This window comes from Lutra lutra, chromosome 9 (genome assembly GCF_902655055.1).
Source record: "Lutra lutra chromosome 9, mLutLut1.2, whole genome shotgun sequence".
In the NCBI taxonomy this organism is placed as follows: Eukaryota; Metazoa; Chordata; class Mammalia; order Carnivora; family Mustelidae; genus Lutra; species Lutra lutra.
This window is the reverse complement of record NC_062286.1, coordinates 14,430,184-14,574,362: the sequence shown is the minus strand read 5'-3', so window position 1 is coordinate 14,574,362 and position 144,179 is coordinate 14,430,184. Positions and strand designations below refer to the sequence as shown.

Below are 144,179 nucleotides of genomic sequence, written 5' to 3'. Positions count from 1 at the left end.
CCACAAATTAAGCATCCAACATTGCTCTAATGTCAGAGGTTCAACTCTTTTTTTAAAAAATTATTTTTATTAACATGCAATGTATTATTTACCTCAAGGGTACAGGTCTGTGAATCATCAGCCTTTCACACTTCACAGCACTCACCATATTACATACCCATCCCAGTGTCTATAACCCAACCACCTTCTCCATACCCGGAGGCCGAACTCAATAGAAAATTGCCAGGTAGCTATGATAAGAACTTTTGCATCATAGGTAGTGAGTAATGACTGATCAGGGATGGTGGTGGTGGTTGTAGAAGTCTCTTGAAAGCACATTGCCTTTGTGTAGTTTCTGTCCTTCATCAGAGAAGTCTGTGGTGTGGTCTTATCTCTGTGTTCTGCAGGCCTCAGAACAGAGCTCAGGATTGGGTCAGTGAATTGAGCCCAGTCTTTACAAGACTGGATTATTAAGCTCTCTCTCCAAAGAGGCATGTGAATATACTGAAAGTGGAAACGCTTTGCTTTCATATGGAAGTTACAAGAGATGGTTCAAATGATTTTGGAACCGGTAGCCTCTATTGCGACAGGGCTGACCAGGCTAGAGCTGGGATGGGCAGGGAGTATGTGTGAGCTTGTTGAAGACAGTAAACTAGAATGAAGAGCACACACAAGTTTCTTTAACTTCATAGTTTAAAATCCCTGGGAATTCTGTTGGATCCTCTCAAAGCTAGAAATAGAAGAGTTTAGAGGCCCAGTGTACTTCTTATCTGGGTCAGCGGATTCCTATGCATTTTGATTCCAGGTAAAATATTATTTTAACAAAGGTGTATTAGTCTGGGATCTCCAGAGGAACAGGCACAATAGAAAAAAAGTACACACACACACACACACACACACCACATATATATATGGATATATACACAGATATACACATTCATATGTATGTGTATATGTATATGTGTTTATTTATGTGTATACATATTTATATATGAAGAGATTTATTATAAGGAATTGGCTCAAGTGATTTTGGAGGCTAAGGAGTCCCAAGACCTTTAGTCAGTAATTTGGATATCCAGGAGGTTGAGTCTGAAAGCAGCAGAAGACATTGATGTCCCAGCTCAAGGATAAGCAGAAAAAGAATTCTCTTTTACTCTTTTTTGTTCCATTCAGGCCTTCAGCAGATTGGACGAGACCCACCAATGTTGACAAGGTCAATCTGTTTGGCTAAGTCGACTGATTAAAATGTTTATCTCATCCAGAAATACCCTCACAGATGTACCTTGAATAATGTTTAACAAATACGTGGGCACCCTATGACCTCATCAAGTTGACATATAAAATTAACCACCAGAAATGGGTTACAATATTTAAAAGTAGGAAAAAGTGAAAATCCTTGCTTTATAGCCTAGAAGGTGGTAGTGATGGTTGTGGGGATGTTATGTAAATTGTGACAGAGGCCTTGTTGGTCAGTTTTCCCAACCATGCACAGTCTTATCCTCTAACTGTTTATCCTCTAATTGTTGAGAGGTCTTTGCATGACATTATATATTAACACTAAGTGTTTTAAGAAAATATCCTCATGCAATCTCTGTAATTCTCTAAGACTTAATTGATTCCTCCCTTGGCTAGCTGTTGCTGCTAGTCCTGTAAATCCTAATCCAGTCTCAGCACTGAGTCCCGTGACCCTTTGCTACACTGCACCAGGGAGTCTGACCTTCTTGACTGTTTCCTCTGGTCTCTTGGAAAAGTCAAGTTGGATTATTTTGGCTAATTTATTTGACTAGTATTGGTTTTTGGTTTTGTGTATATTTTAAGTCATTACTTTTGAAACTTTAGCCAGTATCATTTGGAAAGCTTTTTTTTTATTTTTAAAAAGATATTGTTTATTTGAGAAAGAGATAAAGAGAGAGGGAGAGAAGGAGCAGGGGGTAGGAGAAGTAGACTCCCTGCTGAGCAGGGAGCCAATGTGGGCCTCAATTCCAGAACCCTGTGATCATGACCTGAGCCAAAGGCTGACACTTAACCAACTGAGCCACCTAGACACCTCCCCTGCCCCCAGAGAGCTTTTTAATTTTTTTATTTTTTTATTTTTATTTTTTTAAAGATTTTATTTATTTATTTGACAGAGAGAAATCACAAGTAGGCAGAGAGGCAGGCAGAGAGAGAGGAGGAAGCAGGCTCCCTGCTGAGCAGAAAGCCCGAGGTGGGGCTTGAACCCAGGACCTGGGATCATGACCTGAGCTGAAGGCAGCGGCTTAACCCACTGAGCCACCCAGGCGCCCCCCCAGAGAGCTTTTTAATATACAGATTACTGAGCCCTATTCCCAGATAGTCAGTATGGGGAGGAGGTTAGGAGGTTAGAGAGTTTACATTTCTAGCAAGATACCAAGTGATGTTATTGTTGCTTGTTTGAGGACCTTAGAATAGAGCTATTCTATATGGTACTCTCAAATCTGTTTACATTTAGTATAGCTTTTTTTATAATTGGCTTTTTTATTGTTGTCATGTAGTTTCAACATAAATAATATTTATTTGAATGACTTTTAACCATTGGTTATTTCTCACTAAGTTATTGGCTCTTTGAGGACCAGCTCTTACTCAGATAGGGATACATCTTAAGGTAGGTTCACAACATGCTCAGGAGGTATATGTTGATTGAATAGAAAGGAAAAAAGAAATGGCTCAGTTGACAAATGACATATCTCATAAAGGGTTAGTGTCCTAAATCTATAAAGAACTTACCAAACTCAACACCTGAAAGACAAATAATCCAGTTAGGAAATGGGGAGAAGGCATGAACAGACGCTTTTCCAAAGAAGACATCCAGATGGCTAAGAGACACATGAAAAGATGCTCAACATCACTCATCATCAGGGAAATACAAATCAAAACCACGATGAGGTATCACCTCACACCTGTCAGAATGGCTACAATTAACACAAGAAACAACAGGTGTTGGTGAGGATGTGGAAAAGGAGAACCCTCTTGCACTGCTGGTGGGAATGCAAACTGGTGCAGCCATTCTGGAGAACAGTATGGAGCTTCCCCAAAAAGCTAAAGATATCTACCCTGTGATCCAGAAATTGCACTACTAGGTATTTATCCAAAGGATAAAAAAATACAGATTTAAGGGGGTACATGTGCCCCAATGTTTATAGCAACATTATCAACAATAGCCAAACCAAGGAGAGAGCCCAAATGTCCATCAACTGATGAATGGACAAAGAAGATGTGGTATGTATGTATGTGTGTGTGTGCGTGTGTAGTGTGTGTTCATATAGTGGAACATTATTCAGCCATCAAAATGAAATCTTACCATTCACAATGATGTGGATGGAACTATTATGCTAAGTGAAATAAGTCATCCAGAGAAAGACAAATACTTATGGTCTCACTAATATGTGGAATTTAAGAAAGAAAACAGATGAACATATGGGAAAGGGGAAAAGAAAAAAAGGAGCAAGGGAAACGAGCCATAAGTGACTCTTAATGAGAGAGAACAAACTGAGGATTGATTGAAAATGGTGGGTGGAGGATGGCTTAGATGGGCGATGGGTATTAAAGAGGGTGCTCATTGCATACAACTGAGTATGAGTCACTGAAACCAATATAGAAACCAATATTGCACTGTATGTTAACTAACAAAATTTAAATTAAAAAAAAAAAAAGCTCAGTTGATGGAGGTTCACAGCATTCAGGGCCCTGGGCTCACCCCTTATACCCTTATGCCACGTTTCATCCAAACACTGGAAACTGTGATCTCTCTCACTTCCTTCAGCAAGTCACTGGCAGCCTTGAGACCACCCTGCCTCAGGCTGAGAAGTGAGAAATTCTGAAAGCAATCGAACACTGTAAATTTTCACAGCAGTTCAGCTGAAAGCTGTTGGGCACAGATGTTTCTGTAATTGTGATATGCTGGGAACATTCTCTGGGCTCCAAGCACAAGGGCCTCAGCCTCATTCTTCCACCTGGGTGCCTCAGTGGGCAAGTCTCCCTGTCTCGAGGCTGTAATGGGAACCAGGTGGCAGCATGTGTCTGTTTGAAAAGAGCTGAGCAAGATTCATGTCCCAGTCGCAGTCACTCCTTCCCACATGCCCCAGCTCAGGCCTCAGGGAGCTGGCTTTGGGGTTGGTGGCCCCAGCTCACTCCAGAGCGGGGTGATTTTCAGGCCCTTGTTCAGGATGGAGATGGGCTCTCATGTTTGCTGTTGGGTGGAGCCATGGAGACTTTCCAGCAGCTCTCTGATAGGCTCTAAGAAAAGAATCAGCATTTTCTGATTGAATAGGACTATTTCAAAGACTGAATATAACTATTCCAAATGACCTCCATGTGGTCAAGATTGCTACCATCATTTCAAAATCCGCAGAACAATCTTGAAAGTTGTGACATATTTCTTCCAGACTGAATTTGCTTTTAGTGTATAATATTCCCGCCTTTAGGGAGAGATAGTGCTCATTTGCTTCAGGGTTCTTCCTGCTTGTGGAAACATGGGGAAGGCTATGAATAGCATAGGGGAAACATCGGCCACTGTTTGAAAACGGACCAAAGTTCAGCGAACTGGGAAGATTTTTCACAAATATTTCCAGTCACGAAAACTTTAATCGGTATGTACTCTAGCCAGAGAAGTAAAGAGGACAGAGGATGAAGGATATTTAAGTTCAGACCTGGGAAGAAGAAAGAGTATGCCATTGGACATTTCCTGGGAGTAGTTAGTGTCCTGCCCTGGTGACTCAGGCCGAGTGACTCTCCTTGTGTCCACAACCATCTGTGTTACTGCATAGCGAGTGTAGCTGCATCGTCTTTCCATAAGACATTTTCCTGACACAAGCTGTTGAAAGACCTCTGTTCATAAACTCTGGTATAACCTTTGTGTCTTAATTTTATCACTGATGTGTAACATCATCTCTACGACTGTTAAATAAAAGTTTACCCTGAACACACTCACAGATCTTCTAAGAGCAAGAGAAGTATCTACTTCCAGTTTTAGCTCCTCTGGAGAACATGTTCTATGATAAAATATAGTCATATCTTCCTGGTTCCAGTTATTCACCATATAACTTTTTTTTTTAAGATTTTATTTATTCATTTGACAGACAGAGATCACAAGTTGACAGAGAGGCAGGCAGAGAGAGAGGAGGAAGCAGGCTCCCGCTGATCAGAGAGCCCGATGCGGGGCTCGATCCCAGGACCCTGGGATCATGACCCGAGCCAAAGGCAGAGGCTTTAACCCACTGAGCCACCCAGGCGCCCCACCATATAACTTTTTGAATCTACAATCTTCATATGGGAATAAGGAAAAAAAAAAAAGATTCCAAGAAGGAATATTTTTCTGTAACTTAGTCATGTAACTGTTAAGATAAAACTAAAACGTTAATTTTTTTTAAAAATAGGAAATCCCCCCTCAAAAGAAACTATTAGTAAGTAATAAGAAACTCTAAGTAAAAGTATAAAACTATAAGTAAGAAATAAGAAGTAATAAGAAAGTTCAACAAGTTTGCTGGATCCCTCAGCTGAAGTATATTTAACACAATTTTTTATCAGCAACAGTCAACTATCATTTAAAAAACAAGGTAACCTTAGATCAGTAAAAACTATAAAGTATGTAGGAATTAGCTTAATCAAGAGTATGCAAGATTTCTATGAAAAACTGTTAAATTCTATTAGAGTACATAGAAGATGATTTATTTAAATGGAGACATTCCTTATACTTTTGTGGAATGAGTTCATACTGTCAAGCTGTTTTCTGCCCTAATTAATTTACAAATCTAATATAATGCATTTAAAATTCCAGTGGGATATTTGGAAGAACTTGACAAACATATTTTTAAAAAAATATATGGAAGAAATAAGGCCCATGAATAAGTGAACTTAAAAAAATAGAGAAAAGGGAATATTTATTTTGACAGATATTAAGACATGTTACAAAGACTGGTATTTGTGTAAAAGAAATAATCCAGTGGAACAGAATAGAGATTTCACAGATAGCCGTATATCTACGTATTTATGGGTCTATATCTGTATCTGGGACACCTGGGTGACTCAACTGGTTAAATGTCGGCCTTTAGCTCAGTTTGCAATCTTAGAGTCCTGGGATCGAGCCCCACGTCGGGATCTCTGCTCAGTAGTGAGTCTGCTTCTCCCTCTTCTCCCTCTGTGATCTCTCTCTCTCTCTCAAATAAATAAATAAAATCTTAAAAGAAACATCTGTTTCTGAATATCTCTATCATCTCTATATGGTGTGTGCAAATCTGTATCATCTTTACATGTATTATATATGTATGTCAATCTACATGTATACTTATTACATCTGGGAACTTAATATTTCAGAAAACTGGCAAACAAAAACGGGCGGGGGACTGGAAGATAAGTAGTTTAATTGTCGGATTTGGGAAAACTACCTCACAATGTAAAAATAAATAGACATTAGCACACAAAGTAACTTTCAGATAGGGTAAAGACTTTGATGTGGAAGGAAATACTGTAATGTTAGTTGAAGAAAATATAGGAGAATATTTTGAAGCCTAGGAGGGAGGAAGAACTTTTAAATAAAACCATGAAGACACAGTGTGCAAGGTAGAAAAGTTGATGTATTCAATCATGGCAAATTTAAGGACATCAAGAATAAAGTTAGGAACAGTTTAACAACGGGGTAACATTCTTATTATACAGATAAGGCATTGCTATCTAAGGGGGCACCTGGGTGGCTCAGTCATTAACCATTTGCATTTGGCTAAAGTCACAATCCAGGGTCCTGGGATGTGTCAGGCTCTCTGCTCAGCGGGAAGCCTGCTTCTCCCTCTCCCTTTCCCCCTGCTTGTGTTCCCTCTCTCTCTCTGTCAAATAAATAAATCTTAAAAAAAGATATTGATATATAGGATATAAAAAGGACTCTTAGAAATCACTATGGAAAAGAGACTCTCAGTGGAAAAACGGGCCAAAGGTATGACTCATCAGTGTAGCAGAGAAAAGACCTCAAAGGCTAATAAATAAATGAAGAGATTCAAATTAAAGGAGAATTAAACAATAATGAGATAGGACTTAATCCTTGTTACCCTGGCTAAAATTCTAAACTTTGATAATGCCAAGTGTTGGGGAGCGTAGACATACCAAGTAACACTTCTGGTCTGCTGGAGACATCCAGAAGAGCAGTGTGAGTGCTCGGCTAAGTGAGTGTACACATATTCTAACCCTGCACAGAAATGCTCACCTTAGATCAGTAAATCTTAGGTTTATAGGTGACCGGGGTGGGGAGAAACACTGTAGTCTTGTTTATGGGGGAAGATGTTGAAGGCAGCCCAATGTCCATCACTGGATGAGTGGATAGTGTGGGTTTGCCTATAATGGGGTAGTATGCTGTAAGAAGCAGTGGACTAAGTATTGGTGGACCTTAAGACATGGTAGAGAGTCAAAAATTAGAAAATAGAATGGGATCTGTTGCATGATCCTGTGTATGTACAATACAGTGCATATTTTACAAGAAAACATGTACACAAAGAGATGGACATTAAATGCACGAGGATAGTCCACATGTGGGGGAAGGGTTAAGGTGAAGGTCAGCATTAGGAGCTAGAAGGGCGATGAGTCAGAAATGGGCATTAAGGGGGAGAAATAATTAAAGGAGAACGTGCACGGACTAATGATGATAATGTGCCCTAGGTTGGGAAGCAAGCTTCATTTAAAAGTTTAGATCTTTAGAAATGAAGGAGCAAAAGGTAAAAAAGTCTCCATTGGAAAGTTGGCAGCTCCTCTACTTTTCTTTCTAGGTGGAATCAGGAAAACATTTTGGAGCGGATCTTATTCCTTTCAGAAAACAAACACTTGAGTGATGACTCTGTAAAGTCAGTGTAAGACAAAATCTTGTGGTTTCACCAAGTCCGTGCCTCCTAGTCATGGTGGATAGGGTTGCTGTGGTGTAATTTGTACAGTGGCAAAAATCTTCCTTTAGGAGGAAAGGATTGAAACTTTGAAGTTTTCTTTTTGGGAACAAGATTGGATTGAGAGTGTTTTGACTAAGTTTCCTCCAAACCATGTGTTCCCAGGGAGAACTCAGTGGAGGTGGGTCTGGTAACCCAGGCTCAGTGCCAGGGCTAGGGGTCTGCCAGGCACTGCAGGGAGGAGAGGGGCAAAGCTGGATCTGGCATAGAGTTAGGCTAAGGCTAGGAGCTCCTCCCTTTATGTAGCCCCTTCTGTCCCAGGAACAATAGCTGAGCAGGCGAGGGTAAAGCAAAGACCTTGGGAAAAAATCTTAGGCATCCTTGGTCAAGCCCAACTGGGGTAGGTGGGATTGTTCCTTTTGAAGAAACTACTGTTTGCATAGGGAGCTGGACCAGACAGAAGCTATCACTGCTGTGCAACAGGATATATCTATTTTTGAAAGAAATCAATGTGGCAAAGACAAAAGCCATAGCAGCCCAAACCTGGGCCTTTAGTTGTGGACCAGTCTGATTCTCTGGTTCTCAGTTTATTTGGTGGTTGAAAGTTCAAGTAGCCCCTTTGGTTTAAATGAGTATTGGGCTCATGGACAATTCTAGGCAGAGAAAATCCAAAGAAGGAGAAACTGAATATCCTGATAATTTAGATAGGATAGAGACCTAAATGGTCAATTTGAATGTTGAGAAGAAAAGTGACAGTGTCTTGGCAGAGTGGGTAATACCGGTTATATACCTGAATCCTAGTACTTCAAGAAACCCATAGAGAGTGGCCAGTATGTGCCAGGCAGGATGCTGGAAGATGAGGCGGATTCAAAATGACTAAGGCGTGACTTTCTCCTAGAGATCACAGTGAGATGATTTCATTGAACAAGGAGTCAAGCTACTTGGGGTTCGTTGTCATCTTATTTGCAAAGTGAAGATTAGGACCGTTGCGCATCAGTTACTGACCAGGAGTGCACCCTCTATAAAGATTAGCAGGACCATAAATTCTGCCGTAAGACATCCTCTAGGCAAACCTAGTACACTTCAGAGATAGGGCTGCCATAATACCCCAGACACTCATTTCACTGTGTCTGTTGTGCAGCTCTGTGCTTGGCGTTCAGAGAAGGCTGGGAAGGTGGTGTGGCCTTGCACTGTCCAGGTTTGGCTGTTTCCCTGGTCAGGCCAGTCATTGGAAGGGCATCTCAGACAGAATTCTCTTAAACTTCTGGGAAAGAAAGGCTTCACCTTGCAGGGACCTCTGTGGTTCTCTTTCTCTCTCTTTCTGGCCTGTTTGTTCTCTCCTTGCCTGTCATAATCCTGTTTACATACCACCCAACCCTTCCCATTAAAAAATGACAGCGATGAGGGGGCCCTACTGAATCACTCTTTAGGCATCCAAGTCACAATAATCAATTACAGCTCCCTGTCACTAGGACAATGATCTCTGAGGATCAGTGATCTTTACATAAGCTTGTTAAGAGATCCATTAGAAGGGGGGATGGACTCTCTCTCCTTTGGTATATTGTTTCAACAAGAAGCCACATGCTTTAGGAGGCCCTTCATTCATGGGACTTGAAGCTTTGAGTCACAGATTGGCTGTGTGGGAGTAAAGAGCACCTCGGGGACCCAACAAATCCTGCCTGAGAGAAGGTGCCTGATGCTGGAAGAATGTTTCCTTCCCGCACATTGTAGGGAAGGCTGCAGTGTTTGGGGCTTTATTTTCTTGCTCTCCTTAAAGAATCTCCCCTGTCATCTCACCTCCGTCCACCTCCAGTTGGGGTTGGATAGACCTGGCCGAGGTGGATGTGGACTAAGTCAGTCAGCCGGCTATCGTGATGGTAAATATCTTAGGGCAAAGGAGAAATGAGGGTCCCGCTTAAAGAAGAGATTCCAAAGGGATTAAATACAGGAAGGAATTTCTCCAGGAAGCATATGTGTGCAAGGGTGTAAGCAGCTATTTTAATTTGGGAAGAGAGAGGAGAACACAGAAAGTTGACTTTTGAACAGGGAGAGGTACACAGGACTTCCACTGATGAAGCAGTGATCTCATGGTGTATGAGTTCAGGGTGCAGGGTTTGGGGTGACACCTCCAGGCTGCATGCTCTCATGTGGCCCCTTGCTACCTTGTCTGCTGAAGAGTCTGGCATGGGTACTACAATTTCTCCTTCTCTGCAGACTTTGGGTAGGGTATGTCTCTCTGTCAAAATCTGCAAGCAGAGAAATTCACAGGAGAGTGATCACTGGGGCACAAGGGTCCTCCTTGGACTTGCCTTTGTTTGTTGCCAACATGTTCCGGTCTTGTGGCCCTCAGCCCCTACCTTCTCCAGCTTTCATTTGGGCTTCCTCTGTCCCCTATATCAATCCCAATGGAGGCAGGAAGAACGAAGGGAGCTCCACCTTCAACTCCCTCTCCTCTCCACCTGATGAAACCTTCCTAGGTCTGGATCAGGTCCCCCAGAGATGACCAATGGACATCTGTGTCCCCTCACTCAGGTTGGGGTCACTCCATCCTTGTTCTTAGTTATTGGACTAAATGGCCAAGCCCGTACGTGTTGCATCTCATTTAATATTTCTAACAATCCAGTGAAAGAACTTTAGTATCCCAATTTTATGGATAAGAACACTTAGGCTCAGAAATTGTAAATAATTTGCCCAAGGTAAAATAAATGGTATAGCTAAGATTCTGTCTTGAACCTGTCAGACTCTACATTTTTTTGCTTCTTTCTGGTATGGATTAGGTTGTTTCTTTTTTCTTAACTTGAATTCTTGGGTTGTTCATCAGTTCCCCACCAGAGGCCTCTTCAGCTCTTGGGTCCACTCCACACAGAAAGAAACTTTGAAGACAGGCCAACTGACCCAAGCTTCCAGCCCATGCCAGTCTGTGAGATCCAGTGGCAAAAGTTAGTGGGGGTTCTTGGCTGGGGATTTTTAAACTAAAGGATTCTCTCATTTAGTGATTATGAAGGTTTGTTTTTCATTGTGTTTACTCTTCCCCCCCCCCCCCAGAATAAAGCTTTTCCTACCCTTGCTGGCTAATTGAACATTATCTTCATTGCAAAACAATTAGTTAAAAATAGCTGTTGTCATTTGCAGCAATTTGTCCCTGTGACTGGATTTTTTTTTCTTTTGAAACTGTAGAACCAAGACAAAATACTGAACTAAATTAGTTGCTGAGCGTGATAGAAAATTGCAATGGTCATCCTCCACTTTGAATTTTTATCTTAATAAAATTAAATTCCTGTTCTTATCAGTTGTCTTTATAATTAGCAAATGTACTATTTTACTAGTAACTGATTAAAAAATCTGTTTTTGTGTTAGGGTTGCATATCTTCCATTTATAAAGAGTTCATCTACTAAAAATGGTTGAGAAAAACTGCATTGACCGTCCCTCTGAAAGCCTGCACTTCTGCCTCACTCTCACTGTCCTGCCCTTGGAGACCCCCTGCCTGCTTGCCTGTGCTCCCATCTTCATCGCTTGACTTTGACCCCAGCAAGTGGGGAATCCCCTCAGTTCTCTTTTCACGATTTTGAACCTACCACTTTCTGAGGATAGGACTTACTTCTCCAGCCCAGCCTTGCAGAAATAGCTTCTTCTGAGGCTGATCCTGCAAATGAATCCTGAGCTGGATCCCCTCTTGGGAGGTGTGCATTCCTCTAACTCTCTGTGGATTGCTGAGAGGGGCATCTGGACCATCTGGAAGCCCCAAAGATGGGTGCTTTGGTTTATATTGTTCCTGCTCTCATGGGGCAAGTCTGCACAAGTGCTGAGGAGCAGGCTTTCTGGCAACGGCTCCCACCACTCCTTGCCCAACCATTTTTTGGGCCATTTAAAACATGAAAGTTTGCACTCTTCAAATAAGTCAGTATTAGAGGAAACACAGAGTTCCTGACTCTATGCCATGTGCTGTGCTAGGTGGTTCCTAGTGCATTTTCTCTTGTTTGCTTCTGGCTTCAACTAAGTGGCATAAACAAAACAAAGAACCCATTAGAGAGCACTTGTGGGATTGGGTTGGAGAAGTTTACTTTTATAGGGGAAGAAGTAAAAGGAACTATTTGCCACCAGGGCAGGGATTTATTTATTCTGCTGGTGATTCTCAGATTACACCTAAGGGCTCTGATGCCTTCGGAGAGCCCTGAAGGATTCTGTGAACAGGGGTGGGATCATTGGCACTTTGAACAGAGCCAAGGGGATGATTTCGGGAAATGTTCAGGGCACCCTCATTTGCCAAAGGACAAACAACATGAGAAAGCATGATCCCTCTGTTTTCAAGAAGCTCAGAGGTTGGCTTGGAAGAAAAGGCACAGCAGTATGAGATCATTCCAGGTAGTGGACAGCATATAGTCATGCGTGGCACAGACCATCAGGGCCCAGGGGAATGAGTGAGTCCTCGAGCTGGGGGCTGGGAAGCCACTCTGGACAGTACGGCTGGTCTTGGCCGAGTCTGATGGGGGTGCTTCTTTGTGTCCTCAGCTTTTCGCACATTTTTTCATGTCTTCTGCGTAGACCTTGTTTCCATAGGACTCTCTATTCCTGTTACTTACGAGGAGAAGAGATTTACTCAGGTTACTTTAAGCACTGGGCAGTGGGCATAGGGAACAGCATGAGAGTTTATTAGGAATTGAGGGGTTAATATAAGGTAATGGGGAGCTTATGGTATTTAACCATCCTGTGACACGGTGGATTCTCCTAATGGGACTAATATTAGTGCCCACTTGTTGGGTTTTTGTAAAAGAAATAAGATAATCCATGTTTTACTTAGCTTAGCGGGTGGCACACAGAAGATCTTTAATACCTGTGATTTCTATTATTACTGATAATTTCTGACTTCCCATAACTTTCACATGCTGTCATCTCCTGTGGCTCCGACTCTGAATTCCACTCAACATCTCTATCTTGACATCAGGGCTTTCAAACTCCTTTCAGTTGTACCTCAATCTTTGCCTGAATTTATTCTCATTTCCAACAATGTTCTTAACAGAGAATCTGGTTGTCTTAGCTCATGGTTTTGTTTGGGCTGGGTCATGATAACTATTTTGTTATCATGCTTCCATTGGGTCTATGCCCTCTTCTGGTCCAGTCATTAGAGACAGTTGGCAGGGGCAAAAAGAAAAAACAAAACCCATGCATAGAAGGGAGTGTGGACATGGCAAGTTGGGGGGGGGTCTTGATGTTGTTCTATGAATCCCTCATAGCCTAACAATATCTAGACATCAGTCCAGTTCAGATCTAAGCACAATCTCTTAGCACTCAGTGTAGAGAGGACACAGAGATGAGAAATATATGGTCCTTGTGAGACGTCTCCATCAGGGAGTGGTTTGGGGGTGGAGAAAACAAAGTGCCCAGAGACTGCAATGTGTATTAGCTTCTGAGAGCAGAGCAAGGGGGCAGGCTCTAGTGGTCAGCAGTGGGCCCTGAAGTCCTGTGTGTCAGGAACTGGCTTCTGAAAAGAGATCCTGGCTTTGGGAGTCTTGTAGGCAAATGGCAGCAAACATGCCAGATTTTGCGCTAAATAGGTCCGTTATTTTATTTTTTACAATATGCCACTGAGGTAAGTACTCTCACTGTTCAAATGATACCTATGGAAGAATGGATGCTCCGAAAGGTTAAGTGAGCCTTAGGACTCACACTATTAGTAAGTAGGAAAGGAGTGTTTCAAACCCAGGCACGAAGGTTCCCACAACAAGAATAAGGACATGAGAAGAAGATATAGTTTGAGCTCATTCCACTGGGAAAGTCCCCTCAGTCCATTTGACTGGAGCCCAGTGTGCCTCCTGGGGAGTGTTGTGGGAGAGACTGGAAGGTGGGTTGGAGAAGACTGTGGAGAGTCCTGAGTACTGAGTAGATGGAGTTTGGGACTGGAATCTCAGTGCCAACCGTTGGCACTGGGTCTTTCATGCTGTGGAATTTCAACAGGTACTTTCTGAAGGGAAAGGGGTTTAACTGCCAGGCAGAACGGTTACCAGGACATTGGCTTGGCTGCCATCTTAGTACTTCAGTCTCGCTCTTGGCTTTGCTCTCCCTCCCCTGCTTCACATGGACATCTGAGGGGTCTTCCTCAAAACTAGGCTTCTTCATGTCACTCTTTTGCTTCAAGTTTCCCAATAGCTCCCTAGAGCTCTCAGAGAGAGTTTAAACTCTTGAGTGCAGCATTAAATTACCTTCCAGTCTGGACTGATCCCATGTCCTTGTTCCCTCCTTGATGTTTCCAAAGCTGCCACATTGAACTGCATGCCTGTACCTCGACAGGGCATCTATTGTCAAGACTTCATGTGATTGACGGGCTCTCCCCCATGTGGTGCCTGGAATGTCATGCTTTACCCACTAGCGTTGTTGCCTACGTCCCTTCACAGGGACAACAATCTTTCAGACTCTTATATTTCCATTTTACAGATGAGTACACAGAGGTTCAGAGAGGTTAAAATGCTTGTCTAGGGTCACAGAACTAGTAGGATCAGGGGCAGGATTGCAACCCAGACAGCTTGAGTCCCAGACTTGTACTCCTCAGCACCCTGCTGTGTGGGCTCCCTCCTTGATTTTCTCACTGGGTGGGTTCTTTCTTAATCTGCATGGGCCACATCAGATGCCTCTTCTATGTCACTTTCCTTGATTTCTCCATCACCCCCAAGTCCCTCTGTCAGATGAGTCACTCCACAGTGTTCTGCTCAATTCTCCAACAGCATTTCTCCCCTTTTCTCTCAGGGTTTGTTTCCTAGAGCTCTGTTATGGATCGTATGTTTGTGTCTCTCCCAAATTCATATGTTGAAGCTCCAGCCCTCAGTGTGACTGTATTTGGAGACAGGGCCTTTATGGAGATAAAGTTAAATGGGATCATAAGGTCAGGATTCTGATCCAATGAGTTAGTGTCCTCATCAGAAGAGACTAGAGAGCTTACTCCCTCTCTGCCACATGAGGGCACAGTAAATAGGCAGGCGTCTACAAGCCGGAAGTGAGCTGTTAGGACTGCGTTAAATGAACATTTGTTAAGTGGAGCCCAGGGTGCTTGATGGTGGCCCTCAGCTCAGCAGTGGATCACAAGAGAGATTGAGAAAGAGGAGTTATTACTTTCAGATCCTGAAGGAAGAAACTGGCATGCCTTGAGGGGCCACATGGGGAGGTCAAGGCAGAGTGCAGACAGAGAGAGAGCGAGAGAGAGGGAGGGAGGGTCTGTGGCTGGAGCACATTGTTTCCAGGCTAGGGCTGGACTGGTCAGTTCAAAGCAGAAGAACAGGGTACAGGACTCCTCTTTATGAGGCACAGAAGGCAGACACTGGGGGGCAGGGGGACTGTTGCTCACAAGGGCCATTAGGGACAGCCTAGCAGGAGCTCACATTTGCAGGTGACTGGGCTGCAGCGTCTCAGGGCACACTCTTGCATGAGGGGCTGGTGTCCGTGTGGGTCCCCGCCAGCTGCTTGGCCACACAGACTGGGTGCTGAGGTGGCAACTGCATTGAGTAGCTTAGCTCCCTGCTCCCCAAGAACCTTATCAGAAACGGACCTTGTGGGATCTTGATCTGAGATGTCCTGCCTTCAGACCTGTTGTTTCAGCCACCTAGTGCATGGTATTCTGTCAGGGCTGCTCAAGCAGACAAACGGAAGCTGTTTCCTCCCTGACTGGGTGTCCTTTCTGGAATGTGAGCTACTCGTTGGCAGGGGTCCTTCTGTCGCAGGCCCTGGATTCCCAGCCTCCGGCGTGGGGCTTACTGACTGGAAGCAGGGCATGCTGGAAGCTCAGGGGTTGTGGAGTCATGCTTTACTGTGCCCTCCCCACCGCGTCCCCAGGGTCCCACCGCTACAGGGACCAGAACGTTCTCTGCTCCTGCCCATGTCACCTGGGCTCTGGGCCCCTGGCCTCTGCTGCTTCTTCACAAAGCTCCCCCTGACTGCTGATTTACTAGCTTCTCACAGAGGGCTTGGCGGCCTGCTGTCTCCTCTGGCCCTCGTAAAGCCGCCCCTCCCCTCAGCCCAGTGCCAGCAGCCACCCCGCCGACTGCCTGGGCAGAATTTATGACAAGGATTCATCAGATTAGGAGGCGTGGACGGGGTAGTTCTTCCTCTATGTGCAGAATGCAGTCGGACAGCATTGTAGGCCCTTCTGCATGCCGAGCAAACCCATGTGATAAGCTTGGCCTTCTCTGACCTGAGTTGCTTAGAAACATTTTGATTTGACAAGAAATAATTTTTTAAAATTTCTGGAGCCAAATAGAAATGTCACTCCTCAGTCCCGTTTGGGCTGCCTCATGCCCCGCTTTGGAGCTCCCAGTGGCCTGCTCACATGGTTTGCTCTTTATCGGGACCCAAAGGCAGGCCACCCTCCACTTCCTCTCCTAAGAATGGAATATTTACCCCAAACCCTGAAGGCCTGTGAGAGGGAGCTCACAGTGGCCCCCCACTCCCCCATCATCCCTTTCATGTTAGACTAGTCTGCTTCACAGAAAGTTCTTCAAAGCTTGAAAAACATTTTGCCTCCCTCTCGCTCTTGCGTCCACTGGCCTTTTCCCACCATCTTGGGCAACAACTGAAATGATGCAGACCAGCTCCATCTTTCTCACAGGTGGGTTTTCACCCATTTGTAGATCGTAGGATATCTTATTCATCAAACACTTATCAAGAGGCTGCTCTTCTGGGCACAGGGGCGGGGAGATGAGCGCAGGACGGCTGGTGCGATTTCACGGCTGTGTCCTGCCCCGCTTCATGGGGATCCGCTCACACAGACCACAGCCTGTGCAGGCCTGTGGGCCACCTGCGTGAACACTACATATTCTCCTCCCTGAGGCCCTCACCGATTCCTCAGGAGTCTTCTGAGGCTTCGTGGCCTTGCCGAACCTCCTGAGCTCTCTTTCGACCATGTCCTCGTAGTCATGGCCTTGAGGTTCCTCGCCATCTTGTTCTTTCCGCCCTGAATATGTGCTTATCTGTCAGGGTCCCTCTGCAAACGGGCTCCATGGGAGTGATTTACGGCTGTCTTCTCCAGTCTGGACTTCGAACTCCTGTTAATGCAGCCAGCAGCAAGAGCCTTTGGCTGAAGTTTTGCTTTAGTGAGTGATTTTCTAGAGACCAACAAGACTTGGAGATCATTTGACTCAGATTAAGGGAGAGAAATACCCACCCTTTGGCTACACATGACACATGACACATAAGTTCAGCTACATCTAGCTTTAGATGTGCCATTCAGGATTCTAATCATCCCTTGTGTATTTGTCTCCTTTATTAGCTTCTTTGTAAGAGGTGCTAAGTTTTATTTTTGTGCATCTTCTGCAAGCAGAGTGTCTGTCTGGGCCCTGGCAGCTACCTGGCAAATGTGAGAGAAATGACAACTGCTATGTTCCTGTCTCATTCTGGGTACTGTAATGCAGAGAATGTGGCACCTGCATTCACAAAGACTTGGATAAGGATCTCTCATGATATAATCAATGAATGATTAAGTAGTGAATTTTGAGGAGTTGATTTTGGGGGAGGCTGTGCTCCCAAGTGATGGTTACCATCTCATGGGCTTTGCAGTGCCCCAGTGAAAGGCTGTGGGCTTACCAGCAGTAGGAGTGCTTCTTCTTCTTCTTCTTCTTCTTCTTTTTTTTTTTTTTAACTTTTAGCTTGGTATTCTGCTTTTTTTTACTTTTTTCTTCAAAATTTTATTTAAATTCTAGCTAGTTAACATACAGTGCCATATTGGTTTCAGGACTAAAATTCAGTGATTCATCACTTATACATACAACACTCAGTGCTCAACATGACAAGTGCCCTCCTTAACCCCCATGGCCCATCTAGCCCATCCCCACTGACCTCCCTCCATCAACCCTCAGTTTGTTCTCTATCATGACGAGTCTCTTTTAGTGTTTCCTTCTCTCTCTTCCCCACTTCCATATGTTCATCTGTCTTTTTTCTTTTTTTCTATCTGTTTTGTTTCTTAAATTCTACATATGAGTGAAATCACATGGTATTTGTCTTTCTCTGACTTATTTCACTTAGCATAATACACTCTAGCTCCATCTGTGTCATTGCAAATGTCAAGATTTCATTCTTTTTGATGGCTGAGTAATATTCCATTGTGTGTATGTGTGTGTGTGTGTGTGTGTGTGTGTGTGTGTGTGTACATATACATATATATATTATATAAAATATCACATCTTCTTCAGTGGATGGACATTTGGACTCTCTCCGTGGTTTGGCTATTATTGATAATGCTGCTGTAAACACTGGGGTGCACATACCTCTTTGAATCTGTATGTTTGTATCCTTTGGGTAAATACCTAGTAGTGCAATTGCTGGATGGTAAGTAGTTCTATTTTTTACTTTTTGAGGAAGCTCTATACTCTTCTCCAGAGTGGCTGTACCTGTTTTCATTCCCACCAGCAGTGTAAGAGGGTTCCCCTTTTCTACATCCTCAAATACCTTTTTTGATCTCAGTAATGGCACACAACCAAAGAAGATGAACTTGTAGCTATTTCCAGAAACTCTCAATTTTTAGGGATCATTTGAGGCTCTAAGAGGAAAAGGTTTTGCAGGACTTGGCTTTCAATTGAATCCCAGTATTCCCAGGGACATAATCAAGTTTTTGAGGTTGTAAAGGTCTGTGGAGGGCAAGATAAACATGTCACTGTATTCTCTTGGTGGTCACAAAGCCTCCATCAGGTCACCTGTATGTTGGAACCTATATGAAAAAAAATCAATTACATCCAAAATATCAGAGCTAAATAACCAGACAGGAAAGAACAAGGAGGGTGAGACTTTCCACGGAAGGGAAGGGAAGGGAAAGGGAGGGAAGGGAAGGGAGGGAAGGAGGGAGGGAGGGAGATAAACTCTTGAGGGAAGGCAGGTGTAGGTTCTGCCTGCATGCCTTCTTTAGGGAAGGCTGACCAGGTCACTGGGTTCATAAGAACTTTCGTGATTTCTCAGTGTCCGGCATAAGCTTTGATAACTCTCCCTCCTCTACTCCAGCTAATCACTTCCCAGACAGTGACAGAGCTAGGCCTTGAATTTGGTGCTCCTGACTCCCAGTCTTGCAGTTTTCCATAGCAACATATGTGGCTGCATTTTTCACTCACTCGCTGGTGCTTACGTCATGATTTTATCCAGCTCTTGTCAAACATTCCTAATCATTGGGCTGAAGGAAAGCCACTCCACTCCACTTTAGATTAAGACAACAAGACAAAGGCCCCTCAGTTTTGGGTATCCCTCCACACCTTCTCATCCCCTGCTTCTCTGTTCTGTTCCAGAATGCCTATAACTCATCTTTGCAGCATTTTGTAAATTTAGCTTGGGGTTGAATTCATACTAATATTTGGAAACTACCTTAATTTTATAATTAAAAATGAAATGACTCATCCAACCTTCTCTTTCTCTCTCCACGAATAGTCTGGCTGCAAAACAAATCTCTGCTATTAAGTGGTATTTATTTAATTGTGATTTGCTGTAGAGCTGGTTAAGAGGGGGTCATTAGGTTAAAATCATTGCACTGGTCCACTGAGCCGAGGATGTCTTGTGCTGACTTAGGTTTGGGTGTGTTTCCTCTGACACTGAGCTAACACAGCCAGCCGTATTTACATTATGCGCATTCTCTAGTTGCTGATATTTTTTGTTCCTCCAGAAGGAAAAGACACAGCACAGATGAATGACCCTATTTGATGTGATGTGTCAGGTCAAGCTGGACCAATGGGTGATACTGGCATTAGCTACATTTTCTTCCCATCTTTCCAATCTTCCTCACCCCCAAATCAAGGTTGAAGATGGAACCAGTAATTTCTGATGCTCTGAATCCTTTGTAACTCATACTGAGAATCTCAGAGGTTGGATATAGACTTGAGGGGCTAATAAACCAATGGGCTTCTTAGCACAGACCCCAAAATACCACCTGGAACCTTGGTTTTCTCCAAATGGTTAGAAGTTTGGAGACTTGTGTAGAGACTTCTTTTTGAGATTTTGAAATGAGGCCATTTAAATACAACACAAAAGGATGTTCAGGATGGGGTAGGGCTTACCATAAAACCCGCTTGGGAGCTTTTCCTCAAATAGTTTTTCCAAAGTCCTTCATCATCTTCCCATTCAGGGCCCTCTTGGCTTTGCATTTTCTAGGCAGATGTGAGAAATGTCACCACGTTTCCAGAGAGGAACTGAACAAGACAGATGGGCTCTACCCCAGCAGGACACCTGGATGGCAGCCTTATCTAGGGCCAAAATGGGACTGCATGTGCCTGCCTGTTTATTTATTCTCCTCCTGTTTGGAGACTTTCCCTGATTAATTACTTTCTAGTAATCGAGGCTGTTAACTAATGTCTCATCTGATTAACCTGTAGTTTGGCTCTTGGTCCCAGAGGGTGGGCTGGCCATCCAACTGGGGAATGAAGGAGGTCATTGGCCAGGGGCCCTTGGGATGCCAGCTTTGGGCTCGTTTATTTGCTTTAAGTCTTGTTTGCTATTCCTGCTGCAGTGACTGGCGACAGCTCCCCCCAAGTCCCATCCAATCTAATTGGCCTGCTGAAATAGCAGTGAACACAAGATTTAAGAAATGTTTTCTTTGAAAACTTCTGGTCTGACAGACACTTTGAGATCAGGTTTCACCCTGTTTCAATTGCTCACCATTCCCTGGGACTTTCAGGAGAAATATTGAAAGGGTGTCTTACAGGGGAGCTGCAGCTCTGTGGTTTGGGGGGGCTGATGAGCTAGAGGGTGGGGGGAAGGCTGTGCTGAGGCAGCCCGGCATCTTCAGAATCTAGAGAGCTTGCCAACGTTAACACATCCGAGGAGGTATTCAGTATCAAAGTCTCCAATATTTGGCTCCATAAACACGATACCGGTTGCAAAAACAAAGCTAAGGAGCTCATGCTGATTACTTCAATAAAAGCTGTTTAATTATGAACGTTTGGGAAATGAAGTTACCAACAGGACCAGGAGAGCTTTGGCGTCCAGTGTCCCTGCTCCCAGCATCCCACTGTTACACTAGATTGTCCACTCAGCTGAAAAGTCTCACATTGAGCAGGGTACACCCTCTGCCCCGCAGGGTACTGTTCACTTGCCAATAACACTCCCTCTTGTTGCAGCGGCAAATTTTGGGAACTGAGTCCTGATAGAATTATCTAATGTTATCAGTGCCATTTTCAGACCATCCAAGGGCTACTTGGTGCGGGGGGGGGGGGGTGGTTTGTCAGAGCTCTTGGAAGACCTGCATTTACTTCTAGGTTTTTCTTTTTTTCAGCTGACTTTTCTTCCCTCCCCTCCCCCCAGAAGTCAGGGTTCTAGGATGAGGCAAAGTAGATGTGAATTCTGAGCAGGGAGCTCATAGACATGGTTGTGATGACATGTTTTGGAATCCCCAGATAAGTTTTTATTAATCATAGTTTAGGAAACATGATCTTATTAATGCTTCTGTATAGTTCCCCTCTCTTTTTATGTGGTTATAGCCAGTTATTTTATGTTTGATGTAAAAGTTTAATGAATAAAAATCAGAGTTGAATCTGTGTATATAAGGAAAGAAATGTAAGGACATACACATTGTCAAGGAGTGAACTCTTTTCCATAAGTGACTTTTCACCGTATATTGATTATTTCTCAAAGAACTGATTTTGATAGGAATCTTTAAAACTTATACTTATTCATCAGCAGATATTGAATACAAATTAACATTCTGACATTCCAAATAACTCTTGAGTAGTTTATGTTCATTACCATTTGTGTGTGTGTGTGTGTGTGTGTGTGTGTGTGTGTGTGTGTGTGTGTCTACATGTCTACTTTGGGTCATGAGACTCTTCCATGCTCTTATAATGACAGTATATCCTTGATTTTTATTTCCTTTTAACAATGCAATAACAATTCTTTCTTCTTTTAGTGAACAGGATAAAGAATAAGTTGGGAGGAAATTTTGAGTGTTTGGGACAAGTTCCTTGCTTTAAGCTCATACCTGCCTAGAGAAGGTCTGGAACCTTCCAGGTGTCTGGTGAGCTACAGTGAAGGGGTGGGGGGTGGGGGCTGGGCTGTGTGGACAGAGGGAGGGGTTAGGGAAAGGGTGGCTCTGGAGTTTGGTTGCGGGTCCTGGAGTTAAACTTCAGACCCTAGCGCATTCACCTGGAGAACATGTGCCAAAATCTTTTCTTTTCCCCAACTTACATTCAAAAATTCAAGTTAAAGGGTAACTTTTTATGTGTGGTATACAAAGTTAAAATAACACTTCAAATTCCTCTGTGTATGGATTTGTTTTCTCTCCAAATGGTCAGAGTTACTGAAAGAAACTTGGAAAGGTTACTTGAGGTTCACAAGACCCTCTGGGAAGAGCCCACTTAGACCAGCCACTGGAACTTTGAGAAAGACCAGCGTAATGTTGTTACCTGACATTAGTGAGAAGGGGCCCTGACTGGTTCCCAGGAGCTGCCTGTGTTGTTATTAGCTGAAAATGCCAGAACTTGTAGGGCAAGGAATGGGGACCAGGCTGGGAATCAAGATGCCTAGCTCCCAGTCCAAGCCCTCTTGCTATTTCTGTGAACCCAGATAGTTCATTTACCTTCCCTGAGTCTGATTCTTCCTTTATTTAATAAACTAATGACACCAATGCCTTGTCATCAGAAGTGCAGATACAAATCAACTAATGGCTGTGAACGAATTTTGCAAAGGTGACAAGACACTCTAAAATTCAAGGGCTGCTTGATTCTATATATTTTAGCAACATTTAAATCCTTCCAGACTCCGATTGTGCTATACGACTTCAGAGCAAGACAGTTTTAGAGGTCATCTCATTCAGTGCTCTGATATTCTGGTCAGAAAACTGAGAGCGAGCCGCGGACAGAGGAAGTTGCTCACAAAGTAATGTGGCATAGTGGTGCCAGGGTTGAAGCTGGAGCTAGGAGATATGACTCCCTTTAGATGCTTTTTACATTTATTTTATTTATTTTTTAAAAAAGATTTCACTTATCTGAGAGAGAGAGAGGGAGTACCTGAGCACAAGCAGGGGGAGGGGCAGAGGGAGAAACAGACTCCCCGCAGAGCGGGGAACCTGATCTATGGCTCCATCCCAGGACTCTGGGATCACGACCTGAGCCAAAGGCAGATGCTTAACCGACTGAGCCACCCAGGCACCCTAGATGCTTTAAAAAAAAAAAAATAATAATGATAATAATAATAATAACAACAACAACCACCCCCCCAGTGTCTTTATAGAGAAGGCACCTAGCCAGTGAGGGATGAGTTCAAAAGAAACAGCTTTAGGTGTTGTAAAACAATGAAATTCAAGGGGAATCAGGTGAAGGTATCAAAAGAAGGCAATTGTGGGCCATCCTGACTTTCTTGACTTTGTTTGAAATCTACTGACTCTCCAGGTCCTTACACGCTCCATCCCTTAACAGAAGTACGTTCTTCAAGTTTCTTCTCTCCATATTGTAAACTTATATATGAGGTGAACTTTGGGGACTCTCAGTGGGTAGGGATTTGAGTAGCTGCTCACCTGGTCACTTCCAGGCAGATCCATGCCCTACCTCCCCACTGGAGAGAAGGGAGCCTGACTGAGAGCAGGGAAGCCTCTGAGGAAGGACTGGCCTTTAGGCAAAGGGCTAGCTCAGGAGAATTGTTAAGTGCTTTGTATGTCTTTTTCCATAGTTGCGGGGGGAGGCTCTGAAGAGCAAAGCTGGAACATTTTCTGTTGATCGCTCTTCCTTTCATCCCAAATTTGATTCTCCATAACGGACTTGAGGGGTTGCCCTGTCCCAGCCCAAGAGTCCCAGATTCAGGTATCACCAGGTATCACCAGGTATGTCATGAAATGTAATCGCCAGTTGCTGGGCAGTCGAGCTTTTATGGGGGAGCCACTAGATACTTCGAATTTTTGATGCTTTGAATTTCATTTTCTACTGCAGCTTTCCCCCTGCCCCCACCTAATAGTACCTCAAGCAGGGAAGCCTGCAGCTGAAGGTGGGGGCTGTGCTGTTTGTCCTTCCCCAGTCCCTGCCCTTAGTCTAGGGAGCATCTAGGGGTTTATGGGGGAGAGTTAGGGAGTGAGGAAGGTACTGCTTGGTGGGGCCGGGCCTGTCATGATCCAGTATTTTCCTCTGGGTTTGGTGGACGCTTGTTACTCATACTGAGTATCAACTACTGTTCTCTTAATATGGTTGCTGCCCCTTCAAATCAGCCACTTACGACTCCAGATATCAATGTTCAGCCTTTCGTGGGGTTGTCTAGCTGTGCGGTTCCCATGAGGACTTCCTGGGCAGAGCTTTGCATACCATGATATATTCTGGTAACTTTCTACAGGGCCCATATGGAACCCAAGGGAAACCTGAAACCCAGGCATTTCCCACACAGCCATGTCTCCTGCTTCTACTCTCTGGGTCACTGGCCCTTCACTGCCTCTCTGGTGGCTTTCTCAAGGCTTGGAGCCAGTCCTAGTCTGGCCTTTAGACAGAAGATCGAGCTCTCTAAGCTGTCATTCTGAAGCCCCCACAGGTAAAGGTATCCATCTCCTTTCCTTCCTTTATGAAGTGTGTGTAGGGGTGGTGGTAATGCTTAGCATTCCAGCCAAAGACATACTTTCTTCAGGGTTGCTTCAACCTCAGAGTTTTTCAGAGGGGATATTGGACTAAGCATTGCTGATATGATTTCTGAAACATTTCCTTTGCAAATCCTGCATCAGTGGGCTATCAGCTCATTTTATAATGTGTTATTTCAGAAGGATCCCATTTTAACTCTGGTTACCCTTCTATTTGGGGTGCAGGCAAATCACACCGGAGCCTGCCTTGTGTGCCTTGCAGGATAGAGGTAGATTTCAAAAGGGGTCATGGAAGGAAAGAGGCTTCTCAAACTCTGACATCCTATAGAATTGTTGCACATTATTCTTAACATTATCCTTTTTAATGTAAGTCAGAAAGTCTGCATGTAGAAATAAATCATATTTCTATCCTTTAAAATATATTTGCTGTTTCCTTAGTGTTGTATCTTTATCAGTGAGGCAATTCATTATCAAACAGTCATTTCCAAGATTGACCAGGTTCAAATCATGTGTCCTTCTCTTTAAAATATTCTCTTTCTACTTTTCTTTCTACTTTTATTAATGCCTGATTCTCTTCGTGTCAGTGGAGTGGTGGACTTTAGTTACCCATAGGCACAGACTAATAACATCTCACCAAAGCCTTTGGTGTAAGCTGTGGTACCCTACAAAGAGGAAATCTGTTTTTGCTGTTTGCAAAGGAATTCAAGATCTTTATAGTCACCAAGAACTCATAAAACCAATGAGCCATGTATATGAAAATGATCCCTGGGTCTAGTCTTCAACAAGCCAGTGTTTGCTAATCAGTTTGTGAAATAAATATGAGCAACTAGGGCTTTGGGTTTGAGAGTGTGTAGTGTCTGTTGGTAAGTGGGATTTCTCCTGAACTCCTCTTGCTGTTCTGTATGGAAAAATCAGGAGAGTTTAAACAGGTTTGTCTTATGTTTTAATACACTAGACAACAACAACAACAACAAGTAAACAAACCAAAAATAGGTAGACTACAGAGAATTTACATGTATGTTTCTAATTCCCAATTTTTAAAGTTTATTTGAAGTTTTAAATTCTAACCAAAGGATGCTTCATAGCAGTGTGTACTGTCACTTTTACCTACCTCAAATATGTAATCCCTTATGATGTGTGGGTACCAGATTGAGAATGTTGGGTTTTTCCTGACTTTTCTAAATCATAATTTCCAGATACAATGCCATACCTTTTATTTTGTTTTCTTTGCACATAATGGCCTAAATTAGGTGATCATGTTTGTGTGTAAGTATATGTGTATGGGTCCGTGTTTTGAGAGGAGGGGAGAGAATGGGGCTTGGGGGTTGATTATGCTCAAAGCTGGCACACAGGTTTTATTATGTGTCCCCCAATGTGGTTAAGTCTGACATTTAGTCTTTCAACAAATATTTATAGTCTCCCATGTTCCAAAACTTCATTGTTTTGGGGTCTATTCAGTTAATTAAACCCTGGTCCCTCAAGGTGCTTACATTGGAGTTGGATCTCTTTAACTGTTGTAAATGGAGCACAGAGCTTGAAAATTATTCACTATGATACACATTTATTCTTTACTTGGTACCTAAACAATGAGATAATCCTTGCCTAAGTATTTTTTTTTTTGAGAACTTTCATTTAAAAGTATTTTTTTTTTCCAATAAAACATTCCTATGTGTAGAGATCTTAGTTTTATGAGGAGTGGGAATTTTTCTTATGCAGATTTTCTTTATAAGTATGGAGTCACTGATGAAGTGGCAAGGTTGGGAGATTTAGAGGGTGGCAGGAAGATATACACAACATCTTTGGAAATTGCCAAAATCAACACTAATAAGATATTCACTATCATAGTTCTCAGAATGTGGATCTATAAAAGTATTGTGGTTATGTCTAGAACCAAGAGGTATTGATATTTATTTTACTATGGTATTGCAGATTGTGCCATTGGCAACAGAACTTATCCTACCATTCTTTTGGCAAGATAGACTAAGTCTGGTTCTACTTCATTCTGCAGTTGGGTTGTCTATGGATCTGGGGTAGATTAACTAGTTGGTGGGAGTCTAGGGCTAATGAAACTGAGTTACAGGTCTGATTCCCAACTAGACATCAATCACTTTCACATGGAAGAAAAGGAAATTCTTCTTTGCCTCTGGTTGCCACATAATGCTGGCTGCCATAGCTAAATCATATGGTCGTCAGAATACATGGATAGAGAGGGTGTGAAGACTTGGTTTTTCCAGTCACTTCTCCCAAGGGAATAATTCAACATATACATATGCAATGACTTTATCAGTTGAGTTGCCAAAGGTTTTGTGAAGCATTGCAGAGTAATACCTACAAAAATGGAGCCCAAGTCCACTGCAACTTCCATCAACAAAGGTGAGCAAGTCTGGCACCAGGACCTAATTCTGCCTTGACTTTTGCCGAAATAAAGGAGGCCCAGGGTTCCTACTGTCAGAACTAGTTCACTCTTCAGTAGGATAGGGTGCTGGTTAGTGCTTGATTGTCTCATCCTATGTATCCTGGGTGAATTAGACCCTTACATATAGAGGACAGAATGGAAATTTGCCTATAGAAGCAGACCTCTAAGACCTCTTATGTCTGCTTTTCCAAACATTACCCAGAGTTGTAGACATGCCCTCAGACATCATTTTTCTCAAGACCTCACAGTTTTTGCAGTTATCTTGGGTTGAGAAAAGGACATTACTCAGCCACAACCAGTTTCTTGCCAAGATCTTCCATAAAATGCACAATAAAGCTGGATTTTAAAGATGAAACATGTTTATTTGGTCCCTTGTGTTGATGGAGTAATCACTGAAATTTCAATTTTTCTAGGAAGATAGGAGACAAGAGGGTGGTGGTTTAATGGCTGCCCTGAATGGAGACAGATGGAAAGAGTGAATAGATCTAGATATTAGAGATTTGCAAAAGGATGCAGGTGGTTGGCCCTGGAGACAAGAATATGAGACAGATGAGAAGTTGCTGTGGCATGTGTTTCCAGTCAGTACAGTTCTACAGTCCAGGGTTGGGTGCCCTGGAGAAAGAGATTGGAGAGTGGTTCATGGCAGTGGACTACCCATTGGGGGATGGATATATATATAAAATTAAACCTTTCCTCATCTTCCCAAACTAAACCATATGCTGTGCCCTGAAGACAGAGTAAAGATCCCTAGCTCAGACCTTTCCAGTATGAATTACTTTGCAGTCATTCCTCTGTGACTGAGCATCAATTTTTATCATCTTCCAAAACTAGCAATCATGCCCCTATCCTTCGGAGACAGGCTGCATCCAGGGTATCCTCTACTATCCTCCATCCTGGGCTGGACCCAAGGGTGCAGGCCACCTCCACAATGGCATGGCCTCAGAATTCCACTTGTTACCTGGGAGGTCCCTCACTAATAGGGGGTCCCATTACCTAGAATCTCCACACAGAAGGCAGAAGAGAACTCCAAGTGGTGTCTCTGACTCTAGAATATAGTTTCTCAGAAGCAGCAAAAGCTCACAATGGCCTGCTGATTCCTTTGGGGGAATCTCCTGAGGCCTTAGGCCCGTTCTTTCTGATCAGACCTCATGGTATCACGAGTGTCACCGCTATGAATTCACTGCCTTCTCTTTCCCATCTGTCCCACTGAGAGACCCATAAATTACACACTTTAGGATGGAAGCTATCAGGATTTGCCTATGCTAGATGTTTATTTGTTTCTACTCTTGCTCTCACTCTCTTGGTATCTGTATGAGTGTGAGTGTGAGAGTGTGTGTTTAGCTTACCATGTGACTTAGCAGAGGTCACAGAAGGAAAGAATTTTATGAGGAAGTGGAGACAATGCATTGTCTAGAAGGCTGTGGCCTCACAGGCAAGGCAAGCCCAGTTTGTCTCCTGGGCATCTCTGCGTATACTCATGCATGATGTTGTCAGGTTGTACTCTTGGGGTATCCATCTCTAGGTGCCCTAGACACCAAAGTCTAGGTGACAACAAAGTCTGAAAGTTACTTGTCTCCTTGAGGGCCAATTTTGCCTTGAGCTATTAAGTGTCCATGAGTCTGTCTCCCTAGTATAGCTATGTTCAGTGGGGTCCAATGGGCCACTTAGCTCCTCAGGTGAGACTCAGCAGGCTGTCTGAGCTGGGCAGGAAATCTCTGAAAAACCATGGCTGAACCAGAGTGATGCATCATTGCCCAGGAGATATGGCTCTGAGTGCAAAGACAATGGGAAGGATAGGTTTTCTTGCTATCAGGAGGCCTGGGATTCTTGACTTTTATGTCCATGGTCCTTTGTTACTCCAGCTGGGAGAATGAGAAGGGACCAGTGGATCCTAAACCACTCTTCCCCTTCTGTCCTGACCTGCCTGTGATGATCCTCTTGGGCACATTACCTGGGAAGACTCAGGAGGGTGAAGCAGAAAGTCTGGCTTACTAGTTTAACTGCAGTCCAGAGATCTCTTCATTCTGGTTTTGCTATCACTGTTGGCATGATTAAGACCCACTAGAGACTGCCAGAGGCCCAGTGTACAGTTTACACTTCATTTTTGGAAAGAATCTTTGTGCATATATATCAGGGAACACCTCTCAGAGTGTGTTGACTTATTCATTGTTCAATTGCTCCTTCACTTTTGAACAGACACTGCCTGAAATACAGGCAGTATTCAGGAAGCTTCAGGAAGGGGACTGCCACATTATAGGGCAATTTCTTATTTGAACAAAGCTAGACTTAGGAAAAGTACTCCATCCCCTATCTTCTACCCAGGCAGCTGTGGGGAAAGAAAGGGGCCTGTTCTCTTGGGGTCCAACCCAGACTTAGCCATCACAAAGCTGGGTCTGTGGTATGCCCTGGATGGAAGTGTGGCAAGAGGGAAGGCTGTGGCTTGTGTCAGCATTATCACACACATACATGGATAGTTTGGGGACTTGTGTTCCAATAACCGGGCCCTTCCTCACTCTTGACTCAGGAGTTTTGTGCAAGTCCTTCCTCACTTCCAAGCGGTACCTCCTTAGATGCAGAAAGATCTCTACCTGGACCGTCGATCTCAGGATTGAGGCCACTTGTGTCGTGTGGGGGCCACTCAGAGCTCTGGATGTGTAGGTGTGGAGGACCAGTCCATTGCCCTCAGTTATTAAGTCCCTCTGTACACAGAGCAGTGTGGGAAACACTGTGGGGAGTGCATAGGTATGGGGCATGGGCCTGGCTTCTGGTGGGGTGGATCATTCTGGAAGAGAGACAAGTGATTCCACAACACACCTGGAAAGGATGGGCTGAATCAATGGGGACTGCAGCTGCAGATTTCAGGGAAAAACGGGCTGGGGTGATAAAGTTACAGAAAAAGAGAGGTGGGTCGTGACTTCTTATGTTGACAAGCAGTGATAGGGGACCTGGGGGTGCTGGGATGCTCACCCGAATCCCCACAGACAGGCACCCAGACTTTTCAGGGAGCATGTTCACCTGAAGGCGGTCTGCCCAGCAGTGGGAGAATGACTTCTAAAATAAAGGTCAGTGGCTGCCGCCCGTGCTCTGCCTCCACGGGCCTCAAGAATGCCAGACATTGGGGTGCCTGGGTGGCTCAGTGGGTTAAGCCGCTGCCTTTGGCTCAGGTCGTGATTTCAGGGTCCTGGGATCGAGTCCCGCATCGGGCTCTGCAAAGCAGGGAGCCTGCTTCCCTCTCTCTCTCTCTCTTCCTGCCTCTCTGCCTACTTGTGATCTCTCTCTGTCAAATAAATAAATAAAATCTTTAAAAAAAAAAAGAATGCCAGACATCTCCTGACCATTTAAATGACAAGGGGGAATTTCTTGCAGGGGTCATGGGGAGAATATTTTTAGAATGAAGGACCTTTTTAAAAATAAGACAATTACTGCAAGATTTTGAAATCTGACAAGCAGACATTTTCCATCCCCATCAGGAAACTTTGCCCAATTTCTCGGACCTTTAAATACCACAGATAAGCTCCAGTTTCTGGCCAGCAGCGAAAAGGGCTCAGGCAGAGCTCTGTGGAGGCTCAACGTGACACCTGTGCCGGGGCTGCCAGTGAGTCTGGCGTTTCAGGTCCCGCTTCCCTTCTTGTACCCCCATTAGCTGGACGCCACTTCCCTGCTCGCAAGATTTGGCTTCCGAACACCCAGTTGTAAATTCCAGCTTCAGCCCGTTCCTAGCTGTGTGACATTGGGTAAGTGAGTTCACGTCTCTGAGCCTTTGCTTCCTCGTTTGTAAAGTCAGGATAAATAACCTTTCCAAACTCACACGGCCTGGGGAGGATTATTTGTTTTGGTGCCGTGGCTTTGTCTGAGAGGAAGTGGGCCTTGTGGCTTCAGCAGAAGTCAGATGATCAGAGCAGTAATGCGGATACGATGAGAGAAGCCCCAGAAGGTACCACTCAGGTGTGTTCGTGGGCGGAGCTCGGCCAAGGTGGAGAGGAAGGTGCAATGAGGCCCAGGTGTGCCTCTGAGGAGCTTGTACCAAAAGATGGGCGGTGAGTGGCCCTGGGCCCGGGAGTCACGGCGGGCATGTGAAGGGCGGTCTAGCCACCGGCTCTGAATGAAGGTGAAGTGTGGAGGCAACCACGGGCTCACGGAGCTGCGTGACTGCTTGTGACCTGCATGCCATGTGCCCGGGGCAGGGGCAGGGGCTGGGTGACAGCGCAGAGCGCTGGCGAAACTGTCCTTGCGGGGACAGGTACGACATGGTGCAGGTGACAGGTTTCTTCCCGTGGCTTCTCTCATGACCTGCTTTCCTGAGAGGCAGCGCTGCTCTCTTGCCCTCAGTCACCGCAGTTCCTCTGCTTGCTTTCCTTCAGAGCCGTTCTCCCTCGCTGAAATTATTTGTCCGCCTTAAGATTTAACTTTTAATGTAAATTAAATGTCTTAACTACTGTCTCCTCTTTGTTTGTGCATGTAGTTGGCATAATGTAGACACGATCAGTATTTGTTCAGTGGCTGGGTAAACAGCACGTGATTGTACTCAGATGAAGACCAGATTATCAGCCTGTTTCAGAGACTCTAAGAGATGCCCCAGGACGTGTGGTCACAACACCCCTGAGTCTGTGGGGGAAGAGAAAGGAAGTGTTCACCTTCTGTGCGCTGAAGTCCTCTGAGGTTGGGGAAGCGAACATGTTTTCCATGTATTTGGGAATGAGGGAATGAATGTCTGTGCCTCTTCTGGTTTCTGCAAAGAAGAGAGGCATAAGGAGGTAGTGGTCAACTCAGAGAACCTCAAGAGTAGAAAGAAGGGGTGTATCACCTCTACGTTTCCACCATGGACTCGGAAGTCTTTGTGATCTTGGTAGTAGGAGAAATGTCTGCTTGGAGCCCCTGGTATGTTCCACAGTTTGACAGCCCTCAGTTACTCCGCCACAAGTGAAATACCATGATGTGTGGAAATAATGTGGCTTCCTAAAATGCATCATAATCACACTCATTTTCATAATAATTCACAGTAGCTGCTACTGTCCCTTTGACGTTTTGTTTGAGAAAAGATTTCCTGAAGAACTCACAGGTTCATTTATGTTCTCTGACTCTTCCTAAATGGCCAGGTAGTAATGGGAAGAAGGAGAGGAAGCATTGGGCATCTCAGCTACCCTTGGAAAGTTGGCTGCACATCCTCTTGGTGAGAGCACTGGAGTCAGACTATCTGCCTTTTGTAACAACCATTTTCCTATAAAGCCAGCCTTTCCATAGCTCTAATGATTCTTAGAGGCAGCAGGTAGAGCCCAATATTGACTCCACCTCAGCTGATGGCTTGTAGATCAGTCCCAGCAGAGAGTTTATTTTTTATTTTATTCTTAAAAGATTTAATTTGTAGGATATCTGGGTGGCTAAGTTGTTGGGTAGCTGCCTTCTGCTCAGGTCATGATCCCAAAGTCCTGGGATTGAGCCCTGCATCTGGCTCCCTGATTCTCCCTCTCCACTCCCCCTGCTAGTGTTCCCTCTATCACTCTCTCTCTCTCCCTCAAAAAATAAATAACAAATTTTTAAAAGATTTTATTTATTTTTTGAGGGAGAGAGGGAGAAAGAGTGCATGAACAGGGGGAGGGGCAGAGGGAAGACAAGCAGACTCCCTGCTGAGCAGGGAGCCCGATGAATGGCTCTATTCCAGGACCCCAAGATCATGACCTGAGTCAAAGGCAGATGCTTAACTGACTGAGCCACCCGGGTGCCCCAGAAGAGAGTTTAATGAAGAAATTACAGTCAGAACAGGGGCAAGGTAAAGGGAACTGACAGGGACTGGCCACCCGGGGACCAGCAACTGTGGGAGCCATTAGGCCTGAGCAGCAAGGCGAGGGTCCCAAGGTGGTTCTTTTGCTGTCCTCATAAGCGTTGAGGCTTCCCTCTGCCTGTACTCTTCTCTGTGAATACTCAAAAAGAACAGGAAGTTTCTGTTGTACAGTTTAAAATTGCTGTTGGGGAAATGGAACATTTTTAAACTCTGAAACTGTCAACCATGTGCAGAAATTGCGACGGGAGAGTCTGAGATTCATGTCTCATGAGTCTGGCTGCTGCAGGATGTATAAACCCGGCCACGAGCCCCAGCATTCTTCACGTGCAGTCACGGAATAGGAGCTAATAATTCGTGGGTGTTTACCATGCATTAGTCCTTGTTTCAAGCAACCGACATTATTAACTAACTTAGTTTTCAGGAACAACCCATGAGGGACAGACTATTTTTACCCCAAGTTTAGAGATGAGGAACCTGAGCTCAGAGGTCTCGTGACCTGACGATGACCAGAGTTAGTAAGTAGCCACGTTAGAAACCACACCTCTTGATGGCCCTGCCCAAGTTCTTGATCAGGGAGCCACAGTGTCTCTCTCTTATAGGACTCTCACTGCTCTGTCAGTGAGGTGTAGTTTGTTTTCTGAGGACCCTCCAATGCTCAGCCACCAATTTTTCTGCCTGCTTTGGAAACCCTCAGGGATGAAGTTTTGAGTTATCTGACTGGGCTTCTCTGTGCCACTGAAGGCTGCTCCTGAAAAGCTGTGGCTTCAAAGCATAGTCTTCAGCTGGCCTATACTGGCTTTCATTGGCCCCTTAAATGGCCAGCGTAATGCAGTGTGCAAACTGTAAGTCCGAACAGCCCAGTGCGAAGTGTTCTGGTGAGTGGCACAAACCAAGCCTACTCTGTGTTCTTAGGTTTCCAAGAACCTTTCCATGAGTTTTTAGGAACAACATTATTGAGTTATAATTAAAGTTTTGAAAACCGTATGCAGTGATGATACCAAGTTTCTTTTTATACAATGTTTATACAAGAAAGAACATTATTTATTATTAAAGTTTTGAAAGCCATATATAATAATTATACAAGTTTTTCCTTGTACAGTGTTGCAAGAGCACAGTAGTATTATTTTCATTTTATTGCTGGAGAAACTGAGACCTGAACTGAGGCTCATGATAGAATAATATGGGCAGCAATGGACTGGGAACCCTGAGGTTGTTTTCTGGCTCTTCCTCCAACTAGATGTGTGACTCTAGATATGCCTTCTCTCTCTCTCTCTCTCTGGGTCTCTGTCTTACCATTTACAACATTTGAGGCTCAGTTTGATTTCTGAGCTCCTTTCCAGTTCTGCAGTTCTATGACTTACCAAGATCAAAGTAAGTTGCTTGTTAATTGAAGTGTTTTATAGATGGCATAGTTCAAAAAAGGATTTGAGGTGGCTTATCAGATCAGAACACACTTAAGCCAAGATGGTTAAAAGTAACAACAGAATCGAAAACGATAAAACATAATGCAAAAGCGATGCTTCAGGCACCAAAGCCGAATGAATCACTGATGGCTGGTGTTGCGTCTGGAGTCTCAGAAACCCTGCCTGCTGCAGGCGAATTAGCTGGAGCGATCATGGCTGAGCCACACACATCCAAGGCTCTTCAGCTTCTCTTGTGGAGCATTCTGCTAGTAAGAATATGTTATTTTGGAGTGAAGCCATCTTGGAAATCTATCTTTCTGACCCACAGGATCTATGAGTCCAGAGCATCTTGGCTGTTATGACATGAAGAGATTTGGCACCTCAGCCCAGGTCTTCTGATTTTTCCCAGTGTTTTGTCCATGGCAGCATGCCACCTCCTGTCATGACAGTGACTATTCATACAGTGTACAGGCAGGGATTTGTGGTTCTACAGTCTTTCTGTAAATAACATCTCCCGAAAGTAGGCAGGAGAAGGACTATTATCCCCATAGTATATCTGAGGGAACAGGCTCAGAAATGTTGAAAATGTTCCCTAAAGCTCACTGCTAGTTGATGGCGAACAGTACCTGGACCCCGGTTCGTTGACTCCAGAGTGTTCGGTATTGCCTTGTGCCATCGCTGCGTCCCTGCATTCCAGCGGTGGGTGTTTTCCATTGATATGTCATTAGTCCACTTCTTGGGAGGTGAAGTCAAAGCAACTGGTCTGAGACAGCCTGACCCATACATGGCCCAGTGCCCACCAGAGAGAACCTTGGGAAGCTGTGTGTTGGTAGACTCCCTGGCATTGAACCTTTGCCCCAGGTGTCCTGCCTTGAGCTTAAACTCTGTCCTCTCACACTACGTTTAAGCTCTGTGAGTATATAAAATTCATGCTATGTATTGCACAGGTCCTGAGAATTGAGACTGATGATATTGAGGGAAAGCCAGTTTGAAGCAGGTTAAATCTCTCAGAGCACAGCAGGGGCTTTTCATCAAATTCAGCTCTGGGAAACCCTTGAACTGGACCACATTGCTACCGAATGTGTCATCAATCAATCAACAAGTATTTCTTGAGACAGCAGCGTGGGAATTCAGTGAGATCACCTAAGTGACGAGTTAGAAAGGCAGTGTGGTAGAGAGCAAAGACATGGGCTTTAGAGGCATTCCCCAATAGATTTGAAGGCTCGTCCTATTATTTATGAGCTGTGTAAGCCCAACCAAATCATCTAATCTCACTAAGCCTCAGTCGATCTGTCTATGGAATGGGGGAAAATACCTACTGCATCAGGCTTTGGAAAAGGACTTACTTCCCATTCATTTTCTCTCCTTCGTCCAACATTTAAACAATTATAAAGAAATACATCATTGATAATTATAGATATCATTGATACAGTGATATGTTGATGCTATATATTAATAGTATATGTCATTGATAGTTGTCAGTTCATTATTCCTATGTACTTGATGTTGCACAAGATGATGGGAATGATAAGGAAGGGGAAGACATGACCCCCTTTCTCCTTATAGGGCAAGACCGTCCAACAAACAAGGCAGAATGTGGGGGCCAGGGAGGTGACTGAGCCTTTCTGGGCTAAGCAAGAACTTCCTGGGAGAAACAGAGACGGGTCTCATTGGGTAGATGCAAGAGACATCTCTAATGCAAGAGACAGCGGTCCCAGGTGAGAGGGGCAGTGAAAGTGATGATAAACAATGGGGGAGGCAGAGAGAAGAATCTTTAAAGTTGGGTTTATACATTTAGACTTATTACGCTACCCGGTACAGAATGCATCAAGCTTTTTCAGTAGAAGAGTGATGAGGCTGGGGGCTGGAACTATGCCTTCTCACATGTATCGTTTCCATAAAATTTCCATAAAATTTGTAGCCTGATGTTTAAGGATGCTCGGTAGTTATGTATGAAGTAATAAACAGGTGTTTATATAGAGCCAGTCTGGCGATGGCATGTGTGACGTTGACGCCCTTCTGAATGCAAAGCTTCACCCCAAACTCCAAATGACTAAACTCAGCCAGTGGAAGCAATGAATGAGGTCAAGCTGGAGGCGGGTTTCCACGTGGACTCAGGCTCACTGCAGATGACTCTGCTTATTTCATTTAGATCCCTGACTTAAAAATACAAGAAGTGTACATGCTTTTTGGAAAAATACTAACCCTGTAGAAAGTTCCCAGTCCCTCCTCTCTTAGGCTTCTGTCACTTTTAAAAGCTTGTTTTATTTCCTTACAGACCATTTTGTAGGCCCCCAAATATGTATGTAACATCCACTAACATATGTACATATTTCCTTTTGATAAACTTTATTGAGGTATAATTTCCATAAAATAGGACGTACCGATTTTGAATTTAGCATCTCATGAATTTTAACAAATATATGCTTACATCCTATCAAGTTTTAAAATATAAGAATGAGGTCACACTGTGTGTAATATCCTGCAATGGGTTTAGGCATTCAGTAATGTCATAGACATTTTTTTTTTCATGACACAGACTTCTTTTTAAATTATTGCTTAGTTCCTTGGTATGGATACCAGTAATGTACTGAGCTATTTCCTTATAGATGGTTGTACAGAATCTCTATATATTTCACAATTCAAATCCAGTAATGGGGATCCTTTTCTACTTATCTTTGACGTTTTAACAGATATTTCTATAGACTGGAGTCCTAGAAGTGGAATTTTTTGGTCAAAAGTTTTGAAATTAAAAAAAAAAAGAGATTATAGCAATTTAAGCTCCACTCGTAAGAAAATGCCCTTCTCCTAAAGTATTTTCTGTTTGAAATTATTAGATTTCACAAGATTTCTCAGTCTGATAAGGTGAAAAGTGGTAGCATGTTGTTGCTTTAGTTTGTATATCCCAAACTGCAGGAGAGGACGAAAATTTTAGGTTTATGTTATTTTCTATTTATATTTCTTCTATGAGTAAACTTCTTGTATTTTGTCAATTTCTGTTTTTCTTTCTTTTTGTTTTTAAGATTTTATTTTCATATAACCTCTACACCCAACATGGGTCTCAAACCCACAATTCCAAGTTCAAGAGTTGCACGCTCTGCTGACTGAGCCAGCCAGGTGCCCCATCTGTTTTTCTTACTGATTTGTAGGAACTCTTTTTCTATTAGGTCAGAATTTCCCCTACTACCCATTCAGGTTAATGCTGTTCAAACCCGAATGTGCTTTCATATCACTTGGATATTTTGTTTAAACAGAGAATCTGATTCAGTGGGTCAGGGAATGGGCCTGAGAACCTGCATTTCTAACAATCTCCCAGGGGCTTCCAATGCTATGGGCTTACAAACCATACTCTGGGCAACAAAGTCATAGGGTTTATGAGTTTTATCTGGCAGAATTCCATCATACTTCAGGGACAACGTGTGGTAGATGTTTCTTTTGTTAAAAGATCATTAGGAATGATCTGGAAAAAGTAATCTGTGTGGAAAGAAGAAGCTTAACTGTAGTTGTTGAAATGACAGCAGTCCTAGTGTTTCTACTAGGGAGCGAGTGGGTGTTGTGTGAATTTTGAATTTTGTCCCACTTCTACTTTTAGATCTCTAGGCTTTCTGTTTCCACCTTGAGAATTTTAAAAAATAAGACAGTAATTTCTTCTTAATTTTACAAAGTTTTGTTGCAAATCAAAGGAGAAATACTGGTATGCTTTGTGACCTGTAGCAAGCTGGAACACAGTGGGTATTGTCCCTGCCCATGCAAAGCTCCCGGGAGTCTGAACTGTGCCTGGAGCCCAGGAGCATCCAGTCTGGCCGATGTCTCCAGTGAAGGCAAAGTGCTTGCCAGATTTTTGTATCAATCCCCAAATTCTTATTTAGACAAACTCTCTGCCTCAGAGTTTGGATTGTCCTAAGAATATCAGAATCACTTTGGACTTCAATTTTATAGTAGGGAACCGCCTCAGGATTCCCTGGGTATTTATCTGCAGCGAGTATCAGGTGTTGAACTCCGTGCATGACTCTGGAGCTAGGTCATTATAGTGCAGTTATCTGCATAACACGCAGACACAGACACACCCTGAACCAAAATGTGATTCCTAAATTACCATGGTAATAACAAAATCAGTTACTCTAAAGTATGGCTTATTAGCGTATGGATGATTCCAGTTGGCCGGCTGTGGTAGACAGTGGCTAGCTTTTTGTTAAATATGTTTCCTCTTCTGGAACACACAGCTAGACAATATGTCTCAGCTTTCTCTGCAGTTAGGTGATGGATGGGTTGTGAGTGGGAGTCATGTGTATCATTCTGGCCTGAGGTTTTTAAAAAGTGGATTGTACTCTTACAGTCTCCGATCCCCTGTCTGCTGGCAGAGCACAGAGGTCTCCATAGCAGAGAACTGAGAATATAATGGAAAGATCACGGGTCTCCGACTCTCATGTGAAATCAGCCTGCCACCAATCTGTACCACCTCTTTGGGACTTCATGGGAACATGTTACTATGCTTATTGAATTTGACACATTATGTATTTTGGGGCTTGTTCATTTTAGTAGTTAGAGTTACCTTAACTCATATGCTCTAATATGCATAGATCATTGAGATACTTTCTAATTGATATCTGGCATAAACATTACACCTCCCTGAGTAATCTATTGAATGATGACATAGGACAGATGAGTAAAAGAGAAAAGGTGAATAATAACCTGATGGATGTGGTTGGAGAGTCTTTGAGAGGCAGAGCATTTAGCATATGGGGAAACTTCTGATTGTCCTTTATTTCAAACCTAGCTTTTTAGAAATAATTGTTGCGAAGCTCAGAAATCAGACGGTGAGAAACAGTTAAATGCCCCATGTGACTGCCCCGTGCCCCATCTCCCTTTAATTCCTTTCTTGCTGCTCAGGCCTGGAACAAGCTGGCTATTCTTTGGAGAGTGAAAAGTGAGCGAAAGTCCTGTAATGTTTCTGTTTGATGTTTTTGGCAGTGACGATGAAAATTCTAGACTGAAATGATATTGTATGAAGTCTGGACCAATTGCCTTGTTAAAGTCGAATGGATTTCCTCTCTTTTAGCTGTCTGGATCAATTCTTGGAGGAGTTAGTCAGAGAATTTGCTTTCTCAGTTGAAGCAACATATTGTACTGATAACACGTGAAACTGCAGTCTGATTGGGCTCCCCAGGCCTTTCCAACTCACTGCTCATGTGAGCATTAGGAGGGCTTTTGCAAAATAAATAGAGCTCGCTGAGGTCTGTTAAGAAGGGTTCCAGATTCCGTTGACCAAAAGTGGAATGTTTAATACTCCACAGTTTAAAAAAAAAAAAAAAAAGAACCGTGGAATTTTGAGTCCCACCTGTTAAATTATTTGTCCTTCTAATAGAAGCAGGAATGAAAGGCGTATGTTCAACATCACTTTGGACCCATTTTCTGTGGCGGGAAACCAAGGTAAACACATTTTTCCTGATGTAATTGTTGATATTAGTTCAGCTCATGTGATGCAGGCGTAGCTGTGTGAACCATTTTACTTGGACCTGTCCTCGGCTGGAGTTGGACATGCTAGTGGGAAAGCCTGGAGCCTCCAGAGCCAGCAGTCTGGGGCCCCAAATCTTTTAGGGAGCACCTGGGCTCTGACATTGCTGCCGTAAAGGTGCCCCTTGGTTCCTGGCCGTGGGGCTCATTCTTTCGCTTGTGTGCCTGGGGACATTCAGCTCATCTCCTCCCTTGTGTTTGTCCTCATTCCTTACTTGGTTTGTCCCAGAGAATTATCATTACCCTTTCCTAATTTTACTCAGATACATATAGGTGCTTCTGCTACAAATCCTGGAGTTTTTTCCCTTTCAATTCTCTCTTTTCATCTGTAGTTCTTGCTCTCTTTCTTCTCTCCGCCCCTCACCCTTGGCCGCCCCCCAGCTATGTTAACAACCCAGAGTGTTTTCTTTCCCACGTTTCCACACGCTCTTGTATTTATGTGCAAACACAAACACACATATCTATTTTCACTTTTTTTGGTGTCATTTTTAACAAGCATTCCCAGGGGAGCATTGATTCTCAGGCTAGCCTCCCCAAACACACTTAGCCCACGGTATTGTTGCTTCGTCATTTGTTTTTCCCACTAATATCTGTTTTGGGTAACTTTGTGTCAGGTCCTGTGCTAGGGGTTGTGGGTACCAAGATGAATTGGATACAGACTCCAATCTCAGGGAGTTAGAAGGGTGTGTGCTTAGTGTAATGAGAGAGAGGGCTCCCAGGAGCCCAGATGAGGGGCATCTAGACCAGGCTGCAGGGAGCAGACCTGGTTAATACCATGGGGCTCATTGGTTCTTTGAAAGAACATGTTCCTCGTCCAATTTTGGGATGATTCAAAAGGCTTGGGGTGGGAAGGAGCTTTGGCATGGAGGCAGAAGGAGTGGGGCTCTGCTGCGGGGCGGGGGGGGGGCTACCCCAGGGGTCCTAGACAACTGTGATGTTGGAAGAAGTCAGATGGGCAACCCTGCTGAGTGTGAATTGTCCACGAGTCTGTCTTTGTGCGTGAGGCACCAGCAACAAGGACGTCTGTCCTGCATTGCTCATATAGTTATTGCCCATGTGTGACCTGGCCTTCCAACCAGACTGTAGATGCATGGAGGGCAGAACTGTGCCTCACATTCCCTGTGCACACAGCACAAGGCTGGTCACAGCGGCATTAATTTCAATGCAGCGCTGGTGACCGAAAGAAAAAAATAAAATTGTGACTGAACATTTACATATGAAGCTACATCTCCAATGAACTTTTTTTTTTAAAGATTTTATTTATTTATTTGACAGACAGAGATCACAAGTAGGCAGAGAGGCAGACAGAGAGAGAAGGGGAAGCAGGCTCCCCACTGAGCAGAGAGCCCGATGTGGGACTCAATCCCAGTGCCCTGGGGTCATGACCTGAGCCAAAGGCAGAGGCTTTAACCCACTGAGCCACCCAGGCACCCCTCCAATGTACTTTTAAATCATGTTTTAACATCCTGGCATCTAGTAACAGAAATGCCTCCATTTGTGCAGTGTTTATAGTTCACAAAACGTTGTGGATCACAAAACGTTCACTGGATCTTCACAATGAACTGGGGGGCAGACATCCTTGTTAGCGTCCTAGTTTTGCATTAGCGCAGACATAACTGAAGCTTGGGTTTTTTTATTCCCCAAGAGAGCAGAGATGTCCCTGGGAAGACCCAGGACTCAGGCTCTGACTTCGATAATTTACACAGGTGTGACCCAGGGAATGCGGCAACTCTTATGGCCCCGATTCGGCACAGGGCTCCTTAAACTGACAGCAGGTCAGCCTGTGGTCCCAGGGGAGCTAGCCTTCGCTGCAGTCTGTGCGGGCAGTCACAAATGTGGATGTGGAAGGGCATCCACTAGGGCTTCAGAATGGTCTGGAAGGAACTGCCGTGTCAGCAAACACCAGCCTAGGGTCATAGTACCAGAAATCGCACTGTTAGCAAAGCCATCTGTTGGGCTAAACATTGCCTATCTCAGTCTTCTGTTTAAACCAGAGGTGTCTGTAGGAGAGGAAGACGTAAGACTGAAGCCACCAAGTAACATCACTGCAATGTCAGTTGGGTGGTCACTTGCTCAGGTTATCAATTATTTGAGTTACCAGTTACTTGGGAAGGAGCCCTAAGGCAAAATAAATTTGTTTTGTTTGTTTTAGGAACACTTTGGTGCTCTTGTGTGAAACCAGTGGGCACATTGGGAGGAGGTAGTACAGGGGCTGCTGGGGAGGACACACAGGGGCTGCTGGGGAGGACACACAGGTCCTCAGATCTCCTCCAGATCCTTGTGCTCCTGGCCCGGAGACTATGAGTTCCATGTGATCTTGGACAACAGCTCCTCAGGGCATCCCTTAGAAACCGCCTCCACATTTCTGAGGCTGTCCGGGAAGGAAGCAAAGCAGGGTGAGGGCTTCCTTCCTGTTGACCTTCCTGGGAAGGCAAAGGGGTGTATCAGGCAGGCAGGAGAGAGCATCCAACCAGGGCATGTTCTGGGAGAAAAGGAAGTTTGTCTGTGTTGATGTGTGGTTACTTTGGGGGAAGCAATCATGGGGCTCTTGATTTGAGAAATAGTGCACCTCCTGTGCTAAGTGGTGGACTGTGGCCCCAGCAAGGTCAGCCCAGAGCCAGCATGGGGGGTATATCTACTGGGCCAGGGGTCAGCAGTGATCCTCAGCCCATGATAGACCCTATAGACACTCACAGGCTGCTTTTTTATTACTTGCATGAGAAACAGTCATCAGTGCTGAAGTTCAAAGCCATGGTTTCCGTGTGTTCCTTAACATGATACAGGTGGGCCTTCATTGGAAACACCTTCTGCTCCTCCAGCTCCGTTCTCTTGAAAACAAACATCGGTGCCCTTTGCCCAAATCGGAAGACATGGCTGTGAAGTCCCCATGAGCTTCCCCCGCACGACACCTCTTCAATCAGGTCCTTCTGTCGGGGTGAGGACCTGCACACCCGTCCCAGAGCTCGCCACGGGCAGCATGGCCGAGTCTCGCAGACAGCGTGCTTGCACACGGCTCCTGCATAGCCACGCTGAGGTGGGGTGAGGGGTCGGGGTCCCTCCGCTCGGGCCAAAGTGCAGCTACAGCTGGGAGGTCTCCTGTCTTTGCTCCGAAAACACTCTTCACAGCCCAGGCCTTGAATTATTCCCTCCTTCCCTTTCAGAGTATGACTGCTTTTCAGATGTGAGAGCCTTGTAGACAATGGAGGAAACAAATCTGGAGCCTGATTCCTGGCATATGAAAGCAAGGTCATGTGACTTTGTGCAAGTCACTAAGCTGTTCTGCATTTTAGCCTCAGTGAAATGCAGGTCACACTAGTGCTTACCTTCCAGAGCTCTTTTGAGGACTAAACGAATTGATGCGTATAAGGAAATAAAGCCGCTATAAGTAGAAATCAGGAATAAAGCTGCGTTTACCTCTGTAATCTCAGGGTGTTCAATATATATCAGGATCTATACTCAGTTCTCAACTCCTGAGTCTTTCACGAACGTCCAGCATAGCTTCCTGTGCCCGGGCCGGCGGCAATGCGATCTCAGGATTTCTAGCTGTTGGCCTGTCCCTCGCGCAGAGGGCACCTTGCCAATCACACCTCACTCTTCTGCGTTTGTTTGTGTCCTTAATGCCAACAGCTGGTTGAAAAACTTAGGCATAGCTTGTCCCTAAATCTTTACTGAAGTTTTTCATGCTTCTCCCCGTGGCCTCAAGCTTTAGAAAAGACGAAAGACTCGTTTTGTTTGCCGTATAATGATTTCAATATAAAGATGCAGAAGAGTCACACGAGAATTTCTAAAGCATAAAAACCATGTGTAGTTGAAAAGGTGGTAAAATAGCTAGAGATACGAAGTAGCCACTGTTGATAGAAATTACTTTAAATTTAGGAAAAAGGCCAAATTACTTAGGGAATGAATAGAACCGCCAGAAGTTTACGACAAAACTGGCACTTTAATCTTGACTGTACACAGGTTTAAAGAACGTGGCCATTGCAGACATTCCTTTTTGACAAATTTGTTTCAGAGGATTCATTTTGAGAGGGAGCTAGGCAAGAGGAACAAGAGAAAAATAGGAAAACAGAAAATACTTGGAAAATGAAAGGAAAAAAGTAGAACAGATCTCATCACCTCAAACCAGGAAGTCCATAAAATATATAATACTGACTTAAAAAGCTGAAAATTTGAGAAATTGCCCACAATTCATCAAAATTTCCAAAAAGGGAAAACGAGTGATCACATTTTCATTTTCCTCCAAATTTCCTAACGAAATACTTGTTTTCAATTAAATTAGAGTTACTCGATGGAGTAACAAAGACATTAGACCTTCTGAGCATCAGCCCTTGGGAAAACAGCAGTAATTCCTTCTGCTCACATGTGATATGAGGCAAGCCTTACTTCGTGGACTCCTACAGCCTCTCCTTTACTTGCTTTGGACTTGGGAGGGTCTGTCTCTTCCTTTTTTTGAGCTTTAATGCCTCCATTGAAGGGTTTGGACCACATGTTGAGTGAGAACCTTTGTAATTCTTTCTTTTGTTTGTCTTCAAACAGTACTGTTACTGTGACTCTGTTAATCCCCCAAACACACCCAAGACCTAACTTTGTTGGTCCTGTTCTTTTTGCTAATTTCTACCAGTGAAGGATCATTTTAACCATGAAACCACTAATGCCAAAGCCACCAAGAGTGACAGTCAGGATTCTGGGCAGGACTTCTGATGGTGAGAAAAAGGGGTGGCCCTATAATTAAGGTACTAGAAATAACAGAAACTCTATCTCTGCAAGAATCCTATAAACTCTAACTCCCATTACACACCATAAAGGTTGAGTTGCTCCATGCTCATCCATACCTGGCCTCCAGACTGCCATTTTCTGATGATTTACCTTCCAAGGTGAAGGTTGTCCTTGGTAAGCACTATAATTGATTTTGACTTACTAGTAACAATTTACCATTGTGTGTGTGTGTGTTTGTGTATGTGTCCTACTCTCTCTACATCTCTTTTTCTGGGCAGTGTTGAATTGCATTTTTTTTCCAACTGTATCATCATTTCCACCTTGACGGTTTGATTTAGACAGCGCAATATGCTTGCAATCCAGGGACTGGCCCACTTCTCCCCCTCTCCCAAAGTATGCCAAACATATTGGGTACATGCATTAATGATCACCTTTAATTATCCTTTCTCTTCTCTTAATGGCAATATCTTAGTGACATTTGCCTGTCATTTTATGTCATTCATGTGCCTGAGGAAAGGAGAAGGGGGAACTGTGGGCTGGCAGTAGATATGACAAGTGGGGTGCCCGTTTTTGCAAAGAAGGCATTGGACTTGGCTTTCCTTGCTTTGCAGATGGAGTTGTTGTTTTCCATTTATTTCACAACACTTTTGTAAAGGGAGTAGAGATTTTTATCCCTATTGAACAGATGAGAAAACAGAGGCCAAGAGGGTTCCATTAACACATCCGGGTCTCGTCTGAATATCTGTGTGTGTAGACATGAACCCACACTGAATGATTTGTCCTGAAGCACCCCTTTCTCAAGGAAGTCCTTCCTAATGTGGTCTATCCTGAAGGGCAGCCTTTAGGCTAAAGTAACTTGATAGTAGATGGCAGTCTTCCAAGGAGTTGCTGGTTTCCCTGGGTCTCAGATTCCTTGCTTGTGTGAATATTAAGGCAAATTGAGTGGGATATTGCAACACTGGGTTATCACTCACAGGGTAACTTGCATGGGAAAATGTCTCCCCTGCACAGATTAATTAAGAACCAATCCTTTGGAATTCTGTGCCTTGGAGTGAATTACGGTGGTGGTTTCTGTGAAGTTAAAGGGACAGAGACTGCTTTTTGTGGTTGCTAACTAGAAACCATAGAGGAGTGTAAGTGGGGATTCAGCTGCATTTGTACAAATGCAGGTTGTTTTTAATTAATGCCACATGATGCATCCAACCACAGCATTCTCCCCCAGTTTGATGATGTCTGTAGGCATTGTATCCTAGAATTCTCCAAATTACTCCCATTTTGTGCTAGATTCAGCAGTGATTGAGTATCATTTGCTGGGGGGCAATTGGGATAATAGGAACCTCATCAGTCAGCTGAGGAGGTGTGGACAGCAGATTGGGGTAAGAAGGTAAAATCTGATCCCAGGATGGTTCCAGAGCCAGTTATGTCCACCTGCAATTGACCCTTTGCAACTCAGCTATGTAGTCCTCACGGCTTGGGCAAAGGGAGATACTTTTAAGTTCATAGGGCCAGGCAGTTCTGGAACTCAAGCACAAGAGCACCAATCATCATTATCCTTTCCGTAGACAAGGAGCCCACAGGCAGCGCGGGGTCACTCCAGTGTTCCAAAGCATTGTGACTCAAGATTCTGAAGCTGTAGTTCTTGCTTCTAGGAAGACATCCCAGTCTTGCGGTGAGAGTTTGGAGGAATTTAATGTAGAACATGGTAGTTGATTTTCACGTCATGTGGAGGAGGCTCACTGTGTGTTGATTGCTGAGGAGTAGGGGGTTAAAGGAGAAAGAAGAATTGAGTAATTGCTATATACATTGGGGCCTCAAACTGATTGGAATCACTGGGTGGGATTGGTCTGATTATAAAATATTTAATGAGAAATGTATTTTGATAAAGTTAAGATGCATTCAGGGTTAGATATGTATAAGAAAAGCATATATATATTTATATAGATACATAAAGCATGGTAATTACGTGTAAAAAAGTCATTCTTAATGCCTTAAAAGTTTTAAGTAGGTAAAAAATATGCCATGCTAGCTGCTTTACAGTATTAATTTACTTTTCAAGTAGCTAGTGGAATGATAAAATCTAGCCTGGCTTCTGCCCAAATTATCAAAAATTCCAATTAGGGGAATTTGGATTGGGTACAAAATGGTACATGAAGAAAGGAGGGTTTCATTTGAGTGGGTCCAGATATAGGACTCTGGAGTCAAGATAGGCATATGAGATTCAATTTATAAATATTTAATGATACCTACTGTAGGCTAAGCACAGTGAAAGGCTATGTTGAGGGGGGGTTAGAAATGAAGCAAACAGAGGCTGTGCCTTCCTGGGGAATGTATGTAAGTCCTCTGTGGTTAGTGCACATAATAGCCATGGGAGATGAGGATGATTTGGCCAGCCTTGGATGCTAGACTGGGGAGATAGTGAGGAACCATAGAATGTTTTTGAGCTGGGGAATAACATGACCAGAGCTATGTTTTAAGAGCAGCCCCATGTGGTAATTCAGGAGTTCAAAAACTGCTGTGTACTTTGAGTAAGGAGTGTGCTCTGAGAATGACAAACTATGGCAGTTCATCGGATATGAAGAATCAAGGCGTCCAAAGGGTTATCTGAGACTTCCAGCCTGGGAAATGTAGTATGATGTTAATAGGGTCAGTCTTGTATGGGAAGACTAGTTAGAAGCTGAAGTTTGAACGTTGGTTTTGGGCATTTGATTGTGAGTCCTGGTGGATTATGTAGTGAAGATATTGAACTGGTATATGGTCTTGAGCTTAAGAGCCAGCTGCATCGAGTAAGATCGGAGTGTGGGGACTGGATAGAGAAAGAGAGTAGATAGAAGGGAAGAAATTGGGTCTGGAACTTGGATAAGGAATCCTGTGGTTAGGAAGTGGCTCATGTGGTCTGTGCCTTCTGTGGCTCCCACTCCAGGGAGGATAAGCCCCTACTGAAATATTTGAGTATAAAGATGGGACAACTGAGTTTTCTTATTAAGAATGACATCACTAGGGGCCCCTGGGTGGCTCAGTTGGTTGGGCGACTGCCTTTGGCTTGTATCATGATCCCAGGGTCCTGGGATCAAGCCCCACATCAGGCTCCCTGCTCAATGGGGAGCCCGCTTCTCCCTCTCCCTCTACTTGCTCCTCTGCCTGCTTATGCTATCTCTCTGTCAAATAAATAAATAAAATCTTTAAAAAAAAAAAAAAGACATCATTACACCATGCAGCCAAAGACTAGATTTCTGCCATGCTGGCAGACTATCTTTAAATTACAATAGAAAGATCCTATTGGTCATTCGCAGTCTTTCTTTCCTTTTCTTTGACTCTGTCATAAATGCACTTTTGGCTCTTGATTTACTGTTAGAAATTTCCTGTGCAGTTTGGGGCTGAGAGTGAGGAGGTCAGGTTTTGGGATTTGAAACCCAAACAAATGTTTCACTGCCTTCCTTCAGTACACTTAAATTAATTTAGGGGTCAGAGGATATCCTGTGAAAATATCAAGAGCAACCTGGTCTTTTACTTCTATGTGGATCCAAAAGGGAAACACATTTGAACAGCGTGAAGCTCATCCCAAAGGAGCCATGTTGTGCTGTTGAGAACATTAACGTACCCATCTCAAAATTGATTTCTGAAATAAATATTTGAAAAGATAAGCATGTTTAACTTTGCAGAAGAAGTTACAGAATATGAGATGCAGTACAGCAAAACCAAAACCCAGATCTGGTATTAAAACATCAACAAAATAAGAAAACTTTACCAGCAGCCAGTCCAATTTGACTAATGTTTACCAAGTGCCTATTAAAGGAAAGCATAAAGCATGACCAGGATGGGGATGAGTATTCTATAAAAATTCAGACACGATTTCTATTTTCATGTTTGTAGGCACCAATGTGGGAGCTTATATATAAAAATAGTAACAACAACAGTAGCAATGATAACCATAAACTGACTTTAACACAAAGTAAAATTAATCTGTGATGAGCTTAGATGAAGAAGCACTGAGTATGAGGAAGTGGTCCAATTCTAACTAGAGGATTAGGAAAGTTTTCTCAGAAGTGGTTGTTTTTAAACTACATCTTTGAGGATAATTGTGAGCATGATGGTAGGTAGTTGTGATGATGATGATGATGATGGTGATGAGAAAGAAGAAGGGAGGGGAGAAAGAGAAGAGAAAAAGAGAAGAAAGGAAGAAAAGAAGAAGAGGAAAAGGAGTTAGGAGGGGAAGAGAGCAGTTTCCAATCATTGAGTACCCATGATTTACCAGCTCTGTATTATTTGCTGAACAGATTCAATGTTAAGGTCTTGATAGATAAAGCAGAAGGGGAGGATTTCAGATGACAAAAGAGCATGAAAAGAAACATTTTGTGTGTTGGTGTGTGTAGAATAGTCATTGGTGTGTTCAAGGTCTAAGGCACATGGGGTGTTGTAGTATGAGATAAGATTAAAGAGGAATCAGGGCCAGACCATCCAAGAGCTTGAGATACTCTACAAGACTACATGAGTCTTGCCTAGAGCTCTCTGGATACTTTTGTGGGAAGCTGCCCCCATTAGGCTCTTGGTGTATGTATCTGTCCTCCAGTTCCCTGGAAAATGCTCTCTGGAGTTACATAGTCTGTAGCAAAACTTTCACATGGGGTTTATGAAGGAGAAACCTTGAACCTGGTCATTTGATGGCTCCAGGGAAGATGGATTTGGTGAGGGCCTAGCAGACATCTTTAACAAAGGAGGGTCCAATAAATACATCATGGACATAGGAAGAGGTGGGTGATGTCTTTCTCAGAAGATGTGGTATTCTTTTCCACTTCAATCCAAATGCTTCCTAAAGTATCCAGGCTTTCCCTATTTTTAAACAGCAATTCCACATATCCCTGAAATAATTTACAAGCCCCTCAGTGTTTTGTTAACAAAGAATACCTTTTATTATTTAAAAAAAATGACTATGCAGTCTATAATAGTTAAAGAGTGGTACGTATCTTTATGGGGAAAAAATTCAGAGAATTCTGATAGCTCTGAAAGAGGCAGAGAAACAGAAAAATAATGACCTCAGGAGAGCATATTATATTTTTTAAACAAGTTGAAATATCTTAGCGATATCAGTTGTGGTCTTTTTTTCTTTAAAGTATGTGGTCATTTGGGGAATGAGGAGGGAACGCATGTGTGTGGCGGGAGGGTGTAATCAGCTTGATAAAAGCTCCCTACTTTCATCCAATTGGGCTGAGTCCAATTGAGATTAGGAAGGAACAGAAAGGTTTTCTGTAGAACAATTAGTGGGTTGTGAAGAATATTCAGTTCTGGTTTTTAGTTCTGGTAAATTTTCAACAAAATAATGAAATAACAATGACAAAATAAACACAACAAAACCTTAGAAGACCCATATCTGTGTTTTCACTAGCTTTTAGAGCCAGCAACATCAGATACTTGGGACTTGCTGGTCTGGACTAGGATGCGAAGAATACTTGTTGTTGATTTCTGTTGATACTGTGTTGATTTCTGACTTCTTCCTAGTGTCTCTGGGCATTCTGGGACTACTCCCAGAATGTACTACATACATTCAGCTGCAGGGACCAGACCTGTTTCTTGAGTTTCCAGGCATCCATGTGGTTTGGTTTTTAGTGGAAAAGTTATCTTAAAAATTCCGGAGATTTCTAGGCAAGCTGTTAACATGAGAACTGATGCTGAACTATTCTCTCTCAAATTCACCTCAAAACAATCAACAGAATATGCCAAAAACGGAAAAGAAATCTTTATTGACCTGAGTGAACAGTGAAGGGTGTCATCCACATGCCTACATGCTTGGGAAACTTTGTTAGAATCAGTGTCCACGGAACCAAATGCAACCAGTATGCAGCAGAATGACCAAACAATTGTGGAAATGTTGAAGTGCATTTTTATTTATTGGTAGATGGCCACTTCCTGGAGCCTACTGAGTGCTCTCATGCTGTCCTTGTCTTTGGGTGGTTCCCTCCTCTGCCAGTCCTTCCCCACAATCCAGCAAATAGCAGGATAATGCTTGGCACAATGGGGACATCTCTAGAATTTGGCTTCAGTGGCCATGCTTATTAGGTGGTTTAAATGTCAGGACTGTTGATTTGTTAGCTGAGATGATGTGTGAGGGAGGTATTATTGTCATTTAATGTTAATCTTCTCATTTAATGTTAATCTTCTCAACAGTAGCCCCTTCTTTGAGAGGGACCTCTTACCTATATCAAACTTGAGGCTCTGATGGAGGAGGACAAACCACTACCATTATGCTGGCTACAGTGATCCGTTCAGGGATGAATAGCTAACTCAACCCAGGTCACTCAGATAATTTGTTTTGAATGGGAGCTGCCTCTTAGATTACAGAGTAGAGAATCTTGGAACTCTCCACAGCTATGCCTCTGTCATATGGGAGAGCTTGTCTAAGAGGAAAAAAAAATTCCACAAGGGGAAAGTGGAGGTAGAGATTCTACAGAAGTTCTTAGGATGTTGAGGCCCCAGGTCTAGGTGTTGATGAAACTCCCAGTCTAGCCCATGCTCTGTTTACTATCCCCTTGATAGATTGTGGTTTTGATTAGTTACTTCCAACCAGAGAGTCTTGACAGGAAATAAGTGAAAATCCATCCTGGCTGAACCCAGTAAATACTCCAGGTACGTGAGGGCACTGGCAGTGAAGCCCTCCTTGAAGCAGGGAGTGTTAGTTCCCCGTTAACAAAAGAGGCATTGAACATCCTTAGTTCCCAGTGGAAGTGGTCACACCTACCAGAGATCTGGTCAGGGGATCCTGTCTTCTCCCCATCTGTGCTGAGCTGAAGTTCCCGGTTGTCACTCAGGAGTGACTCTTACTGTTTTCTGACTCCATCTGTCTAGGATACTAGTTCTGTGAATCGGTAATCTTAACTCATCATTGAGTTGAGTTTTTTCCCTGCATTTTGGTTTCTTTAATCTAGAGTTTCTCCTGTTAAATTTTCTACCAGGAAGGTACAGACCAGGTTCTCACAAATCCCTACTTCAGCTCTACCTGAATATGAGCCAATGGTAGGTGACATTATGACACTTATTATGTACTAGGTACTATAATATGCTTACACTGCTTCACTTAATAAGTGCAATGATTTTATGAGGTTGGTACTGGCTTTCTGACTATTTCATAGATGGAGAAACTGAGGTGAGAGGTCATGGTGCTCACGAGTAGGGAGACAATCTGAACCCAAGCAGTCTGACTCTTGACTGTGTTGCTATACTGTGAGTCAGGAACTAGAAGTGGTCCTGAGAGAACCCTAAGGTCTTAGAGTTTAGTTAACCACCGAAACTTCCATTCTAGCCTTATCTACACTTCTGCCTTCCTCATGACCCTTCTCATCCTCATTTGACCCCAATTCTTTGGCCACTTTCCACTTTCAACCAAGAACTCCTGACTAAGGAGTAGTTAGGAGGAGACCCCGGAAGGCCTCTGTGAATACTTGAGGTGGGGAAGGGAGCACTTGCCACAAGGGGAAACGGGGAGATTTCCTTCTGTGAGATGACCAGACAGGACAAGGCTGCAGACATTTGAAAACTTTCTGCTTGTCAGGAGGTAGCTGCCACAGACCCTGACAAAGCACAACTGCTTGCAAGAAAAGAACGTCACCATAAGAAAATAAGAACATTTGAGAAAGTATTTGACGAGTATTCTTAAACTCAGTAGGGAGCAGGGGATATGCAGAATATCACTAAAAGGGAGAAAAATCAAGGTGAGAATGTGACCTCATCTGGATGAAGTACTTTGTGAAAAAAAAATTAAAATTATTTTTGCAACAGCGAATGGCTGGCTTGATACTATAGAAAACAGTGAAGAGACAAGAGCTTGAAAAAGTCCTTTAGAGTGCTAAGGAAAAATTAAGAAGGAAATGAGAGATTGCTGAAGAAATTTTGGATCTTGGAGATCAAACTATGCACAGTAAGAATTCCTGAAAGAGAAAACAGTAAAGATGTCACAAGGATGAAAATGAATAAATAATGGCAGAACCTCCCTCGTTGACAGAGACAGCCAGAAGAATGGGGTGGGAGGGGGAAGGATAAAATAAGATGACAGAACCAAGAGCAAACAGAACAGATTTATATAGCAAGGGAAAAAATAAAACCAGTCAGGTTGGTTTAAGTTAAATTGCATGTTCATGAGAGATCAGTCAAGGAAAATAACAGAAAAGGATTAAAAAAGAAAATTATGAGCAATCATGTGTGAGGGAAACCCAAAAGAAATCAGCTAGGTAACACTGGTATCAGCTAAAGACAAAAAGCATTTGGGAGGCCCAAAAGGTCATACTCTATTGGTCAAAGAGCAATTCGTAATGAAGGTTTTTGTTACAAATCCATAGCATCCACATAGGTTCTGCTAAAGCTTAGAAATCTGAGGGAAAAGAAATAGTCCCATCCTGCCAGATGCCAGCATAGCAGTGAGTGTGTAATAGTTTAAGTAGGCAACAGAAAACCTGACAGAGATAAATACCGTAAGAATGAACGAAGAGGTCTGGGGGGAATAACAAGGTTGAATTTCTACATGATCAATCTACTTTATATCCTTACAGATAAGGTTCCTTCTTTTCAAATGTTCTTAGGACACTTATAATGTTGAATTATTCCTTTTCCCTGCCACAAAGAACATCTCAATAAAAAACACCCCCTGGACCCCAAACAGAAAGTATTCTGACCACTGTGTCTGACCAAAAAAATAACGGATACAGCATCCATCGTTAGATGAAGCCCTCTGAGAACACGGCCTCTCTGCTCTGACCATCACAGTCTTGCCTTTGAGGGCAGGTATTTTGTACTCTGGGCTGTAGGAATTTTCTCAAGGGGAACAACATGAAATGATACACCCCAACAGGGAGTGAATAGGAAGTTACAGCTGGCAACTTCGTGTTAGTTTCTAGAAAGAGAGAAATATAGGAAATGATTTTAAAAAGAAGTATGGCGTTAGGTTCTTAAGACATCATTCTGTCCCACACTCTCATCTTACAGAGGAGGGAGTGAAGACCAGAGAGGGGAAAGGCTTTTTCCCCACTTCGTAGAGCAAACAAAATCTAGCTGATGCCGGAGTCTTCTGGTGGGTTCTCAGTTCTGTGCCTTTGTCCTGCTCTTCAGGTTTATCTCAGAGCAAGAACTGGGACCTCCTACACGTGCTGAGATCCTGGGCATAGGTGCAGGTCCCAATGACTGTGGGGTGCTCATTTGCCTTTTAGAGCAGAGGCTGCTCCTGGGGGACCCCTTGGCAGCTGGGCTTTGTCTGTCTTGTGAGGGAAAGCTGAGCAAGGTGGCCATTACTCCCCAAACCGCAGGCTCTCCACGCCTGCTAGGTAACTTGTGATACAACCTCTGACATCATCAAATGCTGGAATCAGTGAAACATACACATGTGCTGGGGGAGGTTTTCTGGAACGACCTTATGACCTCTTTATGTCAAGGCTCATTTTGTTTTTATTTTTCCCCCAGATCTGTCTCCCCTTTTCTTTCCTCTATTCCAGGTGCCCAGGATGGCTGGCACTCTCTGCCCCTCTCTTTGGACGGCATTTCCGAATCACGCCCGGCAGGGAGCTCCTTATCCACATCACCGGGCCATGTTTTGTTTTTGTGTGTTCTCAGTTGTCTGCCTGGGCTGTGGTTACAAACCAGGTCTTCCTCACAGAGCGGAGAAAGCAGAGATGTAAACACTGGGCTAGGTTTTTCAAGACTGCTGAACTCAGTGCTCCAGAGGGGACCTTGTTTCTAGCCATGAACTTATGAACTGAGGATTTTATGAAATCCAATCCTCATTGTTATTATAGCATAATCTTTGTTCAGTTATCCACCCAATTTTCCTGTAACAGTTTTATTTCTCCCTTCCTTTCCCTGTCAGGGGCTCTGGGCATCGAGGCTTGGAATACCCATCTCCTGACCCCCTTTTCTTACTAAGATGCCAGGGGCCAAAGCTGGGTGGAAAGTGGCTTAGCCTTTGAACTCCATCATGGCTAGGTGTGAGAACTGCAGAGCCCCTCTCAGCTGGAGGCGAGGGGATGTCTTTTTCTCTTGAAATAATGTCCTCTCAACTAATCACGTCTTAGTTTTGGCCCTTGCAGAGGAGGACTTTGTTTTGAAATGAAAAGCAAAGGATTTTAGGACAAAAAGGGATTTTTAGCCATTGCTCATGCTAGACTTCCTGTTTCATTTTTCTGTTGCTACATAACAAATCACCCCAAAATGTAATGGCTAATGAACCACCATCGTTTATTTGCTCATGATTCTTTGGTATGGGTGGGGTTGGTGGAGTTATCTCTTTCTGTAGCTGATGTTTTGGGCTGGGAACCTTGGTTTTCCTCCAGGTGGTCCTTTTTCCCTCCATGTGGTCTCTCACCATTCACCTGTTAGCCTGAGCCTCTTCACATGGAGGCTGGCCTCTGAGAGACACAAGGTGGATGCCACCTGTCCTCCTAAGGGACGGGCCAAATCAAGTCACAGGGTTGCATGGTGTTTAGAGGAGAGGAAGAAGACCATCCTTTTCAGTGGGGGAACATCTGTGAGCTTGCAGGACTGGGGGGCAGGGATGTTTGGCCCCATCTTTGCGGACAGTCCACCACCTTCCGTGTTCTTCAGAGAACCTGTAGTTGCCCCTGGAACATGACCTAGTGCGTTGGTGATGTGGCTGGGAGCTCCTGAGTCCCGGGAGAGAAGAACTCACTTTTCTATCTTTGGAAAAAAGAATTGAAGTTCCCTCTTAGACTAATCTGAAAATATTAGAAAGTGAGGGGGGGGGGAGCCATGGTGGTAAAAAATTGGGGAGAGATGGGAACAGGATACGTATTTTGAGCTCTGCCAATCACAACGCGGATCTATCAAATCAGTCAAAGTCATGTTTCTGTTTGGACTTTGTGTAAATCCCCAGGGCTGCATTGTATGTTTGTTGAATGATTATTGATTATGTCACCCCATGAAGTCTATTGTGTGGAATGAGCACAGGAAAAGTGAAGCACGGTGGCTTCTCTGTCCCATACTGAAAGGCAATGACTTGAGCCTGGTGCTTTAACAGAAAGAGTGGTAGTGATAGCAGAGGAAATTCCTGCAAAAATACTGGTCCCATCTGTCCATCCACGAATGTCCTTCCTTCTCAGATCAGACAGAATCCCTTGAGGAGGTGCTAAAGGCCTCTGGCCATTTCTCTTTCCTCTTTGTTCATTACAATGGAGTTCAATAGAAAGTCGATGGGGTTGGTTTGAGGATATGTTGTGTTGTGTTTTGCATTGTGCATAAGTATGCATGAGAAGGCTTGGCTTGGCATAGGGAGGTGAGGTGGGGGCCCTGACCCTGCTTACAGCTGTAGGCATGGCTTCCTCCTGCTTACCCAGTCTGGGGATGAGCCTCCAACTGGGGCCTGCTTTGCAGTCTTCTTGGGCAGGAGCAATACACTTTTGCAAGGATTAGAAGTAGTTCTCCCAGACTGGATCAGAGTTCAGGCCCCAATGCACCTCTTATATACAGAATTGATTCCAAGACCTTGAAGTCAATAGTGGGTGAGCTCTCTGGTGTAAATGTTACTCTGGACAGTACCTGGAGGGATTATTTAACTTGAGGATTTTGGGGGATGAGGATATTTTACCTTGAGGGCTTATTCAGTGTCTGTTAAATATTTAACAAAGACCTTTTTGCTTTTTATTCATCACTTTCTTATCTCAATCTTTGGGTAAATGAACATCTGGTATGAAACAATATTGGCGAAACTGTTGACATGGCAGGCCCACAGTAAAAAAAAAAAAGTTGTATAATGGTTCCCCAGTTGGAAAATTGGGGGAGTTGGTCATGGTAAAGAAGACAAATGAAGTAATAATGACACCTGTTGACCTCACCGTGCTGGTTTTACCATATGTACTAGTTTCATATCGCTGCTGTGATAGATTACCATTACCATAGTGGCTTAAAACAACACAAATGTATTCTTTTATGGCTCTGGAGGTCAGAAGCTTCACATGGGTCAGCAGGGCTGTGTTCCTTTGGCGGCCCTAGAGAAGAATCCACTCCTTGGACTTTTCCGGCTGGTAGAGCTGCCTGCGTCCCTTGGTCGGTGGCCCCGCGTCACTCCAGCAGCAGCTGCTGTCATCACATCTGACTCTGACTCTGGCACTCTGCCTGTCTCTCTCTTGTAAGGACTCTTGTGTCTATGTTAAACCCAGCTAGATAAGCAAAAATAATTGTCGCATTTTTTTCCAAAAATTTTTAAAAATTCTCATTTGTGAGTATACAGTGCAATATTGGTTTCCAGAGTAGAATTCAGGGATTTACCACTTACATACAACATCCAGCACTCTTTGCAAGTGCCCCCCTTATCCCCATTACCCATTTAACCTATCTCCCACTCTCCTCCCTCCATCATAATATTTCTAATCAAGTCTGCCAGGTCCACTCCTTTTGCTGCTTAAGGGACATTATTCTATCCACCATGGAACTCATACTTGAAACACTGTCTAGTATTAGTTGTGAATATCTCATACAGTCTATTCTGCTACAGTTTCTGTCAATAGGCAAGGCGGCATCAGTATAATGGTGACTTGTAACAAAATGTTTTAATGTTTGAACAAAGGAAAGCAAGCTTGTTCTCAGGTAAAGAGAATGCCTTTGTGGTATATAAAGACCTTAAAAAAGAAGCTGAAAATTCTGCACAATGCTTTACCTTTGAGCAAGAAGTGACTGATATGATAACCAGTACACTTAGTACCAGTACTCTTTCTTCTGTTTTAAACTGTTTGGGGGAAGATCTCTATGCATATGAAGAAGTTGCAAATTTACATTTCCCCTAGTGTTAAAAAAAAATCAATGGATGAGGAGGGTTTTACACCTTGAGTCATATATTGCATTTTGGTGATGATTTCTCATAGATATAAATACCCTCCAGGACCTAGGTCTCAAAGGCAGAAGTTAAGGGAATTCAATTAAAAATTAAATTAAAGGAATTAAAGATGCAAGGGATGGAGTGGCTTTGGTGCTGGAAGCAAATGCCAGTGGTGATTTCACTATTCTCTTATTTGTATTATTACTATTTGTTACTATTTTTGTTAGTGTTCTGGTTAAAATTTCAGATGTTTTGAGCGGTCTCCCCTTAACCATTTTCCCCCTAAGCCCTGGTGCTTTTAATGTGTGGTTCTACAAAATGTGAGGTTTATCAGGAACATATATGTGGCATTATTACAGAAATCACTTTATTTGAATTTCAAAGTCACAGTTAATTCCTCCCAAAGTAATAAACAGATACCATCTGAGCAATAATTGCTAATTTTGTTTTTCCTGAAAACCCCCATCAAAGGCAGACAGTTGCCCCAAGCAGTATGGGAGAGAGCATTTGGGAAACATGGGGAGATTTGGAAAGGTTTAGGTGTAGATAACATTTGAGCTAATTGTAAAGCATTGTGAACAGGCATTACTTGAATAAGAAAAGGTGGGAAGAAGATTCAGAAGGAGGGTCAGACACTCAACAGATACTTCCTGCATTAGTTCAGAGATTTCTTAGGAAGCATAAGTTTGGTTGTTCACACATACCCAAATGGCTTTGACCCTGGCCTTATTTGTTGTATTCTGCTCAGCAGCTCATTGAAAGGAGGCATTAGAGATCTGGAGGATGACAGCATTTCTGTTTCCTTGGGGAAATTATGCACCAGGATTCTGAGGAGGTCAGTGTTTCCCCATCCCCACCTGGCTGTCTGGCACTCACCTGCTAGGTGATCAGAACTGATTTCGAGGAAGTGACCTTCAGCACAAATGAGGTGAGTCATTGCCCTGTCTGCCTGAGAGGAGCTCTGGCAAAGAATTTAGGCTCTATCCATTTGTGGGATAGCAGTTTCCTTTTAAGTTCGGAACACTTTATGAATAAACTAGAGTGTGAGAGAGAAAGACAGAGAAAGGAGGAGAGAGAGGGCAGGAAAGAGGGAAAGAGGGAGAAGAGAGAAAGAGAAAGAGAGGGAGAAGAACTTGGGCTCTACTCACAATCCTTCGGGTGAGGTTAGCATGAAGGGCTTGTTTTTGTTTTTGTTTTTGTTTTTATTTTGGTAGGGGATCAGCAGACCAGGGCAGGGGGGAAGTGATGCGGGGCACACAGAACCCTGCACCTCAAGGTGAGAGTGGGCATTGCCACAGCTCCTCCTGTCTGCCTTAGTTTTGAAACAAGGAGGGAAGAGGGCAAGAGGAGGTGAACTTCTGCTATGCAGAGAGACAAGTCAGACAATGTGAGTTTTAATTGAAATCATATCCCGAGCATTTTACTTTTCAGAAGTTGTTAGCATGATCGAGGTTGCATTTTCTTGTGACTACTATTATTACTGTCACGCTGACTGCTCTGGGCAGGGGCTGAAGGTTACATGTGGGCTGGGAACGCAGGGCTCCACGGGAGGGGCTGGCAGATGGAGCCCCAGCCCCGGAATGCTGCTCCGGAGCCAGTTTCTGGCCGCCTGGCTTCCAGCTCCATGCTCGCTAGCTCTGGACACTGAGAATCATCCCCTCAGGCACAGGGCACTGCTGCTGTTTGCCTTCTCTTCTCTTCCATTCAGACCTCTCAGATCATCAGCGTGTCTCTCCAGGATGGGGAGCTAGACTGAGAAGTGCACAGCGTGTGCAATTCACTCTGTCAGAGATAGGGACTTCTCAAAGCTCTGCAGGGTGTGTTCCTAGAAGAGGCGGTTATACCTTAACTAGGCTCCCTAGTCTTCCTCGCATTTGAATCTCCTGAGGATCTGCTAAAATGCAGGCGCTTTCCCTGTGGGTTTGGTAACAGGGCTTTGGATTCCGTAGTTTTAACAAGCTCACAGGTGGTGCCAAGGCTGCTGGTCCCTGGGCCACTCTGGCTAGCAGAGACTTGGAATACAGCTGGAAACCAAGTTAGCTGTGGCCTCTAAGCTGTGTGTGTGTGTGTGTGTGTGTGTGTGTATTTTTTTTTTTTTTTTTAAGAAAATCCAAGGAGAGTAAATGCTAAGGAACTCTCACTACTTGCTGAGTGCCTGGACCTGGGATGCCACATGGGACAAAAGCTGATGTGGGTGAGAAACATGATGCCACTTCCTGCCTGTGGGCAGCTTGTGTCCAGTTGGAAGGACAGACTCACACATGCACAGAGGTCAATCCCGTGTCATGTTTTATTGCTGCCGAAGTGCCAGCTGAGGGGTCTGGGCTCTTGTGATTGTTCTGCTGTGGAAAGTGGCAGGCTGTCTGAGGGGCTTTGGAAACCTTGGTTCAAGGGGAGGTTTGCTCCAAGGTGAGGGTGGGTAACTCAAGGGAGGCCATGTGTAAAGGATACACCCATTTTTTGCCTCCTTCCCCAGGAAACTTACTACTCTCTCATGTCCTGGCCCCTCATGTTTCCAGTGTTTTTGTGTTTGTGGGGGGGCGGGTGGGAGGAAAGGTGAATCATGGGAAGTGCCCCTTGATCCAGAAATTCATTCAGTGGACATCTCCCGAGGGTACACTGCATTTCAGGCCCAGTCCCCACGAGGTCCTGAGGACACAGACACGGGGCGATACTGTCCTTATCCTTTAAGAGCTCAGGTTGGTGACAGATAATATGGTCACTCAGCTTGTAGAGAAATTTGTTTCTGGTGAGAAACATGGAACTGAGGGCTTTCTGTGAATGACTTATTCCACTCTTGCCATAGGCAGCGATACAAGTTCCTCAAAACCGGCTCAGAAGTGAAAATGAGCAGCTACTCCTCCATCAAGGCCTGTGTTGAGTTGTTTCTGACAGACTCTCGAAAAGAGCTCTGCAAGGCCTTCTTGCATTTCCTTCGGAGGTGGCTGTGTTTGGAGAAAAGCATCGGTGTGTTTCTGAGTCCCTGGTTTTAGGCTTGAGTTCAGGATCTTTGGGAACACCAGGGCTCTTTGGTCTCTGAACATCTACATTATTTGGAAGCGTATACGGTAGAATGTGTATGTGGGATGGGATTATTTTCTCATTTCCGGCATCCTCGTGGCCACAGGCACGTTGGAGATTATTGGTAAGAAGCCGCCTCTGACCTCCTCTGCAGCACAAGGGGTAGGCCTGAGTCATCAAGCTCATTGAATTCTATTTGGCGAGGGAAGGTTCTGCTGTAACTGTCCCTGGAAGAAAAATCCTGTTTTGTCATAGATTTCTTATAAATATTTTGGTACTAAAATGACTTTGAATATAATTACTAAGAAGTTCAAGATGTTTAATGGGCTCTGTGGCAGTCCAGTTAAAATGCCTGTCACTCTGTCTCTCTACTGTGCACCGAACATTCCTGCCTGGAGTAAGAGCCGTGAATGTTATGTTTTTGGCTTGGATCTTGGCAGGTGTGTAACCTGACTCCTGATAGCAGGACAGCAGATTACATTAGGCTATAAAACCATTTCTGAGGCTCTTGGCTCCCACACTATTATTGCGCGTCTGCAGGTGTTTGGTAATTGGATTAATGCAGAGCCGGAGGAATGTCTGCTCCCCGGCTCCGAGAAACGTTGAGGAAAGACAAATTCATTTCGGAGAGTGACCTGGAATGCACGATGACAGGCCTGCGCTCACACATGAAGCCAGATCTAAGCCTGTACGTTTCAAATGAACTGCTGTGAGCAATCACCTTCCCTAGGAAAGTTTATCCAAAGCTAAATATAATAACAATGGCCTTGTGAGTCAGGCGGGAAGGAGCTTCAACTTGGGTTTTGATCCTCTTCCAAAAGCAACTTAGACAACTTGAGCTTAAGCCTTCCTATCATGCAGCTCATGAACCCCACAATCCTAGGTGTTTAATAATAATAATAATTTTTAAAAGACCTTGGTAAACAGAAGAGGACGATAAGCCTCCCAGTGGAAGTGCCGAGACCACAGTGGTATCCTGGATCATCATGCTCTCGCCAATTAATTCCCACCTTGATCGTAAAGACAGTCTCACAGTGTCACAGGCCTCCTCCGATCCTCTCATAACACAATGAGCAGGGGTCACACCTCACTGCAGCTATGGCCGGTGCATGGAAGAAGTCGCTGCTTTTGGGGTAATTTTGTCATTCTGGCTAATTGAAACTTATTATGCCCTCTGAGAGCTAGAAACCAAACTCTCCGAGGCTCCCATCTGAGTAGATAAAACCTAATGGTTTGGCTTCATAAACCTAACCTCTTTCTCAGCTTTACAACTCAGAAGGGAGGTGGACCATTTGGAGAGAGTCCAAGTAGAAGGAAGATAATGGTCAAAAGGCAAGTTCTGTAAAGAAAGGCAAAAGACTTGGTATTGCTTAGTTTAAATCCTAGAGGGGTAACCTGTTCACAAATATTATTACAGTAGACAGTGAGAGTAGGACAGGAAGGAGGAGGAGGAGAAGCCGGTCATGGCATGCAAGCATGAGTTTGAAGGGTAAAGGAAATGAGAATTCTGTGTGTGGAGGAAGGAGCCTGGCCCAAATGGCTACTCATTCATTCATTCGTTCAACAAAGTTTGCTGCTCACAGCTATGTGCCAGTCCCCAGTGCTTGGGTACTTCAACATGACGGCGATATATTTTTGGCTTTCTGAGAGCTCTGGTCTAGGAAGCATGGCATGTACTCATCCCACTGGGTTTGGCAGCACATATAGCTATGAGCACTCTTGGGAGCATTTCAATAGCCTGGGGTAGGAGCAGGGCAGATCTGTCTAGGGACGTGTGAATGGACAGGTGTTGTGCCTCCCCCTCCCCACTACTCCCCTCCCTGGAGACTACCAGTCCTCTTGGGTAGGTTGATGGGGTTCTAGCTGACAGTCTAGCTGACTTTCTGGCTCTCATTTTGAAAGAAATTTTTTTTGGGGAGGGAAGATGTAGATACAAGTCACATCTGGTGGTTTGTATTGTAGGTCTGGAGAAAGCAAAGGTCTGGAAAGCTCCTGTGTTCATCTCAGCATGAAGGTCATGGAGAGGGAAGGAGAAGGGGTCTGTGTATAGGAAACAAACAGAAACAAATAGCAAAACAATAAAACTTTCAAATGAAAGGCAGCAGTCTTCAGGGGGGTCGAGGGGATGAGACAATTGGGCCTGTTCAGAAGGCAAAGTGCTCAGAACCTTCATCACTCAGATGTCAGTGGGGCCAGCAGGGCAGGGGGGCTGTGCTAGAGAAGGTCAGGGGAGGATGGGGGGCAGAGGCCTAGGGTGGGTGGAGGCAGTTCTACCTACCGGGCCAAGGAGGAAGAACGTCTGCATGAGTCCCTGCAGAAGGGTTTGGGGCAGGGATGAGCAGTCCTTGGTAGATCCCAGGACAATGCTGAGGACAGTGCTTTACATTTTTCCTGGGGCAGAAAGGAGCTTGGCTAATCAAGATAAAGATAAGTCACAAAGACTAATGAGATCAAAAAAGCTTAATTTTCTTCCTTCAAAGTTTGAAAATGAAATTATGAAGGTACCACCTGAGGAAATAACTAAATGACTCTTTGAAAAGTCATGTATCACATAAACCTGTCAGGTAACACTGGAAAAGACGTCCAACCCCATTAGTTTCCACTGAGGAAACTGAGAGGAAATGACTTTAATGCCCAGCCACACAACTGACCAACAGGGCAGGGATGCCTGGGCTCTAGAAGGCCTAGGGGAGGGGGATACATATGGAAATAAGTGGGAAGGAGGAGGAGCTTCTCTGTGCATATTTACTATACCGAAATGACTCAGTCAACCAGAAAGCCAGAACTAAGTGCCAGTTCAGTGGAAGGCATTGTGAAAGATGGTGAAGTGCTTGCTTAAGAGCTTTCCACTCTTCTGAGAAGACTCTCTGGCAAAGAGAATAATGAGTTCCTGGGAATTCAGCTGATGGTGAGACTACTGTGGTGGGCACCGTCCAGGAAGGTTTTGAAGAGGAGCTGGGACGACACAAATCTGTGCGTGCGTGTGTGTGTGTGTGTGTGTGTGTGTGTGCATGTGTGTAGGGGGTGGGAGTAGCAGAGAAGAGAGAGTCCACAAGGCACTCAGAGGCTAGTGACTTGGAACACCATGGTGGGACTTCTGTCGGTGATGCTTGAAGATGCATGATTGATCTTGCTGCTACTTTCGGATGTTTTCTCTGTAAATATGTGGGGCCAGGCCAGAGGCAGCAGAGTGGAGTGACATAATCCCTTCAGCTGAGGTGGTAGAAGGCTTAAGTTCTCACCATCTGGTGTGACTGACTTTCTGCTGGTCTCTTCAGGGAACTGGGGTGTCTTACCAGGCAGATGTTTCTATTTCAGCCAATTGTAATGGTGTTGCCCAGGTAACATCTGGAGAGCCTTCCAGCTCTGAGGCCAGACTTGACTGGGAAAGAGAGTCAGGTGCCCACAAATGGTTGGCAGGGTTTCCTGGTCCATGAGAGGAAAGGGCCCTCATCAGACTCCCTCAGCTCCTTGTCACCTTTTTCCTTCAGCACCGCCTTGCCCCTGGAAGGCCGTGAAAGCAACGTCACTCTGCACTCGAAAGCTCTCCTTGTTTACAAGATATTTGGGCACAGATGGAATTATTGCATCACAAGCCAATTTCTTCACCTCTTTTAAAAATTTTATCAGGTAAAGCAGCATGCTGAAAGATCTCCATGCTACTGAAGATTGCAAAACCAAAGTGGAGATTCATCTGCTCTTGGAATTCTGTCCAAAGACCTTTCCATCTACATTCCAACCCCTTTCACAGCCCACAGCATGCCCACCCTGACACCCAGAGAGCCAGGCAGCTTCATCACGTTCCTCAGGCTAAGGCTGGTCCTGACAAATAAGTCCCTGGCAGGCCCTTCCCAGGAGAACTTTCCTCAGGTAAAACCGTGGTGAAACCTCATAGGTGCCAGCAGTCTCTGACAAGAGGAAAACTGAACTCAGAATTGTCAAAACTAACAAAACCCAAGAAGGCCAGTTACATACCCAAACTAGAGTAATAAATGTTTCCTGATTAGTAGAGGGTCTTATGGGATATGTTTTAATAAGGAGATTAAATTGGATCACAATTAACATTACTTATGTATACAATCAATATAGATTTTTCATTAAATCAGACAGAAATTCTACTTTATCATCCTGTTTGCTTTGCTGATATTGGTTAATCAAAAGTCTTTTTATTCAAAGATGTGGCGTAGGTAAATTTTAATCCAGACATTCAATTATCCAAATCACTGACATTTTCCTGTTCTCAGAAAAATGCTCCAGGAACACAGGCTGCTTGTTCCCCTCCTACCTTGGCTGGCAGAGAACTACAGGGTAAAATGTAGAAAATTGGCAAAACTCCATTTTCAATCCATGTTGAAAACTGGGATCAATCTTCCTTCTCTTTCTCCCTAAAATAGAAAGAAGAAATACAAGAAGCCCTTCTTTATATAAAATTGGATCTTAACATTCTCCGGGGTGGGGGGGGTGGTGGCAACCCCTGGATCCCAGATGAAAAGGGCCCAGTTTTCCCAGTGAATAATCTGGGACTGGGAAGTGGAGGTGAATGGTTTCCTGGAACTGTAAAAGACCTCCCCAGTCCCCTCTCAGGGGACAGAGGGAAACCTCTGGGGTCAGGGATCTGAGTCAACAAGAACAGGGAGACAAGAGAGTCAGGGAGGGAGGCTGGGAAGGGGAGCTGGCAGTACACAGCCCCTCTTACCTCCTACCTGGTCTGGGGCTCAGCAAGGCTCCCTGGGGTTCTTTCTATCTTCTCCAAATGCCAAGAACAAGTTGAAAGAGGAAGCACTAGGTAAGAAGATCATGAACTCCAGACTCACAAGTGTTTATTGATTATTTGTTCATTTGTCATTCAAGAAGTATCATGTATCTACTGTGCATCAAGCCAAGGCCATTTATGGCGATAAATGATTCACAGCTGCTGTCTCCAAGAAGCTTCCAGCCTAAGGGCCCACGAAGAAGCTGCCTCTCACACCAAGTCTTGGAGTTGTGGCTGTATTTGTGTTCAGGGTTCCTTACTCTCATTAATTTACTGTGCCAGCCTTTCCCAGTGGATGGGGAACACTGGTATCTGACAGGAGGACAGAAAGCAGTATAACCTGCATAACCAGGGGAACTGAATTTAGTAGGGGCTGGGCCTCAGGGCAGAGCCTAGGGTGTGGCAAGCGAGAGACCTAGGGCACAGCATTTGTGCAGGGGTCACTCTCAGGGTCGTGCTAGTGCTGGATCCACCTAACACTGGTGGGTAGACAGATGTACAAGTCATTAAACTCTCTGAACTTCGGTTGCCCATCTGTAAAACAAGGAGATGCCTACCTCATAGAGGTGCTGAAGCAATTAATAATATAATATTTACAAAATGACATAAACATGTCATTTTAATCAAAAGTAATGATTGTTTTTAACCGTTTTCATGAAGCGCAATGGCATCATTAATAACTACAACCAAAGCATGCTTTGTAGTAGATGCAACCCATTGTATTGGGAATGGACTATAGAAATCAAAGGATCTGGTCCTATGCATTAAAAAAAGCAGTAGTTAAATATAGTAAGATCTTGAGCAATGGACTCAGGGAGACTTGAATTTTTTTAAAAAGATTTTATCTATTTATTTGAGAGAGAGAGAGAGAAACAGAGAGACAGAATCTGAAGCAGACTCCCTGAGTGTGGAACTTGATCTCATGACCCCGAGATCATGACAAGAGCCAAAACCAAGAGTTAGTCATTTAACGGACTGAGCCATCCAGGCGCCTCCAGACTTGGATTTTAATCCCAGCTCTGTCACCTACAAATATGGAAGCTAGCCTCTCAAATCTCCCGTTTCCTCATTTGTGGGAAGGGAATAATAATAACCCATAGGTTTGCTGCTGAGGACTCCATGAGACTCTGTGTGTAGCACTCAAGTTTCAGGGCCTCAGAGGGCTCCCCGTAGATGGGAGCCGCTGTTCCATGCTGGTGGCAGCCAAGCCAGTTTGTGCTAGGCCAAAATGGCTCCTGATGTACCTCATTTTTTCCATTTCCTTTGGCTGAGCTCATCTTACACTACTCTGTGTCACAAGGACGTTCTTCCTATGGGCTTGGTTTTAGGAATAATTATACTACGTATTGTGCCTTTCCTAACTTTTTCCAGAATTCTAGCTGTGGTATGAGTGCCTAGAATGAAAGGCTTGAACTTTTTCCTTAAAAATAGGAATGAGGGGGTGCCTGGGTGGCTCAATTTGTTAAATGTCTGCCTTTGACTCAGGTCATGATCCCAGGGTTCTGGGATCAAATCCGACATCGGGCTCTGTGCTCAGCCGGAATCTGTGTCTCCCTCTCCCTCTGCTTACCGTTCCCCCTGCTTGTGAGCTCTCTCTCTCTCTCTCTCTCAGATAAATAAATAAAATATCAAAGAAAAAGAGAGGAATGAGGAACTACATTAACAGAATCAGGTTTTTATTCTGTTAATTTAGTGAGTTCAGTATTTACCTTAAATATTACTTTAAATCAGTAATTCAATATTTATTGCTTATTTATTTATTTATTTATTTATTTATTTTAGAGCGTTGTGGGGCAGAGGGTGAGGGATAATCTTAAGCGGGCCTACGCCAAGTGTGGAGCCCACTGAGGGGCTTGTTCTCACAACCCTGAGATCATGACCTGAGCTCAAATCAAGAGTCTGACACTTAACTAACTGGGCCGCTGAGGCGCTCCTATTTCAGTATTGATTTTAAAACTCTGTTGTGAAGCTGAAAGTGAAAAAGAAAGACCCACTTTGCTGCTTTTCTCTCAATTCTTGCTGCAAGCTGGAGGCACGCACTGGGCTGGTGACACAGAGACACATGGGGCTCTGGGAGTCAGGCTTGGAAAAGAAATGTTGTCTTAGCCCCGGAAGACGAAGGCGGTTTGGACTAAGGGAAGGCTGTGATCCTGGCTCCAGAAGGGGTCAGACAATACATCCACAGGTTTAGGGAAAGACCTAATGGCTCAGAGAGGACGTGAGCCCCTCTCTCAGCAAGTACTTACTGAACACTCAGTGGCACCATCAACACTACAGGTAACATAGATACCACCTAGACCCCTAGCCTAAGTAGCTTCCCGCTGGTGTGAAGGCAACAGTGTTGCACAGAGGTTAAAGGACCTTGATTCCACAACTCTAGCATATGGAGATTCACAGGTGAAAATGGTTACAGTTTATCAGTTTGCTTTTTTCTGGTCCTATCTTATTCTTTTTTTTAATAAAGATTTTTATTTAATTATTTGACAGAGAGATCACAGACAGGCAGAGAGGCAGGCAGAGAGAGAGGAGGAAGCAGGCTCCCTGCTGAGCAGAGAGCCCGATGCGGGGCTCGATCCCAGGACTCTGGGATCATGACCTGAGCCGAAGGCAGCGGCTTAACCCACTGAGCCACCCAGGCGCCCCCTATCTTATTCTTCCATCTGTAATTTATCAGTTCCTGTTGGCCAGTGCCTTAATCCAGCTTCTGGCTTAGAATAGCCCTTAGGAAAAAGTTGTGAATGGATGAATAGATGAGTATGTGGGCCCTTGAGGCATGTCTTAGCCCTGATTTCCTAGGAAAGGGAATTTTTTTCCATATCATTAATTTTACAGTTGTCTGGTTGGATTCAGTCAATGAATGAATCTTCAAATTTCATGATTGATTTTTCTCACATTTGCATATTAAATAGGACCTAATTTATATGAATCTATTTTTTAATTGCTTCAATTGTTTATTTAAATTCAATTTAATTAACATATAGTATATTATTATAAGTTTCAGAGGCAGAGTTTAGTGATTCATCAGTTATATATAACACCCAGTGTTCATTATATCATGTGTCCTCCTTAATGCCCATCACCCAGTCATCTCCCCACCCACTTGCCCTCCAGCAACCCTCAGTTTGTTCCCTATCGTTAAGAGTCTCTTACGGTTTGTCTCCCTCTTTGATTTCATCCTATTTCATTTTCAGGAAAGGGGTTTTTAATGAGGATGAGCCACAGGATTCTTCTTCACCAGGGAGAAAGGATTGTGGGCACTGTGAATCTCCAGTTATTCTTGAAAAGTAGTTAATCGTATCATTGGAGGGATGTTCTCTCAGTTTCACTGAATGCATTTCTGTGCTCAAAAGAGATCGGAGGTGAAGACTGGGATGTATGCTGTCAAGATCCGTGTGATAATTTTTCCCTTGAATTTAAGTTTAGAAATAAAAGTATCTCTAAAGATGGATTTAAATGCTTTGGATTTGTAGTTAAAAACTACTGTTAAACAAACGAGCTTCCTTTTTGTTTTAGCAATCAGTGTGCTTAAAACTGAGAGCTCAATTGTGCTAAACCTACCTCAGCTCCTGATGATGCCAGGATGGGACCCATAAAAAGCCAGGTCTAGCCAATGATGGCCCACAGACTGCATCCCTCTTGCCCTGGGGATTGTTCACACTTCCCACTGTTTCCCATAAGACCTTTGGCAGGTCAAACATCGCATCCTTCCATGCTTCAAGTTCTGTGGGAAGTGCCATTTACTTTTCCCGTTTGCTCTGTTGCTTTAGAGAGCTATATAATACTGGTGAAGGAGGCTATTAGAAAACAGCCAGAGTGTAAGGACTGATGATGGAAATTTACAAATAGGGCTGATCCTTACGTCTCTCTGGCTTGGCTTCTCCTGTTGCAAAGCTGCACTTCAACTAGCCGCACTTGTTGATTCCTAAGGTGCTTTCTCTAATTCCCTTTGACTCCGCATCACTGTTTCACTTCTCAACACCAAGCAAATTCTGATACAGTAAAATTTTCTCCTATCTGGAGAGCATAGAACCCAAAGTCTTCAGCTTTGATCACAATCATAAAATAAGTCAATCCATCATAAACTGCAAATGGGCAGGGTTTGGATGGTTGTGCTCAGCAGGGAGTCACAGCACTAACAAATCTAAGAGGAAACTAAAAAGAGATGCAGTCATTTTCCCAAGGTCACAAAATTATAAGAGAAGCAGATATCCAAACCCAGGTCTTCCCAAATCCATGCTCTGGAGAAGAACATTCAAGAGGGTCAGTGATGAGATAAGGGGCCACCCTGGGTGATGACATCGCACATTAATTTAACACCGCTTCTTCTTGGCAGCAAGCAGCTGGACTCCTAGAGTACCCTGAGGTGCTGCCATCGGAACCTAGGACACAGAGTCACCTCCAGTCTCCAGGAAGCCAAGGGCATTAACTGAGAAATCCCAAGTGGATTTGCCAGTCAATTTAAAATTAGAACAAGTAACAAAAATCTTGAAAATAAGAAATGCAAACACTTTTTTCTCATGGTTGTATTTTAAAATTTTATTCTAAGGATATAATCAGGGATATACACAAAGTTGTACATACAAGAAGTTCATTTCAGTGTTGTTAATAATATAAAAAAGTAGAACTAAACTGATGGTCAACAAGAAGTCTGAGTAAATTATGGCAGGTATGCAGAATGGGTCTTAGTCCCTGTTGTAGAAGAATATAGACTGACGGGGAAACGTTTCTTGCAATGTTACTAAAGGAAAAGATAGGTTACAAAAAAGTATTTTTTATTTCTGAAAAGTATATTAACAGTATAAAAGAAAGATTTGGGTAAATAAAACACAATGTCCAGAGTGGTGGGATTTTGGTTGATTTTTGTTTCCCTTCATGCTTCTCCATGTTCTCCAATTTTTCTGTAATGAGCACGCATTATTTTTGTAATCAGAAAAAAATGTCAAATAAATGCCATTTATTAAAGATACAAAGCCAAATCCTGCCCTCCAGCACTCAGCTGAGGACACCCATGAATTATGCTCCTTGATGCCCTCCGTCTCATACAGGAGCTCTGGCCACACAATTGTCGAAGAGACCCACCCTCTCTGTCCTCTTGAGGACTCAGGACTGGCCCAGAGGGAGCTGGGCTAGAAGACAATATGAGTGTCACCTTCCCTGTAGGTCCATGCACCTGGTCTGATTTCATGCCCCAGATCCAGTCTTCCCAAAGAAATTCCTTCTCCCACCCAGTGTGCTGCCTCATGGAGTAGGCTCTCTTGTTCCCCCCGCCTGAGGGGTTCTCACACTGCAGGATGTGGTGATGGTCAGTGCCAGATTTTCCAGGGGGTTCCTGAGGGCCTCCTGCTGAGGAGGCTCGTGGAGGCCAGGGCGTGCTTGGGTTTGCTTGAATTTGCACTGGGTAACACCCAGGCTCTGCTTTGCTGCATTTTCATGAGTAAAGAATAGGTAATCCTTTTTGAAGGAGGTAGGATTTAAATCACATGTTAAAGGCCATAGACTCAGAGTGAGCTACTGGCCATCTGCACGCCTCTAGGTCCTGCCTGGCTCAGGATATTGAAGGTAATCGGTTGGACAGGCTCAGGGTTGTAACCAGCAACCAGCAGGCTATAGGCTGAATGGATGCTTTTGAAGGGCAGCTGAGTTTCCGCCTTTAGAAATGCTGTCATTTGCTCTGAAACGAGTGCTACGCCTCCGGTTGGGCTCTCTCTTGCCTGCTGCTGTCACAGAGAAGATGCCCAGCCCAGGAGCACAGGCTCAAGTGGGGGCCGGGTTTACAGCCCAAGTAGGAGCCGAGGAGAAGCGTGGGCACTCAGAGCAGGAAGAACCTGGGAAGCAGCTGCTTTCCCAAGTGCTGTGACGGGGGAAGGAAAAGTCTGGAATGGACCAAAGCCCAACTGCTTCTGCTCTTCTGAACGTGTGACCCGAACTTAGTTGAGTGCGTCTGCGAGCTCTCAGAGGGCAACGTTCAAAGCTCCACTGTGCATGTGTTCCCTTGGTCTCCTTGCCTTTCTTTTCCCCTCTTTGAAATGAAAAATAAAGCCACCTGTCAAAGCTGGTGATATGTTCAGGCCTGTAACCCACACAGATTCAGGAAGACTTCAAAGTAGAAACTCCTTGGATCAGATTTCATTTCACTGCAGATGGTAAATTTATGCCCTGAGCTCCCACCTTTGGTCTCACTTCTGTTCTTTAAGCCTCTGAAGAGAGTATACAGTGGTCTTAGGTGCAGACTAATGAGTTAAATGCCACTTATTCTCTCAAACTTTACAGACTATCTGGATTTCAACAGAGATGAGCTAAGACTTAGCTTTTTAAAAAATTTTTAAATAGACTCTGGGGGTCCTGGAAGATAGAAGGGGGTCCTTTGCCAATAGAAGATAAACACACTTTGATACTCCATCTTCCCTACTAGGGTGTCTGTCAACCTTCATAGTACTTGGACTCTGGGGTGGGGATAAAAATAGTGTAAACTCATAGGGTACTTGTGAGCTAATTTAGTTCTATTTTTTTTTTTAAAGATGTTATTGATTTATTTGAGAGAGGGAGAGAGCATGAGCACAGGCTGGGAAAGTGGCAGAGGAAGAAGCAGAGTGAGGAGCCTAATGTGGGGCTTGATCCCAGGACCCTGAGATCATGACCTGAGCTGAAGGCAGACAGTTAACCGACTGAGCCACCCAGGCACCCCCAATTGAATTATTTCATGCAAAGGGGTAAGAATACTGCCTGAGACAAAATGTCACATATTTGTGTGAACTATTGTTTCCCTGAGGAACCAGACATGGAGGAGGCTGGTAAAAGGAAGGTGAGTCTATATGCTGACCATTCATTCAAAACTCTCTTTACCCATTAACTAGAGTAAACTCCTCTGAGAGCCATGATTTGGCCCTAGCTTAGAAAAGGGAGATAGTGATGTGTACAGTGGTCTTCTTCCTTGGCTATTTTGTTCTGGAAAGGATGGCATTCCACCTCCTTAGAGAGGATCTGCCCAATCCTTGCTCTGTCTGTCATCTCCGAAAGTCTACAATGCTTGTATTCTGGGCCATGCAGCCTGGCCTAGTATTGCACTGCCTATATAAAGCTGGTGTATTTTTTTGCTTATCCCATGACGCTTCCTTTACTGCTACCCACATGGCTTCTTCGCTGTTTTACACATCTGTCAACCTCTGGCTTTCATTCATGTCTCAGCTAAGAAGCATTTGTAAAGAAAGGAGGAGCTATGGCTTGGAAGAGATGTTGAGTTTATTTGGAAGCTTCTCCCTCATACTTGGGGCAGGGCCCTCCAGGTTGGCAGATCAGTGACTACAAGTGTACTGCCCAGGTGACACTCAGATCATCTTCCAGCCCTGCTCCCTCTAGCAAGGGAGGGTCTGTTGTCTCCTGCGGACAGAGCACTCATTTGCTTTCCAGATCAGTGACAGCTGACCCAGTAGGAGAGCATATTTCCCCATGGTCCAAGGAAGCTTCTTTGTGGACTGTAAGGTTCAGGTAGAGGTCAGGCCCGTGTACACTCTCAGGGCACAGGGCTCTTGGACCACGTGCTCAAGATGCCTTGCCTCTCGTTCATGATCTGGTTCTGTCTGGTCCCTCCTCTGGAGGATAAATGATCCAGATGGAGTCTGGTTTGATACTGAGTAGGCCACCATGGTCAGTTGGCTGCGGGTTAAGAAGAGTCCTGGGAATGAGCACTTCCAGGTTGCCCTCTTAGACTAATTAAGGAGGTATGAGAGAATGCTTTAATCTGTATCCCAAGTAGACTTCAGGACTCCCATTCTTCCCACCTTCTTTTCCTCTTTCCATGTGGTACTTTCTGCATGGATAAGAACCTGGTATGTAAACACCTTCTTTGGATAATCACCATTACCACTGGACTTCCAGCCAAGAATGAGACCATTCAACAGACATTCCCAGGTTACAATTCCATCCAAGATCTTGGGGAAACAGAGAGAAAATAGCTCCTGTCCTCAGGGAGCTCACAGTTCCGTGTGGCCGACAGATTCATGGAGAGAGAATTGCCAAGAGCACCGAGACTGTTGCAGTTGAGGGATACATGAGATGTGGTGGGTGGGCTGCTTTCTTGACCGGCTGCTCCATGCCGGAGAGGGGAGCTCCTTTCTCATGGAAAAGCAAGTTCCCTTAGGAACCCTGATCTTCATCAGATGTAGAACATCTCCTCCTTTGGGGACTGATACCGATGTTAGCCACAGCCTTCCTTCACACTTGCAGAGAGTTTCAGAGAGGTCTGGTGTCTCCACATAGAAGCCGAGCCTGGTTCTCAGAGCCATTTCTCCCGGCCTCGCCAGCTCACTGCTCAAGCTCCTCAGCTGCACCTGCTTCACTTAGATGATATCAGAAGCCCCTGAGTTCCTTTCTGCTAGACTCCCTACCTTCTTATGCTCAGGTTCATCTTTGGTGAAGTCTTCATAGCCTGCCCATCCATTCTCAACCTTTTTTTTTTTTTTTTTTTTTTTGAATTTCAAGAGTCACTGCCCGTCCCCTTCACGTGGCAATTGCCGCTTACACCGAGGTCTGTCTTTGGTCTCAGGGTCTCGTATTGCTGGCACTTTAAAACGCTGCTGACATTTTCAACACATTGGCACATAAACTCCCCCCGCCCCCGCCATGTATTTGGTTGCCCCTTACAAAGCCTAGAATACTGGAGTATACATGGTAATGATTCAAAGGTTTCTGTTAATTTTCTGCCTTTTATTTTCCCATCTGTCCATAAATACTACTTGACTGTATTGCTCTTCCAAAATGAAGACAAACTTCTCACACACTTACACACGTGATCATTAGAGTAGCTCCTCTTTGTTGAGTACTGACTACATGCCAGGATATAGATGAATCGCACACATCCTTTTATTTTAGCACGTATGATAACTTGCAAAGTAAGTGTTACTATACTTCTGTTAGAGGTGAGGAAAGTCTGGGGGCTGTTGTTAGTGTCTGGATGGAAGAAGGGAGGCAAGTCTATATGCTGACTATTCATTCAGTCGTGGTCTACACCTGTTGCCATGTAAGCACCTCTGCCAGGGGAGCACTGGGTTGGAGATCGGGAGATGGTGTGTGAGAGGAGTTATTTTAGGACTGATGAGCTCCCTTCAAGTTCACAATTAACTTTTTTTTTCCTCTCTCCTTTGGCAGTGTTAAGCTTTAGACAGAACCTGGTTCAAATAAACTGATGACAAAAGGAGGGTCGCTTGGACTTTTGTACTCATCATGTGACTCAGGTAGTCAATATGGATTTAGCATAGCTGTGTTTTTAATAATCTAAGCCAGATTAAAGGGATCCATGTTTGAAATGTGTGTTTTATTTAACAATGTGTTACTTGTAGCACTTCAGGCACACGTGGGTTTCTGAGGTTCTGTTGAGGAAGCTGCCCAAATGTTTGGTGTGCTAGGGTTTTCACAAGATTTGTCTCCTCCAGATCTTATAAAAAATGAGCTTTAGTAGCTCCCATGTCCCTCAAATAAATGAACACTAATCAACTCACCCAGTTCAGTTCATTTAATTTTTAAAATAGCTCCATGCTCTTTTACTTTTAAAATCTTAAGAGATTTCCTGAATAGATCATTACCACCAAGTTGGTACGGACTTGCGGAGGCCGTAAAACAAATAAAGTCATTAAAAATAATTTGAACAAAAGGAGTAACTTGATATTATGCCATCTACATTTGGTTTAAATGACGTTTTAAAGTTCTCTTTCATCTTACTAAACAGATCTCTAAAAGAGAAAAAAATGTGATTAATAATTATCCTCCATAAATCTTATGATAACTATTATAGTCTTTGGAGAATTATGAATCCACATCTGGAAAAAGTATTTTATATGCTACTGCCTGTAAAGCAGCAGGCCATGCATTTTACAAGTGCACGTTAGTAAGTAAAACTACGGTATGTTTTTTGGGTTCATCATTTTCCCCTCCAAAAGAAGTGTAAGCCTAGTTTATTTCATTATAAAGAGTGCTAATAAAGTTTATATGATGCTTGTTTTCCTCCCTTACTTTGGTGCTGATGCAGTTTCCCTAGGTTTTTTGAAATGAGCTTTCTATCAGAACTCAGGGAAGCCTTCATTATAAGCCGGGTCGTTGGTCTCCTCAGAATCGGTGCCTGGGCAGAAGCCAGCTGGTCAAGGGGGTGGCAGAAACATCACAGGAGTGAGCTAACACCATAGAAGCCACAGACTTCACTTTTTTTTTTTCTTTCCTTCTCTTTTTTTGGCTCTTGAATTTGATTCCTTTTATACTGTTTGAAATGTACAGGTCTCATGAGCTAGTGATTCAAAATGCAAGATCGGCTCATTTTTGGAATTAGAAATTTGATTAAACTTAAACATTTGTTAAATAAAATGAGTAAAGTACTTTGAGAGCCAACAATGTCCCTTGGAAATAGAAAATGTTTTTTCGTTTCCAAGCAGCTGTTTGCAATAAGAAGTGGCTGGTGAGTGAAAGGGAAGGACGCCATTAAGCGAAGGCAACCCCTCCAGAGTTTTATGGAGCTCTGCAGTCACGTGAGCGCCATCAGTGATAAATATCACAATAGAGGTTGCAATGTGCCTGGTTTTATTTCCATGTGGATCCTTGAATACGCTTTAACTCAAGTCACAGAATCCATTTAATGACTGACCATGGAAAACCACGATCCTAGTGTGCACAAAAGCAACCTTAGTGAAAAAAGATGTAGAAATCTTATTTCTAGAAGAATAACCTACAATAACCCATAACAATAACACCTGTAAACCAAATTTTCTTTTGTTTGGATTTCAGAAAAGCAGCAGGCTAAACTTTACTAAAGTTGATACCAGGTTTTCTGTCTCCAGAGAGGTTTAATGCATTTATCTTTTGGGCTTCATTTCCAAGCCTTGAGTGACCAGATTAAAGGCCCGAGATGCTGTTGGAATGGGGAGGGCCATAAAGTTCAGCGTCCAGCCCCCTTACCTCACAGATGAGGAATCTGAACTGCTGAGTGGGAAAGGGACTTGTTCCAGGGCCATAACAAGCACAGAAAGGACTAGGAACCCATGTTCACCAGACTGGGGTCTGCCAGCTCCTAGCTACTCTGGTAGACTGCCTCTAAAATATTTCTAAATTAAAATGGGGGTAGGTTGGCCCATGAGGAGTAGGGTTTCTGTTCCTTTCATCAGATCATCAAAAGACATCTCCTGGAGCCTCATTTATTCCTCATTTATTATAGAGGTAATTGATGGTACCACACACAATGTCAGACCAAAGTCACTTAAAGACTGATAGACAGACGGTGTTAGTGCACTTAGGGCATGTGGAGAAATAGTTCTATTGTTTGAGATTTCTAGACTTATTTCCACCAATAATTAGATGTGTGAGCTTGCATAATTCTCAAAACAATGTATATCTAAATCTCTTCAACATTTAAATAAGATCAGAAAAGATGATTGCAAAATGACCTCTTATGGGGCACCTGGGTGGCTCAGTGGGTTAAAGCCTCTGCCCTCGGCTCCGGTCATGATCCCAGGATCCTGGGATCGAGCCCCACATTGGGCTCTCTGCTCAGCGGGGAGCCTGCTTCCTCCTCTCTCTCTGTCTGCCTCTCTGCCTACTTGTGACCTCTGTCAAATAAATAAATAAATAAATCTTAAAAAAATGACCTTTTATGTATATGTTAAGGAATTAATCCAAGATTGGCTTCAGAGTTCTGATGAATGACAAGATTATCTTATATCTGTTCCAGTTTCTATCTAATGCTATTTAAATGTGCTTGTATCAGTTAGACCTTCCAATGGAACAAACCAGCCCAAAACTTAGAGGCTTAAAGCAATACCCATTTACTCACCTGATGATCCTGTGGGCTGGTGATTTGGGCTGGGCTCACTCACATGTAGTCAGGATGATTCCGTTTCTGGGGAATAACTGACCGCTGGTGGTTGGGGTGGTGGAAGCATGTGGGCACTTGGTTTCTCTTCTGTAGGCTAGCTTGAGCTTGTTCATATGGTGGTTGCAGGTTCTAAGAGACAAAGTAGAAGTAACCACGGTCTCTCGAGGCCTGAACTGGGAACTGGCACACCAATTATTTCCACAGCATGTGTGGCCAAGTCAGACCCAGCGGATCCATGGGGGAGGGGAGATAACCTCTAGCCTTCATTGGGAGGAATTACAAAGTCACAGCATAAAGACAAACTGACATGGATACAGAGAAGAATGGAGGATTTTAGCTATTTTTGTAGCCTACCATTGTGCCTAATTCTTATTATTTAGAAAACACTGTGTGCTCCTTGAATCAGCAGTACTAAGAATTTTAGATTTCATGAACCAGTAACAGAGCAAAACAAAACAAAACAAAACAAAACAAAACAAAACAGTATAAGGAATCCATGTAAATATTTAAAAAAAATAGGGAAATTTTGGTTGTAATAAGTAAGAACATGTAAAACCAAATGCCAGTCATCTTCTATCCCCATTACATATATAATATCAAGGACTTCATGAATCTCTACTTCTTAGGAGCATCACGTTGAGGCTCAGCACCCTGGCTTTAGTCTTCCCTGGACGGCTGGTAGGAGGAATTGGCCCTCAGAGAGTTTGGTTCCTACCTCGGTACTGCAGTCAGCAGCTGGGAATCCTTGATGAAACCATTTACTTGGCCAAAGCTGAGTTTTCTCATCTGTAAAATGAGACAGACGCAACACATTTTTCATGTCTTTTTGTGAGAATTAAATGAAATAGTATTTGTATTTCAATTGCTGCACCCTCTGCCAGGCTCATAATAACTGTTCAACATAAGACAGTTGATTATTGGATGATTGATTTGGTTTTTAAAAAATGTTATTGATTTTTACCTACACCCCTTCTCATTGCTGGGTCAAGTAGGAAATGCCACAGATTTCTTTTTGTTTTTAATTCTGATTAGATTTAATACAAAAGCACAAGAATATAATAGATATGAAATTCCAGCCACATTTCATGAAAATGTAAATGAATAGCTATAATGGCATACCTTTCTCACAGATACTCAACTAGTATCAGCACCTTCAGAATTTCATCCTCATTCTGTGCATGGCACTTCCCAATCATGCGTATTTTATCTTGGGGTAAATAGTTTCTCAGGGCTTGTCTGATACCCTAGGAAGTTTTGCAGGAAGTTATTTACTAGCCTTTCTTTTGCAACAACTAACTACCCTAATAACTAATATGCAAAGAACCACTTATAACATCTCGAAGAAAAGACTCCCATTTACCCATTTTAATATGCTGATCTTACTCTTATAATTCTCTCAGGAAAAGAGATGAAGAAACACCAGAAAAAAGTGATGACCTAGGTTTGTGTGAAGCCATCGTTGAAGGGAAGGGGCAGGAATGGTTTTGTGTAATCCCTCCTACCAGCTGTTTCTGAATCTATACCTTTTTTACTTGTAATTTTCATCTAACAGTCCCTTAGCAGCTATTATTAAGACGAGATTACATGTAGAACTACTTCTTGGTTGCACATTGGAGTTATAAAAATTTCAATATGCTAGAACTAATCAGGCTTTAAGACTAAGACAAAATGATTTTCAACAAGTCTATTTACATCATAGCCTGTCACCAACTTTTTTTCCCACTGCTCTTCCTATCCAGTTGGCTTCCCCAGTCTACATCTGAGTGGTTTCCATTTTAGGTAGAGAGAAAATAATGAATGTCAGGGCTTGTCCCTACTGTACTTGGTCGTCATTGGGCTTTATTTACACTGGTGATAAACATGGTACCTTTCTCCACAGTGGTAGGATTGGTTTCCTCACCTCTGCAGTCCCCCCCATCCAATCTTAATCCTATGACATGCCAAATGGGTCCACAACTCAGAGAAGGTTTCTGAAGCAACTGAAGAGTTAATTCTTTCTGTAGCTCTATTGGTTTTTTTTTTTTTAAGGCATCCCTAAAGATGTAATTCTTGCCAAAAAAATAATCTCAAACTTTGCTCGAGCCAAAGAAACTGCCTCAGCAGCTTGCTTAATTCTGTCAGTGTTCATGAATCCTTCTCACTCCTCCATACATACCTTTATACCTTTGTGTTGAAAAATGCTGTGTGAGTGTCTGTGTGCATGTGTGTCCCTGAATTCTTATTTTCTTTTGAGGTCTGGTGTCCAAGCTTGTTATTCAAAGTGATGGCTAATGTGATTTCTGTACCCCCTATTCATCTGGAAAGATGACATAAAAGTAGACCAATTGATAAACCTGAGAAAAACAAAGGGAAGGAGGATGTCATGAATAATAGCAATAAAATTAACTTCCCTACATTAAACTGTTAGTTCCCTGAACTTTATTTTAAAAGCCTGACACTAGGAACTTGAATATTTACCACTCGGTGTCTGTCTCTCGCTCTTCCTCTCTCCCTTCCTCTCTCTCTCTATTGGATTGAGAGAAACCTGTGGATTATAGCAATTTTATATGTCTGAACCTTCATTTGGATTTTTAGGCTTTCTTTGGCAAGCATAATTTGGTACCATTTCATTTTTTCACTTTACTCAGAAGGATAAATATCTTTGTGATGAGGTAGCACGCAAATCCCTTGCCATACAGCAAACCAGCCTTAAATACTGTTCTCTTTGAAATGGGACCGACCTCTGTAGACTGGAAGGGAGGCCATAACAAAACAAAAATGCCGCCCTGAGACAGAACCAGAATCTAAAACCCGTCATTCTCTTGAGGGTTGAAAATGTTTCCCTTCAAATGAAATTAGACTTGTGTTTCTACCATTATGGTTTTAGCAATGGAAATTTGATAAGGATGGCTATTTCTCTGTTTCCAGATGCTTCCCCAGCAAACTGCCCAAATTTCCTAGCAGCGATTGTCTAATAAAGTTAGAACCAGTGACATTTCTTCTGATGAAACTAATGATGGCTTGTTAGACTGAACCTGCACATCTTCTGAAGTTTGATAGCACACTTCTAGAAAGGTACAGGTATATGTTTTAAAGTCAAAGTGTTCACATGTATGAGATAACTGACAACTTTTGAAATACATATCCAGAGCTGTGGGTACAATTTGCTAGGAAGAAACAAAGAAGAGCTTTGTAGGTAGAACAATAGGCTGACAAAGGTAAAGGTTGTGTTGAGTGCCAGTTGAGAGTTCTCAAGGCTGCATTGAGTGTTCATGCAAAAAAATAGAGAAAGAGGAGTTCGGATGGATGCAGTAGACAGCTTCTGGCATGGCTCCTGGTGATTCCTGACTTCTGGAATTCATGCCTTCCCCTTAAAACTAGGCTGGACCTGGTGACTTGCTTTTAACCAATAGAATGTGGCAAAAGTGGTGGGATGTCATGTTCATGACTGGGTTATAAAGACTGTGATGTGCTTCTTGCTAGCCCTCTCTCTCTGGTTTCTCTTGTAATCTTGTTCTGATGAAACAGGCTGCCATGTCATGACCCGTCCTGTGGAAGGGACCATATGGCTAGCAAGTGAGGGCAACCTCTGGCCAACAGCCAACAAATAACTTGAATCCCTCGTTGCAGTAATGACAAGCAACTGAGTTCTACTGATAACCATGCGACGGAGCTGGGAAGAAGGTCCCTCCCCAGGCAGGCCTTCGGATGAGACTGAAGTCTTGGCAGAGACCCTAATTGCAGCCTGTGAGAGACTCTGAAGCAGGGGACCCTGTAGACATGGTGCCCAGACTTCTGATCCACAGGAGCTGTGTGACAGTAATTGTAGTTTAAGCCTCTGAGTTTTGGTATAATTTAGTATGTAGCAATGAATGTTCTATCAGTCAGGGTTTTCCAGAGAAACCAAATAGAGGACACACACACACACACACACACACACACACACACATACGTATATATTTTCACGGAGAAAGAGGGAAACAAAAGAGAGGGGGAGGAGGAGATGGAGAGATATCATAAAGAATTGGCTTGTGAGGTTATGGATACTGATAGTCCATCTTCACTGTGGACCAGCTGGAGGAGACCCAAGAGAACCATTGATGTCCAAAGGCAGTTTGCTGAAAAATTCCCTCTTGCTTGGGGAGGCTGAACTGTTTGTTCTGGTCATACCGCCCAGTGATTTGATGAGGCCCATCCATATGACAGAAAAATCTGCTAGCTCGAAGTTTACTGATTCAAGTAATTTCATTCAAAAACACCCTCTAAGTTGACAAATAAAATTAACTATTACAGATGTGAAGTCATGCCTTCAAGATGTCTTTCAGAGAAGCTGGAACTTGGTAATATCCTGAGCAAGAGAGAGCCCGTCTCAGCCCTTCCATAGGCTATAGTAGGAAAAAAAAACTGCATTTGGGGGAGATAAATCTGACAGAGTTGGGTGACACTTACAAAGTCAGTTATATCTCAGCTCTCAGACCATTGTAGATGATTTTGAGGACTTTGGAGCAGGTATACGTACATTTTAACCAACTGATAGAGAGCAAGTACCCAAGTGGTGCTCACCTAGATTACAAGAGCACAATACTAGCATCTCTGAAATCCCCATGTGGCTCCACCTGATCAGAACTATCCTCTGTGAGTTTTTATAATATATTCCATAATCAAAGAAATTTGGAAAATGTAACCAAACTTATGGTTATGAATATAAGTGGAACACAGAATGTACACTGATTGTTTTAAGTGTATTAAGATTTCCCTTCTCAACTAGATATAGTCTCCTAAGAGCAAGGGGCTCATCTCATGTTCCTTGTGGGGACTTGTAGCTTTCAAGCACAGGCAGGGTGGCGTCTCATGGCATCTCATGGGTGCCATGTTGGTATTCACTCATGGTTATTTGACAACTGGGTATGGGAGCAGTCTTTTATGTCTCAGAATTGTCAGGAGGTAAGATGTTTTGGTGAGAAAATACATGTACTGCTGAGCCCCAAATCCCCCCAAAACCTTTCATTTTTAGGGAAAATTTGTCTATCTGTAAAGAAAGAACTGAGTGTAGCTAACCTAGGCTATGTTTTGTATAGACAGAGTTGAAATGATTGGGGCTCTGAGACTTTTAGAACTGTTTAAAGATAACTGCTAGTTTTCAATGCTCAAAACTCAGGGTCTAGGCTTGTGGCTATGTTATGGAGGTTAAACAGGCATCTTTATCAGAGTTTAATTAGCTGTGTGTTGTGTGTGTATGTGTGTGTGTATATGTGCAGGTGGGGAGGGAGAGAAAGAGAGAGAGTCAAAGATCAGGGCCAGTTCTGAAGGTCACACAAGTACAATGGAAGCCCACTGTCCTGCCTGCAGTATTTCACCTGGTGATGAAATTTCTAGGCTCTGCAGAAAATATATTCTGAATTTCTTCTATAAATATAAAGTGTTCATTTCACTGTGGCCTGTTGGCACTAGAATTCGGTCTGTCAAGGTCATAACAAAAATGGACACCATGCCTTGAAATGCCAAGAAAAACAAATGATAAAAAGGAGCCCATGTAGACTTAAATATGCAAACAAGCTAAGGGCTCTTGCCCAGCAGCAGGATGGGGGGCTCGGGGGGTGCAGGGAAGGGGGAGCAAACCAGAGGACTGCAGCGTGCATGGGGAGAACACTTGCATACCAGGCAGTGAGGGACTTGACGCATGCGTCCAGTTGCAGGTTTAGTTGAGATTAATGTGCCTTGATGACCAGTCCTGTCCTAAAGTTTCCAAGAGGAATCAGATTCTGATGCCAATTTGCCTCAAAACAGATGGGCAAGACTTTTCCATGGGGAAAGAGCAGCAAGGTGAAATGCCACATGTCAGGAGAAGGTATTTCAGACTTAATTTGCAACAGGCAGAAATGATAGAGAGGAACAAACTGGCCTTCAGAAGGTTCTGGGGTGAACACTGAGAAGGACCCCAAAACTCAGTTCTTAGAAAAATTGTCCTCTCCCACTGACCTCTTAGGTTTCCAAAGTTCACCTGTTGTGAAATGCTAGTATTTGTTGCTGGAAGAGGACACCAAGTGATGTTTCATCGTCTGCAAAAAAATTTTCTGTTTTCATGAATTCAGTGTGAGAGCAAATATGTCATCACTTGTGCTCAGTGTTACAAAAGGGGGAATTTTTCAGCTGTCTTTATTGGAACAGAGCATGTTTTCACACTACTTGATGTCAGTGTCTCCCATTTTAAGCTCTTGTTTTTATTGGACACATTGGATTGCTTTAGCCCGAATTGCACATATCCGAAACCCACTAGATTGTAGGCCAGACGATCGGGCCAGAGAATAGCCACTTATTCCCAGATTCATGTCAAAACTGATTGAAGTAGAGATCCAAATATTCCACCTGCATGATGTCATCTTAACTCCCCGGAAACTCTGCTCTTTCCCAAGATGTATGTGTTGGTTATAACTACGGGTTCTATTTTCACTAAGTCCAAATTTGTGCTATTTAGAACTTAAGAAAAAACTTTGTAACTCACAGAACCCCTAATATGTACGGATTACCACCGCTGAGGCTGCATACATGTCCTGTGGGCTGCAACTGGGAGAAGGAAAGAGTAAGGTCGTACTGGCTTGGGGAGGGAGGTTGCAAAATAGATGGAAAGCATTAAAGGTATCTTTCAGTAGATGTTTGGAAAGAAACAATGTCAGAAATGTTGCTAGGACAAATGAATAACTGTCAAGATACAAAATGGAAACAAATTTCATATTTAGCCTCAGGACTAAAATATATTAAGATATATTAATGATATATATTAATTATATATTAATGAGTTGGATATAATATATAAATCATATAAGTCTTTCCTACTATAGGATTCATCACTCATAAGTATTCATAATTAATAGCTATTATCTTAAATTCTTAAGTATTATTATACACTGGCTAAAGGTAAGTATGATACAAAGAAAAGAACACCGGTCTTAGCTTCAGAAAATGTGGATTTTAATCTAATTTTATATGATCTGTGTGACCTTGGCCAAGTGACTTAGCTCCTCTGTGTTTAAGTTTCCTTAGTAGTGCAATGGAGATAACAATAGTCATCTTATCATCACTGATGCAATGACTGATACAAAATATGAGAGCACTTAGTGCTATGCCATGCACACAGAAGGCACTTCTTAAATAATTGTTATAAGAAAGAACAAAAACATGAGCTTGGCATTTGTGTAGGAGGTCCGTGTGTGATATGTACACACAAATGGGAAAAGAACAGATCTGAAAGAGGTGTATCAGGGCTGGGAATGTAGGCACAATGATGACTAAGGGTAAACAGGGTGCTGGGCTTCCCAGAATGACTGTAGCTTTTGAGGGTAGAGATTATCCACTGCCCTATGTGTCTTCTTATCCTTATGAGCTGTTCGTCCATCCCAGTTCCCATTATGATAAACCCCTACGTCTCTGGACAGGAGTCTTCCAATGCCAACTCATAGCTGAGTTAAGCAAAATGACTTTTGACTGGGTCAGAGTCTGCTGTTCTGAAAGCATTCCTGGGGAAATATCTGGACCTAGGCTAAGGGAAGGTGGAAGGTGGTATGGAAGTGATGGTCATCCATGGTAACTTCTATTTACCTCCACTGGCAACCTTCCTAATGTGCTGTGGACAGCTCGGTGTGAGGAGGGCCTTTGTCATGGAGGACTGAAGTTCAGGAGGTTAGAGGAGAGTTACAATCAACATACATTGCATTGTAAACTCAAGCTGGAATTTAAGAGCAGAGGCTCTGCCTAACGAAATATTTTTCCATTGTCAGCAAGTGCTTCTCTTAGTTTTGTCCTACACACTTTTCCATTTGGGGGGTTCAATACTTCCTCATTTTGCTTTGGTTCTCCAGAGTTTATCCAACAGATATTTATTGAAACCTGCCATGTGTGAGACCCACTCTTGTAACTGAGGGAAAGCCATTGATGGCTCATTTCTTCAACCCATTCTCACATACAGTCCTCCTTCCACTGACCATTTTGCCATTTTCTTTAAAGGTGAATTAAACTTACCAGTCTTTATGAAGTGACAAGCTTGTGGACTGCTCTGCTATGAGCATAGGAGAAGATAAAGGAGAGGCACAGAATGGACCCCATGGTTTCTTTCTAAACTTTTGGGGTCTTCTTGAACAAGCTTGGTAGAAAATCTTTCCATGAGGCAGTGTACTGGCAGAGGAGCCGCCAAGGAGAGATGGGGGGAAGAACAAGAAAGTAGGCAAAGGATGCTGGCCGCTATTTCAGACATTTAAGCAAGACTAAGAGTCGGGGTGAGGAGCTTGAAACAGGAAGGAGATGAGCAGGAAACCCCTTTTATGTAACATTTGATGTATGCTCCAGGGGGATGATAGGTGGCTGAGTAGTAGAACCTAATATATTCTACCTGTAAAATGTTAGCGAACCTTGTTTTAAGATGGAAATAGGTACATCGTCCAGAAGTTATCTTTTAGACTCATAATTGCTAGATGACTCATACAGACTAAAATTCTTCTAGAAATTTTATTTATTTATTTATTTATTTCAATTTTTTAAAATTTCAATTCAAGACAGCATGGTACTTGCATAAAAACAGACACATGGGGCGTCTGGGTGGCTCAGTGGGTTAAGCCTCTGCTTTCAGCTCAGGTCATGATCTCAGGGTTCTGGGATCGAGTCCCACATCGGGCTCTCTGCTCAGCGGGGAGCCTGCTTCCCTCTCTCTCTCTGCCTGCCTTTCTGCCTACTTGTGATCTCTGTCAAAGAAATAAATAAAATCTTAAAAAAAAAAAAAAAACAACCAGACACATAGACCAGTGGAACAGAGTAGAGAGCTCAGATATGGACCCTCAACTCTATGGTCAAATAATCTTCGACAAAACAGGAAAAAATATACAGTGGAAAAAAGACAGTCTCTTCAATAAATGGTGCTGGGAAAACTGGACAGCTATATGTAGAAGAGTGAAACTCGACCATTATCTTACACCGTACACAAAGATAAACTCAAAATGGACAAAAGACCTCAGCGTGAGACAGGAATCTATCAGAATCCTAGAGGAGAATATAGGCAGTAACCTCTTTGATATCAGCCACAGCAACTTCTTTCAAGATATGTCTCCAAAGGCAAAGGAAACAAAAGCGAAAATGAACTTTTGGGACTTCATCAAAATCAATTCTAGTTAGTTAACATACATGGTAAAATTGGCTTCAGGAGTAGAATTCAGTGATTCATTACTTCCATACAGCAGCCAGTGCTCATTACCACAAGTGCCCTCCTTAATCCCCATCATCCATCTAGCCCACCCCCACCCACATCCCTCCATCAACTCTCAGTTTGTTTTCTACAGTTAAGTTTCTTATGGCTTAAATTTTAGAAAAGAGGTAGAATCCTCATTGTTCCAGACTTGAGGGAAGACTTTCTTTCTTTCTTTCTTTCTTTCTTTCTTTCTTTCTTTCTTTCTTTCTTTCTTTCTTTCTTTCTTTCTTTTTCTTTTTTCTTTTCTTTCTTTTTTTGAAGGAAGACTTTCTGGGGGAAGATTCAGTTAGGGTTTGGTCTTGAAGAAGAAGTGAATCTTGGGGAATCAGAGCAAGGTGAAGGAAGCTGACTGAGAGGCAGCCCAGTCTCTCAGAACACTAAGCCCCTCTTAACTCACCTCTGCTTGAAGTTCCTTTGATCAGCACCCCAGAGACAACCACTAAATACTTTCTGGAGCCCAGGGATGTGCTCTTCCCATCACTCTTGCCCTTCTAGTTCTTTTATAACAGGTAACACCTAAATCCTTCCCTACACCTCAGCTCCTTCTCCAGCAGCTCCAGCACAGGCCTGCTGCTTCTATGGACTTTGTTCTTCCAGATAGCCTACTGAATTGTAAACATCATCTAGAAAGCCTCTTCAACCCACAATTCCTAATCTTTCATTCAGAGAGCACAAGCACAATTTTGTCATTGAGTACTGAATGTTTTCCTTGGCCTGCACTGTTGCTGTACCATAGGTCTACAGGTCACAGATGTCCAAGTCACATGCTTGCATTCAGTCTCTACAACAGCACCCAGATGCTAATAGGCAGGGCAAGTGTTATGAGTAACATTTTAGGAAAGGGAGGATTGAGTTGTAGGAAGCCTTGCATGGGTCACACATACCACTTAGGGCAAAACACAGATCTCCTGATTCATGCTTTGGTACTTCTTTTCTGCCATGTGGTCCTGCCACCATCATCCCTGTTATAGGCAAGCCTGACTAAAGGCGCAGATCCAACTATTGTGCTCATATTTCAGATGAATTAAAAACTGGAGAACTGACATAACTTGCTCAAAGTTACATAAGTGGCAGAGATGGGGTTTGAACTGAGGACAGAATGAGTGCAAAACCTACTCTGATAACCATCATGTAATCTAGCCACGTTCAAAGGAAGGGATTTGTTCCTTTAAGGCAGAATATACACTCATTGATGGGAAACAAAATCTTGTGCTTTGTCTCAACGGAAGGAGGAACTTGGTCACAGAGGAGTGTTGAATAAGGAAATGAACAACCTTGTGAAAGAGTGAGTTTACATAGACACTCCACTATTAATGGAGTGTCTTTGTTGTTGGAGATGCTGCAGAATAGAGCCCTGCATTATGAAGAAAGTTGTAATAAGTCTTTCTAAGGATTCTTTTAGTCTTGGAATTCTTAACTTCTTTGAAATCAGTGCTGTAAGTAAAAAAGCTATGTTTAGAAGTTCTTTTCAAGCATCCTTGAGCTGGGAGATAGAAAGGTGGTCTTCACTTTTAGGACATTTCCTTAATGGTTGAAGGAGTTTTGGCAAGTCTTACAAATGTCATTTGTGCCACTGATGATGTCCCCTACTCCTATTCTCTGTCCTCCCTTTCTCCTTCTTCCCTTGGAGTCCCATCCAAGACTCAATCAAAACTGACACTTTCCTTCTGTTTCCCACTCTGAGTTTTTTAAAAACTCTTTTAGAAAAGAATAGAAAAGCAGCAAATTTGACTCTTTGTTGTGTCCTTAAAATTGGACTACCTGAGCAATTGCTCATTTTTGTTTGTTTGTTTGTTTGGTTTAGAGTCTGATCTAAGGTGATTCTTAATCTCTGTGTTGCAGGATAATAGTTTCTAATATGTCAGCTCCGTCCTGCTGAGTGTTCCATCAACACCCTTAACCCAGTTATCTGCAAGGGCTTTGACCCCAGACAGGGAGTCTCAGATGGAAGCCAGGACATTGCTTCAGGACCGGCTATGAAAAATGCATGTAAGATAGAAAAATGTGAATTATGTGTGAAACAAACAAAAGCACCAGGCAACATGGAATTTGTGTCAACAAAAGCTTGCTGCAAGCTGTTGCTTGCTTCTAAGGGGGAAGTAGACTCTGGCGCTGAGGGAACAGTAGCAGAAAAGGACTTTTGCAAAAGACGTGCAGAAACAAAAGGGGTGAACTGTTCTGGCTGTAATTGCTTTCAAGTTCTTAAGCTCTCCTCTCTCTTGCATTTGTTATGCAGCTGGGGAAGTTACTGATTACTGAGTCCGCCGGAGCCATGAGAATGGGAATAACTGACATTTATAACATTTTGACATACTCAAGAGAAGAGAAAAATAGTCCAAAGGGTGGGACCTCCAGTTGACTTTCTTGTTGACTATAAACCAACTCCATGACTGGATTACTTGAGTGAATAAGGGGATGGCAAGGTTCTCAGGGAGATTCATGCACTGGAATGTCTAGTTCATGTTCCAATTAAAATATTAAATCTGGTGATATTAAACTGCACAGACTTTTGCTGCCACCAACTGAAAATGTTATAAGGACTAATTTCCAAGCAAGCTACAGAAATCCAAAATTATCATTCCCTCACTGAGAGATATTTCTAGGCAAGGGACAACCAATATGCACATTTTTTAAAAAAGCAAATTATCTTCAGTTATTTAACATGATTACCCCGTTCCTCTCTGGACCACTGCTGGAGACCCAGGCATCCAAGTGCCATAGGCTGCTCTGTCAAATATAATAAATAACATTCCAATTATGTTCTGGGGGGGGGGCGCTGCACACAGCTCGAAGCTGGCTCACAGCCACCCTTGCTACCACCAGAACTGCCTTGCTAAGGTGTTCTGGGAGAAAAGAGCCCTGTGCAGTCCAACTGGCAAGACTTTTGCATAAATACATCTCCCTTTACAAGGCTGATGAGATTTTGCGGCCTACAGGCCGTAGCCTCAACCCAAATCCATGACCACCGCACACAGTGATTCATGTGGGAGGTACCACTTCTTGCTCACACTTCTCCAAATGGCTCCTGGGGCTCATTGCAGCCTTTTAAAGAGAGATTGAGGGCGCTACTCTGCCAGGCCTGCCGAAACAAGGCACCCTAAAATAGAATTTGATGTTGTGGGTAGGGAATATTCAGTTTAATTCCAGACCATTTAATTCAATACGTATTTACCAAGTGCCAGTTATACATCAGGTTCTGTGGACCTGCCTGTGACCTGAGCTCATTGCCACTTTTTCTCATCCCCTAAATCTTGGTTTCTTCATTTATTAAATTCTTATGGATGACAATAGAGTGCCCTCAGGATTCCTAAAAGCATAAATAAAAATGGGTGTGTGGTGTGCACCCAGCCCAGACCCCGATCCAAGGTGGGCATGCATTGAACAGCAGCGTTCTCTTATCCTCCTCCCCTTTCTGAAAATGCTCAGAAACAGAAACCCATCAAGCCTCAGGTATCACTCCAGGCAGGAGCAGGAGATCTGTAGAGAGTATCTCTGATGAAGATCTTCTTAGGGCTGTATTCCTACATGGAAACAGTTGGGTTATACTATCAACCTCATAGGGTTATAGGGAAATTGGGTGAAACACTGTCTGAGGAATATTTAATGCCTGTTTAGGGACTCACAGATTTCCTGCAAAGCTGTTACTATGATCTATCTTTGTATCTTCTTGGCTTGAAACCTTTTGGATTCTGGAGGTCCAGTGGACCCTCTTTACCTCTTTCATGGCTTCTTGGCTCCCTAGAGTTTGGATATGCCTTTATTCATTCCACAAACATTTACTGAACACCTGCCAATTGCCAGATGCTTTGCTAAGCCCGTGGGTCACAAGGACAGATGGGATCACCAAAACTGGTCATACGAGCAGGATCCCTGACCTCTAAAAGCTTATAATTGGTTGAGGAAGCCAGAAAAGCAAACACATCATTTCAATATGATGTAATAAATGCAGGGGCAGAGGTCACCATGGGGTGAAGTGGGAGCCCAGAGTAGGGACCTGTACCCTGCTGTGGGGGTAGAAGGGGTAACCAGCGACAGTTCCAGCAAGGACAGCTCAGGCAACTGCACATTGAAGGACAAATATTTCTCCATTCTTAAGACCTTAAAAGTATGACTTATACTTGTGTCCTTGAAACATCAATGGGCTATAACTAGTGACCCAAAAGTCTAAATTCTGCCATCAGACTATGCTTGAAAGGTAGCACAGCAGGCTGGGAATTCTGGGGGTTTCATTTCATAGGAATAAACAGGACTCCCTTCCTCCCCTTGACCCCAGAGCAGCACTTTCTGAGCTCTTGTGTCTATACCCCAGGTTCTCCTCAGTTTTTTTTTGCTGTAGGCCTCCCCTGTAGGACACCCCACACAGCTGGGTCCCCAGGGTGGCCTTGAAGAAAGCCTGGCCAGTGCAGGGACCAGGGAGCACACCCATAAATATACAGACAATGCTCACAGGAAGACTCAGAAGGGAAAGAACCCCAAGACTGTCCACCTCCCTAATGTCCCTGTGCTGCCACTTGAACCCATGGAGGGACCGAACAGCATGGTGATGAGGACAAGAGAGTTTGTGATGAACTGGGTAGCAAGTGATAATCAAAGTTCTAGAAAGTCCATGGCCCTCCATGTCTGGTTTCTGGTGTAGAAAATAATGCTCTGCAATACCAGTGTTGGCTTCTTCGCTAATGCCTTTGACCACAGAGCAGGAAATCTTCCTCGTCATTCCAGAAACATTTTTAAGAACCCTGACTGAGAAGCCTTATACCTCCATCTCAGCCTGGGCCTGAGCTGGGACCCAGGCATGCCCTGTGTTGGATTTCTCCTGGCCGTTTCTTCTTACCGTGTTTTTCTCCAGTCCTTAACATCCCTGCTCATTTCCTGTCCCATCTTGTTCTCCCCTAGGAAGCCCTGAAAGGGGCCCCAAATTTCATAAAAAGTCAAACTGCTAGCTCAGCTTCCAGGATTCCTGAAGAAGCAAATATTAGTTTCTTTTATGAGCACATGTTCACTTTTTAAAAAGACTTCATTTTTTTAGAGCAGTTTTAAGGGTACAGCAAAATTGAGAGAGAGGTACAGAGATTTCCCACAGCCACCTGGGCATAGTCTCTACACATGTACCCCCTCCTCCCCATGCCCCCCGCTGTGGTCATCATCCCACAGCATAATGGTCCATTTGTCATACCCGTTGAACCTACATGGACGCGTCATAACCACCCAAAGCGCAGAGTCCACATTACGGTTCGCTCTTTGTGATATATGATCCATGAATTTGGACAAATGTATAATGACGTGCACCCACCATGTTAGTATCATACAGAGTGTTTCCATTGTCCTGAAAATCCTCTGGGCTCTGCCTAGTCATCCCTCCCCCACAATCCCTGGCAACTGCTTACTGTCTCTATAGGTCTTTTCCAGAAGGTCATCTGGTTGGAATCATACAGTATGGAGCCCCTTCAGACTGTCTTCTTTCACTTAAACAATATGCATTTAAGTTTCTTTTTAATGTTTTATCATGGCACATTCAGTTTTTAAACGTTTCATACATACGACATTAGACCCAGGAAGCCGGTCTCTGTCCACTTCAAGACATCAGGGACACTTGAGGTCATGAGAACACCCTGATCAGACCCGTGAGTCAGAACCTGGGGGTGAATGGGTGGGAAGAGGTTGGCTCAATCTCCATTTCACAGCTGAGAGATCTCCTTTCCCCACTCTACTCGCTGCTGAAACTGGGTGCAAGGAGAGAGTAAACGAAGCTATTTCCTCCTGGAGGAGATTATTGAGTAATTGAAAGGGGTTATTCATAAGGGCCCTCCTTCCAGTTTCCATTATTAATCATCATAAACAAAGGAGTAATAATGGGTGTAGCAAAAGCACAGCAATTTTAGGGCCAGTTTATTTGCGTACTGCATTGAAAAATCGGGATAGCCCTTGAACGTCCAGTTCCCATTTGACTCCCTAAGAATGATGGTATATATGGCAGGGATGAGACCAGCGTTTCCATCTTCCAGGTGAGGAGCCCAAGCCTTCTGTGGCTGTGCGGCAGAGTGAGGGCGAGAGAGCTGGTGGGCACAGAAGAACCCGTATTCCAGTTCGGGTCTCTGACACCAAGCCTATTAAGGTTTCTAGCGTGTCACTGACCCAGCTCACCTTTGTTGAGCAACTACTGTGCTGTGCATCCTGGCCTGGGGTGAGAAAGGGAGGGTCCCCGAGGAGGATGGTGAAGCACACACAAGTCCCTCAGACAGGGAGACCCATGCGTGCTAGTCCGGATATGGGGCTCAGAGGCAGCAGGGACCGCCAAGACTGGGGTTCAGGGTAGGCTTCAAAGGAGAGGTAACCCTTAACCTAGGCCCTGAGGATGGTCAGGCGATTAGGGGAGTGGTTATTACCTGGCAGGGTTTAAGGCATGTGCAGTACCACAGGGCAATCGTGATGCTACACGACGTGAGCACGTTACCATGTTCAGACAGACACAGAGAAGTTCGAGAAGGAGACGCGGTCGCCAGGATCTCACGTGAGTCCCATCAGTGCCCCTCCTTAACCTTCCCTGCTCTGTCTCTCGCTTGGGGTGTCCTAGGCCCCAGACATGTCACATTTGCCGCATCAGGGAAGGTGGCCCCTAGCGAGCGCGACAGGAACTGCTCCTCGAAGGCTGCTGGCAGGAGCCTCTCTCTTCAGCCCCTTAGGAGGAGTTCACGCGCCAGCTCCTGGGCCTCGGCGAGGCGGTGGGGGGCGGACCCCAGCTCTGCAGCAGCTCGCGCAGGCCTTTCATCTGGCTGCTCCCACATGTGAAAGGACACTGAACAGAGATTGTCGGAAGGCCTGGCTTGGAGTGGGGGAAGGGGGCCTTGAAATTCAAAGCTAAGGCCCTCATATGCTCTGCACCATGGCAGCTCATCAGTCCTCCCTCTTCTCAGCAGCGTGGGAGCCTGTGCGCTCCTGCTCTCCAGCCTGGCAGTGGCATCTGTTAGCAATGAGTAAAGATGGGGTGGCAGAGGCGGGCCTGGAAGTGGGGGCCTGAGGAAGGCCTACCGAAACCATGTGTGTGTGCTCACACACAGAAAACCACAGGCCTCCTGGAAGCAGGCACCTCAGGAGGACCCCCTCCATCTTGACTTGGTCATCAGGAGCAGGTGATTGAAGGACGGAAGACTTGACTTCTCCATGGTGGGCCTCAGGGTCCTCATTTCTTCTACAGGAGGGGCTCAGGCAAGCAGAAATATCAGGGCCTTCCTGGGGCTGCTTTCCTGTGTCTAGCATGGAGAGGCTCGCCAGGCTAACTCTGAGAGCGAGCTAGTTCTCACACAGGGCGGGGAGTGCTGTAGAACTCTCCAGTATCCTTGGCCCCTGAGGAAGGAGGCTGGGTCCTCTCCGGTCTCCTGAAGGGTGAGGACACACTTTGGAAAGGCTCCCTCCTGCCCATCAAGTAGCATTCACTGCACCTAAGGCCTCCAGGACCTGATACCTGCTTTCCCATGATTCCCATCAAACTGTAGTAGGTTCTTTCAAGGTCATGACCTCCAAGGAAACAAGGAGATAAGAAGAGTGCCAGGGAGGCCTCAAAGCCAGAACTCAGAGTGACTAGAGTATTTCTGGAAGGCTGGACAGGTACAGTGGTCTTCTACAGAGAGAGAAAAGCAGTTCTAATTTTTCTTTTTAGTTTTTCTTTTTAGCAAGTCATCCTCTAGGAAGTTATTTTGAGGAGCTGGAGGCTCCTTAAAAGTCCCTTAAGAACAGGAAATGGGAAAACACAGTGTCTTCCCCCATTCCTTCTTCCTTCCACAGGCCTGAGGGATAAGGGTCCTGGTGTAGCAGGGCTCATGGCCAGTGCTGAGGCCTCCACCAGTTCCTACCAAGGAGGACAATCAACAAACCACCTCGCCTTGGACTCCCCGTGCTCTTGTGCTCTGGTGACTAAGTGATGAAAGATTCTGGCCGATATTTCTATTTTAAGATCCTCCATTGGCTTGGAGCAACAGGTAGGTTGGAGATAGGAGGAGAAGGAAGAGGAGTGATGTAAGATTAAAGGGTTTTGTGGTCCAGAAGTCTTCTATACCTGTCTCAGAATAAGGGGCTCTACACTCCGGAGGTAGATTATACACAGGGGCTGAAATAGGACACAGGGTAGGTGTCCCTGGTGTAGAGGGAGGCCCATGAGGAGGGGCTGTGTTCACAACACATTTGTGTCAACCTCCACTATGCATTCTATGCACGGCTAAGGGGTCATCTTTGGTGAGCAAGTCAGGTGTCTCGTAGTCCCGTTATAAACTCTGCAAGCTGGGCCATCGCTGACCCACTGTGTGACCCTGGGAATTAGCCTCTGAGTCTCCCAAGTTTTTTGCATATCTGTAAATTGGGAATTCCACTGCCCAGACCCCTCAGCAGCCTTGGGGATTAATGAAAGCCTTGTTCACAAATGTCTTGGAATCCATAAAGGTTTAGATCGATAATTAACAAGAAAGAGAAGGCATAAACATTTCAAATATATATCAACTCCCAAATCTGTAACAGCCAATAAGTCTAAAAACTGAGTGGCCACAATTTCCCTCAGTGACAGGCAGCCCATGCACTTTCAAAAGTAATTCTACAATAAGCATAAATTACCACTTGGGGAAACCTTCCCTGTATGCCATGAGTACAGATTTATTAAGTGAAAATGAAACCTTTAAATAAATATGTGGAACAAAAATGTATTTCCCAATCTAATCTGGCCACAGAGGCAAGAGTTTTTAAAGTGCTCTGTAGCCTGTAGAGTAGAAAGCTGAGTACATTTTCTTAGAAGTCACTTGGGTGAGTCAGTCACTGCCACACAATCTCCCTTCCTAACTGTCGAAACATCTCGGTCCTCCCAATCTCAGCCAGGAGCAGCAAGGGCGCACGAAGCCCCAAAGACCTTTTGCAACCCCTCAGGGAAACAGATTCTGAGGCATCTTGATGCCCTGAGAAGATCATGATTTGGCATTCCACCAGATTCTGAACCCGCAGAAGTTATCTATTCACCCTCCCAATACCACGTTACTGCCATGTTCCTGACACGGTGTCCTCCCCTGAAGGGCAGAATAGTGCAGTTTGATTAGTTCTGTTGACTAAGTAATCCTTGCAGGAGACCAAGGGGGCCTAAAATATAAGGTGCGACAGATACATCATCACAAGGCTGGCCAGACCACAAATGCTTGGTGGCACTTCCTGTAGTATCAGTACCACTGGTCTCTCCAGCTGTCCTTCTGGTCCTTCCCTGTCCTGGAGCTTCCTGGCTTTGGGTCTGGGCCCTTGAATACATTCAGTCAATCCTAGTCATTGCCAGCCTTTTGACAAAGAAGGATGTGAGGACTCAGGCCTAAGCTAATCACCGTCTGGTGTTCCCTGTTAGCAAGAATTTGTTCCTAAGTGGGCAGGAAACATACTTTGAAGTAATGAGATGTAAGAGGACATTTTCCAAGGGCTTTTGGTAAAATTTTCCTTGATCAAAAAACCCCCAAAAAACAAAAAACAAAAACCAAAACCCACTACCACCTCTACCACCAAAAGCACACAAAAAGACCCCAGGAAGAGATGTTCTCTTCCTTTGGCAAAAAGGAGGAAGGATTGCTGGTGGTAGGCATCTGTGCTAGCAAAGAGAACCAGCCTCAGGGTAAAACAGATCCTGCGGAAGGGAGAACAGGGATGAAGAAGAAAGAGGTTTTTGAAGACTCCAGAAAGGGACTAGGCTAATTTCTTTTTCCCTTAGGAAGTTCACATTCTAACATGAGTGTCGGGTGCACTAAGAGTTGGGGCATCTCAGATTGCTGATGCTCCAGGCCTGTTCTTCGAGAGGGATGTCAGGGCTGGATACAGTGCAGGTTGCATTATATTACTGGACACAATTGCTACAGTTAACGTACTTAGTATTTACTCAAGCATTTTCCATTAATGTTCTTGAGAGATATTGACTTGTGATTTTATTTGTAATGTCTTTGTAGGTTTTGGGCTTAGGATCATGCTGGCAGTGTAAAGTGATTTGGAAAGTATTTGTCTCCATGTATTTTTTCTTTAAAAGTTTATATAAAATGTGTGTTATTTTTCTTCCTTAAATGTTTGATAGAATTCACCACTAAAATTATTTGGTATTTTATCATGTAAAGATTTTTGATTTAAAAAACCCAATTTCTTTATAAAGTGTTATTCAGATTATTTTATCTTGTGCCATTTTGGTAAGTTATATATGTTTTTAAAATGCATCCATTTCACCAAAAATGTTTAATTTGGTGGTATAAAGTTGGTCATCATATTATTTTATTATTCATTTCATATCTGTAGGGTCCACAGATATAACATCTTTTACTCACAATATTGTTAATCTGTACTCTTTTTTATTCTTTTCTCAATATGATCAGTCAAAGTATTTCTCAGTTTTGTTGAATTTTTTTCCTTCAAGTAATTAAACTTGGGGTTTCGTAGTTTGGTATTTTTTCTTCTATTTTAAAGTTAATTGATTTGTTGCTTTTATCCATATTTGTATATGGATATACAAATTTTTTTATTTTTTTTACCTGGATTTACTTTGCTTTTGATTCTAAGTTCTTTTTTTTTTTTAAGATTTTATTTATTAATTTGACAGACTGAGCAAAAAGCCCGACATGGGGCTCGATCCCAGGACCCTGAGATCATGACTTGAGCTGAGGGCAGAGGCTTAACCTACTGAGCCACCCAGGTTCCCCTGTTTCTAACTTCTTAGAGTAGAACCTTAAGTCATTGATTTTAGATCTTTCTTTAAATCTATCTTTAAACGTTAAAGCTGTATGTTTTCCTCTAAACACTGATTTAGCTGAATGCCAGTTTTAACATGTTGCTTTTTTATTATCATTGAGTTTAAAATATTTTGTTACTTTATTCTCCTTTTTTGACTAACATTATTTAAATATGTGCTGTTTACTTTCCAAGTAGTTGGACTCTTTAAAGATGTTTTATTCATAATGATTTCTAATTTAATTTTATTATGGTCAGAGAACATACTCGGTATGATTTCAAACCTTTTGAATTATGTAGGGTTTTGTTTTGGGACCCAGTATATGATCTATCTTGGTGAACATCTTAGATACATTTGAAATGAACATGTATTCTCCTGTTGTCAGCGGTAATGATCTACAAATGATAATTACATCAATGATATGATTACTTTTATCTAGCTATTATTTTAATAATATGTACAATGTATGGTATTTATATATTTATATATTGTATTATATATTATAATTAGAATATAATATAAATTATATACATAAATATAATATATAAGATATATAAATAAATATTTCTACTATATTTAATAGTTATATATTATTTATTTAGCTATTAAACTGTGATTATGAAATTGTCTATTTCTCTTTTTCAAATATATCTCTCCATTTATTTAGATCTTCTTTGGTTTCTTTTTAAAATATTTTATTTATTTATTTGAGATAGAATGAGAGTGAGTGAGAGAGAGCGAGAGAGAGGGGCAAAGGGAGGGGGAGAAGCAGGCTCTCCAATGAGCAGGGAGCCTGATGTAGCGCTCAATCCCTGGGTCCTCAGGTCATGACCTGAGCAATGGGAGACGCTTCACGGACTGAGCCATCCAGGTGCCCCTTCTTTGGTTTCTTTTAAATAATAATGTGTGGTTTCAGCATACAAATGCTGCACGTATTTTGTCAGATTTACGTCTAAGTATTCAATATCTGTAGTGATTATAAATGACATTTTAAATTTAAGTTTCCATGTGTTCATTGCTCATATGTAGAAGTACAACTGATTTTGAATCATATCCTGTGTCCAAATCCTGAATCATATCCTGGTATCATATCCTGTGCTCTTGCCAAACTCACTGATTAGTTGTAGAGTTCTTTCCTATAGATTCCTTGGATTTTCTCCTATTTCTCTTTTTAATTATGCCAGATTTTGCTTTACGTGTTTTGAAGTTGTTTTATTAGCCACATAGAGGTTTGTAGTGATTGTGAATACCTGAAGAATTGACTCTATCTGGTGTTACTCTTTTTCTCCAGTAATATTCTCTTTTGAAATCCATTTTGTTTGATAATAGTACAGACATCTTTGTCTTCTTATGCATACTGTATTCCAAGTATATATTTTTCCATTCCTCCACTTTCAAACTATCTCTCTTTATATTTTTTTATTATTTATTTATCTTCTTATTATTATTTTTTGAGAAAGAGAGAGAGAGAAGTTGGAGTGGGGCAGAGTGAGAGGGAGAGAATGGCGAGTGGACTCCACACCCAGTGTGGAGCTTGACATGGGCTTGATCTCACCACTCGGTGATCTTGACCTGAGCTGGAATTAAGAGTCAGATGCTTGACTAACTTTCCCACCCAGGTATCCCTCAAGCTATCTCGCTGTATATTTGATGTGAGTCTTACATTTTGCTTTCATGTGTAAAATTTTCATCAGTTTTTTTTTTAATCCATTCTAACAGTTTTCTGCCTTCTGCTTAGAGTGTTTTATTCATCAACATTTTAACATTATTATCAAAGTTTGGTGTAAATCTACCATTGTATTATTAACCTTCTCCTTATTTCAATGTTTTTTGTTTGTTTTTTCTTTTTTAATTCTGTTACTTCATCCTGCCTTTTTTTTTTTTTTGAATGATTTGATTATGGGTTTTTAAAAATTTCATCTTAGTCTATCCATTGCCTTTTTAGCCTTATCTTTTGCCTATTTATTAGTGGCTTATTAAGGGCTCTAGGATTTAAAATAAACACCATTAACTTTTCACAGTCTAATTAGACTATTTTTGATATATTTTATATGTATTACATCTGCATATATTATAAATGACACATTACAATGCTATAATTTTTAAAATTAGCATATGTTATTTGCCCCAGGAGTACAGGTCTGTGAATCATCAGGCTTACACATTTTCACAGCACTCACCATAGCACATATCCTCCCCAGTGTCCATCACCCAGCCACCCTATCCCTACCACCCCTATCCCCCAGCAATCCTCAGTTTATTTAGTGAGGTTAAAAGTCTCTTATGGTTTGCCTCCCTCCCAATCCCATCTCGATTCCTTTTTTCCTTCCCTACCCCTGACAACCTCCCACTCTGCCTCTCAAATTCCTCATATCAGAGAGATCATATGATAATTATCTTTCTCTTATTGACTTGTTTTTCTCAGCATGATACCCTCTAGTTCCATCCATGTTGTTGCAAATGTCAAGATTTCGTTTCTTTTGAAGGCTGCATAGTATTCCATTGTATATATATATACCACATCTTCTTTATCCATTCATCTGTTGATGGACACCTCGGTTATTTCCATAGTTTGGCTATTGTGGACATTGCTGCTATAAACATTTGGGTGCACATGCTCTTTTGGATCACTACATTTGTATCTTTAGGGTAAATACCCAGTAGTGCAATTGCTGGGTTGTAGCATAGCTCTATTTTCAACTTTTTGAGGAATCTCCATACTGTTTTCCAGAGTGGCTGCACCAGCTTGCATTCCCACCAACATGTAAGAGGGTTTCCCTTTCTCTGCATCCTCACCAACTTCCGTCATTTCCTGACTTGTTAATTTTAGCCATTCTGACTGGTGTGAGGTGGTATCTCATTGTGGTTTTGATTTGTATTTCCCTGATGCCAAGGGATGGGAAGCACCTTTTCATGTGCCTGTTGGCCATCTGGATGTCTTTGCAGAAATGTCTGTTCATGTCTTCTGCCCATTTCTTGATTGGATTATTATTCTTTGGGTGTTGAGTTTGATAAGTTCTTTGTAGATTTTTGGATACTAGCCCTTTATCTGATATGTCGTTTGCAAATATCTTATCCCATTTTGGTTTTGCTGACTGTTTCCTTTGCTGTGCAAAATATTTTGACCTTGACGAAGTCCAAATAGTTCATTTTTGCTCTTGCTTCCCTTGCCTTTGGTGATGTTTCTAGGAAGAAGTTGCTGTGGCTGAGGTCAAAGTTGTTGCTGCCTGTGTTCTCCTTAAGGATTTGGATGGATTCCTGTCTCACATTGAGTTCTTTCATCCATTTTAAGTGCATTTTTGTGTGTGGTGTAAGGAAATGGTCCAGTTTCATTCTTCTGCATGTGGCTGTCCAATTTTCCCAACACCAGTTATTGAAGAGACGGTCTTTTTTTCCATTGGGCATTCTTTCCTGCTTTGTCGAAGATTAATTGACCATAGAGTTGAGGGTCTATTTCTGGGCTCTCTATTCTGTTCCATTCATCTATGTGTCTGTTTTTGTGCCAGAACCATACTGTCTTGATGATTATAGCTTTGCAATAGAGCTCAAGTATAGAATTGTGATGCCACCAACTTTGGTTTTCTTTTTCAACATTCCTCTGGCTATTTGAGGTCTTTTCTGGTTCTATATAAATTTTAGGATTATTTGTTCCATTTCTTTGAAAAAAATGTTTAACTTTTGATAGGGATTGTGTTAAATGTGTAGATTGCTTTAGGTAGCATAGACATTTTCACAATATTTGTTCTTCCAATCCATGAGCATGGAACGTTTTTCCATTTCTTTGTGTATTCCTCAATTTCTTTCATGAGTACTTTATGTATGAGTACAGATTCTTTGCCTCTTTGGTTAGGTTTATTCCTAGGTATCCTATGGTTTTAGGTGCAATTGTAAATGGGATTGATTCCTTAATTTCTCTTTCTTCTGTCTTGCTGTTGGTGTATAGAAATGCAATTGATTCCTGTGCATTGATTTTTATATCCTGACACTTTACTGAATTCCTGTATGAATTCTGGCAGTTTTGGAGTGGAGTCTTTTGGGTTTTCCACATAAAGTATCATATCATCTGCAAAGAGTGAGAGTTTGACTTCTTCTTTGCCAATTTGGATGCCTTTAATTTCTTTTTGTTCTCTTATTGATGAGGCTAGGACTTCTGGTACTATGTTGAATAGCAGTGGTGATAGTGGACATCCCTGCCATGTTCCTGATCTTAGGGGAAAAGCTCCCAGTTTTCCACCATTGAGACTGATATTTGCTGTGTGTTTTTCGTAGGTGGCTTTTATGATATTGAGATATGTACCCTCTAGTGGTGCCTGGGTGGCTCGTTGGGTTAAAGCCTCTGCCTTCAGCTCAGGTCATGATCTCAGGGTCCTGGGATGGAGTCCCACATTGGGCTTTCTGCTCAGCAGGGAGCCTGCTTCCTCCTCTCTCTCTGCCTGCCTCTCTGCCTACTTGTGATCTCTCTCTCTGTCAAATAAATAAATAAAAATTAAGAAAAAGAGAGAGATATGTACCCTCTATCCCTACACTTTGAAGAATTTTGATCAGGAAAGGATGCTGTACTTTGTCAGATGCTTTTTCAGCATCTATTGAGAGTATCATATGGTTATTGTTCTTTCTTTTAGTAATGTATTGTATCACATTACTTGATTTGTGGATGTTGAGCCAACCTTGCAGCCCAGGAAAAAATCCCACTTGGTTGTGGTGAATAATCCTTTTAATGTACTGCTGGATGCTATTGGCTAGTATTTTGGTGAGAATTTTTGCATCTGTGTTCATCAAGGATATTGGTCTGTAATTCTACAGTGTTATAATTTTATTTTAACCTGTTCTGCATTTCTTAAATAATTAAAAGAAAAAATGTCTTTTTATAAAAGCCAAGATATTCACCATTTCCAATGGTAGTCATTTCATCTTGAATATCTGAGTTTTTACCTACTTTCATTTCCCTTCTATCTAACATACTTCCTCTATATTCTCTTGGGTTTATTTTATTTTGTTTTCCTGAAACTGCCTTTATTTACCTTTCATTCTTAAAGGATATCTTCCCTGAGTATAGAATTATTAGTTGGCAGTTTCCCACCCACCTCCAGAACCATAAAATGCTATTCCTTCATCTTCTGGTCTCAATATGTTTGAATGAAGTCACTAAATTCCCCTATATCAAATGTGACTTTTTGTCTTTATATTCTTTTGAAATTACCTCATTAGTTTTCAGCAATTTTACTATGATTTACTTAGGTATCGTTTTCTTAATATTTACTGTGCTTGAATTTTTTCCGTATTTCATTATTATATAAATTTATGTCCTTCACCAAATTTGTAAAAAATGAGTTCATTGTTTCCTCAAATATTTTCTTCTGCTCCATATTCTCTTTCCTCATCTTCTGAGACTCCAATTACTCATATATTAGGCCTTTTAACATTACTCCACATGTCCTAGAAACTGTCCCTCCCTAACTTTTATTTTAGTTGTTCTTTAAAATGGATAATTCTATTAATCCATCTTCAGTTTCATTGACTCTTTCCTTTTTCATCTCCATTCCACTTTTATTAGATAGGGTTCTCTACAGAAACAGAACCAAATGAGAGAGAGAGAGAGAGTTTGTGTGTGTGTGTGTGTGTGTGGTTTGTGTGTATATGTAGATGGGTAAATAGATAGATTGATAATTTATTTATTTACTTATTTATTTTAAGGAATTGGTCTTAGCCTTTTAGGCTGGCAAGTACAAGATCTCCTAAGTGGCTGAATGGGCTGGCTGGCCTAGACACCCAGGTAAGAGCCAATGTCACAGTTCAAGATCGAAGATCATCAAGCAAGACTGTCGAGCAAGCCATCCTTCTTGTTCGGGGGAGTTCCGTGTTTGTTTTATTAAGACCATCAGTTAATTGGATGAGTCCTATTCACATTATGGATGGTAATCAGCTTTACACACGGTCACTGATTTATATGTTACTTACATCCTAAAGACACCCTCACAGAAACATCTAGAATAATGTTTTGACCAAATATCTGGGCACTGTAATCCAGCCATGTTAACACATAATAGTAACTATCACACTACTGTTGTGTCTGGCTAGTGAAATTTTAATTTTAGATATTGTAATTGTTAAACATAGAAATTTCTCTTTTATTCTTTATATAGTTACTATTTCTTTGATGATATTTTCTATCTTTTCATTCATTGTAAGCATTTTAAAATATCTTATGAGACATTATTATAGTCATGGGTTTAGAATCCCTGTGGGGTTATTAAACCACCCTTGTCATCTCAGGGCTCATTTTCATTGATGGTTTTCTATCTTGAAGTTGAACCACATTTTCTTGATTGCTCATGTCACATAATTTTGGATCACATCCTGAGTATTGTGAATGTTATGTTGTGGAGATTATGGGTTTTTAAATATTCTTCCAAAGAGTCTCGATTTTTTGTTTTGTTAGAGAAGGAACTTGGTTTGAAGGAAACTGCAAACTCTTATCATTTGGCAGACATGTTTAAATCCCAGTTCCTTCCCTTTTTGGCTCACACACACACACACACACACGCACACACACACATGTACATGAATTAGGGATTGGCCAGAGACTTATTCAGAACAAAAACACCAAATTTGTAACTACTTCTCTTTGGTCCTCTTCTTTTTGGAAATCCCCCTTCACTTCTCAATTTTTTTGTTGCTCACATTTTTTCCTCTAGTTCCTCTAGTTTCAGGCCAGAAAGACTTGGAACATTCACTAGGGTTTACCCTCTGGATAAAAGTTGTGATAACAGGGAATGCACACAGTGTCATTCCTTTTTGCAAATGCTAATCTGCCTCCAGAATATTGCTACTTTTGTTCTGCTCCAGTAATTGTAGGTGGTGGTTGTTTTAGTTGCTGTTGTGTGTGTTGCCCAGAATTTATAGGTTTAGTACCATGAGGGACCAGTCTAGTAGAAGCTACTAAATTATACTGGCAGCAAACATCTTATTTTTGAAATGATATTTTTGTTGTATATATGTTGACTGAAGAATTTTTTTAAAACATTTCAGCACTTTTAAGATATTTTCACTTTGTCATCTGACTTCCATGTTTCTGTCTTGTTATTACTCTTATTACTACTCCACTATTTGTATTGCCCTGTGGATATTTCTAATATTTCTCCTTTATCTTTAATTTTATAAAATTAAATATGACATTCCTAGGTGATTTTTTTTGTTATTTTTTATTTTACTTGGAATTAGCTGTACTCATTGTATCTGTGGATTAATTTCTTTTCTTTTTTTTTTTTTTAAGATTTTATTTATTTACTTGACAGAGAGAGAGAGACCACAAGTAGGCAGAGAGGCAGGCAGAGAGAGAGGAAGGGAAGCAGGCTCCTTGCTGAGCAGAGAGCCCGATGTGGGGCTCCATCCCAGGACCCTGGGATCATGACCTGAGCCGAAGGCAGAGGCTTTAACCCACTAAGCCATCCAGGCACCCCTGGATTAATTTCTTTTACCCATTTGAAAAATTCTCAGCCAATATAACCTCAAACATTTACTTTCCTTATTTCCTCTTTATTTTTTCCTGGGACTCCAGTTTCAAGGATATCAGATTATTTGATATTTGTCCTCTAGATTTTGGATGTTCTGCTCAACTTTTTAAAAAAATTATTTCTTTTTCTCTTCCTTCTTCTCTTCCTCTTCTTCCTTCTTCATATAGTATCAGGTGACCTGTCTTCAAATTCACTGATCCTTTCTTTGCTTTATGTAGTCTGGATTCCTCCTTTTTCATGTAGTAATTTTTATGGAATCATACAATATATAGTCTCCTTTCACTTAGCATAACAGATTTGAAGTTAACTACATTATTGCACATATCAGTTTGTCCATTCATTTTTATTGCAGAATAGTATTCAATCACATGGTATACCACAAGTTTGTTTATTCATACCAGATGGTGAACATTTGAGATGTTGCCAGTTCTTGGCAGTTTTGAATAAAGTCTTTGTAAACATTCACACAGAGTTTTTATGTAAACATAAGTTGTAATTTCTCTTGAGTAAATATCTAGGAATGGGATGGCTGAGTCATATGGTATGTATGATAGTCAAATTTGTAAGAAACTAAAGTTGTTTCCAAGTTGGTTGAACAACTTTACATTCCCACTAGTAAAGAATTAGAGTTCTGGTTACTATAAAATCTTAGCAGTACTTGATATTGTCAGAAAAAAAAAATATATATATATAACCATTGTTGTTGTGTAGGTTTTTCAGAGCTTTTATTTGCTCTAATCGCATATGAAGATGAGCAACTTTTTATATGTTTATTTTTCACCATTTCTTTGGTAAATGAAAATAACTATCCTAGGGCCATAAAATGAATTGAGAAATGTTCTCTCAAATAAAACTGGGGGCATCACGTTATCTGATTTCAAGATTTACTACAAAGCCGTGATCACCAAGACAGCATGGTACTGGCATAAAAACAGACACATAGACCAGTGGAACAGACTAGAGAGCCCAGATATGGACCCTCAACTCTATGGTCAAATAATCTTCGACAAAACAGGAAAAAATATACAGTGGAAAAAAGACAGTCTCTTCAATAAATGGTGCTGGGAAAACTGGACAGCTATATGCAGAAGAATGAAACTCGGCCACTCTCTTACACCATACACAAAGATAAACTCAAAATGGATAAAAGATCTCTATGTGAGACAGGAGTCCATCAGAATCCTAGAGGAGAACATAGGCAGTAACCTCTTCGATATCAGCCACAGCAACTTCTTTCAAGATATGTCTCCAAAGGCAAAGGATACAAAAGCGAAGATGAACTTTTGGAACTTCATCAAGATCAAAAGCTTCTGCACAGCAAAGGAAACAGTCAAAAAAACAAAGAGGCAACCCACAGAATGGGAGAAGATATTTGCAAATGACAATACAGACAAAAGGTTGATATCCAGGATCTATAAAGAACTCCTCAAACTCAACACACACAAAACAGACAATCATATCAAAAAATGGGCAGAAGATATGAACAGACACTTCTCCAATGAAGACATACAAATAGCTATCAGACACATGAAAAAATGTTCATCATCACTAGCCATCAGGGAGATTCAAATTAAAACCTCATTTTTGATTTTTTAAAAAAGATTTCATTTATTTTTTGAGAGAGACAGAGACAGAGAGCATGAACTGGGAGGAGGAATAGGGAAGAGGGAAAAGTGGACTCCCTAATGAGCAGGGAGCCTCACCTGGAGCTCCAACCCAGAAACCTGAGATCGTGACCTGAGTTGAGTTGCTTAGCTGATAGCCATGCAGGCACCACGCATTTTAGATTTTCTTAAACAGTTTGTGTAACACTGGCATTTCACCCTTAAACATTTGATAGAATTCACCATTGAAACCAACTGGGTCTGGGGTATTTGCATGTGTGTGTGTTGGTGTGTGTGTGTGTGGGGGGGTGGTGATTGTGGGAAAGGTTTCTTAACTACAACTTAATTTATTTAATAAATATAGGAATATTTAGGTTAGCTACTTTTTCTTTGTTGAGTTTAATAGTAGATATTTCTCAAGGAATTTGCCTATTTTATATAATGTATAGAGTTTATATACATATATAGTTGATATAGTATTATCCTTTTAATCTATAAGCTCCCTAGCCATGTCTCTCTTTTATTATTGAAATTAGCAATCTTTTTTTCTTGTTAAATCTGGCTAGAGATTTTTGAATTTTACTGATTATTTCAATAAACCAGATTTTTATGTCATTGATAGTTTTCATTGCTTTGCTTTTCTGATATCAAAATTTCATCAGTTTTTGCTGTGAGTGTGTATGTAATTTAATAGTTGTCTTTTGTAATAGTTGTCATACTTGAGTTTGAGTGTATTTTTTTCTTTTTAAATCCTTGCTGAAGTAGTGCCTCAAAAATTCTTATAGTGAAGGCCTATGACTGTTAAACTATTTTGTATTTTGTGTAAATGTGCATGTCTTTCTGTTCCCATTCCAAAATATACTTTTGTATATAAAATTACAGATTTGGCTATCTTCTTGCACATTTTGAATACTTTAACCTACTATTTTCTGCGTCCTGTCACTCTGTTGTTAAGTCTGCTCTGGGTCTACTGTTGAAATGTGGTAGTCTGTCTTTTTTCTCCGGTTGCTCTTATCATTTTTCTCTTTATTCTTAATCTTTATGATACCTGCATGTGACTATTTTTTTATTTTTTGGTTATTGAGGTAAACTGTTAGTCGACAAACTCATGTGTTCTTCCAGTTCTATAAAATTTTGTCTATTTTCTTACTCTTCTATTCTCTTTATTTAAGATACACATTTGACAATTTGAAAACTCTGTAGCTTTTATATCTCTTAACTGATATCCTAAATTCCTTTGCACTATTTCCCAATTCCTCTCTTGCTGTATCAAGTCTGGATAGTTTTATGTCTTTCTCATCTAAGTGACTCTATTTTCCACCTCCTGTTCTCTTTCAATTTCTGCCCACTTCTGTTTCCTATTTTCCTGTTTGTTTCCATAGAAGTTGTTCCTTTATATCTTTGATATTCCTACACAACTTTATTTTTTAATTTTTCTTAAGCTGTTCTATAAAATTAATTTCATATAAAGAGAACAGCTTTTCAATCTGCTAGTATATGGCTGTCTTTCTTACCATAAGATAAATTTGTGCTTTTAACATTTTCATCGTAGATTAACTTGAAAGCTTACTCTGCCCTCTAGATGTATCCTTCTTATCCTATAAAGTTTGAAGTTTCCATGCAGCCTCATAGCTCTACTGAGACCACACATGAGCTCTGTGTCTGAGGCACCTTCACATTCCATTCCTGTGGCACATTTGTGGACATGACAAATGCTGTCACTCAGCCAGCAGATAGCTCGGTTCCATTTCTAGCATTTGTGCTCTCCTATACCCCTTCTCCTATGAACCTGAGCTCCAGGCAGAATCAATCACAGCTTCTTTTGGCCTCATGTCCTGGTGAGAGCTGCTTATGGCACTTACTCCAGGTGCAGACCCAAGCTTTAATCTCTCAGTTCATGTGGAGCACCTTTAATCTGTTTTGCCCCATGGATTACTGGCCACCACTGCTTTGGTTTGGATCACAACCCAGAAGTCCTGTGGCTTCAGCTCTCCTCACTGCTTTGCATTTAAGTTCTATTTCAGTCTATGGTGATGTTAAGTTTTTGAGCCTAACTCTCCCTTTTCGGATTTCTCTTTTTATACTTAGTTTATCACTGCTATGTCTTTAAAGCTGACAGAGGATACTAGACATACACTTAATGTCATCTCTATCAGAAGTCTTCTTGTCTTTTTATAAGTAGAGATTTGAGACTCAGAAGAGGGAGCTGTCTGGTTTAAGGCCCTAGAATGGGCTTGTCCCAGAGTATGAGCGGGTCCTCTGGTCTCCCACCTCCAAGGCCCAGGACCTTTTCACTGTCAGCAGGCACTCAGAAACTGCGCTGAAGAGCAAGTCTCAGTGCTGAGCTGCTTCCTGCTGTCTTGCGGGAAAGGCTAGGAGGCGGCTGCTGGGGAGAATCCCCTGACGTCTCCTGAGAAGGTGGAGAAGGTGTTTACCAGATTTCATCACCCCCAAATTCTTATCTGACTAAAAACCTTTTCTTACAGCAAGCTATCACAGTCCGAGGGAAGCACACCATTCTGTATGATGCCACACACAGCCAATGACCTTCACATTCAGCACAACGACTGAAAGCCCTAGAAATGGTGTTTTCCCTTTGGAGGCAATTTGGCTTCCTTATAAAGAAGAGATATAAAGGGAAGCTATTGATTTTCAATTCAAAATGGGTAAACATTTAATTGTGTTCTGCACAAACATAATACAATTATCAGTTGAAAAGTGTCACTCAGCTGAACAAAGAAGGCCTTCCGTGTGGTATGTGGTATGTGTAGGACAAAAAAAAGTAAAACCTGGCTGCTGAGAATAGTCGCCTGATTGGACACCCATTCCTCATAATATTCCGGAGCTGTGTGATTACAGGCTGTCTGATGAAACTATTTTACGACTCAAAAGTCTGTAAAGAGAAAGCTATCAAGCAAATTCCCAACTGAAATTAAGATTTTAAAATTCAAACTAGAAGGTAGGTATTTTTTCCTCCTATTCATTACTTTAAACGTTAGCCAGAATGTACTTCCGGTCTCTCTGGCCTAGCAAATGCACTTGAGGTTGAAAAAGACTCAAGGTTCTCCTCCCCTTCCGGTGGGGCTGCCGTGATGCCCTGAGACCTCTTACTCCTGTAGCTCCATGCTGGTTCCATGTCCAGGAGGCTCCTTTCTCCCTCATTTCTATAATTCAGAGTTCCAGACAGAACCCGACACACTCAGCAAGCTACTTTTCCTTGCAAAACATGTACTGGGAGATGATTCAAGTTCCAAGCACCTCTCACCACCCAGTAGTGGTATGAGTGGGCATTCTGCCGACCGAATGCCGGAAGGAAGGTTGCTGCAGATAAAGGGCAGCCACAAATCTCAGAAGATTGTCATTCCTGAGCCCAGCGCCAGGAAGGGGTTATTTCCCTTGTTATGTCCTAAGATTACTGTGTGCAGCAATGGGCCGATGTGAGCTGGCCAAGGGGGGAGTGTTTAAAGGATCATGGCAGTGTTTGTCTAATGCTTTGAAGATAAAGGTGAAGACAATTGGGCACATTCCTATTCTTGCAAATGATCTAATAATTACTGTAATAATTATCCTCATCCAACCATAGAGCAACAATAGATATATTCGAGAACATTGAATTTCATGAAGTATTGTGCGTCCCTCAGCTGCAGTCGGCCTCATTGTGAGTAACAGTGCTGATCAAATAACAGAGCCGCAAAGCCGCTCTCCTCACTCACCGGGGTCACGTTGAGCTCCCTCTCTCACACCTTGCAATCAAATAACATACAATAGCAAATACACTCCAGGAGGCTGGAAGGAGGCCAGGGAGGCGAAAGGGCCCCACTCCCAGGTCCTCTGGCTCTGCCTGTCAAACGGTAAGTGAGTATCTCCAATGAACCAGCTAATATCTTTGTGTTCAACTGACAGGCTGTTTTGACATTATTAGACACAGCCAAACAAAGGATGAAAACCAATTGGTAGCCACATTTCACAGTTCCTGGTTGTAGGCACAAAGCAATCAAACACCCCTGCCAGAAAGCCTGAAATGTGGGCTTTCAGCCCGGCGTAGTTCAAGATCCTCACCAACCCTCCCCTCCTTTATGAAGTTTTTCCAGCTAAAGTAACTGTGGGATGAGTCCCAGCCCTGTCCGAATTGCAGGGTGAGACTCCTGTTTTGCCCCAGTCCTCATAAACAGGTGCTTAACCTGTTTAATCCCAGATGGCAACAGGCCACCACAGTCAGGAAGGTACAAGGAATTATGGGGGGATTCTTAGGTATAGAACATGCTAGAACTTAGAGACCAGGCCTGTAGGTTGGAAAAAAGGATCAAATATCAGGAGGTTTAATCTGCAGGCTCTGTGTTCAACCTAATTTCTACATCCCAGAGCTTGAAAGCCTTGACACTTAACAGGTTAAAGAGTTTTAGGGCAGACAAAGTGGTACTACCTTACATAATGGGAAGTAAATTTGGAAAGGTTGATGGTGTAACAATGGATCCAAAAGAGTTTTGAATCAGTTCAGAGATAATAAGTCTATCATGTATTAGAAAAGAAGCTGTTACATTCAGGTATCTACCCTTAATCCAGGTCTCTACCAATGGACCTCTTCATATCCCAATTAGAGAAAGAATCCAAGCTGGAAGGATGGTGGTCCTGGTGGCATGTGTCTTTTCTCTGATGTGGCAGGAAAATTCAGGTTTGACCTGTATCAGCTCTGCCTGAGACACAGGATCCTGCCTTCCTTTCTGCCTCCAACCTTTCTGGGACACTCTTACTGGAACATAAGTATGGGTCTTGCTTCAAGCACGTCTCCATCTACTGTAGGTCATCATTAAACAGTCAAACAAATGATCAGTGAACTTTAAAAGTTCAGCAACTAACAGGGCCTTAAAGATACAAGGAAAAAGGGGGCACCTGTGTGGTTCAGTGGGTTAAGCCGCTGCCTTCGGCTAGGGTCATGATCTCAGGGTCCTGGGATCGAGCTCCGCATCAGGCTCTCTGCTCAGCAGGGAGCCTGCTTCCTCCTCTCTCTCTGCCTGCCTCTCTGCCTGCTTGAGATCTCTCTCTGTCAAATAAATAAATAAAATCTTTATAAAAAAAAGATACAAGGAAAAAGGAAAACAGTGATAATTTTCCCAAAACACTGGAGATTTAGACCTGGAGTAAAATCTCATCTGTGTCACCTAGAGCGAGTCACATAGGACTTCCTTAGGAGTTAAAAAAAATACAGTAATACCATTTCTCTTAGCTTATAGAGTTAACATGAAGGTAGAATGAGGTGATCTTTTGATTTACAAGTTTTGCTTTTGGTGTATTGTTTGAAAATGTCTTTCTATGCATGGATGATGAAGATGGTCTTCTACTTGGTTAGCAGTTTAAAGTTTTTGCTTTTTTATGTTTGGGTTTCTTTTTTGGTGCAATTTAAACAATGTCATTTTTGTCCCTTTATGGATAGCCTATAATACTAATACCTTTCCTAAAAGAGACTGTCTTTCCCTAGTGACTTATAATGTGATTTTTGCTCTAATGCAGATCACCGTTAATGTGCAAGTTTGCTTCTGGGCTCTCTCTTTTGTTCACTTGTTACTTTTCTTTTATGCAAATATATCACTTTTATTATTTCTCTAGCTCTAAGGTTTGTCTTGATTTCTGGTAGGAGAAATTCTTCCCCCTCCTTCTCTTGACCTGCCTCCTTCTCCTCCTTTCTCCTCCAAAGATGTTTGACTCTTCTTAGATATTCCTATTCCCCTCTGTATTTTAGAAGTTATTTGAAAGATTCCATCTCATAAAAATCTTGTTGGAATTTTGATATGAACCCTTTTGATCTGAAGGTTAATTTGGGGGAGAATTGGTATTTTTATAAGATTGCATTTTCCAAAAGTGAACATTGTATTTTCATACATTTTATCCTGATTGGCTTAAGGTCCTTCAGGGGAATTTAAAATTTTTTCTTTGTAAATATTTCACACATTTTCTTTGCCAGACTGATTTCCAGGATCTTTAATAATCATATTTTGATTGGTTCCTGTCAGCAGATGGAAAAAATATTAATTTATATTTGCTGATCTTGTGTTCAACACACTTGCTTGTATAAATCAATATCTCAACTAGAAACAGATGAAACACTCAGAGAGGTTGATTTGAGAAGAGTTTAGTGAAGGGCCCGTTTACAGAGGTGTGGGCTGGGCATCACCACGGATAATCACGATGGATTAAATACAGCAGCCTGGGGCTAGTAATAGTAATTCTCAATTCTTGGCCCTCTACCTGAAGGCCAGAGGAGGGAAGAATGCCTGGAACAGGACATAGGGAGGTCCCCAGAGGGAGTTAGGACATCGGTGGAGGGGATCCACTGGCTAGCAGCAGCAGAGTTGGGGAAACAGTAGCCTGGCTTTACTTTCCTCTGATAGATCTCCTGCCTTGCCTCTGCTCTCCCTCTCACCACTGGCCAGATCTGTCTGAGGCTCGTAGAAGTTAGTGCCACGGAGCACAGAGAGAGTGGGGAAGGTGTGGATGGGTGTGAAAGTACAAGTGGAAGATAACCCACATGTTGCCGACTTCCGTTAGTTTTAATAGTTTGTCAGTCCTCTTGTATTTTCTAGATAGAGATCTGTGACGTCATCAGATATTTTTCTCTATTGATCCTTAAACACTTTTTCTTGTCTATTTCACTGTCTAGGTCCTCCAGTGTAATGTGAGCTAAAGATTACGGCAGTGAATTGGTTTGTCTTGTTCCTGATTTGAATGAGATCACTTCTAAAATTTTACCAGTAAGTAGGCTGCATGCTTTAGTATGGATTTTTTTCTTTACATTTTTTTTTTTAAAGTAAGTTAAGTTGGCTACTTTCTGATCCTAGGTAAGGGTTTCCTGTTGTTTAAAAAGATCATGAGCAGATTGTTACATTTTAACATACATTTTCATACCCCTATTAAACATATTTCTCACTGTGTGAATGTGATAAATTACATTATTATGTTTGTATGTGTGTGTGTGTATGTGAAAAAAAATACCCTTGCATGTCTAGAATAAATTCTACTGTTTATGATGTATTTAAAAAATATGTACTGCTATTTTTGATATGTTAATATTTTGTTTAGGAGAGTCACATCTATATTCATAAGTGAGATTGCCTATAACTTTTTTAATGATCCTGTTTTCAAATTAAGTTTATACTAGCCAAATGAAATAAGATACATATGTTTTCTTTTCTTTATTCTTGTCAATTTTGAGTAAAATAAGAATTAGCTGTTTTTTGAAGGTTTGATAAAACTTCTTGATATGGCATCCTGGTTTGTATGTTTTTGACTGTTTATGCCATTTGTTTAATAGTTACACATGAATTTGGGATTTGATGTATTTTGAGTATTTTGAGTAAAATAACATTTTACTGTATTTTCAAATTATTGATATAATATTATGCTGAATGTACTTTTATGATGTCATTTAAGTTTCATGTTTGGTTATGGCATAATTTACATTTGTCATATTGTTTGTATATATCCGCTTGTTTTCTTTTACTCGTTTTCCCTGATTAACCTTACCAGAAGTTCTCTCATTCATTCCTTCTGTCCTTCTTTATACCTTTCCTGCTTTCTGCTATTTCAGTTATCTTTCAGTTATGAATCATCTCAATAATTTTTTTATTTTATAAGTTTTCTTCTTATCTCTACTTTTGACTTTTCAACACCATCTCTGGATTTACTCCTTTCCTTTTAAGCTAAAGGTTATATAATTAATTTTTTTTTTTTAGATTTTATTTATTTATTTGACAGACAGAGATCAGAAGTAGGCAGAGAGGCAGGCAGAGAGAGCAGGGGGGAAAAAGGCTCCCTGCTGAGCAGAGAGTCCCATGCGGGGCTCGATTCTAGGACCCTGGGATCATAACCCACTGAGCCACCCAGGTGCCCCTATAATTAGTTTTGATATTTATTTTTTTCTACTACATAAATGAGAGACTGTGGACTCTGAGAAACAAATTGAGGGTTTTGAAGGGGAGAGGGTTAGGGGGTCGGGTGACCCTGGTGGTGGGTATTAAGGAGGGCACGGATTGCATGGAGCACTGGGTGTGATGCATAAGCAATGAATCTTGGAACACTGAAAAAATAAAATAAAGTTTAAATAAAAAATACACTAAAAAAATAAATATGTAAGACTTCACATTTTCCTCTGAGAACTTTTGAGATGCCAGATGCCCCATAGAAATAGTTATATGACCATGACTACACAGCTCTTATGGAAGCTCTTTGTTGGTATATATTGCTTTCTTTGTAATTCAGTTCTAAATATTTAAATTTTTATTATGATATTTTTCAGCAATATTGTGTTCTCAAACTGCCAGGGTATTTTCTTTTCCCTTTTTCCTCCTTCCTTGCTTTTATTGGCTAGATTATTTTCTTTTTTCTATTTCTTCCTCTAGCGGTTTGAAAATCATACATTTTATTGCTGTTCTTTTGGTGCTACTTTAAAATTCCTTATCATTCATACTTCAGTTAACAGAATACAAGGTTAATCAATATCCTTACCTTCCTTCTGAACCTCTTTCTTGTGGGCATTTCAAAATTTAATCTGCTTTGCATTTAAACTCTCCCAAATACATTATTTTTATTGGTGTGTATTTTTAACAGTTAATGCTAATTTAGATTTAGCAACATGTCTTTTCTTTCTTTCTGCTCCACTGATTTTATACCAACTATTTTCAATATGTCATATCTTCAGTAAATTGGTACATCAAGGTTACAAGTTTCATTTCAGGAAGAGTGGGTACCCTTCACAGGTCTCCTTGATATTCTTTTTCTTTTTTTTTTTTTAAGATTTTATTTATTTATTTGAGAGAGATCACAAGTAGGCAGAGAGGCAGGCAGAGAGGCAGGCAGAGAGAGAGGGGGAAGCAGGCTCCCCGCTGAGCAGAGAGCCCGATGTGGGGCTTGATCCCTGGACCCTGAGATCATGACCTGAGCTGAAGGCAGACGCTTAACCCGCTGAGCCACCCAGGCGCCCCTCCTTGATATTCTTTTAAAAACCACTTCTTTTCCACAGAAAACATCATGGTAAGTTAGCTTACAAGACAATGTGGATTTGTCTTACATCTGCTCTATCAATGTCAAACCTCAAAAATCCCAACTAACTAGGAAAAAAGTTTGTCAGAAATACATTCCATATAGGAAGGAGATGTCATTTTGTGACCACTCAAACCCCTATTCCTCCTTTTTCGCAAGGTGTGGCATCAGATGTCTGCTAACAGAAGTCTCTGGGTTTAACAGAATGAAGAAGAATGATGTGTAAGCTGTATGTGCTTTGAGTAAATACGGTACTTCTGGATCATTCGAAGCCCTTTTTCCTGTTGACTTTGGCTGCCGACAGGATGGTCCTTCAGTTTTCAGGATCAGATCTGATGTGTGGATAAGCTGGTGATATACTTGAGGATTTTGGTAGTCTTCACATATAAACCGAATACCTCAGCCTCTGTGTGTGTGCAGGGTGTGTGTGTGTGTGTGTTAGAAATCTGTTTTTTCCGCATATATTAGGCCATTCTTTAACTAAGCTGTGCTTACAGATACGTTGTGCCCCTAGCCTGAGGAAAAGAGAAACATTTTGAGGTTTGATTTTTACAGCAAACTGACACCCCAGTAGCTGAATAATTTGGAAGTTATTATGGCCTTATATCTCAATACATCTCCAAATCTAAATGTAGATGTTAATGGATAGGACTGTGTGTTTAACGCTTGCAATGTAGACAGGAGCTAACACAAAAAGCATTTTATTTATTGTAGGCAAAATATCTGGCTTCAGCTTTTCATTCAAATTGTCATTTGTTTCTAATTGTCAGGGTTATGTAATAAATACTCTGTCTGCTCTTTAAAAAAAATGAGCCATTGATAGTGCATTTAATATAGATTACATGATAAACTTTCAGCTCTTTTAATAACTCTGACTCATCTTTGCTCCTGCTTTCTTCTTCCCTTTGTGTCTGGTGTGTGTCTGGTGTTAGAGTAATATGCATCCTTTCTTTCTTTCTTTTTTTTTTAAGATTTTATTTATTTATTTGGGAGAGAGAGAGAGAGCATGAATGGTGAGAAGAGTAGAGGGAGAAGCAGACTCCCCGTGGAGCAGGGAGCCCGATATGGGGCTCGATCCCAGAACCCTGACAGCATGATCTGAGCTAAAGGCAGACGCTTAACTTACTGAACCACTCAGGCACCCCTGCGTCCTCTTTTAGACCATGAACTCCCTGGAAACAAGAATTGATTTTATTCATTTTTGTGTTTCGCCTGGAATGTTACACAGGGTTTTACAAGCAAGGGGTGATGGCATTAATGCTGGCTTAATGAGTGGTTGAGTGGATATTATTGTCCCTGGTAGCCCTGGTACTTTGGCTCAGGATCTAGGGATGGTGGAGGGTGCTTTATAGAACCCTTCCTGCAAGTGACGGCTAGCATCCCAGGTGGCCCGCCACAGATGCCCGAGGAAACCTTCCTTCTCCCTCTCTCTGTCCTTGCTAGGATAAGCAAAAGGAAAGGGCTGGTGGCAAATTTGCATGTTGAGTTAATTTATAAACACATCATATATACAAACTCTCACGAGTTCTGTGTCTGAACATTGCACACCTCCCTCCCTACCTAATTATATTGCATAAATCTGTGGGTGAAAAAAATGGAAAGATTCTTTACAATTTCTGTGAGTATTTAGTCACCACTGTATTTTATATCAGCCACACTCTTTTCCTTGGCAATGTGTCTGCATTTCTCTGCGTTTACTGTCTGGACACACTCCTTCTTAATACTTAAACAAAGTCTTAGCTAGGCATATGCAGCCATGGTATTAATGGGAGGAAAGTAGGAGCCATTTACAACTGGCGCTTGTCCAGGAGACAGACACAGTCATGCCAGTGACAAGAGGAAACGGAGTCTTCTCCGCTTTAAACTCTGAGTGCATAATGAACAGGGAAGTGAGGAAGGGGGGCACTGCCCGAGCAGAGAACCAGATAAGGTGGCGGGACCATTCCCGGTCTTGCCTCTGCCATACACCTCGTAAACTGATAACTTGGGGTAGAATTTCCCAGCCAGCAACTGGAGAAGAAGTGGATTTTATAGCAAATCTAGACAGGCTGACAGCTCCCAGTAAACAGAACATAGGTCTTCTTTGTAACCTGGATAGGAAGTCGCCGTCTGCCTCCCTGTATCTTGTCTTGGGCACAGATCTTGTGCTAGTGTGTCAGAAGCTGACCCACAGAAAATAATTATGATAAAATTAACAGATAGGTCACATTTATTGAATGCATACCAGGTGCCAGTAACTGTGCCCAGTGCTTTATAAAGATTTTATTTACTTATTAAAGAGAGAGAGAGAGAGAGCATGCGCACAAGTAGTGGGAGCAGCAGGCAGAGGGAGAAGCAGGCTCCCCACTGAGCAGGGAGCCCAATGTGGAACTGGATCCCAGGACCCTGGGATCGTGACCTGAGCTGAAGGCAGATGCTTAACCGAATGAGCCACCAAGGCACCCCTGCCCAGTGGTTTATATACATGAATCTCATTTCATCTTCTGTAAAAGTCCCTTATACTTATTTTGATTTCACAGATAATAAAGCCAAAGCTCAAAGAGGTTAAGTTGTTTTCCCAATGTCTCTCCAGCTAGTAATGGGCAGGGCTGGGCTTATGAGTCAAGCTTAGTTGTATCTGGTGACCGCGCCTGCTCTTCACCATCTTTCCTGTCTCTCCCACTCCTCCAGAACCCCACGATACCCTCCACGGATGGCCAGCATTCCTCGTACAGCAAGGTAGTGTGCTTCCTTGCTGAGGTGTCTCACCCTGCTGGGCTATGAACTCCCTGGAGACAGGACTCCTCTCATCTCTGTATCTCCACTGCCTAGCGTGGTATCTGGTGCGAAGAAGGAACACAGGAGATGTGTGATGAACGAACCAGTAAGTAAAGGACACAAACATTTGGTAAAGGGGCTTTTCGTCAAAGAGCCTGATTGCATCTTACTGGTTATCTCTGCCCCAGTAGGGAAAATCAGGTCACATAGTAGGATTTAAATTTATTTTTATTGTTTAAAAGATTTTTATTTATTTAAGAGAGAGAGAGAAAGAGAGAGAGAGAGAGAGCACGTGTGCACATGAGCACGAGCAGGGGGAGGGGCACAGGGCAAGGGAGAGCTAGGCTCCCTGTGGATCAGGGACTCGTGTCTGGCTTGATCCCAAGGCCCTGGAATCATGACCTGAGCTGAAGGCACACGCTTAGCCAACTGAGCCCCTCAGGTGCCCCTAAATTTATTTTTAGATATAGATGACAAATCAGTTTTCTTGGTAAAACAGTCGAGAACGAAAAGCATCAGCAGAAGGAAATAAAAGGTTCTCTTTGGGAATAGACAATTTGACAGAAGACTGCAAGATCATGGTTAGGACTTCAGGTAGTCAGCCTGTCAAGGTCAAGCTCAGAAAGCCTCACCTCTCTTGTGTTTCAGAGCCTAGAGTAAGCTGTTTCAATGCCAACTGACAGCCCCCTCTCGGGGTTTAAGTCAGCTTCCAGCTGGCTGAGTTATAGCTGCTCCAAACCTAGGTTTCATTCTTTCTGAGACCATACCAGGCGACAGATATGGTCTCTGGTTGCTCCTTCAGAAATACAGCTGTCACTTTGCAGAGCACATTGGAGAAAAGCTACACCCCGTGCAATCAGTAGGTATGCTCTGTTTGTAAATGCTGAGCTCAGAGCAAGGAGCAGACAGCTTCAGGCTGGCTCTGTGGAACACCCCAGTGCATGGCACACAAGAGGATTTGCACACACCCGGGCCTCCAGCCACACTAGTTAACGGTTCTCACCAGCTCCTTCGAGAGGGACCACTAGGTACTGAGGTCAGTTTGGAGTGTGGGCTTCACCTGCTGTCAGCAATAAGGACCCAGGGTAAACTATCAGGTTCTCATAGGACAATGGATCCAATTATAGGTTTCCCCGGCTATCCAAAAGTAGACCGTTCCTCTGAAAACTTTCATAAGCTGAAATGGTGTAAAGCAAAGAAGCAATTCCTGTTCATTTATATGGAAAAAAAAATTGAGTGTTTCCAGACCTCCAAAATAACCACTCTAAGGTTTTTGATACCGTAGGACATGTATTGCTAAAGAAGGCACAGAATAAACCCCGATGAAAGGCAGATGCTCACAGACGCCGTCTGAAGCCAGGGTGGCTTGCTGCTGAGACACTGCATGGGGTTCCTGGGAATGGAGCTTGGGGGGGGCCTTCCCGCTGCTCTTTTCCGTGTGCGCTGCCTCTCCCCCTCCTCACCGCAGAGCAAACGCTGAATGAGATTTTCCCTTTTCACCTTTTTTCACAAAAGCAGATCCTTTTCAGATTTCTTTTAGGTAGCAAAACCAGGTGCTAATGTAGGTCTTTTTGTAAAAGTGATGTGGCATTATCACAACATTTTGAAAAGCAGAGGATACCAGTATTCTCCACTAAGCTTTGAATTCAAGGGTGGAAAGCTTTTCCGGTTATGAACTGAATGGAGTCCATCCGTTTACTGAAGGAGAAAACCAAGTAGGCAGCCCTTTTTGCAAGATGCTCTCTGAATGCCTGACATGCTGTCAAAGACCTGGGAGTATGCGGAGCCTGGGTTTTGTTTTTTCTTCAGATTGCTAAGAGGTCAGGTGTTTTGGGGGGTGGGTTGCAGGCTTGTGTGGAAACTATGGACAGGGTTGCAGAGACAGGCATGCAAAGGTCTAACTGCTCTCCCCCACCCCCTCGTCCTCCCAGTCAAGCCGTTCATCGCTCTGTGCAGTCCTGGGCTGTCCCGAGTGTGCCTTTGAGTGATGAATCTCAGATTGCTAGATGTCCCGCCTGCTTCTGTACTTAGAATAATACATGCACATGATACCAAACGATAGAAACTGTTGATGTTGGTAATTTTTAAGGTATCTGGAAGCATGTCTGGGGTGAACTAGGTGACCCGGGAAGTCAGTTATATACCTGCCCTATGTGCTGGCTGGTGTCCAGCATTTCCCAGGGAAGCCTGGTAACCTGATCTTTTTATAAAGTTAATGTCCTAAAAGGCATGTAGTTTTACAGAGGGAGCCTCCTTTTCTGCTGTGGAATGCTATCAAAGTGCAAATTTCTATGAGCGTATTAGTGACTCAGGCACAGCGTGAGTCCAGGGCAGGCGAGATGTTTTCCGATCAAGTCACTGAGCAAGTGTAGGATTTGGGTGCAGCAGGGATGAGAATAAGGAAGCCACTCGTTCTTCTTTCCTGCAGAGTATATATAGATTTGGTAGTCATTCATCTCCTCCTTCCCCCTTCTCCTGTCCCCTCCACACCCACGTGTCCGCACACACTGCCGTGCACACTCGCGCCCAAGCAGGGTGCAGACATCCTCTCCCAGTGTTCAGCCCCGAGGTTTCCCACAGCTGGAGTGGGGAGCGCCACCTGCGTGGTTCTGCTTTGTGTCGGCCGCACTTGCGCACGCAGGCCTGGTAACCATCTGCGTAGGCAAGGCCCAGGCCTGGCCTGGAACCACCAGCGTAGCTCCTGCAGGCCCAGAGGAGACCTGGACACAAAGCAGGCATCCTGCCGTACCTGAGAGGGCCTGCTTCATGTCCCCAGTTCTTTCACACAAGGAAACCGATGTACACATTCCCCTTCTTTCTTAATAGTCATGTTTCTTTGTTTTCATAGCTGAGTCATTCTGGGAGGGATGAGCTGAGGATGACTCTAAATTAAGTGGCTCTGTCACTGCTTCCTTCCCTCCCTTCCTCCTCCCTTCCAGCTTGCTTGCTTTCTCTCTCCCTTTTCTTTCTTGCTTTCCTTCCTTCCTCTCTCTTTCTTTCTTTAATCTTTCTCTCTCTTCCTTCCCTCCTCCCCTCCCCTCCCTACGCCTCCCCTCCCCTCCTCTCTTCTCTTCTCTTCTCTTCTCTTCTCTTCTCTTCTCTTCTCTTCTCTTCTTCTCTTCTCCCTCCTTCCTTTCTTTTTCTTTCTTTGCTCTCCCTCCCTCTCTTTCTGAAACTGCTTTGTGTCAGGCTGTGCGGAGACAAACCTGCACAGAACTCTGTCCTGCACTTGAGGACATCAGAGTCTAGTGGGCGAGACAAATACTGACTCATAATTGCAGCCCATGTGATGAGAACTCTTAGATGGGTGCATGGAAAGAGCCTTTCAGGCACAAAAGAGAAGCTACAAGCTTCCTCTGACAGAGTTTGGAAAGATTTTACAGAGGACTTTGGATCTGAGTTGGGCATTGAAGAATGGACAGGAGTTTATGGACTGGAGAAGTGGAAAAAGGTATAAAACCATAAGTAAGAAATCACAGTGTTTCTTAGAAATGGCATATTGGGGCATAAAAAGCAAGATTAAATTATTCTATAGTAGGATTAAAAACCAATAATGGAAAGGTCTCAGGAAAAGTCTTCAAACTCTTGGAAATTAAATAACAAATCCATAAATAATTTGTAAACCAAAGAAGCAATCAAAAGGAGAAAAGGAAGAATTTGGAACTGAATCAAAATGTATATGCAACATTAAAATTTGCAGGGGCTCTGTAAACAATATTGGGGGAAGAACTTAGAGCATTCAGTATCTATATCAGAAGAATGGTCTTAAATGATTAAGCTTAGTTCCTACCCCAAGAAACTAGAAAAAGAAGAAACTGAACACAAGTAAGTAGAACAAAAGAAATAGTAAAGATCAGAGCAGAAGTTGGTATAATTAATATCAGAAAAGCAATAGGGAAAAATCTGTGAGACCAAACCTGCCTCTCTGAGAGGAATGATAAAATCAACAGCCTCCAGTCAGATTGGTGAGGAAGAAAAAAAGGGAGAAGACACCACGTATAAATATAAGAAAAGAGAAAGGTGGCATTCACTATAGGTCTTAGGAAGTCAACTAGGGTATAATATGATGACAATAGGTTTATGATGACAAAGACACAAACTACCAGAGCTCAAGACAGAGTAGATAAATGACCCTGTATCTGTTTTTAAAAATTGAGTTCCTTATTAAAAACCTGCCCCCAAAGATAACTCCAGGACAAGTTTGTTTCACTAGTAAATTCTACCAAACATATAAGATAGAAATATTACCAATTCTGCATATACTCTTCTAAAAAATTGCAGAGAATACTACCAAACTCACTCTATGAGGCCAGCATTCCCTTAATATCACATTTAGTGATATTATAAGAAAATACCAATAGTACCTTTCATGAACATATTGTAAAAATTCCAAACAAAAAGTTAGTGGATTGAACACATCATGACTAAATAAATTTATCCAAGGTTGACTTATGTTGAAAATATTAACAGACTAAGAAAGAAAAAAGATCTCAGTAAAAACATTTAAAACATGAAAAAAAAAAAAAACAACTCAACATTCATTCCTGATCAAAACTCTGTCAGTAAACTAGGAATTGAGGGAACCTTCTTCTTCAGTTTGATAAAGGGCATTAATAAAATAATCCACAGCTACCATGATACTTACTGATAAAAGACTGAATGCTTTCTCTTAAAATCAGGAAGAAGACAAAGATGGCCACTCTGACCACTTCAGTTGAACTCTGTGCTAGAGATTCCGGCCAGTTCAGTAAGGCATTTGATGCAGAATATTTGATATCCTTTACAAAAATCTAGTAGAACTAGATTTTACTGAGGTTGGAGGGAAAAAGATCAATATCCAAAGACCAATTGTATTTCTGTATAGAAGCAGCAAATAATCAGAAGTTTAAAGAAAAAACAATGCCGTTCATAAGAGCAGAGAAATATGGAATGCAAGGGGATACATCTGACAGAAGATGTGTAAGACCTACACACTTACAATGGCGAGGAATGTCTGGTGACGTGTCAGATACCAACTATCTGTAATTGATCTACTGACTTAGTGCCATCTCCCTAGAAGCCTTAGCAGGTGTTTTTGTCGAAATTCACAAGCCGATCCTAAAAGGTATAATAATGCAAAGGACTTCGAGTGGCCAAAATAGACTTTTAGAAAAGAAGAAGTTTGACAGAGAAAGAATTTGTGTAGAAAAATTATGACGCTATTTGTTGATACCAGACCATGTCAAGTCTTGAATTAGACTTTAATTATTTTAAAATAAGGAATCCACACAAAACCTTGCACACACATGTTTATAGCAGCTTTATTCTTTTTTTTTTTTTTAAAGATTTTATTTATTTATTTGACAGAGAGAGATCACAAGCAGGCAGAGAGGCAGGCAGAGAGAGAGGGAAGCAGGCTCCTCACAGAGCAGAGAGCCCAATGCGGGGCTCGATCCCAGGACCCTGAGATCATGACCTGAGCCTAAGGCAGAGGCTTTAACCCACTGAGCCACCCAGGCGCCCCAGCTTTATTCTTAATTATCGAAACTGGGAAACAATCGAATGTCCTTCAGGCCATGAAGGTATAATAATCTGAGGAATATTCAGACAACTAAATCCTATTTAACATCAAAAAGAAATGAGCTATCAAACCATGAAAACACATGGAAAAAAGCTCAAATGAAAATTATTAAGGGGAGGAAGCCGCTCTGAAAAGACTACATACTACATGATTCCAACTCTATGACATTCTGGAAAAGATAAAACTCAACAGGCAGGGAAAGATCAGTGGTTGCCAAGGGTTTTGGGTGGAATGAATGAAGAAGTGGCGTGCAGGGGGGTTTTAGGGCCCTGAAACTACCCTCTCTGACACCGTCAAGGCAGACACAGGGCATTTTGCATTTATCACAACTCTTGGAAATGTACAATAGAGTGAGCCCTGATGTAAACTGTGAACTTTAGTTACTAATAATGTATCAGTATTGGTTCATCACTGTAACAAGCGCACCACATCAACTGCAAGATGTTATTGGCGGAATCTGGGAAGCATGTGGAAAGGATCTGGGAGAACTCTTTGTACTTTCTACTCAGTTTTTCTGTAAATGTGAACCTTCTCAAAAAAAGGAAGGTAAAAAAAATTTAAGAGGTCGTTATTTTCAGCAACATTGTCTTTGTAATCAGAGCTGTGCCGAATTCAGGTTTTGCCGGCAGGGCTGGAAGGGAAGACCAAAAGCGAGCACGTCAGCTCGGAGGTTACTGCAGTAGTCCAGGGGGAAGGCCGTGAGGGCCTGGGGAGGGTGGTGGCAGCCAGAATGGAGAGTTAGAATAATGTAAAAGCCTCTGAAGGGAGACTCAGGAGAGTCCACTGATGGTTTAGCTGTGGCAGTGAGGAGAGAAGCGAGAACACACAGTGTTGGAAAGAAGAGTTACGTAGGTTTGCAGACTTCTGAGCCAGTCTTGGCTCTGGATTTTGACATAATTGCAGGAATGCCCAGGAGGCGTTATTGTGGTGCTGGGGCTCGAGGCTCAAGAGCACAACGTCTAGGAGTGTGCAGTCCAAAACTTTAGTCGTTAAACCCACGCGGCTCTGATGCCCGAGAAGTGCGGCTTGTCTGAGTCGAGATGTGCTGCGTGTGTAAAACTGAGCGCAAAAAAGGCTTAGAAAAAGAAAACATAAAATGTCTCTATAATTTGTATACAGATTACATTATTTGAATTTCCCCTGTTTATTTGACAGTTTTGCTGCGGCTACTAGAAAGGTTAAAACTACACACGTGGCTCACATGATTTATCTGCTGGGTTGCACCGGTCTTGGGCTTCACCAGAGGCTTTCTGTCCAGAACCATCTAAACTTGGCCTCGTAGGGAGAGTCCCCATCCTCAGAGTTGTGCCCCACTCTAGGACGTGAGGAGCGGAGCGAGGTGGAGTCAGGCGGGATTCCCGGGGTGACCTCGGCACAGTCTGGGTCTCCACAGGAGTCCCTTTGCCCGCCACTTGAGAGCATCCAGCCAAGCAATACCTGGCCTGGCCGTCACCAGCATGTCTAACAGAGATCATGAGCAGAGATCATTTCTAATCCTCCTTGCCTTCTCTTCCTTCACACAGTGATGAGCGATCCAGGTCTGGGTCTGACCCAGGTGGCTGTATCTCCCGCCTCACCCTGCCCTGGGACTTGGCAGTGAGAGAAAGCCATGACTAGGGATGGCCATGTCGTCCTGAGGCAGGGCTGATACCCGTGTAGACAGGTGCCCTCACCGCAGGGGGAGTGAGCCTGAGCTCCTGCTGGTTCCCATAGCTCCTCGGGCTCTGGCATTCTTTTCTGTATGCCCCCGCCGCGCAGGACCCGGAGCGCACATCCCTGGCAATGGACCTGCTCCAGGGACACCACGCTGTGCCTATATCCTGGCTGTCCCCTTGCCGTTTGGATTCGTTACATTGTTAAGTTCACTCCTGGCCTTTAGGTAAGGATCCATGGATGGTCCACATCCCCACCCACAACCAGGGAGACTCAGAAACCTGGCCATCTGCCCGTTCCTGTGAGTCCCTGCCGGCTCACCAACACTCAGTCCCTCCCCTTTTCTTCCACCGTCATCGGAGAAACCTGACATCCTGAGTCTGGTACTTGATCTTTTATATAGTGACCCAAACCAGCTTTCCCAATCCATATCCCATGTTCTCAGCAAGCAGGTTTCTTCCTCTCTCTAAAAATACGCTTTCCCCACAGAGAACAGAGAAGGTGGTGTGGCGCCGTCGTGGAGATGCTGGGACGGCCGAGGCAGAAGTGGGCTGACGCAAACAACCATGCCTTTGGAGTCTCCCGTTAGGTCTCAAGTGTTCATGTAAATTTTATATTCTATTACACACATACACTTAAATCATCATTTAGTCAAAATGTTACCCGTGGAAGATGTTTCCTTGTTTTACCCTGGATTCTTATACCTCCTGGCAAAGCACTCCCTTGCACCCCGCCCAGGACTCCTAGGAGTAGACAGTCCTCAGTTTCAGACAAAATAGGCAACAGGCACCTAGTTCACCAGCCTGGTTTCTGCAGGGAGGGAATACACCGCTTGAGTTTCTCTGGGCCCTAGGAGCTGCTTGGCCTCTCAGAAGTTTCCATGTATGTGAATTCCTTATAATGACTGCAGATGTATTCAAGTTTCTTGGCTTCTGGGCAGTGTCTGTCCATGTCTCCTGCTTTGTCCTTAGCTGCTATGCTTTCTCCTGGGCTGAATACGCCATGGGGTTTGAAAAGGCAGAGCCCAGGTCTCTCCTGTTCATACCTTATTCCTCTAAGTTAGCACAGCGCTTGGCATAGAATTGGTGCTTCCTGAGGCTCTGTTGAGTCAATGAAGGCTCTGGTGAAAACAGGGCTGATGTGTCTTATATTAAGAGACTATCAGTATCTCAAGGCAGGATCTGTCTCCCATGTCTTTGTGTTTCCCTCTGGCTCTTGCACCTAAAGCTCATTTGTGTTTATTGAAGGATGGTGGATGCGATGGATGGAGAGTTTGGAAATTTGATAGAGTGACCCACCAGCTTAATGTATTTTCTTTACCAGTTACTGGAATGAACCATCTTACATTTGATGTTTCCCACGAGGTTATGTTTCAAAGTAGCTCTGTGATTTGTTACCACGTACCTGTTGGGGGCCATTGAGAGCTGAGAAGTACGGACTTTGGAGGGCTCTGTGAGAAAGGGTGGGTGGCAAGGGGACAACGGGATAGCCACTGCCAACAAGGAAGCACAGATGCTCCCCTCATCAGCATTGTCAGTGGCTGATGGGGTCCATGCAGACTCCATGACTTTGATGCCTTTGGTGGAGAGCATGTCAGATGGTACACTTACCACGAGGTTTTGTAATAAGGTAACTAGAGAGATGGCATAACCATGTAGTAGAAATGGGATTTCCAGACATGAAAGTCCCTTTGACATTCAGTGTACACAGTGGGGAACTGAGAGATATTAGAAAGCAGAACAGAGACGCATGAACAACACACACCCTCCTGAGCGAAAGGAGGTATTGATTAGTGTGAGTGGGAAGGATGGGTGTTCTACAAACTAGGTCTCATCAGGAGCCTAATGTTTGCACTGTCATTTAAAGTGCTTTACATACTTTTGGTTTAAGAATTGCTGTCCCGTATTCAGCGATTTCCGGAAACGGTGGGGAAAGTGATTGCGGAAGTACAGAAAGGGCCCATGTGTGTCTTAGTATGTTTGAGCTGCTATAACAAAATACCATGACCTGTGTGGCTTACAAACAAGGGAAATTTAACTGCTCACAGTTCTGGAGGCCATGAAGTCCAAGATCATGGCACCCACAGATTCAGTGCCTTGTCAGGGCCTCCTTCCTAGAAAACTCTCTTTTCATTCACATAGCAGAGGGGGCAAGGGAGCTCTCTCAGGCCTCTTTTATAAGAGTACAAATCCATATATATATATATATATAAAAGAGTACACATCCTTATGTGGGGGTGCTGCTCTGCAAATCACCTCCCAAAGGCCCTAATATCATCATGTTGGGAATTCAGATTTCAGCATATGAATTTGGGAGAGGAGGACACAGTTACTCAGACCATACCAGAATGGCAACCTGACATTATTCCTGAATAAATTCATAACTGGTATAGACATTATCATACTCCATAATATGTTTGTCCTTTTGGCTATAGGAGAATAGAATGGATGAGTGAATTCAGAAAGCCAATCTCAGAGGACACCTATCCACTGTGTGTAGAAAGTCAGGAGCATACTCAGGCCAGACCCAGGCCTCTGGGTTCCTAACATGGTCTCTTGTGGGTGGGGCCCTGCATACTTAGTTCCATCAGCCTGCCTCTCCTGCACTGGTTTCATCTGGCATGACCATTCTTCCCTAGGCATTGTCATTTACTATCACAAAATATCAGTTGACACCATTAAAAAACCAAATACCCTATAACTTTGGCATTTGAAGTATGGCCTGAGGACCAGTGGCCCTGTGTCATCTGAGAAGCTCAGGCTTCACCCTTAATTCACAAATCAGGATTTGCATTTTACAAGATTCTCTGGTAATTTACAACTCCGGCACGTTACAACTTGGATACGCCGCCCTCTAACATCCGTCACTGGGCTGCTCCTTTGTAATAGCCATTCTAGTCTCTGAAATTCAGCTTCTTCTGTCTCAAATTACATCCCTACATCTGGTCATCAAACTTTTCCATCCTCCCACATCTTAGAGATGGCTTTTCCTGCCCACTGCTGACAAATCCTGCTTTACTACCTGGAGATGAGCCTTGTGCATTCAAAGAGAGAAGAAAAGGAAATAGCTTAGTTTAACTTTTTTTTTTTTTTTTTGGTCCATTTAATTTCACTTAGGACACACGTGACTTGTTTTTATTTTCCTAAAGATATCAGTTCCTAAGTTCCTGAAGTTTTAAGTTGTTAAACAGTGGTTTCCAGTCTTCTCAAAGTTGGACATATAAGAGCGAGATTACAGTTTTCATTCTTGATGTTAAGAAAGTAACTTCCCAAACGCTATGAATGCTAATATTTGTGATTTATAAAATCACAAGGTCATTTATAAGATACCTTTATGGGCCTCTTGGGGAGTTATTTACTAGGCAACCTTTTGTAAGACCAAGATAGGACCTCCCACAGCCAGGTGTGACATCCCACAGGGTGAGGTGCCCTGGTCAGTACACCAGGAAAAATGGGAATGTGCTAAAAACAAACAAAACTATCAGATAATTAAGGTGGTCTTGGCTGGGGCTTGATTGACCTTTTATAGTTTCCAAATGTTCACCAACAGTTCTTTAGTTTTAAAGAACTTGTGGCTTTTCAAACTATCCAGGTTGCTAGTAAGTTTCCCTAAAATTTTCCATTTTATGATGAAAGAATTCAGGTTTCTGACTAAGATTTAGATTCAAATGCTGCCTTCAGTCTGTACTAGTCCTGTGAATTTAGATAACTCAGCTTTCTCATCTGTGAAAGGTGGGACTTCATGACTAACATGTAGAATAGTGAACATAGAGAAAATGAATGCAAAGTTTCTGACATGAAGTCAGGAATCGGTAGCTGGTAGCTATTATTACCTGGCTTTGAGGATAATGCTTAGCAGATAAACATACAAGAAATAATTTGTTGAACTCGCTTCCCCCCTGAACTCATCTTCGTATGATGAAGGACAGATAATAGTAATAATCTGGGGAAAGGTCTTCTCTTGATAACTTGATTTCTGAGTTAATTTACATAAGCTGTCCCCAGTTTACAAAGGGATCTTGTTTACTGTCAATAAGATAGATTTTAGAATGACATTTAAAGAATACAATAAGTCAAATAGGTGTTCATGGACATTCTTAAAATAGCCACAATGTTTCTATGAGACTAGAACTCCAGAGGAGAAATGTATGTTTCCTTCCCATGGAGGTCAAATATTTTTCTTATCAATGTCTGGGGGAAAGTATCTCTGATCTCGGCATGGGACAAGTGAGACATTTATCTGCCCATGTTAGGTATTCAATCCCAGCTGAATTGCTGTAGGGCAATGGAAGAGCTAATGGTGTGGGACTTGGAAGATGCATATAACATACAGAGACAGTTTGGGATAAAGTGTTATAGGCAGGTTAGCATGGGGATGAGGGAACAGAGCTCAAAATGGGATGTTATCCCTTAACCACCAGGGAGGCTGTGGTCAGCCTAAAATTCAGGGACCTAACTAAAGACTAAATAAGCCGGGTTCCTCTTTGAAGTCCAAGCTTTCTGTGGAAAGAGCCTTAGGTGACTAAGAATGACCCCTCCACTAGAGGCGCTAGAGGTCACTTAGTGTATTCTGTGTCTATTCAGGGTTTAAGAACTGAAAATGCTAGGAGGCCTGAGCCAGATAACTAGAAGTAAGTATGTGCAAAGTCCTCAAAGCTGCCTCTTCATGAAAGAAGAAAACCCCAACCCCTTCCATGAATATGCCACACCTTACCTTAACCTCCCCATAAGGAGATAAGACGCAGACCTCCTGAGGGCAGGCCCTCTCTCTCAGAGTCTGCCCGCGCTCCTGTCTTGAGCATGTACTTGTGCTATCACTACACTGTGGCTTTCACCTACCTGGCTTATCTGTGAATTGTCTCTCAGGCAAAACCAAGAACCTTGGTCGCTGGCTCTGAGTCGAGGTCTCATTCTCACCTCTCTGGATTCCTCCTTGGGCTCTACAGGGTAACAAAAGGACCAGGAAAGCAATATAGACTGTCCTGCCCTTGACCATAGTGATGACCTCAAGTATACACTTAATATTTATATTATGTGCTTACATGTTCTATTAATTAAGTATTCTATAACCTCACTCAAATAGTGCTCGTAATTAAGTGTTAGAACATTGACTGGTATTTTTTAGGTTCCTATGTGGTAAAGGCAGTTTGTGAAGTTAACATTCATGGTTGAATACAAGTAGGCTTTGGGCAGGAAGGAGAAGAGCACTAAAAATCCGTGGGCTAGTTCTTACAGGTTGCTCACAATGAAAAAATACACATTTCTAAATTGGTGAGTAATCTCCGCTTATCTTACTTTACAGTAATAAAATGGAAACATTGTTCAAATCATTGAGATTTTTCCCCAGGAACCACTTATCAGATGATTGGCTTTGTCTTTATTCAGTCCTTCATAATGAACACTTTTTTTTTTCTCTTTGAGTAGTTTTGCTCTGCTTTTGAAATGATGAGGGATATTAGAAAATTAAATAACATCTTTTTCACAGCTCTTTTTGTATGATAAAAAGCAGTGTTTTCAGATTGAGGAAGCATTTATAGGTCTTACTACTTTCCAACTTCATATTCTACAGATTTTGGTTTGGTTTTAGAGATACCTTTTAGGAATTAAACTAGATTTTTTTTTTTTCCTACCAGTGCATTGACCACCCAGCTTGGAAATGAGGATGTTGACAAAAATAAACCATGTGATTCTCCTGCCACATCACCCTTCTCTCCCCAGTTAAGGTAATAGTCATCCTTAATACTGTGTTCATGCTAGTTTTATTTTTTATTAAATACTACAGTTTAACATTTGACAAGGAATAGCACAAATGATATTTTATGACACTCTAAAAATAGTTCTACATCTTCCATGAGGAACTTGCAGTCAAATAAGAAAATTATGTCATTTGCCATCTTGAAGTTGGGTGACTGGCCAAACATTACTCAAAGAGGACACAGTTAATAACGAGTTACATGTGTACTTGTCTTCCCCTTTGTGCTGCACAGTGAAATCATGCCAATTTCGAGAGACAGAACATGGCCCTTCTTGTTAGCCCCCTATTGTGAGTAATCAGATCAGGAAACAGTGATTGGTTCCTTACTAGTAGATAAACACTTCTTAGTAAAGATCAAATAACTTGCATTTGGGAAATCTATTAACCATTTTTTTTTTTTTGGCTACAGTTGTTGTTTTTTATGGAAGTATAGTTGACATACAAAGTTATATTAGTTTCAGGTGTACAGCTTAGTGATTTGACAATTCTGTACATTACACAGTGCTCGCTATGAAAAGTGTTGCTATCAGCTGATGTTGCAATTGTTTTCTATGTTTGTTATCTACTTGGTTGAAAACCTAGTAGGCTTTGTGACCTACTAAATTTGACCTACTAAATAATAAACAATAGTCAAATTTTCAGCTCCTAAAACCCCTGTTTCTCATATTCACCTTTGGGGAACTTCCTGGGATTTAATTTGGTAAGTGGAAGTGTTGCTTCTGTGACCTAAGTGATTTTGGTTACTGATGAAAATGAGCTACTTGGGTGATTGAAGCAAAAATCTACCAGTTACAAATTGCTCTGGTTTCTTTAAAGTGTTCTCATTTTCATCAGATCACCAATTACTGAGAAGTGAAGTAATGATGTCAGGCTCTATCACATGTAATATGAAATATGTGCATTTGCCTTTATAGGAAAAATGATACACTCTATTAGAAAGCATTCAAAAATATATTATCAAGGAGAAATTTTAGAAAACAGTCTCTAGTTATAAAACCTGTTTTAATATATGTACATTTTTACCATACATGTAATAAGCTGAATAAAATCTTCCATATAAGAAACTTATTGCCATTTCATCTGTGGGGAAAAGAAAGGAGGCAAAAAAAAAAAAAGACACATTAAGAATTAAGTATCTTTTGTAGAAAATATTTTTCAGTGACTTTTATCCTCTTATCTTATTGCAGAAAATTGAGATATTGATCAAAAGAGTGAGATTATTAGTTTTGTGTATCAACTTGTAGATCACAGGAGGCCCAGCTATTTAGCTACGTACTATTCCTGGGTGTGTCTGTGAAGGTGTTTCCAGATGAGGTTAGTATTTGAGTCAGTGACTAAATAAAGCAGATTGCCCTCCCCAGTGTGGGTGGGCCTCATCCAATCTGTTGAGGGCCTGAATGGAACAGAAAAAAAAGGTGGAGGGAAGGAAAACTTGCCTCTCTATCTGATTGCTTGAGCTGAACCGTCTGTCTCTTTTTATTCCCTTAGTTCAGGACTTACACCATTGGATTCCCTGGTTCTCGGCTTTTAGACTCAAACTGAACACTCCACCATGGTCCTTCCTGGCTCTCTACCTTGCAGACAGCAGATCAAGGATCTTCTCAGCTTTCACATCCTCATGAGCCAATTCCAAGTATCAAATTTCTTCATTTATAGGTATCCTATTGTTTCTCTTTCTCTGGAGATCTCTGAACAATACAAAGGGATTTTAGAATAATTCTTGAATCTTTTTTTTTTTTAAAGATTTTATTTATTTATTTGACAGAGAGAGATCACAAGTAGACAGAGAGGCAGGCAGAGAGAGAGAGGGAAGCAGGCTCCCCGCTGAGCGGAGAGCCAGATGCGGGACTTGATCCCAGGACCCTGAGATCATGACCTGAGCCGAAGGCAGTGGCTTAAGCCACTGAGCCACCCAGGCGCCCCTAATTCTTGAGTCTTAATGGAAGCCTTCCTTAGAATTTTTAGTCTGGTTTAACATTTCATCATCTTCCGTAGAATTCTCTTGAGTATCAACTACCACTGTTCAGATTCAGTGACAGGTGTGACAGTGAATTCTCCTGCCAGGTGAAATAGAGAGGGACACCTAGGGTGGCTCAGGTGAGAAAGGAGATTAACCTATGGCTCAGCACTGATTAATGTTACTATCTGAAAAATTAATATCTCAGGGTTTGGTGTGTTTATTTTCTAATTGGAGAAAAATCTGCTTTCCAGTCCTCACTTCTAAGTAAGAGGTAACTTCATTAAGTTCAACTCCAATAAACTCAATACTGAGTCATCACAGTGAAAGCATCAGGCCATGCAGCTTCATGGGAACTTTTCCATCCTGACAATCATATTTCTAAACTGGGGCCTTTTTTCAATGCTAATTCATCATCACCATTCTGTAGGCTAAGCCTGAGAGGACAGAATCTCACAAGAATTTGCCATATGTACTCATCAGCTATCCGAGACACCATGTCCACACAGGGAGGAACACTGATGACATCGCTCTGCTCTTGCTCCAGGTGATCGTAGACAGTAGTCTCATAATTAACAGTCTTTAGGATGTCCTAGGTTGGTCATTTTGCATATACTTGTGCTAATCTAACGCATCACATGCAGCTAACAAATTCAAGAGAGCTCCATGGACCCTGAGCTGGGCCTCTAGGTCCTGCACTCCTGGCTGTCCCACCTGGGTGTTCCCATCACCTTCCAGCTCCCTGTTCTTTTATTACACATCCTCAAAAAGCATATAGTCTGGTTTTTGTTGTTGCAAAGTTATAAAAATATGTCTTAAGGGCTACGTAAACTTTTGAGATTGACTTTTCACTTAGTTATATACTGCTGTGATTTATCCATATTATTGCCTATAAATATAGTTCATTCTTTTTAACAGCTGTAAAATATTCTGCAGTGTAAATATACCACATTTTATTTATCCATCATACTGTTAAAGAGCCCTGCAACACTTCCCATTTTCAATCTTATAAGCAGTGCTGTTAATGAACATTCTTATATATGTCTCCAGCACATATTTAAAAGTAGCTTATGTACACACACACACACACACACACACACACACCTTCTCTCTCTCTCTCTCTCTCACACACACACACACACACACACACACACACACACACACACACACTGTCTCTCTCTCTCTCTCACATACCCAGGAATAGAACTGCTGGATAGTAAGGGATTTGAATGTTAGGTCTGACAAGATAATGATAACTTGTCTTCCAAATTTGTCGTAGCAGTTTACATTTCCATCAGCAATGTGAAATGGACTCCGTTGTCACATTCTCTCAAATACCTGACTTCTTGATTTTTGTCATTGAATGGTTGGTTCTAAAATGTTTTCTTATTGTGATTTTGATGTGCATTTTCCTCATCCTTAATGAAATCAAATGTCTTTTCATGTATTTATTGGTTCCATATGACTCCTCTTCTGTAAGATACTTATTCATTTCTTTTGTTTTATTTATTTATTTTTTTTTGGGTAGAAGTTCTATATTTTTTGTGCTTATGTGAATATCAGTTACATGTGTCAACATATTCTTCCAATTTATACTTAACTTTTTGCATTTTTAAAAAGTGTTTTGTTACAAAGAGATATTTTAATTTTAATATAAACAAATTTATCAGTTTTTTATTATTAGCTCCTTTAGCATTTTAAGAATTCCTCCTTCTCCAAAGATAACTCTCATGTTATGCCAATTATAATAACGAATGTGTTAACGCATCAATTACTGTGTTACACATGTGAGCCATAGAAACCGTGTAAGACACTGTCCTCAAGAAGCTCTCAGCCTGGGGGCGCCTGGGTGGCTCAGAAGGTTAAAACCTCTGCCTTCAGCTCAGGTCATGATCCCAGGGTCCTGGGATCGAGCCCCGCATCGGGCTCTCTGCTCAGCAGGGAGCCTGCTTCCTCCTCTCTCTCTGCCTGCTTCTCTGCCTACTTGTGATCTCTGTCTGTCCAATAAATAAATAAAATCTTTAAAAAAAAAAAAAAAAAAGAAGCTCTCAGCCTGGTGAGGAAATAGGACCATGAACAGATAATTATGTGGAAAGTGATCAGTCCTGTTACATCATGCAGTACACTTGGACAGAAATCCACCCCCTGAAGGGAAGATTCTGTATGGTGGATAGCTTAATGTAGTTTTGTCCACATTTGCCCCCCAAACTTGACTGCAGCAGGTGGGAACATCTCGTCTACTCATTTATCTATACAAATATTTGAATACCAAAGAGGAATTTTTAAGCATGAGTCATATACAGCAGATTATAAGGCACATTTTTTGCATTGTTTTTTTTGTGAGTCTGAAAATACCTTCACCCTCCCCCTCACTAAGATTCTAGGGTGAGCATTTGAATTATAAAACTTCAGCTGATTCTGATGATCCAAACTGGACCATCCTTGGTATGTGCTCTTTGCTCTCGTTCCAGTGGACTGTGTGTTTGTTGGATGTCCTCTTCTTGCCTCATCTTGGGATACTTACTACTAGTCACACCGAATCCTTAGTTTTTGCCAATGAACTTCATCGAAGTGTAGCTTCTGAGTGTGCGGCCAGTTGCCCACTCATGTCTATGGATGGCTTCCATTTCATCCAGTATGCTCTGCAGAATGCAAGCTGCCTTCTTTCTTAGTAAAATGGCTGCGATGCTCTACCTTTTCTCCCCTCTAATCTCAGAATTCTCCGAATTGTTTGAATACTTTCTGCTGGTTTCTGCTGAATGGATCACTTAAGTTATATTGGAGGGGAGGAGAAGGTGTTAAGTCACCTATAGTGAGATGTTCTACTTCTTGCTTGAAATTGGATCTGACAATTGATGCCCACGCACAGAAAAAAAAATGCACATGATGCTGCAAATTTGAAATATCATTAAACTTCCTCCTTCCAGCAAGATCTCTAGCATTATATACAACCACATCATGTCTGGATTTTCTTTGTGTTATACTGGGAGAGGGGTAAGCAAAGGTTACACAGAAGAAGGGGAAGGCTCACCTAACACATGCAGGGTAGTCAAAGAAAGTGTCTTGGAAAGGATGAATTTTAAAGGGTCAGTAAGAATTAGCTTGACGAAGAAAAAAAGGAGGAAGATAGTAACAATGCAGGGCAACTATGGTGGAGAAAGACTATGGATCTTTAAAAGATAGCTCATTTCCCTTTGTGGCTCAGAAGTTATTGATATCATCACCCAATTAAAGTCCTCGGTGTGGCATATTTGCCCTTTGGCATGTAGGGGGATCCTGCCACCATCACCATCACCACTAGAAACCATGCTGGGGATTAGCATATATAAATATGATCTCATATACAGTCATCCAAAGTGACATATATATCAAAATAGATCATTTCACACAAGGGACAAAGGGCAAAACTTAGCCACAAATTGTGTGCCAAGAAGGTGGTTTTCCACAAAAATCCTCTAAGTTCTCTTTCCTTACCAAGGGCAAAGTGTGCAAATGCAGGATCTTGCCACATGTTTCCATTCGAGCAGATGGCAGAAAGGTTTGTCTGCAATGTGGAACTTGTTAAGGGAGGAAGGCCTTCCTGATAGAGATCAAGAAGTCTGCTTAAACTTGCTTAGTGATGGAATGGTTTGTAATCCATTCATGCTTGCGAGTAGAATGCCTTTATAATTACTTGTAAGTAGATTGAGAGCCTCCAGCATCAACTCCAGGGAAAAGACTGTTTATCTGATGCTTAGACTTCTGCTGAGCACTCCAGACAATACATCCATTCCTTGTCTGTGCCATTGAATTATGTTTTACATCTCCATCATCTTCATTTTTGTTGCTTTGATGGTGAAAATATTATTTTGCCTGTCTGTGGGAAAGGCATCAAGGGCCGTAGAGAGGTTACTTTGCTTGATGGTCCTAATGGACAATAACATCAAGACCAACCACCATGAAAATGTGATCACCATCCCCACAACCCCAGCTGCAATGCTGTATAGCTGAGGATACACTAGGTTTTTCTGTGGTAACAAACATTCCCTAAATCTCAGTGGTTTAAGACAGAAAACTTTACTTCTTTCTCATACAGAGTTTGCAGTGCAAAATTTTCCAAGGCAGCTGTCCTCCATGTGTTGGCTCAACACAGGGTACTTGAATCTTATGGCACTTCCATATCAACACACACTCCCACAATCTCCTGGGAAGGATGAGAACTGGATGGTCCCACACTAACAGTTACATGCACATGACCCTGTCCTGTCCATAATGCGTTGGTAAGAACTAGTCATAAGACCCCACCCAGAGGCAGCTGGGTTAGGAACTTTAATTCTCCGATATGCCAAGAAGGGGAGAAAATTAGATAAAGGAAAGTATTCACAGTCTATTTTAATGTGAATTGTTTCCAGTTTGCAAAGCAGCCTTATGCCACAAGAATTAATGGGTTCCTCTAACCATGAGAGACAATGTAGAGTAAGGGCCTGAGAACATGGGTTTGCAGTCAGTCCTGGGTTCCCAACACATGACCTGTGGGGGCCCAGGCAAAACAGGATCTCTAATCTATTTGCTTGCTTTTCTTTCTTTCCTCTCCTCTCCTCTCCTCTCCTCTCCTCTCCTCTCCTCTCCTCTCCTCTCCTCTCCCTTCCCCTCCCCTCCCCTCCTTTCTTTTCTTTTCTTTTCTTTTTTCTTTTCTTTCTTTTCTTTTCTTTTCTTATCTTTTCTTTTCTTTTCTTTTCTCTCTCTCTTTCTCTCTCTCTCTCTTTCTTTCTTTCTATAAAGTGGGATGAGATTACCTTCTTCATAGAGATGTTTTGAGGTTCAAACACAGTATATAAAACAGATTGCGTGGTTTGTGCATGTGCTCACCTACATCTGTTTTAAGCGAAACATGAGTTCACACCAATCTCTCCAACTCTACCGCTTTACTCTGTGGATCATTCCAGCCTTCTTCTGCCTCTCACTCCAACAGTGAGAAATCTGGTTGCCACCATTATCATTCTTACCTGATTGCTCAGTTCCAGCATAGATGTATAGTGGCTTCTGAATTGTTAACCCCTACCCCTACAAGGCATGGCTTGGGTCAGCTGGAGTACAGCTCCTTTTATTTTAGTCTCACAGATGCCATTTATTTCCAACGTCACTGAGCTCAGCCCCTTTATTTCCCACTCTTCATTCAGTGAGGTCAAGTTACATCTCTTTTCAGTCTACATTCTGTCTTAGTACCACTCCCCTATCACCCACTAAATGTTGTACATTTAAGTGCATTCGCACTCACTATTTGTGCTGTAAACTTCTGTGGGCTTGACAAATGCATAATGTCATGTATCCACTATTACCATTATCTCACAGATTGGCTTCCCTGTCTGAAGAAATCCCTCGTGCCTCATCTCTTCAACGTTTTCCCCTTCCCAAACACCTGACAGTCAGTGATGTGTTTATCCATCTTTATAACTTTGTCTTTTCCAAAATCTCATATAATTGGAGTCATACAGTAGATCACCTTCCCAGACTGGCTTGTTTCACTGAGCAACATGCCTCTATGGTTTTGCATTTCTTAGTCACTCATTCCCTTTCATCACCGAGTAGCATCCCACTGCACAGATGTGCTGAGGACATCTTGGTTATTCCCAGGTTTGGTGACTACGAATAAAGCTGCTATAAATATTCACTTGCAGATTTTTGTGTGGACGTAAGTTTTAAACCAGTAAATACCTAGTAGCTTGCCCACTGGATTGTATGGAAAGACTAAGCTTAGCTTTGTGAGAAACTGTCAAACTGTCTTTCAAAGTAGCTTACCAAGTTCATTCCTACCAGCAATGAATGAGTGTTCTTATTGCTCTGAATGCTCCCCAGAAACTAGTGTTGTCAGGTGTTTTTTGTTTGTTTGTTTGTTTGTTTTTGTTTTGTTTTGTTTTTCATTGTAGCCACCTAATAGTTGTGTAGACTTCTTTCTTTGTTGTTTTAACTTGCATTTCCCTGAAAACAAATGATGTTGGGCATCTTTTCACGTGCTTGTCTGCTATAGGTATAATTTCTTTGGGTTGTTTGAGGGTGTTTTTGTTTTGTTTTGTTTTGATTTTTTTTTAAATTGCTGAGTTTTACGAGTTCATGGTATATTTTGGATACAAGTCTCTTTCAGATATGTGTTTTGTGAATATTTCCTTCCAGTTTGTGGCTTTTAAAAACAGATTTATTAATTTATTTTAGAGAGAGAGTTTGAGCCAGTGGGTTGAGGGGTAGAGGGAGATAGGGAGAGAGAATCTCAAGCAGACTCCCTGCTGAGCACCCAGTCCCATGTCCTATGCAATCACAACCCGAGCCAAAACCAAGGGTCGGATGCTTAGCTGAATGAGCCAATCAGGTACCCCAGTTTGTGGCTTTTGAGTCTCTCAACAATTGTCTTTTGCAGAGCAGAACTTCTTAATTTTAATGGAATCAGACTCATCTATGTTTTTCTCTCATGGACTGTGCTTTTGGTGTTCTATCTCTTCAAACCCAAGGGCACACAAGTATTCTAAAAGATTTTCTTCTAGAAGTTTTATAGCTTTGCATTTTTCCACCTAGGTATAGGATCACATTTGAGTCCATTTTTGTGTGAAGTGTAAGATCTGTGTTTAGATGCTTTTCTTTTTCCTCTGTGATTCTGAAAAGTCATTATCCATTTTCCCTTTTTTCTCATGGATTGTCTTTATATTCTAAACTGAAAGTTTTGATGTACTCTCAGTACTATGTTCTTTACCAGTTATGTATTTTGTAAATATTTTCTCCTGCCCTGTGGTCTGTGGCTTGCTTTTAAAATTCGTCTTGGTTTCCTTTTTGAATATGTACATTAGCACAGTGCAATTCACATATATAATTTCAGAATATCATTCACATTGTATTTTACTGAATATGATAAAGTTGCATACAGAAATTTTGAGTTTAATTTTAGGGCTAACAAAATAATCAGTCTTGTCCTTTATGGTTAGGTTTTTATCTTATTTATGAAATTTTCTTATTTTGAGGAAACAATTATTTCTATTATCTTCTAAATTTAAAGTTATTTCAAATTTATACTTAAAATATTTCTATACATATTTACGTTAAAATATGAGCTAGACATACAATTCCATAGTTTTCACATATGGATAAGCATTCATCCCAACAGCATTTATTGCCTAGTCTGATTTTCTTATTGATTTATGTTGTTGCCTCTCACATATACAAAGTTCCCTCTCTATTCTGTTTCTTTGGTAAACTAACCTTATTCTTTTAAGAAATAAGTTCAAAAGTTAGAAATGTTAGTAGGACAAATTTTGACTTACTCTTCCTTAAATTTGTCTTGGCTTTCCTTGGTAATTAGATAACGGATTATCTAATTCCATCAAAAATGTGTTGGAATTTATTTTAGAATTGCATTGAATTTATAGATTAATACAGGCAGAATTACCATATTTTGGGTTTGGAGTATTCCTACCAATGAATATTATATATCTGCCCACATATTTAATATTTATGTGTTCCTTAATATTTCTTTTTTCCCTTTTCCTCACAAGCTTAAGATCAAGCCCTGAGATGATATCAAGTGTTAGATGCTTAACCAACTGAGCCACTCAGGTGCTCCTGTATGTATATAATTAAAAAAAAATATATCTATTTATTTGAAAGAGGCAGAGAGAGAGCATGCACATGGGAGAGGGGAGAGGGAGAGAAACTTCAAGCAGACCCCCACTGAGTGTGGAGCCTGACTTGGGACTTGATCCCATGACCCATGAGATAATGACCTAAGTTGAAATCAAGAGTGGCACGCTTGACCAACTGAGCCACCCAGGTGCCCTACATCTATACATTTTTAATTGCATTTTTAGATTGATTGTTTCTGACAGATAAGAAATTTATCATCAATTCACATATATTTTTCTTCTAACTAGTGAACTTGATTTACTCTTAGGAGTTCTAATTTCTTATAGATTTTTTTTTAAAGATTTTATTTATTTATTTGACAGATCACAAGCAGGCAGAGAGGCAGGCAGAGAGAGAGGAGGAAGCAGGCTCCCTGCCGAGCAGAGAGCCCAATGCGGGGCTCGATCCCAGGACCCTGAGATCATGACCCAAGCCGAAGGCAGCGGCTTAACCCACTGAGCCACCCAGGTGCCCCTCTTATAGATTTTTTTAATGCAATCATAATATAGGTCAATATTGACATTTTTTCTTTAATAATCTGTATTTTAAAAATGTATTATAGTATTTGTTAGAAGCTCCAAAACAATGTTAAATAGAAATGGTAATTTCTCCTTGCAATGCTATTAGTTTTTGCCTTATAGTTTTATGCTCTCTTCTTAGGTACTACATATTAAGGATTATTACATCGTGGAGAATTGACACCTTCTTGTTATGTAATGCTCTTCTTTATTCCTGATTCTTTCCTTGCTTTGAAGTAGACTCTGTCTGAAATTATTGTACATACTCCTGCTTTCTCTTGATTAGTGTTAGCATGGTAAATCTTTCTCCCCACCCATTTACTTTTAATCTTTATATGTCTTTATAATTAAAGTGGGTTTCTTATAGACAACATATAGTTAGGTTTTATGTTTTGATCCTCCCTGACAATCTCTGTCTTTCAGTTAATGCATTTAGAACATTGACATTCAAAGGGATTACTGATATAGTTAGATTAGTATCAACTGTACTTATTACTGTTTTCTATTTGTGGCCCTTGATTTGTGTTCCTATTTTTGTCTTCCACTCTTTTTTTGCCTATTGTGGTTTTATCTTAGCATTTTATACACTTCCATTTTCTCTCCTTTCTTAGCATATTAGTTATATGTCTTTTTATTTTTTTAAGTTTTTTTTTAGTGGTTGCCCTATAGTTTTGAGTATACATTGACAACTAATCCAAGTCTACTTCTACTTTCAAATAAAACTATATTGCTTCATGGGTGAGTGTCTTAAGATAGCAACGTCAACTCAGTGCCTTCCCACTATCCCTTCTATCATGGCTGTCATTCATTTCACACATATATAAGCATTCCTATAAGTATAAGGGATGTATAACTATAAGATTCATATAGACATATATACATCTTACACATGAGGTATATATATGATGCATATATATATACATAGATATATGTTCATATATAAATACGTAAGGTATATGTGTAAGTGTATATGAGTGAATACATTGTTGCTATTATTACTTGGAACAAATAATATCTTTTGTCTCTGGTAGACTGATTAAGAGAAAGAAAAATAAAAATTTTTATCATACCTTCATTTTTTCCTTCTTTGATGCTTTTCTCTTCCTTTATGTAGGTTCAAGTATCTTATCTATGTTGTTTTCTTCCTTCTAAGAACTTCTTTTTACATTTCTTGTAAGGCAAGTCTACTGGAAGCAGCAAATTCCTTCAGTTTTTATCTGAGAAAGTCTTTTTTTCTCCTTCACTTCTGAAAGATAATTTCATAGGGTACAGGATTCTAGGTTGGTGGGTTCTTTCCCCCTCTCAACACTTAACTCTTCTTTCTTGTATTTTTTTAAGACTTACTTATTTTTTGGGGGGAGGGGGAGAGAGAGAGAGCGGGGGAGAGAGAAACTCCAATAGGCTCCCCTCTGAGCAGGAAGCCTGACACATGGCTTGATTTCATGACCCTGAGATCATGACCTGAGCTGAAACCAAAAGTCAGATGCTAAATGACTGAGCTACCCAGTTGTGCCTCTTGCCTGGTTTTGAGGAGAAGTCAGGTGTAGTTATTCTCTTTGTTCCTCTAAGGTAGGGTATTTTTTTCCTTTGGCTTCTCCTAGCACTTTTTTCTCTATCTTTTTTTTTTTTTTCTTTTCTGGTAGTTTGAAAATGTTATGCCTAGGTATGGGGTTTTTGTTTTTGTTTTGCCCCCCCCCCTTTTTTTGGCATTCATCCTTCTTGACATTCTCTGAGATTCCTGGATATGTCGTTTGGGTGTCTGAAAATAATTTGGAGGATATTCTTAATTGTTTTCGTTTCAAATATTTCTTCTTTCTTTCTTTTTTCTGGTATTCTCATCATGTATATATGGCACCTTTTATAGTTGTCCCACAGTCCTTGGACATCTTGTTCTGTGTGTGTGTGTGTGTGTGTGTGTGTTTTAATTCTTTGTTTTCTTTGCTTTTCAGAGTTGGAGATTTCTGTTGATACATCCTCTAGTTCAGAGATTCTATCACCAATCTTGTTTAGTTTAATGATCAGCCCATCAAAGACATTTTAGAGTATTCTTGATCTCTAGCACTTCTTTTTGATTCTTAGGATTTCCGTATCTCCATATTTCCATATTTCCATTACATTGCCCATCCTTTCTTGTGTGCTACTTTATTCATTAGAGCCCATGACATATTAATCACAGTTGTTTTAAATTTCCGGTCTGATAATTCCAACATTTCTACTATGTCTGCTTCTGATGCTTGCTCTGTCTCTTTAAATTGTGCTTTTGCCTTTGATAGGACAGGCATTTTTTTTCTTGATAGTTGGACATGATGTACTGGGTAGAAGGAACTGATTGATGTTAATGGGCCTTTAATGATGTGGTGGTAATATGTTGGGGGAGGGGAAGTGGTCCTTAGACCTATGGATTGGATCTCAATCTTTCAGTGAGCCCGTGCCTCTGGGCTATAAACTTCACAAGTGTTTCTCAGTTGTCCTTTTTTCCCCCCCTTCCACTTAAATGGGAGATTAGAGCTGACTGGAGTTGACTATTTCCCTTCCCCCAAGTCAATTAGGCTCTGATAAAACCCCAGCAGGCTAGGCTCTGGTTAACTCGTTGCTCCTCTGCGCAGGCTTTGTTCGGGATATTAGAGTGATGTGGTGTAATTCAGAATGGTTCCTTTCCCCTCTCCCTTGCTGGAAGCCAGAGAGACTTCTTTGATATTTACTGTGAAAACCTGGTTGAGCTCCTGAAGGTAAATCTCATGAAATTGTGACGCCCTTTATGGATGGCCCTTCTCCCTGGAGTTCCTAACTCTCAGAGTTGTCTACATGGAGCCTCCAGCAATTCATCAATTGTTGTTCATACCCTGGAGCTCCTACCCAGGCACTGGTTTCTGCACAGGAGTCTCCATTCTGGTAAGCCGTGACTCCCTGCATTTTCCAGTCTGTCTCTCCAATCTTTGGGGCTGTGGTTTGCCCTGTGTCCTCCCCTTTTCTGTGGATTCAAGAAGTGTTGTTGGTTTTTCAGTCTGTTGGGCATTTTACTTGCTAGGATGGAGTGGTGACTTCCAAGTTCATTAAGTGTGGAACCTTCTGAGTTCTATTTTGATCCTGTTAAAAGAAGCTAAACGGTCTGGAGGAGCACAGACTTAGTTCAACTTGGATTCCTATTTCAGTGCTTGTAAGCCCCCTTCTTGATTCCTGATCATGGATGAGGAGGAGGTTGAAGGCCTGAGAGTGGAGGGTGTGGTCATAGTGCTAGGAAGGGGGGGCCACTTGATGTCCTTGGGGGGAGAGTAGCAAGTGCTCCACATTCTTGTCTGATGATAAAGTGTGACTGGGAAAAGGTGTTTTACATCTACCTCAAGGATCTCCTCTTCGTCTCTGATAATTATGAGATGAAGAAGGTGGAAAGAATTCATTTATTCCACATGCAGGATGTTCATATCTGTATTAATAAGTGAAAACTGTCTGTAATCCTTTTTGGTTGTCATGTATTAAAATCAAGGTCATCCTAGCCTTATAAAAACAAGTTTGAAAGAATTTCTTCTTTTATTATTCTCTGGAACAGTTTTTGTAAGACTGGGGTTTGTGTTGCTTGAAAGTTTAGTAAAAGTCATCTATAAAACTGTCTGAGCCACATGGTGTTCATATTTGGGTTTGTGGGA

At 42.3% G+C, this 144,179-nt stretch overlaps 2 long non-coding RNA genes across 8 annotated transcripts; one reads left to right on the top strand and one right to left on the bottom strand.

The window, feature by feature from the left end:
• Positions 1-64,080: 64,080 nt before the first annotated feature.
• On the bottom strand, positions 64,081-89,685 carry LOC125109717 (uncharacterized). 5 transcript variants are annotated; one of them, XR_007130353.1, is made up of 6 exons: positions 89,445-89,685; positions 78,766-78,906; positions 77,326-77,396; positions 76,569-76,739; positions 64,703-64,788; positions 64,081-64,391 (listed from the first exon to the last, which is right to left on the bottom strand). It is a non-coding gene; the product is annotated as an uncharacterized LOC125109717 (long non-coding RNA). The 5 variants fall into 5 exon arrangements; XR_007130352.1 differs by lacking the exons at positions 64,081-64,391; positions 64,703-64,788 and adding exons at positions 69,602-69,657; positions 77,730-77,854; XR_007130354.1 differs by lacking the exons at positions 64,081-64,391; positions 64,703-64,788 and adding an exon at positions 64,806-65,099.
• A 1,975-nt stretch (positions 89,686-91,660) lies between these two features.
• Positions 91,661-130,386, top strand: LOC125109718 (uncharacterized). Of its 3 annotated transcripts, XR_007130356.1 has the most exons (7): positions 91,661-91,823; positions 102,236-102,314; positions 112,315-112,405; positions 114,852-114,914; positions 117,363-117,555; positions 125,152-125,266; positions 130,295-130,386. It is a non-coding gene; the product is annotated as an uncharacterized LOC125109718 (long non-coding RNA). The 3 variants fall into 3 exon arrangements; XR_007130358.1 differs by lacking the exon at positions 114,852-114,914; XR_007130357.1 differs by lacking the exon at positions 125,152-125,266 and having other exon boundaries at positions 130,295-130,379.
• The last annotated feature ends 13,793 nt before the right edge of the window (positions 130,387-144,179 follow it).